The sequence below is a fragment of the Ostrinia nubilalis genome, chromosome 1, assembly GCF_963855985.1.
Source record: "Ostrinia nubilalis chromosome 1, ilOstNubi1.1, whole genome shotgun sequence".
Taxonomy (NCBI): Eukaryota; Metazoa; Arthropoda; class Insecta; order Lepidoptera; family Crambidae; genus Ostrinia; species Ostrinia nubilalis.
The window spans coordinates 7,515,568-7,659,746 of NC_087088.1; the positions used below are offsets into that span (position 1 = coordinate 7,515,568).

At 36.3% G+C, this 144,179-nt stretch overlaps 9 protein-coding genes across 20 annotated transcripts in view; 6 read left to right on the forward strand and 3 right to left on the reverse strand.

The window, feature by feature from the left end:
- Positions 1 to 4,861: 4,861 nt before the first annotated feature.
- Positions 4,862 to 7,692, reverse strand: LOC135088314 (THAP domain-containing protein 5-like). Its single transcript, XM_063983173.1, has 5 exons — positions 6,951 to 7,692; positions 6,472 to 6,716; positions 6,197 to 6,250; positions 5,632 to 5,785; positions 4,862 to 5,160 (listed from the first exon to the last, which is right to left on the reverse strand). The coding sequence occupies exons 1-4, from the start codon at positions 7,049 to 7,051 to the stop codon at positions 5,646 to 5,648; spliced, it is 540 nt and encodes a 179-aa protein (XP_063839243.1). The 5' UTR covers positions 7,052 to 7,692; the 3' UTR covers positions 4,862 to 5,160; positions 5,632 to 5,645.
- A 382-nt stretch (positions 7,693 to 8,074) lies between these two features.
- On the forward strand, positions 8,075 to 48,582 carry LOC135088326 (phosphatidate phosphatase LPIN2). Of its 5 annotated transcripts, XR_010261025.1 has the most exons (17): positions 15,338 to 15,543; positions 19,673 to 19,988; positions 27,716 to 27,948; positions 28,679 to 29,170; positions 29,339 to 29,434; positions 30,447 to 30,835; positions 30,995 to 31,136; positions 31,902 to 32,094; positions 33,633 to 33,760; positions 41,664 to 41,893; positions 42,017 to 42,129; positions 42,458 to 42,606; positions 42,981 to 43,119; positions 43,509 to 43,724; positions 45,627 to 45,730; positions 45,847 to 45,995; positions 47,059 to 47,148. XR_010261025.1 is itself a non-coding variant. In XM_063983184.1 (16 exons), exons 2-16 carry the CDS (start codon positions 19,800 to 19,802, stop codon positions 47,207 to 47,209), a joined length of 2,964 nt encoding a protein of 987 aa, XP_063839254.1. In that variant the 5' UTR covers positions 8,075 to 8,211; positions 19,673 to 19,799; the 3' UTR covers positions 47,210 to 48,582. The 5 variants fall into 5 exon arrangements, 4 of the variants coding, with proteins under 4 accessions (XP_063839254.1, XP_063839261.1, XP_063839250.1 ...); XM_063983184.1 differs by lacking the exons at positions 15,338 to 15,543; positions 45,847 to 45,995 and adding an exon at positions 8,075 to 8,211 and having other exon boundaries at positions 47,059 to 48,582; XM_063983191.1 differs by lacking the exon at positions 45,847 to 45,995 and having other exon boundaries at positions 42,020 to 42,129; positions 47,059 to 48,582.
- Positions 48,583 to 49,637: 1,055 nt separating this feature from the next.
- On the reverse strand, positions 49,638 to 51,140 carry LOC135075421 (mRNA turnover protein 4 homolog). Its single transcript, XM_063969866.1, has 4 exons — positions 50,981 to 51,140; positions 50,504 to 50,748; positions 50,083 to 50,331; positions 49,638 to 49,882 (listed from the first exon to the last, which is right to left on the reverse strand). The coding sequence occupies exons 1-4, from the start codon at positions 51,006 to 51,008 to the stop codon at positions 49,676 to 49,678; spliced, it is 729 nt and encodes a 242-aa protein (XP_063825936.1). The 5' UTR covers positions 51,009 to 51,140; the 3' UTR covers positions 49,638 to 49,675.
- A 1,116-nt stretch (positions 51,141 to 52,256) lies between these two features.
- On the forward strand, positions 52,257 to 60,596 carry LOC135088360 (14-3-3 protein zeta). Of its 6 annotated transcripts, none has more exons than XM_063983212.1 (6): positions 52,257 to 52,374; positions 57,689 to 58,024; positions 58,622 to 58,745; positions 58,859 to 59,022; positions 59,152 to 59,280; positions 59,632 to 60,596. In XM_063983212.1, exons 2-6 carry the CDS (start codon positions 57,725 to 57,727, stop codon positions 59,785 to 59,787), a joined length of 873 nt encoding a protein of 290 aa, XP_063839282.1. In that variant the 5' UTR covers positions 52,257 to 52,374; positions 57,689 to 57,724; the 3' UTR covers positions 59,788 to 60,596. The 6 variants fall into 6 exon arrangements, with proteins under 6 accessions (XP_063839282.1, XP_063839311.1, XP_063839308.1 ...); XM_063983230.1 differs by lacking the exon at positions 52,257 to 52,374 and adding an exon at positions 52,453 to 52,539; XM_063983216.1 differs by lacking the exon at positions 52,257 to 52,374 and adding an exon at positions 52,529 to 52,668.
- Positions 60,597 to 64,727: 4,131 nt separating this feature from the next.
- On the reverse strand, positions 64,728 to 66,174 carry LOC135088403 (uncharacterized). The gene is made up of 2 exons (XM_063983246.1): positions 66,000 to 66,174; positions 64,728 to 65,892 (listed from the first exon to the last, which is right to left on the reverse strand). The coding sequence occupies exons 1-2, from the start codon at positions 66,130 to 66,132 to the stop codon at positions 64,982 to 64,984; spliced, it is 1,044 nt and encodes a 347-aa protein (XP_063839316.1). The 5' UTR covers positions 66,133 to 66,174; the 3' UTR covers positions 64,728 to 64,981.
- A 2,298-nt stretch (positions 66,175 to 68,472) lies between these two features.
- On the forward strand, positions 68,473 to 80,123 carry LOC135077271 (A disintegrin and metalloproteinase with thrombospondin motifs 10-like). Its single transcript, XM_063971810.1, has 9 exons — positions 68,473 to 68,898; positions 74,654 to 74,820; positions 75,101 to 75,272; positions 77,127 to 77,450; positions 77,647 to 77,855; positions 78,250 to 78,441; positions 78,948 to 79,076; positions 79,330 to 79,444; positions 79,899 to 80,123. The coding sequence occupies exons 1-9, from the start codon at positions 68,824 to 68,826 to the stop codon at positions 80,121 to 80,123; spliced, it is 1,608 nt and encodes a 535-aa protein (XP_063827880.1). The 5' UTR covers positions 68,473 to 68,823.
- Positions 80,124 to 83,138: 3,015 nt separating this feature from the next.
- On the forward strand, positions 83,139 to 88,639 carry LOC135075430 (uncharacterized). Its single transcript, XM_063969873.1, has 2 exons — positions 83,139 to 83,303; positions 86,479 to 88,639. Exons 1-2 carry the CDS (start codon positions 83,139 to 83,141, stop codon positions 86,743 to 86,745), a joined length of 432 nt encoding a protein of 143 aa, XP_063825943.1. The 3' UTR covers positions 86,746 to 88,639.
- Positions 88,640 to 100,576: 11,937 nt separating this feature from the next.
- Positions 100,577 to 121,360, forward strand: LOC135088458 (carbonic anhydrase 1). Of its 2 annotated transcripts, XR_010261043.1 has the most exons (6): positions 100,577 to 100,743; positions 111,891 to 112,082; positions 112,958 to 113,175; positions 116,841 to 117,062; positions 118,217 to 121,019; positions 121,052 to 121,360. XR_010261043.1 is itself a non-coding variant. In XM_063983277.1 (5 exons), exons 1-5 carry the CDS (start codon positions 100,713 to 100,715, stop codon positions 118,343 to 118,345), a joined length of 792 nt encoding a protein of 263 aa, XP_063839347.1. In that variant the 5' UTR covers positions 100,577 to 100,712; the 3' UTR covers positions 118,346 to 121,360. The 2 variants fall into 2 exon arrangements, 1 of the variants encoding a protein (XP_063839347.1); XM_063983277.1 differs by having other exon boundaries at positions 118,217 to 121,360.
- A 5,508-nt stretch (positions 121,361 to 126,868) lies between these two features.
- Positions 126,869 to 144,179, forward strand: part of LOC135088419 (piggyBac transposable element-derived protein 4-like) — a 20,636-nt gene continuing 3,325 nt past the window's right edge. The window contains exons 1-7 of one of the 2 annotated variants that reach the window (XM_063983247.1): positions 126,869 to 127,381; positions 140,582 to 140,731; positions 140,829 to 140,927; positions 141,015 to 141,080; positions 143,644 to 143,799; positions 143,884 to 144,021; positions 144,100 to 144,179. The exon at positions 144,100 to 144,179 is cut by the window's right edge and continues 16 nt beyond it. In XM_063983247.1, the coding sequence (XP_063839317.1) occupies positions 127,374 to 127,381; positions 140,582 to 140,731; positions 140,829 to 140,927; positions 141,015 to 141,080; positions 143,644 to 143,799; positions 143,884 to 144,021; positions 144,100 to 144,179 (697 nt within the window). In that variant the 5' untranslated portion in view covers positions 126,869 to 127,373. The remainder of the gene's footprint in view (positions 127,382 to 140,581; positions 140,732 to 140,828; positions 140,928 to 141,014; positions 141,081 to 143,643; positions 143,800 to 143,883; positions 144,022 to 144,099) is intronic. The other variant, XM_063983249.1, reaches the window with a different exon arrangement.

Consider the following 144,179-nt stretch of genomic DNA (forward strand, 5'->3'; position numbering starts at 1 on the left):
TTAAAAAGAAACTGTGGACAAGGCATAGATAGCAACTTTTTCTCTGTAAATAATGACAAAATTTTTATAATCTATGACATCCCTCACTTGTTCAAATCATTACGAAACAATTTCTTTAAAAGTGGAAATATGTCTTTCGATGGAAAAATTGCACAATGGAGGCATTTGGTAGTTGCAGAAGAACACAACAGAAATTTTTTAAATTTAAAAAAACTGAATAGTACCATTGTAAATCCAACATTCAAAACTAAGATGAGGGTGAAGTATGCTGCGCATGCTCTGAGTAATACCGTGGCAGCTATTTTAAAAATGATGGCATGGAAAGAAGTTTTTGCAATCAGAAACTTCTTTCCATTGATACAGCATTTGTGATTGAACAGTTAGATAAACTATTTGATTGTACAAATGGTCCATCATCTTTAAATGACGTAAAGAAAGGGATCCGGGAAAATGTTTCCACATCAAGTAATCACATTGAGTCTTGGACCTTTTATACTGATAAGTTAAAAACCATAAAATTTATAACAGCAGAAAACACGATACTAAAAAATGTTAAATGCGTAAAGGGATATCAAATATCTATCAAATCCTTAAACGATATTTGGGAAAAGTTAAAGAATGAAGGGTTTAAATATATGAACCTTAGACAGTTTAACCAAGACTCTCTGGAAAACTTATTTGGAATCATTAGGCAACACAGTGTAACCAATAGAAATCCCACTATCACGCACTTTACTGCAGCGCTTAAAACAAGCATGGTTACTGGGCTGAAAGTGCCTCATAGCAGAAGTGCTAATTGTGAAGCAGACAACAATAAACATATGCTGGAATATAAAGACATTTTAAAAACTAATTTAAAAACAACAGAAATAAAAATTAATGTTCAAGATTCCACAGACACTGAATTTTATCCTGTGTTGTCTATCCCGGACCCTGAAAACTTAGAACAGCCCATTGAAAATTTGTGTAGCCTTGAAAACCAACCAGTAGTATATGTAAGCGGGTATTTAGCTGCCAAACTATTACAGAACAGTTCTTGTTTAATTTGTGAAGAGTGTTTGAGCGTGAAAACTCCTGTTGACAATGATTTGTATGCATATATATCTCTTCGCGAATGGTGGCATGATAAAAAAAGTCTCGTTTATCCAACAATTCAATTATGTACCACCGTAAATGAAGCTAAACAATTTTATCATGACCATATTGCCGACCAGATATATATGGAAAATGTTGGAAAATTCATTTTCTTAATGTTGAGTACAAATTGTAATTTTAGTTGGTTTAAATGTCAACAACATAATAAAGAAATTTATGATAAGATGTTTAAAATATTAAGTTACCTTTTTCTAAGAAAAAGTTGTAAAATCATTAATGACAGCTTCATAAAAAGTGAAAACAATTTTGCTGACAAAAGTAAAAAAGCACAGCAACAAAGCATTGAAAAGTAATCTTGAGGCTGAGGTTCGATCAGCTGATAAGAAAATTAAAGATGTTTATAAATAAAAATCCTATTTTTTCTTAGAAAAAGTTGTGAAAATAAAAGTTTACAAAATTATCATTTCTGTACTTTGTTATAATTTTCAATAATTCCTCATGCCTACAACTGCTATGTCATGTTCAATACTTATTGTAATATACCTATTTTATTTCGAAATAAATAATTTACGTTACAAAACTTCGTTTTACTTACACATAGTATAAAATAAAAATAGTAATCATTAAAATATTGAAGGTTCCTATACTAGATATCGATATGCAATTACAACCCTAGCAAAGTATCGATAATCGATAAGTTATTACGAACGTCACTAATACTGTCAGAAAATAAGGCATTATGTTGGTAGCTCCGCCTGTAGTTTGTGCGGTTGGTAAAGATTTGCGGGTCGTTCTCTAAAATGCATATGTGTGCGTGAGCTCAAAAAATATCTATGGAGTGCCGTCTCTTACTCTTTTATGCTCTTTGATGAAGCCGAGCGTGCCACTTTTTAAACGTCATTAGTGTCATTTTAGCGAATTTTAGTGATTGCCGCAATGTAAAAGTAATCGTATCATCGTACTGCATTTGCAAAGTCATCGAATGATATCGTGTGACTCAATTCGAAAATTAATTAATTCCGATAAAACTGATAATTTGTTAAATACAAAACCAAAAACATCTTTATTTACCTTTTTAAAATAAATTAATTCTTACAAATCGTTAAATCTCGTTATTTTTTTTACCCTACCAGCGTTTTAAGACATAAATTTGTCAAGTGCATGAATACATGGATCAGTGTGTGTCTCAAAGAGCATAAAAGAGTAAGAGACGGCACTCCATAGATATTTTTTGAGCTCACGCACACATATGCATTTTAGAGAACGACCCGCAAATCTTTACCAACCGCACAAACTGCAGGCGGAGCTACCAACATAATGCCTTATTTTCTGACAGTATTAGTGACGTTCGTAATAACTTATCGATTATCGATACTTTGCTAGGGTTGTAATTGCATATCGATATCTAGTATAGGAACCTTCAATATTTTAATTATTACTATTTTTATTTTATACTATGTGTAAGTAAAACGAAGTTTTGTAACGTAAATTATTTATTTCGAAATAAAATAGGTATATTACAATAAGTATTGAACATGACATAGCAGTTGTAGGCATGAGGAATTATTGAATATTATAACAAAGTACAGAAATGATAATTTTGTAAACTTTTATTTTCACAACTTTTTCTAAGAAAAAATAGGAATTTTATTTATAAACATCTTTAATTTTCTTATCAGCTGATCGAACCTCAGCCTCAAGATTACTTTTCAATGCTTTGTTGCTGTGCTTTTTTACTTTTGTCAGCAAAATTGTTTTCACTTTTTATGAAGCTGTCATTAATGATTTTACAACTTTTTCTTAGAAAAAGGTAACTTAATATTTTAAACATCTTATCATAAATTTCTTTATAATGTTGTTGACATTTAAACCAACTAAAATTACAATTTGTACTCAACATTAAGAAAATGAATTTTCCAACATTTTCCATATATATCTGGTCGGCAATATGGTCATGATAAAATTGTTTAGCTTCATTTACGGTGGTACATAATTGAATTGTTGGATAAACGAGACTTTTTTTATCATGCCACCATTCGCGAAGAGATATATATGCATACAAATCATTGTCAACAGGAGTTTTCACGCTCAAACACTCTTCACAAATTAAACAAGAACTGTTCTGTAATAGTTTGGCAGCTAAATACCCGCTTACATATACTACTGGTTGGTTTTCAAGGCTACACAAATTTTCAATGGGCTGTTCTAAGTTTTCAGGGTCCGGGATAGACAACACAGGATAAAATTCAGTGTCTGTGGAATCTTGAACATTAATTTTTAATTCTGTTGTTTTTAAATTAGTTTTTAAAATGTCTTTATATTCCAGCATATGTTTATTGTTGTCTGCTTCACAATTAGCACTTCTGCTATGAGGCACTTTCAGCCCAGTAACCATGCTTGTTTTAAGCGCTGCAGTAAAGTGCGTGATAGTGGGATTTCTATTGGTTACACTGTGTTGCCTAATGATTCCAAATAAGTTTTCCAGAGAGTCTTGGTTAAACTGTCTAAGGTTCATATATTTAAACCCTTCATTCTTTAACTTTTCCCAAATATCGTTTAAGGATTTGATAGATATTTGATATCCCTTTACGCATTTAACATTTTTTAGTATCGTGTTTTCTGCTGTTATAAATTTTATGGTTTTTAACTTATCAGTATAAAAGGTCCAAGACTCAATGTGATTACTTGATGTGGAAACATTTTCCCGGATCCCTTTCTTTACGTCATTTAAAGATGATGGACCATTTGTACAATCAAATAGTTTATCTAACTGTTCAATCACAAATGCTGTATCATTGCAATCAGAAACTTCTTTCCATGCCATCATTTTTAAAATAGCTGCCACGGTATTACTCAGAGCATGCGCAGCATACTTCACCCTCATCTTAGTTTTGAATGTTGGATTTACAATGGTACTATTCAGTTTTTTAAAATTTAAAAAATTTCTGTTGTGTTCTTCTGCAACTACCAAATGCCTCCATTGTGCAATTTTTCCATCGAAAGACATATTTCCACTTTTATAGAAATTGTTTCGTAATGATTTGAACAAGTGAGGGATGTCATAGATTATAAAAATTTTGTCATTATTTACAGAGAAAAAGTTGCTATCTATGCCTTGTCCACAGTTTCTTTTTAACATGTTAAGAGCTCCTATATTTGTAGATCCCTGATCACAAACTGTTGTTAGAACCACAAATCCGATTTCTTTTAATTTTTTGATGATGTCCGATATAATTTTTGCCAGTTTTGCTGTTGATATTGTGCCTTCCACAAAATAGTGCGCAATATATTGTTTGTATTTATGTTTAGCACCCTGTATCATAAACACTAACGCATGGTCTGCAATTTTCTTTTCTCGTCCCATGTTCTCGCCCTCTCCATAATCCACGTAGCCATCCACTTTATCAGCAATTTCGTTATAAATTATCCGTTTCTTTAACGCCATCTCGTCAAATATTAACGAGCAATATTTATTTTCCTTTGGCATACTTGATGCTTTTGCCTCTAACATATCAATTATATTTTTATTTATACCAGGCTCCATTGGTATATTTTTTAAAATCCTTTGGAGCGTTTTAGTGCTTGGTAGCGTAAACAGCTTTTGCATATAGCGGTATGCTTTAGGGGACCGTTTAAATATAGCCAAAGCATATATTTTGTTGGCTAAAGTCCACCTTTTTCCTTGTGACTTTTTTTTGTTATTCTGCACTACATCCTTTACTAACGATGTCAGCACTTCCGAATCTAACTTGTCTAAATTCACTCTTGACTTCGCTATATTCCTTATTGTTTTTTTTGCATTTTGTAACTGTCGCCAAAGCCTCTTCTCTTTAATTGTAAATGTTGATGAAGTGTCTGTAATAATAATAAAAACATTTCCATTAGTAAAAAAACAACATTAAAGCAAATTGAATTGAATATTGGTTAATTAATCAGCAATTTTACTTAGTTTTTTAAATTAGGTATGTTTTATCTTACCTTTCATTTCAATGTTTTTCTTAGGTCTTTTATAACTGTGGACTAATATTTCTGCCTGTGCATCTTGATGGCAAATGTTTTTATCATCTGAAATATTATAAATATGCAAATTAGTTTAAAATTTATTTTGTTGTTTTATGAAACATATTATTTCCAAATCAATCAATCATTATCAAGTTTTAAAAAAATGCAAAGACAGGATAATGATAGCTCTTCTCATAAAATATGAAGCGTGGGCCCACCTTCAATAACAATGACATAATATTAAATTAAAGGCATTTAGAGGTTTTAATGTTCTGCATTCTGGATGCGTTCTGCGGGTATGTCAAGACAATCTGTAAGTGGTCGTGATAAGGCAATCAGTCACGTGTGCTTTGCGTTCTTTGTTCGTATCCGCACGGTCAAATCGCATTAATATAAAATGTACAGAAACCTAGAATGTTGTACATATAAGTTCATTTTGACCTGACTGCAGACTGCAGAACGCATCCAGAGTGGCATTCTTTAGTTTGAGGGAAGGCATATTTTAGAAGGTAAATAATTAGTTTGTACACTTACCACGAGCAATGGGTTTATAGGTCATTATGTTCTGGTGCATTGGAAGTAGAAGGAAGAGGTTCAAAAGTTGTTTTCGCAGAAATACCAGAATCTGGTATATCCACAGCTCCCAAACATGTTGAATTTAGTTGTTTGGTTGTAGTTGTAAGGGGAACTGAAAGCAGATAATGAAATGTGAATTGGGTAATAAAATGTCATGTTCTTACCCAACTTTAGGGTACAATCAGTCTAGGTACATGTCTTGCTCACATTAAAAATTACTAGCTTATAAATATTATTAAACTAGCTGACCTGGCTAATTAATGGAGATTGCCTAAAATTTTTCAAATTGGTCCGGTACTTTTTTTGAAGAATTTGTATTACACAAATTACTAAAGTCCCTCTAACTCAACACCTCATTCTAAGCTAAATTGTGTTACGAGTGGGTTTACTACAATATTCAAGCTGTGGGGTTCTAACCCGCACTTTAGGCTATCTTGGCTTCGAGTTACGGAGCCGATCAAATACAAACAAACAATTAAATATTTCCTTTTTATATTATTAGTATAATTTTAGATAAACATACCTCGTTCAACTGGATTTGACTTCTTTGGAATGCAATATGAATGATCATAAAGAACTGTAACAAAGTATAGATATAATTAATAATTGAAATTATATATTATTTATTGATAAGCATACAACACATGTTTGTGGTTACAAAGAAAGAACCTTGTTAAATTGCATTCGGTTGGTTTGTTTTGGAAACCAAAGAAAATTAATTAAGACATCTAAATAATTCAGAAAAATTGATAGATAGTAAATTAAATTTAAAAAAAATAATTGAAGTCATCATCATACCTGTCTTGAGGTTTTCTTTATTGGAGTCTTTTACATGAAGAGGAAACTCTGTCAAAACTTCATCTGGCAAGATGGGATTGCTCAATTCCAGTGTTGGAATAGCTGAGTTCTTCAGCCGAGTTCCTTTGGCATTGAAGGATTCAGGAGTGAAGTGCCCACCACAAACAAACTTAAGTTGGTGTAACTTTTCAATAGGTACATATGCTAAGTCTTCTATGCCAGCATTTTTAACCCACATTCGACAACTGAAATAAGAAATACCTATTAGAAAAGAAAAAGAATAACAAACTGAAATTTATTCATTAACTAATTTCTTTTAGTATTGTTATGCAATTCATTTACAGAGTACGAAACAAAATACTGAAATTAAAAATTGGTTATGGTTATTTACTGTATGATTAAAAATATTAATCCCAGCCTTTAAGTTTACACAATCAGTAAAATTATCTTGTAATAAATGAGTGTTATTAGAAACTTACCGGTCAGAATCCAGAGGAAACCTACTCAAAAGTAAGGGTGATCCACCACGACTTCGCCTCTTATTACAAATAACGCACTTCTTGTTGTTTCTACTCTCCATTATCAGTAGAAGCCTAAAATGAAATAGGTATTAATTAAACAAAGCCTATAATTTCTCTCCAACCAGTGTCAATGCCCTGGTTCATGCATTTACCAGTTTTGAAAGTACATTTACATTTTCATCACATAGGGTTGTTTTTAATGAAAAATAGATTTGTAATAGATCTAATATTTCAAGTAAGTAGATAACATACCCATTAAACAGAAAAGTAAATAAGAGTTTAAACTTCTGTAGAAGTTGAAACACAGCTTATTTAAAAGAGTCTCTATCTCACAAAAAACATAACACTGAACAGCAAACTTTATCACGCCCGATACGGAGGAACTTAATCAACTCAACGTAAACGACAGAAAAGTTTATTTACAGTAATATTGCACCAAATCTGAGAAAATAACTTCACACGAATCAAATCGCCGGTTAAAAACTCAAACTCAATTGACAGACATTTTTTTTCATTTGTCAAACTAACAATACTACCAACATAAGGACACTAAACAATTATTTTTAGTATGGTGGTATTGATCCGCGGGTTCCCCTGCTATAGTGAAATCAATCCAAAATGCACTTTATTGCTTAAGGGATAAGGTTGTATATCAATTGCTACATATAGAGACTAGTCTTTGTATGAGAAGTGTCTACCCACTGGTGTGTCTTATTGTTATGAGTAAGTACGGTTCCTTGGGATCGGTATGAGTGCACCACATACAGGGACCATGGTTTTAACTCTTAAGAGTACATCGCAGGATATGTATTAAAAACAATGCTACTTTATACTTCTTCTACTGCTACTTTATTCTAATTAATTATTTGTTACTTGTGATGTTAATTACAATTCTCAATCCGTAAATAATTTCTTCTTTCTACCGTGTTCGTACTACTGTCCTCGTAAAATCATCGTAACCGATTGTTGTAATCGGATTACATGAACATCACTCGACCATGTATGTCCATTTGGACATATCGGAATGGCACGCTTTGACGATCAACTTGCTGTATCTACTCTAATCCATATCTGTGAAATAAATCAATGGAAAAATGAACCAACATCCTGCATCAGATAAAATCGAAAAATAAAGTAATTATTTGCAGCAGGTACACAGGAATTGAATTATTTTAATTTTATTCCGAAATCCTCGTCCACCAGGAAGAAATCGAAGTTGGTGAGTAAACAAAAATACATATTCATTTACTATAATTATATTGGAATGTTTTCTAATTTCTCGAATCTTGCCTTTGTTTCACTGTACTTTTAAGTTTTAGTTCTAAAAAACTTAGATTTGATTGACTTGTCTACTTTTTTGAATCAATATATTTTTCTAAATGTAGGTACAATTTTACTGAAGTGACTAAATTTGTTAACATCATCATTCCCTCAGCCTATAAGTCCTGTAATTTTGATGTAGAACCTGAATTAACTTAATATTACGTTAATCACCAACAATAAAAACCATTTACTAGCACCTACAAACAAAATTATAAAAATGTTAAATCCAAAGGCTACGAGAAATAATAATAATAATATAAATAGATTTTTTGGACTTAACCTTGATGCAGATTTCCCCTAATTCTAGCTAGAATCTTTCTATCTAAAACTGTTATTTCCTACAGTAGGAATATGGCATCCTATCACCCTATGCTTGATCATAGAGATATAAATTGTGAAATCGAATCTTATAAGATTTTTATGTAGGTATATCTAGTAATGAAATTATTGGTGTGTCACTTAGTTGATACATTTAGGTCCTTTTCTTTCATATTCATAGATCTTATTATTTAACCTGCTGTTGGTATATAAAATAAAATATGTATGTAAGGATTTTGTTTACATACTTACAAAAATTAAACTTTAAAGATTGATTGACTGACCTCTTAAAAAAAGAAATTAAATTAATTATGTCTGAATTATAGAAAGATTCACTGGGAGACTGGCAGAGAATGCCACCTGGCATTAAGTCCGCCACTGTATTATGTGCAAAAGTATAAACCACTATCATGTGTGTTCATTATTCTCCTATTCTTAATTTCTTTGAAAATAATTCTCATCTGGAGAGATAAAGTTTGAAAAGTGTACAGTATTAATAAAATCATCCAAACTTTAGAAAACAGTGTTTTTTATAGTTTTCTTGTCTTAGGAATGGTTTTTAGTTTAAATGCGCCGAAAATGGGTTCAATACGAATTGTTCCAAAATGTATCAAACAAAATAAAGTAGGTTCATTCAATACGAATTCAAAGTAAATAAGCATTTCGTCCATTTTTACTCAGTTAACTTGCGAAGCGGTGACATTATCTCGTCCCTCTATAACGCGCTCACGCGCCGAGCGACCCCTCGCTATCTATAATGACTCGCTTAGTTGTTGCGTCGCTTTTTCCTGTATTGCAATTTTCGCAATTGCACATTCATTTTTATGTAGTTAAATTGTATTATTAAACAAACCGCAGCAGCGTGCAGTTCAGGACCGTGCATTGTGGAAAACCTTGGAGGAGGCCTTTGTCCAGCAGTGGACGTCATTTGGCTGAAACGAACGAACGAACGAACGATTAAACAAACAGCCAACGTAAGGGACCATGGGGCGCCAAAGTCCGTTTAGCACGAGAGGGCGAGGATATAACGCAACTTTCCTAAAGCTGCCCAACTAAAATAAGTACACTTTTCTGGCTCAAAGCTTCTCTGTCTAACTACACTTATAAAGACATAGAACTCATTGTGATAGACATAGAACACATTGAACCGCCTCTGTGCTCTAGTGGTAAGACCACCTGCTTCAGACGCAGAGGTCCCGGGTTCGATTCCCAGTGGGGGCAGATTTTTCTGTTCGGTTTGGTTGGTGGTAGGGCTTGTTCTACGTCCGCCTGGCTAGCTACCACCATCTTACCTAAGTCTGTCGCCATAACAACAATGTTAACAGCATTGTTGTGTTCCGGCAGTTAGAGGTAAGATAGCCAGTTCCTCCGTGGTTGAGGATTCCGGGTGAAGCTCGCTTCCACCTTCGGCCTGATCGTCACTTACCATCAGGTGAGATACAGGCCAAGAGCTTCCTCGTTGTGGATAAAAAAAAATTGTCTTTGTCTTGAACGTGACCTTATCGTATCTTATATTGAATATTAATTCTTCTGCCTTATGACTTTCCATGTCTCTTCCCCTTATAAAGTGAATTATCTTTAAATACAAACATAATTAATATGTGTCAGTCACCTTACGATAACATATTGATATTAGCACCTGTAACTAGCAAGCAACACTTGCAACGCGTGTCGCAACGATAAATTCGTTAGTCTACTCAAGGTTTCAAAACAATATTTCTATTTCTCTTCAAATTACTGAAGTTTAACTTTATAGATACTTCAGGAGGGCAACTCTTAACGCTAATTTAATAACTAACATCAGGAGGGAGTTCTTAACTTCGTCTCGATAAGAAACCGATTTAAACAAGTCTCTCTCGACTCCATCATTCTTTCTTTGCATTCTGGCGTAAAGGGCAAGAAACTCTGCCACCTTTGTCGACCCTTTGTTTATACACGGGTTAATACATTTCACAAAATGCAATATGTATGTGCAAGCTAGGTCGTTAAAGTCCATGCACTCTTGTCATATAAATACAGTATTTAAATGAAATACCCATCCCATATTATACTTTTTTTGTTAAGGTTTTCCAGTTACGGCTAACAATCCTGCCTGATCCTTCTTATTTTCTTTTGCTACACTAGGTAGGTATTCACCTTTGTTTTTCGTACTAATCTGTATGTTCATGAGCTGACTGAAGTTATAAAATATGTGTATTAATCACCTACATTCCGATATTCTACAATATCCGGTTGATATGTTTATCGAGAATTAGTGATTTTATTTAATACCTATCATAAATATTATGAAGTTTAGATAAAGTCTTAATTAACCCGACAGTTAAGTTTAATTAAGTTACTGAAGCAGCTGGAAGTAACCTATCTATTATCGTGCAAGCAGGTTTTATTTGTGAATTGAAAAATACTGATACTCATGACATAATATTATCTATCATCTGCCTGCTAAATATCGATAACTACTGAAAAGTAGGGTAACTGCGCTAGTTTTCGTCCAATTATCGGAGTTGCCAACTTTGTGATGCGAAATGAATATCTTAAAATACCCTTACACATATGTATCATATGTCATTTTAGTCCTTATATAGTCTACTTTACGTTAATATTATATGACAATAAGTAAATACCACGGGTTTTTTTATAAAAAATATTTTATGCAAAAGAGGCGATTTCACTAGTTTTCGTCCAAAAAAATCAGTTTTCGTCCTAGTGTTAGCTAGTTTTCGACCACTGTGTAGAAAAAAGGGTGCAGTTGAATTATTAACTTAAAACCAATTCTACAATACAGTAACTATGGATTGTGGTATATCATTTGAAAGGTAATTTTGTTAGCTTTCAAATGATATCAAAAAGATTTAAATAAGTTTCTTACTTAAATTTAGGAAAATATTGCAATAGGTCGAAGGACAAATGGACGAAAACTAATTTACAGGAATAGCTAATTTTGGTATTCGTCCAACCCCAGTGCTTGCTCATGACGTCATGGACGAAAACACAACAACGTTTAAAGCTGTTTTTTGTTTTCGTCCACATCTTTTTAACGGTTTTTATGGGTTTATCACTGTTAAAAAGTGGACGTAAACTGAAATGTTTAATATAATAGCAATAAAGATCATATTGGAAGAAAAAACATTTTATTTTGTAGGTCCATTGAAGTAAAATGATTATTAAAAATATTAACTAGGTGTCAGGGTTTCCGTCCACGTGGACGAAAACCAAAATATTGCAAAATTGTTATGCTAGTATTAGTCCACTTAATTATCTAAGATTTCTATACAAAAACTTTAATAAACCCTTAAAATAGTGTTTATTATGCTAATAATTAGACATAACGTGCCAAAAACATTACGTTAAGTAGCTAAAACAGTAATTAAACATACCATGAAAGTTCCCTACCGGCACGTTTTTTTTCTAACTTGACGACGTTTTCCATTCACCTGTGTGCAGCAGCAACTTCCGTAGATTTTTTGGAGTTATTACTTGTCAAATTACATTTTCATGCAGGCAGAACTGTTACTTAGATATTATAGATTTTAACAAGTCCAAACTTGCACGGAAAGTTAGGTTTGTATTCTAATTTTCCGTATTTGTTTGTGGCAAGTCGGTCAAATGGACGAAAACAGGAGCTGGACGGAAAACCGGCGCAATTACCCTACGATCTCGTCTTCACAGTCGGCGCATTATTGACTTTTAGAAATGTGATTACAAACTTCAATTATCTTTTGTTAGATATTTTCAAACTCAAGAAACAGAATCATAAAATAAATTACGGTCTACACATTTTTTGTTTTATGAAAATTGCTATGTAATCTCGAGAAATATGAAAATAGCTAACTATTGTTAACTAAGTAGGTATATTATTAAAACTATAATAATTATTTAAAGCGTATTTTTTGAAAGTCAAAGGTGAAACTGAATGTGAAGAACTAAGAAGAGATCGAACTTATCAGTAAGTTATCAATATTAGCAAGCAGATGATGCATTATGTCACGCACGGACGAGTATAAGCTTAATATTAAAATTCAGAATTAAAACTTTACAATTGCTTCAGTTAAATAATCAAGCTAAACTGTTGGGTTAATTTTGTTAACGTTACAAAGTAATTAAAAAAGAAATTTTGTCAATTAAACATTTTTCCAATGGGCTGTACATTGTAGTTGTTAAAAGTTAAATAATCAACTTATTGCTCTATGTATAATCTAGGTATTATGGAATTTGTTTACATGCCCACTTGAAATTTTGAAAAACATGTTTTGCTCTGTTTTTCAATGCCTACAACAGCATAATAAGCTATGCGCAAAACTACAAGGCCATCTCACCGATAACGTTTGTTTATGCGCGCACGCAACTTTCAGTGAATGTATTGTTCAATTTTAGTGCTTAGCATTGTATGCATAAGTTTTAAATCGGGTCAGTAGAATATTTTTTACTGGATGCTAGGTAGGCGGCCTTGGTGGTCTTAAATAATACGTCGTATAACGTCGCCATCACATCTGTGAGGCGTAAACACTACGTCACGACACACCCATTCTTAGACAAATAAGGCTGCTGTATTTTGTTACCATATTATTTTATTACCCTTCATAGGATCAAACATTCAGAAATTCTCCAGTAAAGTTCCTGAAAATTTCAAATCTTTATACAGGGTGGCCAAAACAGTGAGGTCTAAAAGAAAAATTTAGATTCCTTACATCAAGGTGTACCTAAATCACCCCCATGTATACAGGGTGTAAGGTAAATGGGTATATGAGCCGACACTAGCCCATGTTAACATGGTCATATAAATGGTATGGTGAAGTCAGAAAATTGATATCTTCATTTTAATTATTTTAATTTTCATACAAATCGGATTTTATAAAAAATATTTTGTAAAATCAAACACCTGGTGGAAACTGATGATTAGGCTGAAGGTGGAAGGGAACTTCAACTACTAAGGAACTATGGCTTCCTACCTCCAAATTTCGGAACTTTTTTTTACTTAAACTTTTAAGTTGAAAATTTGATAGTGTTCTGATAAAAGCATAATTTTAATGTTTCTAGCAAAACTTTTGTATCTTGAATCAAAGATAGGAAGGTGATTATTTTTTTCAAACATCGGCAATTAATAACAAATCTGTCGAAAAAAAGAATTCTGAGAAAAGTTACCTCAAAAAAAAGATAAAAATGTTTAAAGCCTACTAGGTCACAAAATTTGAAAATATCACAAAATTAACTCTATCTCCTAAACTATGCACAATCGTATTACATACATGGGGGTGATTTAGGTACACCTTGATGTAAGGAATCTAATTTTTTCTTTTAGACCTCACTGTTTTGGCCACCCTGTATAGGTTTACATAGTTCTTTATACGGATATAGGTTTATTAACATTATCTCCTAAGTTGGGATAGGCAGTCCCAACAGTCGTTCGTTTACCACAGTAAGAACTTTGCCATGAACAAGTCGTACCTAAGTGTCAAGCCTAGTTTTACAAAAACAATTAGGTAATAGAGCCATGTAATTTAGTACTAATTCTCTGCATATTAAACCACTTCAACCGAAAACAAGATAAGAAAAAAAATCAGACTGAATAAAAAGGTGAATTTCCGGCTATCATGTTTAGAAAATTTTCAGTAGATGTAATTCTATAAAGTAGTTTAGTTTTATTGTAATTTCATATTTAAAAGGTGCGTTACACTGCTAATTAAATTAGTACCATAAATAAAAAATAGGTCCTCAAGAAAATTAACAATACCTTTTGTTGAATCCAATCGATCTTGTTAGTCGTCTTTGTGACGATAGATGTTGTTAAAACACTAACCGAGATAAGAGTGTTTAATGAGATTGAATTTTTGAGTCTTTTAATAAACACAGTAGTAGCAATACAACTTCAATTAGATAGAACAAAGCTTGAATTAAAGCAGGTGGTCCTATTATATCAGAATAAGAGACGATTATTGCACCTCGACTCTTATTTGCACATTTATTATCCATTTCAAATTATCAAACTAAAATAATTAATGCAAACAATAGTTTAGTTAGGATAGAACCAGAAATGTTTTTTCTAAAAAAATATTTTTATAAATACTCAACTCTTTACCGTGTCTTTACTTTACGACATAAATTGACTCTATATCTCCAGCAATGTCCTACTGTAACGGGTACTTTTTTCTTTAAAAATACAAATTATTACAGATATTCCAAGTAATATGAAATGACTAATTATCCGGTTCTCCTAAACAAAAGGATATTGGAATAAATGTTTACTCAGATCCGGTTCATATTCTTTTATTGTAATCAGTTAGAAAATGTGACGATAACACATAATATCAGACTGAAACATCGAAATTAACTTATCTTTTGTTTATTTTCATAGTAACATAGGTAGAGTCACCTTGTGTTGCGTTATGTAAGCACATAAAAGTCAAGCTCCCATTATAACTTAATTCGAAACGACGAGTTTTATATTTAAGGTAAAGTAAAAAGAAACTTTCGCAAGTGGTGTGACCAGACATCACGCCATGCCGCGCGATCGGAGTATCGGACCATCGTCGTACAGTCGGCCTCGCGGATGTGGGCTCGCGCCTCAGGCTCGAACTGAACACGTGGTTGTGTGTAACCTCTGTCACTGCTGTATGAGTATATGTATCCACATACACATACAGTCTGACGACACGACGTCACGCCACCAACGTCAGGCCGCGATATCGTCGTTTTGCACGCTCTCTACCACAGTTCACACAGTTTATTGGTAGAGTCGACGCGAATAACACGCGTTGAAGTCTCACCTAGTGCTTGGTTGGTTTCGTGATTGCAGCTGACAAAAGTATATTGTTGTCAAAGACTGCCATCATCACACAAGGCTAGTTCTGGTGCCGCAGGCTGTTGTTCTTGTCTGGCACAAGAAAAATTTAACGAGCTGCTCTTTGTAAAGGTAGGAAATTCTACGGAAATCAATTAACGTAAAGTTCTTTGAATTGTGCAGTTGGCCAGTGACTAGTTGCTAACGAGGGGTTGAGAATATATTGTTGCAATGAATAAAGCTGTTGCCACACCAAAATAACATTACAATCTAGGCTATAAAAATATTGAAGGTGCTTGCTTGATACTTGTAAAGTTGGTAATGTGAAGAACTTTTTCAACAATAGAAAAACAGGCACCAGTTTTGTTTTCACTTTTGTACGGTTGATTGCGTTAAGTACTTCGTTACCTTATTATCTAGTTGTTCCTACTTTTTATTTTTAACTAGGATGTTTACTAGGTGAAGTGTTTTTTGTTTGTTCGCTATCCCACTCGTAGTCTGTAATTTGTTGTGTGTTTTCTCAATGGATTTTGAGTCATTGAATAAATTGGATTGGACTATGAACAATATGACTCAACGACATAATTTCGTTTCCCTGAAAGAATTTCATAAACAAGCGATCCAAAACAATAATACATCTAGAAACTAGAAAGTTAAAATTACAAGATCAGCGTGAGATGCTCAAATTACTGGAACAAATAAAACACTACTGTATTTGTGTGAGACTATAATAAAATAACATTGTTGTTGTTTGCGCGTTATTGTAATATTGGGTCACTTTTTATCTTCGGAACCTGCAAATGTGGGACGCTCTACTATTTTTGTGGCTCTATCATTGCGTGCGGATCGGCCTAAAAAGGCAATAAGGTCCATAAATTGTCAATTAATTATTCATGATTCTACACTACATACCACATCAGATTCAAGTCAAGACTGTTTTTTTGGTCCAAATATTGAAACTCTACCAATAACTTAGTCGTGTTTTGAGCTTCATTTCATCTTCTTCTTTGCCTTGCCCATTCCCATTTTATTTGGGGTCGGCCCTCCGTAAGTATCATGCGTCTCCGTCTCCAGCTCGGTCCTGGGTCCTCTCGCTGTTGACTTGGGCGTCTTTAAGGCTTAATTTGAGCATCATTTCATAATGCATGCAAATATTTTATGAAAATGGAACAAAAGATAAATTTTGTGCAGATGTTCTGAACTACATTTATGTTCTTATTCCTTCCTTTATTGACGGCATTGACTACAAAATCGATCTTCACCTTGACGTGTATGTTCACCGCGGAAGGACCTGTTCTATCACACTTGAACATATTACTTACAACACTCTGGCAATACGCTGTTTGCATGATTAACCTTATGAGGACTTCTTCGACATTTCTATTTTTAAAAAGTAGGTACCTAAACGTATAAAAATATTACGTAATACGTAAGTGGTTTATTTGTTGCTGTTGTTATGTTACCTAACTCCAAATACCACTGCGAATTTTAAAACTTTTAAACTTAACAATAACAACAGTAATTTTTAACAAAAACTTAAATCAATCTTAACTAAATCCGTAGCTACTAATAACGTTGAACAAACATTGATTGACTGATTCAGATAGCTAGTTATTGGTGTCAGGCTAGATCTAGATTTTCTTTTATACGCTCATATTTGTGTTGGAATTTTTATTGGGTTTGGTTTTTGCAATAACAGTTCAAGATCAGTATGATGTCCACTTCAGTCTATTGTCATTGTTAATTAACTTAAGGTTACTATTAAATAACTGCAAATTATTCATCTATATCCCGTCGTGTTTACGACTTCGAAGGAATCGGTGTTGTTTTGTTTCTAATGTTTTGTTTGTTAGATTATGTTGTTGTTTCTTGACCAGACACGTGCATAATAACGTGTAGCTCGACGCACTTCAGTGGCTGGCTCAGTGTATAAGGTTTCTATGTATTTACACTGGCCAGTATCAATTTACTATCAAAGTATTGATTCGCAAGTTTTGTTAGCTTTAAAAAAGTATGTGGTGAATTTTATTATTATCGCGGTTGTTGGCATGAGCCCAATAAAATGTGGGTTACAGTTCAAGCAGTTCAAGCAATGGCGAATTACTGATGACAGAAGCGGAAGTCATTTATATATTATTGAAAAAAATGATATTATTTAGTTAGTTACAGCATAATTTGACAATTACAATTTTCATAATTAAATTTTACTAAAGTTTCCACATTTTTTACCTAATTACGATGTCACGTCAGTAAGACTGATGTTTTTAAGTATGTTACATGAAATGTGAGTCTTCATAATTAATTGCACACGTAATACCTACTAATTAACGTAGCTTAAACAAAATTAATATGACAGATACTTTATAAAAAGTAAAGCAAAAGTTGATACAAAAGGAGCAATGGCCGAAAGTTATTGAACCGGTTTTAAAAAATATTCTAAGATAGCATATCTGATAGAAAGTACATTACTTACATTACATGTAAGTACGAAGGAACCATATTACATATTCGGATTAGAGCTCCTTAGACGTAATGTGCCTTCTTCGAAAAATGAAATTTAATGCAGTGTAGAGCATCAGAATTCAGACTAGTTTGGCAAATAGTTATCAACCTTGAGGTTCAGTTTTCGGTTATATATTTCAGCGTTCAAATTGTATCGCAGCTCAGACATATAGTTTCAGAAACCTGCTTCCAATTACTATTGACCCGTCAGGTTATCTAATCTAGCTACGGGCTAGTTTGCAGACCGCGTGCTGTAAACATGTCTAATTATCTCGTGAAATAAGAATATTTAATTAGCATTTTAGGTTGAGGTGAATATCTAAATCAAATCTATCAATTATTGAGCAATATAAACTTGTTACATTGCTGAAACGTTTCAAATTTCAATTTAAAGTGATTTACAAACTCTCAGCGCTATGTTATAATAATGTTATTAAAGTATATCGAAGACAGAAGAGTTATATTCCCTTTTTCGAGCACTAACTAAGCGAAACAGAATTTATCTTCTGCAGTTTTTATTAACATAGCGATACAATTTATAGTGATTACAGGAAACTATGGATGGAATGTTGGGTTATTTTTATAAAACTTTTGTACCAAATGTCTTTGTTTAAGAAACTAGTTATATCTTTATAGATTCTTAGTCACACAGGACAGAGTCCTCACAGCAAGTCATTACGCACACCTTGCCCGCGTGCTCTTTTTTGTTCGTGGCTTTTTCCAATGTCATGGCTGTGAGATGATCTGGGGTGAATGAATTATGTTACCATTTCGGTTATAGAGCACTTGTCTTGCCTTAAAATAAAACTGGCAGAATGTCGTTGTTAGGCAAGTACATTTTGCACCGCTTAGGTCGGTGTGTGTTAATACAATTAATAATTACAAGCCGTATCTTTCAATTAAATCAATAGCAGACTATATTGCTCCGCTATGTGAAGTAACTGCTTTGCTACTGTTTCTTGCAATCGTTTAGTTAGTTAGACATTTATATCTTGCACGATTCAACCATACAATGTTATGCAACATCCTGCGCCTGGTGCCTGGTAGTGCATCGACCTAATATTTCAAGTGATATCTGTGCACATAACGTGGTCACGCTATCCTAAAATACATTTCATCATTGTTTTTAATTTATGTATGATATTGAAGTTAAATTCTTCAAAATATTATATCGGAGTATTGAGATTAACATTCTAAGCCTTTATATTATTGATAACACCGATAAAAATCGACCCATGAATTACTTCATCGTGATCATCGGATGTTTCTTATCTCTACCATGTAAATGTATTTGTAGTGCACGTGGCCACTTGTTTTTCTCCGATACCAAAATAATGCGCACATTTTAACCCACATATTTTGATTGCTGGAGATTTCCTTCTATCTTTGGTCTCTACATTCAGTAGTTGAAACTTGTTTTGATCAAATATTTATCTTATTGTTTTGCTGGTTGAAAGGTTCCTTATTTTGTACATTACTACTTGTACTTTGGTCATATTTTAAGGTATTTTGATGAACATATATGATTATAATTATCTGTACATTAATTTGTGTATCTCCTTCATTGTGTACCTATGTTTTTCCTGCTTGTATGTCTTTCTTTCAAATAAAAAACTATTCTATTCTATTCTATTATCAGGTGCAATTAATTGATCTTAATCGGATTTATAGCGTCAATAATTCATTTGAGCTACGTGATTAAACTAATCAAGAAATTATTTAAATGCGGAAAATTATCAGTGAAATTTCTTTGTTACAGGACTTAATGAACGTGTCATCGACCCGCTAACATGGGGTAGTATAGTGAATGAACTGATAGACAAATTAGCAACAATTGTAATTTAGTGGATTTTCTTAGTACAAAGGAGTGTGATTAAGTGTTAGCCATGTATTCTATGAACTATATTGGCAAGTTCATCGCGAACTTCCGCGATTTCTACAACGAGATCAATGGGGCTACGTTGACCGGCGCCATCGATGTGGTGGTGGTGGAGCAGCCTGATGGTAGCTTCACGTGCTCGCCTTTCCACGTGCGCTTCGGCAAGCTTGGCGTGCTCCGTTCCAGGTTCAAAGTGGTAAGTGTATTTTATTTTATTAAATGCAATCCATTTTCAATACTGCTGCTGGTATCGGCTTTATTCATTCAGCAATATATTGCATAAATTAATTAACTTGTGTTAACTAGAAATTTGGCACTGTCTATCTACACTAACGTCTCTATTTGAGTTATTTTATGCACGAATGAGGAGTTTTATACTTTTATTTACCAGCGAATAATGCATTATTTCTGGGTTAAGGAAGGCAAGAAAGAAAAAGCTTGTTAGGGATTGCGTTGCATTGAATTGCGTTTTCTGGGAAACAATGTCAGCTCTACCATGGTCTATACCTCGTCAATAGATCAAAATACATGATCATTTGACTGATTATATCATTGAATAGAATACGATCGCGGTAAATGATCAAAGAAAGTTAGACCCGAACTAGCAAAATATTCTTAGCTTAGTCCAGAGTCCAATTTTCGCACTACAGTATTCAGTCTCAAACAGGGGCAATTTGAGACGTAGTGGGTATTTAAAATTTTCATTTAGCGAGACATGTATTGGCCTACTGCCAGTTTAGTTTGCAAAGGACAATGTTCGTTCTCCATACATTGTTCGCCTAAAGAACCAACAATTTTGACATATTACTACCCGAAAGCGAAATAATACGATTCTGTGTGTAAGAACAATGATTCCTGATGGACACTTGCCATAAAATTAATGATTAAGAATATTAAATCACAGCGATTTTATAATATGTCGTTTATGACAACATGGCGTCTAATGTATTGTGTGAATGTATGAACACCGATTCGCGAAAAATGTTTTGTATTGTCGTCACGCCGAGTCGCAGCCAAATAGTATAAAATAATAGAACAAGTTTTAGAAATACAACTCGGCATTCCACTTTTACAATATGCCCACATATTGCACGTAAATAAACAACATGAATCGTAGGTTGTTTCCACCCTTGTCATCTGACACATGAAATAAACTCCTATTGTATTATAGATATCGAAGCCGAATCGTATATAATAATAGAATGGGTTTTGGAGATCACTCGGGGTTCCACTTTTATAAAATACCTACATATTACATAAAAATACCACGAATCATGAGTTTTCTTTTCACCATTTACATCTGACACGAGATAACAAACTCCTATCTCCATGACTACCATCGTAGTCTATGCCAAAGACTACAATATTTTAAGCAAGAAGTTTCAAACCTTAGCGGCTACGGTAACCCCTGGGCCACATACATCATGATAACATTCGGTCGACACCGGAACGAAGTCTTGCGATTATGCAAAAAAGCATCGTATTCTAGTGCGGCTATATCACGTTCAACCGGGGTTTTAATTCGACTAAAGTCCTGACTAAAGACTGGAAGAAAATACGCCGCATTGTATGAGCACTTCGTGTTCGTTAAAGCGGCTTCAGATCTAGAGCCCACATAGTTTTCTTTCCAATAATATCCGTAAGTAGCGCTGCATGATCTTTACAACAAAAACGGCAATAGTTATTAAGGTGCCAAAATTATATGATTACTTTGGCACGGTATTATACACGTGCGAAGATTTGTCATTTTCATTCATTTCTTCATCATCATCATCATTTCAGCCACAGGACGTCCACTACTGAACATAGGCCTCCCCCAATGACTTCCACATCGCACGGTTGGTAGCGGCCTGCATCCAGCGCCTTCCCGCTACCTTTATCAGGTCGTCGGTCCACCTTGTGGTGGGTTGACATTGCAGAATATGACTTTTGATAGGTTCATCATAGAATTCGGCGGGGATATCCTCACGGAGGAAGTTCGTAAAAGGGCGGAACAAGATCTTATAATAATGCAAGGCCGAAGCTGTTACGCGCGTGCTCCTACGTGTAATCCGGCGAGTATGCAATAAATAGTAATGTCTGGTAAATAGTGGTAATACGTATCGTTCGTTCGTTCGTTTCAGCCGAAAAGACGTCCACTGCTGGACAAAGGCCTCCCCCAAGGATTTCCACGAAGACCGATCCTGCACCGCTCGCATACAGGCACCTCCCGCGACCTTCACCAGATCGTCGGTCCACCTAGTGGGAGGCCTGCCCACGCTACGTCTTTCGGCTCGTGGTCGCCACTCAAGAACTTTCCTGCCCCAGCGGCCATCAGCTCTACGAGCTATGTGCCCCGCCCAGTCTATGTCTGTATGCGCTACGATTACAGGGTATCATTTTGCATAGTCGCAAGACTTCACTCCGCTGCTGTCAAATCAATGTCGCATAATGTTATCGCAATGTGTGTGGCCCTTGGCCAAATCACAGAAGCCTATGCGAAGAAAGAGCACTTGAATGACAATAAAAATCAGGGTTACCATTTTATAAGATTTCCTCACTATTGAGGGTAACAAAGTAACATTAATAATCTAGCCATTAATTACATTTATTACCTATACGAGAAAGTAAAGCAACATGCGGTTTTATTTTAATTTGTAAAATATTAAACCCCTCATATTTGTAACAGTTTGTTCCAAGTTTAGTTTTACTGTTTTGTTAACAGTATTGCTGTTTCAGCTGTCACTGTGAAGCTTTGGGAAAATAAATAAATAGAAAAAATATTAACATAAATATTTATTTAAGTTTTTATGTTCATTATCATAATATGCCAATTTAAGTTACACTGTGTGACAGTCTTTGACACTAAACAAACTCTTCAGCTTAATAATACCTACCTACAGGGCGTTTTTATAGTTACTCTTGCTGATGAAACAAGAAGGGTTGATTCTACTACTGAAATACAACTACTTTTCTTACAGGACCAATATCAAATTCTCAAAAAAATTCACATCCTCGTGATGGTGATAATTTCTATGGAGAGGTTTTTTTTATATTCGGTCTCTTGGGATAAGTTATTCCATTTGAGCAGTAGAATTAATCCTTTTTATTCGATCACATATAAAAACTACACAAGTGTTTAGGAAAACTTCTTCTTTGGTATGGTATCACTACGGAGTTATAATGTCGGCAACTCTGTATCACTGACTTGTAACTTTCAAACAGCATGAATAATAAGGGCACCACATTGGTTTTCTTTCTGAAAAAAGGCTTTCAGTTTTAGTACTAACCCTTTAGCACTATTTCATTGAAATAAAAATACAATAAACGCACAGAAGACTGAAATTGAGTCAACTGACGTGACATTTATAATTTGTTGACATTATGACAGTTTGACAAGACTAGGGATTGAAAAAGTTTTAATTGAAAAAGTAAAATGACAATTTATTAAAACGATTCACATGGATATAATCGATTAAAAATATTTATAAAATGTTCTGATACTTGCCTGTAGCGATTATCCAATCCTGGTTTCTACTGAAAAACTACCTCGTGGCAAGATTTTAATAAAATAATAAAATCTTTATCTTCTCTTTCACAATCTATAAAAGTTCATTTGGTCTATTATTATACATGTGCTATGAATGAGGGTTTTCGCGATTGAAAAATCCGCGAGATGGCAATACGTAGACGCGAGGTCCAAATTCTGCATGATTGGTGGATATCTGTCAATGTCATGTCAAAAATAACCAATCATGCAGCATTTGGACCTCACGTCTACGTATTGCCATCTGGCGGATTTTTCAATCGCGAAAACCCTCATTGGCATAGATTATGAGAGACTGGCAACTATACTAGGTTGATATCAGGTGATCCGTCTGCTCATTTGCCTCCTGTCACATAAAAAATATATATATATGTTTCTCACACTTCAACTGGCATTGGATTCAACATCGGATTCTGACACTTTTACAGTTATGATACCATGAATATCAGTTTATGGTCCTAATTATTTTTATTTTATTTACGACCTTCGACCAGTTGGACACTTTAGATATCTTCTTGTAATAGTGTCAAACTGTCAATATCTTTTTAGCTTTTAACGCAAATCTAGTCTTCAAAGCAGTTTAATCGATTTATTTTATTTTCAAAATCGATATTTTATTGTCTATGATGGCCGCAGGAACATCACTATACATGGACTCCCAGCAATAAAGTACGGTAATGCCTCGTACAGATTTTATCGGCAAAAATTATGGAACTTGATAGGTTTTAGACCATGCCACGCACCAAAACGTCCGGAAGTTGTAATAGTATTATAGAATAAACGTTAAAAGACTTATTTATTTAATTTTTCAATGCTTAAGTGTCCATTAGAATGAAAGGGTGCTTAATGTATTAAAAAAAATAGAAAATAATTATGATGGGTTAATGTTTTTGGGCGGTTTTTTAGGCGGTTTCTGACAATGTCCTTTTAAAGCTATGTCGATGACCTTGATTTTTGTCAAATTGTATTAAAGGGAAGCGTCAAGGTTTTCTTATAGAATGATGTTTTTATTGCGGCCATATTCTGATTCTAAAAACAGTCCATGATCAGGAGACAAACTCGTTATACAATATGGTAAATGGTAATAGGTGACAAAAATGTATTAAAATAACTATTTAAGTGTTTTTACAGTTGCATAACTTATACATATTCATCTACTTAAAACAAAACAACAATCCTTTGTTTAAATATAAAAAATGATTAAGTTAAAGTAGGTATGCGGTTACTTCTAATTAATTCCTTTTGTTTCTTTAACCTACTGCCACACAACAGCGAACAGTGACATATGGCGGTAAACTGGTAGGTATTTATCAATACTACCTATCAAAGTTTCTTTGTGTACCTACTCAAGTGATATTTATGCGACTTCCTACAGATGTGGTGTGGTCATTGGTTGGCCAATCACAAGTCGCGGGTCGTTTGACGTTACTTATTACGCCATTACATGACCCCTTTGCACCAAGACCTGTCAAATGTTATGCATTGATCTTGAAAACATAAATTAATAATTGTGTCTACATTCTCATATTATTGAAATAACAAACACATTATTATCTAATCATTAGAACTTCTGACGTCAAAAGAACTGCTCAAAATGACGTTTTGATTTACAAAAACGCTAACAAATTCTTGAAATAGATTAGATGTATTGAAGGTCGATCAAAATATGTTACATCTTATTTATATCAATATTTGGAGCAAGTTAATACATAAGGTAATTATTTTCGACCTCATTCAAGGTAGCCTAGAATTCAAATTTTTCGTGTAGCAAAATCCAATGGAACGACTTAACAGATTTATATTTGCGACATCCTCCGGCCTTCTAAAAGCCGCGCCTCTATGCATGCGAGTTGAAACGTTCATCATCGTTCTTTAACATTTGTATGATGTGAAATGTGAACTTGTGACCTTTATGGAAACATCCGACAGATTCTTATTTGTATGTTACGTTAACTACAACACTATTTGCGACAATAAATGATAATAAATTATCGTAGTAGGTTACTGTGGTCTGAAAGTTTCAAAACAATACTATCATTAACCAGAATAACTAAGTATCATTTGATAACACAGAATACTTTATAGTTTTTAGTTCAGTAACAACTACGTGATTGCAGCGATCGAATGGATACAAAATGTAATAAAGTAGGGCCAAAGTCCAAAGCAAGTTTTATTATTAGCATTTCCGAGAAATTTGATAAGAGAAAATTGGCATGATGCTCATGATGTTTGGTAGGACTACAATCATCGCTCGTAGGTGGGTATTAAGCAACGAATTCATATTAATATGTTAGTTTTACAAGATTATTAGTGAAATTATTCATAGAATCTTCTTCTTTTCGTGTCGACAACAAACCTACATAGTGTCAGCGCATTCATAGAATGTTCGTACGATTAAATGAATATCCAATTTAACAAAAAATACTTCATAACTATGTGCAAATCAGCGCAATCGATAGCTATAATGTCCATAAATAAACTTAGCTTAGCAACAGATGGTGATTGCACTCGTCGAACAAACAAAGTTGTTGCAAACAAAGCATTGTGAACAAAATGCGTTTGGACTGAACGTTAATTTACACACCTGCATCTTATCATTTTAAGATCTGAATTAAACGCTATCATATCGTTGTATGAAATCAAAACCAATAAATAGCTACTTTTACTATACATATGTATTAGGGTGGTCCTTGTTCCTACGAAAAAAATTTTTTTCTTATATTTTGCGGGGCACCACGTAATTTGAATACATACCATATGAAAGTCTTTCATTATTTTTTTTTTAATTTTTAAAAGACATTTAGGGGTCGCTACCAAGGTTTGAATTTTAAATAAAAACAAAATCTGTATTTGTTAGATTCATTTATTTTTAAAGCCAAAGCAAAATAAAAATATTACAAAATTATTGTTGTTGCTATGAACTAAGATATTATGTACAATGTACATATTTGAATCAATTATTTTTAAGATATAAGAGTTGACTTGTTAGTATCTCGACGCGTCGGTACCATGGTCGGTACAGAAGAGGGGTTGAGGGGAGAAGGGGACAAGAAGCGATTGTCTATTCTATCTATGCGATGTTCATTTGCACGTAAAATGTGATATAAACACTTAAATAAAACATTTATGAAACCATGATTTAAGATCTTCAAAGCTTTTGTAAATATTTTGACAGCTGGTAGCGACCTCTAAATCTTAACCAAAAAAAAAACAAAAAAAGCTTATTTCATATTTAGAGGTCTATAATCGAATGAGAAAGTGCCCCGGGGATAATTCAAAAGTCGAAAAATAAGGACCACCCTAATATGTATGTTATAATATACTAATGTTATAAAACAATCTTATGCAAATTCAAACGCAAATACCTGTCATGGGATTTGCATGTATTTGTAAACAATATCGACTAAACATTTTGATTAGTAACAATATGTGACATCTAGACAATGAACTGTTCAAACAATATGTGATAATCTAAAAGAAAAACGAGCTGAGCACGAATACGCATGACGTTGGGGACTTGGGACTGACGTCAGAAGATTCCACTTATATCATTCGTGATTTATTTTAAAATGTGTATAAATAAATGCATTATGTAGGTTGATTAAAATTGCACAAGTTAGAACCATGTCGGCGAATAGTGAAACTCGTACGTAACAACCGCGGAGAGAGGCGCCTAGCGCGTCGGCTGTCACCGTCTAGAATGATCTAAACCGGATAGCTGATATTTTGATCGAATTCATTCATTGCTTCGGGCCATAAAACCCTGAGGATTTACATTCTACTGTTATTACGAAAACATGGATGTTAATAGAGACATTTTAGAGGATCACACAGTGATCGTAGAATTCATTCAAATAGGTCCCAGTTATTTTTAATTCAAAGCAGCGAGTAAACTAACACCTTACACAGGGCATTCCTCAATGATTTCTAAGATTGTTCACACAATTTAGGGAAGGTGTCCAGTGTTTTGTTTTAGAATTAACATAGACACATTGCCAAAACAAGATATGGAATCTGCGTCTGATTCATTGTGAAAATTGGAATATCGCCAAATGTGGGATAAAGTTCGACCCAAGAATTGTGAGGAAAATTTGGCACAAATATTTACTCTATCCGGCCACCTGTTTTATTTTTACATGGTTTTAAATTCAAAGTATCTTCGGGAGTATGACTTATTAAAGATTATAATGAGTAGACTAGATAAATCTGGAAATTCCTAAAAACTTTCCATAAAATTTTCCTCTATGTACCTACTTTGATGAATCGTCAATGGTAATCGACGACAAAAAATAATCGGCTTTACAAAAAGCGCTGAGATAAAAATTCGGTTTTCCAAGACAATAATCCAAATCATCCTCCATTCACCTGTATTTTAACTCTTAAAATGACTTCTCCAGGTGGACCTAGAGTTGAACGGTGAGCCGCTCAGCATCCACATGAAGCTGGGCGAATCTGGAGAGGCGTTCTTCGTGGAGGAGGTCGGGGAAGACGAGGCCGAGTGCTCGGCGCACCTGGCTACCTCCCCCATCCCGGCAGCTCGCTTCGAAGATCTCTATGAGCCGCGTCGCCGCAACTCCCTGTCGGCCGTGGAACCGGATCACGGACAAGCCTCTGACTACACTAAGCGGAGGTGAGTAGTCATATTGTGTGGTACACCTAAAGTCTAAACTATTTCCCGAAACGCACCTTTTAGTTGCGTTTGTAGAGTACCTAAAAGATGTGCTTCACTGCCTAAAAGGTGCGCTGCGAGGAATAGTTTAGGTTCGCTTCATTAGCCGCGCTTGAAGATGGGTGTGCTTCGAGGAATACCTCGATGCTGGAGCATTAATTACACTCGTGTACTCATGCGCCTTGACTCCAACTCGATTGGCGGAAGCCGGTCGTTAAGGAGTTAAGATCATGCACGCAATCTTTTTAACGCATTAGACTAACGCGATTAAGGTTTCACAATTCTAGAGGATAACCATCAGAATAAATGTTTGTAGCCTTGACAGTGACACGCCTATATTCAAGCAAGTAAACAAAACTGTAACTGAGTATATTTTTGTGTCGGAAAATTCTACCTCATTCATTACTATTCATCGCAGTCCAGTTGCTATTTTGAAAGGGTTTTCGTAAACAGTACAAACACTATTGCTAACTAATGTAGAAAGCGAGATTCAATTTATATCGTAATGTATGGGTGTTTACGTTTACCAGTGCTTACCCTCGCGTGTAATCCGAAAGCGAAATTTCAGTGTGCAATTTACATTAATTATAATTCAAGTGCAGACATCATGTAAATGGTAATCATATTGTAACCGCTAACTTACACTAGTACATAAATTCATCAGTATTCAACGGTATTTTTACATTCGCAGGTACACCGCTGATGGACAATCAATGCAGAAGCCTAACATAAGTAAACTAACAAAGAAAGCCGCCAAAGAAGAGACAACAAATGATAACAATGAAAATGACGCTTTGTTTGAGATGGAAGGACTCGATGAAGCTTCAGATTGGAACGACGGTAGAACGCCGAAGACATTCGCGGCCACCCAAATCGGGGCAGCAGGGAGCGAAGCTAGTCAAACAGTACAGAAAATAAGTGCTAATAATGACTTTCGGCCTATAGAAACTGCTCCTTCCAACCAAGAAGATAATATGAAGCAAAACGGTAACGGGAAAAAGAAGAAGAAAACTAGGAAAATGAGTTCCAAAAAGAAGCATCAGCGAAAATCGTCAACTAGTTCAATATCCAGCCAGTCGGATAGAGCGGGGTCGGAGCAGCGCGCGTCCCAGCCAGCACCCATTCCTAATGCTACTGACATCAATTTCTTTAGCGACACTGAAGTTATTTCAGCAGCACTTAGGTGAGTTACGAAAACACCGTTGAGCTACCGATTTTGAAACGTTTGCATGGAACTTTTTTAACCGTATTGTAAGATGTGTTCGTTAGAATATTTTAGTGTATTAACGGCACCTCCCCAACTATATGCGGGAGTGTAGAGATGAATGCTGAGTGAGTTCCCTGGTTACAGCGAAGAGATGTCCAACCTGAAGTTGAATGGCGAGAACCGCATCCCGTTGGCGTTGTCCGACACAGCGTTTGAGGTGCACGCCGCCTCCAGACACGCGTAAACTATACGAATAATACTATTAATACCCGTTCACGCCATATTGAGCTTGCTGTGTTCACATCTTAGTAACATTTAATCATTCCAAATAATCACTAATGTTTCAATCCCCAGAGTATATAAACACATTAGTTTTGGTGCTCAGCTTTATTGTACAGTTATAGAATTATACACTGGGCGTCCGTACATGCATTTTATACTTTCAATTTAAAACGTAACACAACACTTATGTAAATGTACAGCAAGCTACCGCAACGTTTCATAATACGCACATTTGAGTCGTTTTCTATAACTATGGTTTAGAATATTAACCATCACACTATTATTATGTAACTACACCGGGATACAATGTTGAACTTTGAACAATTTCAAGTGCCATGTGTCTCCGCGCTATTTGTAATCTTATTGCATGATGCAAGAGTACACACTGCACAATAATTAGTCATTATTTGCAAATAGAAATGTGTCAACTTGGTACATAATCTATAACATAATATCATATCACTACTTAAGCGCATTAATCTTGCAGTAAATCACTAGTATCCGTTTATTGCTCATAATATTTTTATTCGTCGCATTGTAGATATTTGAAATTAATTACGGTTGCGTAGATAATGCTTTTATTTTGAAGCGTAGATTGATTAATGCTTCTGTGGACGTATATTGATATCTTCTACTACAGGTTTGGCTGCTGTCGCGTGTTATATGAAATCGTGGCAAATGTATAATAGTCGTCAAGAAAGAGATGAAGATATAAGTCAATTACCTTAAAATAGAAATTTGGCATGACTAAATTTTATTTTAAATGCTACGCTTGACAAAAAAAATGGTGCTAAATGTCGGCCAAATGTCGTAAAGAGCGTGCGCTCCTCGTGATTTTTGAAATATAGAGACGACTCTATAGAACTCAACCGATGTTCTTGTAAATATGAATATGTATTAATTCTTGACGATTATTATAACGCCCCAAGGCATATTCGAATACCAATATTGACTTCAGAAATGATTGCAGGGGTTCTCGCAACGGCACTCCAGTCCAGTCCGATACCGAGGTTGAGCTGTCTCGGACTGCAGGGGGGGATAAGTCCTCGCAATCTTGGCGCTGGGGTGAATTGCCCGAGCCACCGGTGCGGGATGCGGAGTCACCCCCGTCGCCTGAATCACCCGCTTCGCCCGCGTCTCCTGCATCGCCAGCAGAACCCGCATCACCCACCGAGCCGCTGAGCTCCGATGAAGAGCGGTCAGCGCGGCGTGGTGTTCTTTCTGGAATGTTCCGCTTCATGTCTGCGCGTGAAGCGACCGAGGTGGCTTCTGAAGGAGTCTATTTAGATGACCTGGACCGCGGGCAGGTCGACCCCGATCTCTATTTCCCCAAACATCACGCTGAGCGGTACCGATCAGGTGAGTTCTCGAATTTTTCTTTGTTTTTTTTCTGTAGTTAGTCATAGCTGTATGTTAATTTTCGATTGTGAATGTAAATTAACCGTTAAGTTGGTTCAAGAACTTATGACTCGAAATATGTAGGTATACAGTTTGTTTAACCTAGATTTTTGTCTCCAGGGCCGCCCAGCACGACGATACCGACGGCCGGCCCCACCGAGGAGGAGTACGAGTCTGGCAACGGGCCCTCGCTGCCGCAGTCGCCGGCTTCGCTCGAGCCACCTGCGCTTGACTCAGATGACGACGAGAAACTTCTTGCCAAGTAAGGGTTCTTTCAAATATTGGACGTTTTCAGCACCGCTCTGACAGTCCGTGTAACGGGTTCGAATTCCACTAGCGGCATACAAAGCACGAATTATGTTCCGAAAAGTTTCCCCCACCGATTTAAAACCTCTGACAGACAATATTATTTGCACATGCGCTTGTAATAACGGAGCGATGTAGTTAGGTAGAATGAACTAAATGCGTCATATTGGGAGCCAATTTGTTCCTAAGTGACTAGTGTATTCGAGATTTGAATTACGTTATGGAGATTTCACACTATATTCGGCGCAAAGACTCGTGCCAGGAGATGTAATAATAAAACAGTGCACATCACATTTTCTCTCGCACTCACACTGGTTATGGGTGGCGTCACACAGAGGCATAGCGTTGTTTTAATACGTAATAATTAATAAAATATTGGCAAGTGTGCATCTCTGTTTCAAAAATTACTTATGGCCCCGCCTGCCACGAGTCTGCGTCGAGTATAGTTGGATTTTAAAATCCCACTAAAGCCTGGTCTGTGAGCACGTAGAATTTTGTCCAATAACCCCAAGCTACCCATCCTTATCGCTCGCGCGTAATTGTATTGCTGTCGCGACTGTGCGACGGGCGCCCGCAGTGAGTGTGCGAGCGCGACAGCAACATAATTACGCGCGAGCGATAAGGATGGGTAGTTTGGGGTCATTGGACAAAATTCTACGTTCCCACAGACCGGGCTTTAGCACTTATAAGAAAAATTCTGATTGTACTATTGTTCGTACAGGGGCCAAGTGGGCGTGTACGTGCGCGAAGACGTCGTATCTCGCGCGTTACCATTCGAGGAGTTCTGCGCGCGCGGCGCCACATTGGCGGGTGAAGGTCGGCTGCTGGTGCGGCTGGGCGACCGCTGGCTGCCGTGGCGCAGCGCCGGCCCGCTGCTGCTGTCGCTGCTGGCCTACCGCCGTCCGCTGCCCAACGTATGTAGCAAAGAAAATCTTCCGTACTTAGCAGCGGTTTTGCTTAGGAGTAGTTAGTTAAAAGAGAGAAGGTGCTGTTGGCCTACCGCCGCCCGCTGCCCAACGTATGTAGCAAAGACAATCTTCCGTACTTAGTAGCGGTTTTGCTTAGGAGTAGTTAGTTAAAAGAGGAAGAGATAAGGTGCTGTTGGTCTACCGCCGCCCGCTGCCTAACGTATGTAGCAAAGAAAATCTTCCGTACTTAGCAGCGGTTTTGCTTAGGAGTAGTTAGTTAAAAGAGGAAGAGATAAGGTGCTGTTGGCCTACCGCCGCCCGCTGCCCAACGTATGTAGCAAAGAAAATCTTCCGTACTTAGCAGCGGTTTTGCTTAGCCTATTATAGGAGGAAGATACTCGTAGTTAAAAGAGCAAGAGATAGGGTGCTGTTGGCCCGCTGCTGCTGTCGCTGCTGGCGTACCGCCGCCCGCTGCCCAACGTATGTAGCAAAGAAAATCTTCCGTACTTAGCAGCGGTTTTGCTTCATCTATTACAGGAGGAAGATACACGTAGTTAACAGAGCAAGAGATAGGGTGCTGCTGGGCTACCGCCGCCCGCTGCCCAACGTAAGGATAAACTGCCGTGCTTAGCGGCGGTTTTGCTTAGCCTATTACAGGAGGAAAATACTCGTAGTTAACAGAGCAAGAGATAGGGTGCTGTTGGCCCGCTGCTGCTGTCGCTGCTGGCCTACCGCCGTCCGCTGCCCAACGTAAGGATAAACTGCCGTGCTTAGCAGCGGTTTTGCTTCATCTATTAGACCCGGTTTCCATCAAGACGGAGCGGAGAAGAGTAACGTAACGTAAACCAATCAGATTTCATTCAGATTGAATGAAATTAACAGAATAAAATCTGGTTATTCAACCGGGTCTTATGGGCAGAGTAAACCGAGCACGTGATAGGGTCTCGTTGATTGATATTACATTAACCTGTGCTGCCACACATCTCATTCTTAGAAAGTCATGAATACCATTTCAGTCACTTTTTTCATCCGTCTTGCAACGGAGTATAGTTAAACGTCAGACTTCGAACTTGATAGCTCTATCGCCTGATTTAGCGCGAGGTATGTGAGGATATTGACATGTTATGACGTGACAGAACATAGAAATCTGAAGTCTCGTTGACGTTTGACGTCTCAAAAACCCCCTCCCGTGCCGCTCCCATGTTCCCTCAGGCACTGACTGAGTTAAGCGCTAAACCTATAGTTGCAGATAGGGTTGCCAGGCTCGGTGCTTACTATTAACTTTCATCTTATCGTTAGCCCAACATCCCATGCCCATGTGTGCTCGATATTATTCTGTGGCTTGACTTTCGACTGGCGCCGCAGCCACATATAAAGCCGGACTGGCCGGACAAGACCGTAAAAAGCCAAACATGTCCGGCTAAAGCCGGACACCTGGCAACCCTAGTTGCAGATATTTAGTGATCCTTTAGGCTCCCTAGACTACTTCGATTTCAGTTACAACAAACTCTATGTATATCACAATAAGCTTTATTTCCTTGCAGCGCGTACTGGAGTCCCTTGAGAAGGGGTCTGAGAAGGAGGGCGGGGAGGCGGCGCGCGCGGCGGACGCGGCCAAGCCGCGCGGCTACTCGTGGTGGAGCTGGCGCCGGTCTACTTCCGAGGCTAAGCAGTGAGTGCATATTATTTCTATTGGCGGATTTACACTATGCGGAAATTAGCCGAGTCAAGTCAAAAAAACAGAGGAGTGGGGATGAAATACATTCATTTTCAACCGACTTCAAAAAAGGAGGAGGTTCTCAATTCGACCCGTATCACTATGGAGCGAAATTGCGATTTATGGACATAGCGATTTTTTTCACAATTTCTATTTGAAAAAAATACCTATCGATAGGTTACGTTATTTTGATGAATAAATGCTGCACAAGTTTTTCTCTAAAACCAATAGTTTGACTGGAAAAAAATATTTTCCATTTTCGTTCTATGGAATGAAACATAAAGTGGTCGATTTCGACTTAGCCTTGATAGATCTTGCTTTGAAACTACTTGAGCCTTGTTCTATGGCTTGTTGACTGTAATCCTACGCTATCAGCGCGCATCCAAAGTTGCCCGTTCACAAGTTATGAGGTTCTGAAAAATTAAAAAAAAGTAAGTAAACGTGACTTTTTTTTTGGAATATCTTTAAAGATTTAACAAAAATATAAAGATTTTATACGTTAATAATGTAAATTAACCTTAAATTACTGCTAAAACACATTTTAATAAACTTAAAAGGAATTAAATCAGCGATTTTTTTTCACAATTTCTGTTTAAAAAAAATACCTATTGATAGGGTATGTTATTTTGATGAATAAATATTCGGTTTCGGTTTCGGTTTAAAGAATCTTTATTCTCATAAGAACAGGGTAGTTCACTTACATGAGATTATAATAATTTACAACAATAAAATTGTCTTGTGACGAAGCATGCGCAAAGCCCACAAACAAAAAATAATGTAGGTACATAAATAATCATTAACATTATTTCGAATAAGTAAACATCAGATCTGCAACTCCGTTGACACAGAAATAATGGCCCTCAAACTAACTATCATTTACTCAGTCAGGACTAGGTAGGTGTGACTAGGTGTAGTGAGTAAGTATCCACCTACTAAATAAATAAGATTGTAAAAGAATACGAGATTTTATTTTTATTTTTACTGTTCGGGTACTCGTAGAAAACTGTGCGGGAGGGATAGTGTTTGGTTCGCCCAAGTTGGCAAGTTAACAGTGAGCATTGGAGTTGTGTAGTGTAGGAGACAGTGTACCAAAATTCATATTTACAAATAGTTGTTTAGTTATTATATTTTTGTAGTTTATATTTCAAAATAAGTTTATATATTTAATTTATTAATTAATTAATTTATTTATTTAATGTATTTTATGAGTCTTTCTACAGATGAAAGTTTCATAATTAGATTGCAAAAAATAATAGAGGATTATGTATTTTAATTTATTGTTTTACGTTTTATTCACTTTATAAGTAGGTGTAAGATTTAGTTTTTAAATTAATTTGTCATTCAAGTAATAGTTAGTATATGTTCTTTGAGTTTTCGTTTGTAGATTTGTATACTTTCACTATTTTTGATTGAATCCGGAAGTTTATTATATAGTTGAACACCTTCATATATTATATTCTTTTTTCCATACCTTGTTGTTCTCGGTTGACGAAGAAATAATTTGTTTGTGTTTCTTAAACTGTGTGTGAATGTTTTTTTAGTAAGAGTTATATTTGTTTGAATAGTGTTTTCCAGAATTTTTTTGATCAATAAACACAAGTTGTAAGTGTATAGTTGTGTTATATCGAAAAAGTTTGTTTTTGTATAAAGCTGTTTTGTAGGTGTTAAAAAGTCAAAGTTATAAAGTCTTTTTATTATTTTATTCTGTGATATCTGTAGATCCTTAATGTGCGTTTTTGATGCCGATCCCCAGATTTCCACAAGATACTCCAAATGAGGTTTCACTAACGCGTTGTAGACAGTATGCTTTATTGTTAATGGGAGACAGTTACCCATTCTACGCAAGGCGCCAGAAAGTGCTATAAGCTTCGACCGCACATGGTCAATGTGGGGTCTCCATGTAAGTTGATCATCTAATATTAATCCTAGGTATTTCTCACTACTAGACTGACTGATGATGTTGTTGTTAACTTTTAAGGGGGTAAATTGAGGTAACTGTTTATTTTTAGCAACAAATATCATAAATGATGTCTTGGATGTATTTATAGTAAGTAGGTTATATAGAAACCACTCGTTTACGATATTTAGATCATTTTGTGCGTCATTTATGATTTCATGTATACATTTTCCAAAATAGAATAAGCAAGTGTCATCAGCGTATAAAGTTAGATAACCCTTCAGACCGATTTGGTTTATGTTATTGATATAAATTAGAAATAAGAGGGGTCCCAGTATTGAGCCCTGCGGAACGCCGCATGTTATATTACAAATCGCACTTTCATAGTCACCCATCCTAACAATCTGACTTCTATTTGAAAGATAGGATGCGAGTAGGTTGTAGGCAGATCCAGTGACACCCAAATTACTCAATTTTTCCAGAAGTTTAGTATGGCACACGGTATCGAAGGCTTTTTTTAGATCTATGAAGATCCCTAAACAAATTTGTTTTTCGTCTATTTTGGTTTTTATATTTGTTATTAAGTCGGTTACTGCAGATAGCGTATTTGATTTCGGTCTAAAGCCGTATTGTTGGTCTATGAGAAACCTTTTTTCACACAAATACTCATTCAAACGAAAGTAAATTATTTTTTCAAAAACCTTGGATAGTACCGGTAGGACCGAAATTGGCCTGTAATTTCCGGGATCAGTTTTTGGACCAGATTTATAAATAGGGGACACTTTAGCCAGCTTCAGATTGTCAGGAAATAAACCAAGATCAAAACACTTATTTATGCAGTCTGCTAAGGGTGCGGTTATAATATGCTTAATACATTTTATTGACTTTGTGCTAATACCGTCTACGCCAGTACTGGTGTTGGTATCTAGGCTATCTACTACGTCTGCTACTTCCTTAGTGGTACAATGTTTAAGAGTTATAAGGGTAATGTCGTGTTGATGTCCATGTTTGTACATAAGTGTGTTACCTGAGTCCTGATGGTATTTCAGTGGAATTCTACTGGCCAACTCCGTACCAACGGTAGAGAAAAACTCATTGAATACATCACAAATTTTCTCACCGTCTGTAATAGTTTGTGAGTTTAAAACTAATTTGGGTGGGACATAGTTACTTTTCGTCTTGTTCATAGCCAGAGAGTTGATAACTTCCCACATCTTCTTTGGGTTCTCTTTACAGTCTTGAAATTTATTGTAGAAATAGTTCCTCTTGTCTCTGCGAATTTTCAGCTGGACCTGATTTCTTACTTTTGTAAATTCTTTTTTCAGGGTTTCGTCGCCACCACTGTTTTGTAGTCGTCTCCAAAGCATGTTTCTATTGTTCATCATGCCAATAACTTCTTTATTAATCCAATCATCCTTCGGTAGGTTCATTATCTTGATTTTTCTTATTTTATTTTGCTTAATATGTGTTTTTATGAAATTTTCTAAGTATGTATAATTATTCGTTTCGTTTATGTATTCAGATTTTTCAATACTCTTATATAGTCTATCGTAATCCATCGCTTCGTACTGAATCCTTGGTTTGGTCTTTGTCTTGCATTTAAGGACCTCCACGTAGATCTGTCTGTGGTCGGACATAGCAGAATCAATTAGCGAGACATTGAATGAATTTTTATTTAAGTCTGTCAGGATATGGTCGATTATAGTGTTTGTAGATTCAGTTCGCCGAGTATAATATTCTTTTTCTATTTTGTTTAGTACGTCATATCCTGTATCTTCAAGTGTGCACAAATATTGTGTGGTAGGAGTGTCGCTTTTAATCAAATCCAGGTTGAAGTCCCCAAAAACGATTGATCGCTTTCTTATTTCCAGCTGTTGGCTAAATATTTCAAGAAATTCTTTATGATTTGTATCGCCTGGCTTGTAAACACCTCCCAAGTGTAGAGAAAATCGTGGTAGAAATATCCACAAGTAGTGATTACTATCTTTGTGTTTGTTTTCGGTTATTTCAAAATCTATGCTCTTGTGCAAATATATGGAAACGCCTCCTCCTATTCTATCATGTCGGTAGTTGAATATATGGTTGTAGTTGGGTAGACTGTAGTATTTTCCATCTAGTTCCGATTGTATCCAAGTTTCAGTTAAGATGATCACATTGATTGTAGATTTAATAGCTCTCAGGATACATTGCAATTCTTCAAATTTCCCAGGTGTACGAATGCTCCTCACATTTGCGTAAAAGAACTTGAGAGACGATGAGTCCACGGGAAGGTCTTGGTATTTGTTCACTATATGGTATGTAATACTGTTTGAGCTGAAGTCATTGTTAGGGTGTTTACAAGTAGTATTTATTCGTTTTTTGAAGGTGTGATTTCAGTGATGGTGGGTATTCCTTTGACATATCGTATTTTAAGGTTAGATTCTCCATTTTTCTCACGTTGTTCCATTTCGATTTGGAGATTTTTCAGATAGTCAACAAGCCATAGAACAAGGCTCAAGTAGTTTCAAAGCAAGATCTGTCAAGGCTTAGTCGAAATCGACCACTTTATGTTTCATTCCATACAACGAAAATGGAAAATATTTTTTTCCAGCCAAACTATTGGTTTTAGAGAAAAACGTTCGTAATATTTATTCATCAGAATAACATACCCTATCGACAGGTATTTTTTTTAAACAGAAATTGTGAAAAAAAATCGCTGATTTAATTCCTTTTAAGTTTATTAAAATGTGTTTTTAGCAGTAATTTAAGGTTAATTTACATTAATAACGTATAAAATCTTTATATTTTTGTTAAATCTTTAAAGATATTCCAAAAAAAAGTCACTTTTACTTACTTTTTTTTAATTTTTCAGAACCTCATAACTTGTGAACGGGCAACTTTGGATGCGCGTTGATAGCGTAGGATTACAGTCAACAAGCCATAGAACAAGGCTCAAGTAGTTTCAAAGCAAGATCTGTCAAGGCTTAGTCGAAATCGATCACTTTATGTTTCATTCCATACAACGAAAATGGAAAATATTTTTTTCCAGTCAAACTATTGGTTTTAGAGAAAAACTTGTGCAGCATTTATTCATTAGAATAACGTAACCCATCGATAGGTATTTTTTTCAAATAGAAATTGTGAAAAAAATCGCTATGTCCATAAATCGCAATTTCGCTCCATAGTGCGGCGGAGCGTTTTTGCGGGGCGCAATCTGTATGCGGGCGGCGCGGCGCGGGCTTCCACGAACGCGATTACTGCGTCCGCGCGGCCATCTTGCCGTGACTTATGTGCGCGCGCACAATTATCGCCAATTAACATAAAGCAGCCCATTGAGGACAACGATTACTGCGTCGCACTATGGATCGAAATTGCGATTTATGGACATAGCGATTTTTTTCACAATTTCTATTTGAAAAAATTACCTATCGATAGGTTACGTTATTCTGATGAATAAATGCTGCACAAGTTTTTCTCTAAAACCAATAGTTTGGCTGGAAAAAAATATTTTCCATTTTCGTTGTATGGAATGAAACATAAAGTGGTCGATTTCGACTAAGCCTTGACAGATCTTGCTTTGAAACTACTTGAGCCTTGTTTTATGGCTTGTTGACTATAATCCTACGCAATCAGCGCGCGCCCAAAGTTGCCCATTCACAAGTTATGAGGTTCTGAATTTTTTTAAAAAAGTAAGTAAAAGTGACTTTTTTTTGGAATATATTTAAAGATTTAACGAAAATATAAAGATTCTATACGTTAATAATGTGAATTAACCTTAAATTACTGCTAAAAACGCATTTTAATAAAATTAAAAGGAATAAAATCAGCGATATTTTTTTCACAATTTCTGTTTGAAAAAAATACCTATCGATAGGGTATGTTATTCTGATGAATAAATATTATGAAACGTTTTTCTCTAAACCAACAGTTTGGCTGGAAAAAAATATTTTCCATTTTCTTTGTATGGAATGAAACATAAAGTGGTCGATTTAGACTAAGCCTTGACAGATTTTGCTTTGAAACTACTTGAGCCTTGATCTATGGCTTGTTGACTATAATCCTACACTAACAGCGCGCGCACAAAGTTGCCCGTTCAGAAGTTATGAGGTTCCGAAAAATGAAAATTAAAGTAAGTAAAATTGACTTTTCTTTAGATAAGACGACAAGAGAAAGGTTAATTACATTACTAAAGTATATAATTTTCATGTTTTAGTTGAATCTTTAAAGATAATGTCCCAAAAAAAGATACTTTTACTTATTTTAATTTTCATTTTTCGGAACCTCATAACTTCTGAACGGGCAACTTTGTGCGCGCGCTGTTAGTGTAGGATTATAGTCAACAAGCCATAGATCAAGGCTCAAGTAGTTTCAAAGCAAAATCTGTCAAGGCTTAGTCTAAATCGACCACTTTGTTTCATTCCATACAAAGAAAATGGAAAATATTTTTTTCCAGCCAAACTGTTGGTTTAGAGAAAAACGTTTCATAATATTTATTCATCAGAATAACATACCCTATCGATAGGTATTTTTTTCAAACAGAAATTGTGAAAAAAATATCGCTGATTTTATTCCTTTTAATTTCATTAAAATGCGTTTTTAGCAGTAATTTAAGGTTAATTCACATTATTAACGTATAGAATCTTTATATTTTCGTTAAATCTTTAAAGATATTCCAAAAAAAAGTCACTTTTACTTACTTTTTTAAAAAATTTCAGAACCTCATAACTTGTGAACGGGCAACTTTGGGCGCGCGCTGATTGCGTAAGATTATAGTCAACAAGCCATAAAACAAGGCTTAAGTAGTTTCAAAGCAAGATCTGTCAAGGCTTAGTCGAAATCGACCACTTTATGTTTCATTCCATACAACGAAAATGGAAAATATTTTTTTCCAGCCAAACTATTGGTTTTAGAGAAAAACTTGCGCAGCATTTATTCATCAGAATAACGTAACCTATCGATAGGTAATTTTTTCAAATAGAAATTGTGAAAAAAATCGCTATGTCCATAAATCGCAATTTCGATCCATAGTGCGTATGTTTTTTTTTTTTTTTTTTTTCTATGTTTGTTAAAAGATAACTCCGCCAATTATGAACCGATTTGAACAAATCTTTTTTCGGCGTATAGGTAATACCTCAAGGGTGGTCCCATTTAAATTTAATAATAGAAAAAACAACCCCCAAGGGTGGAAAATTGGGGATGAACTTTTTTATACGCAATATCTCCGCCGATTATAAATCAATTTGAACCATTATTTTTTTGTTGAATAGGTATTATCAAAAGGGTGGTTTCATGCGAATTTGAAGAAAATATTTCATCCCCAAGTGTGGAAAATTGGAGATGAACTTTTTTATACGCAATATTTTTAATTTTTAGTTTTTTTTTGTGTTCACGCAAATGAAGTCGGTTTTATTTTTTTTAAAAGTTAATTATTCATCCCCACCCCACTGTTTTTTTGACTTGACTTGGTTAATTTTCGCGCAGTGTAAAAGCAGCATAATAGGTATTGGCTTTGCAGTGTCTTGCCGAATATGTACGAATCGCGAGCTGCTCAGATGTCTGCACTCCACGCAGCTTTGTGAAGATACCATTACTCCGATGCAAACAAAAGTCGGAAGAGATATACGATATCGGACCTAAAAAGTTAAAAACTTTCCGCTGATCTATTTTTATTGAATCTTCTGAAATTAGGAAATATTGTGATTTGTGATACACAATCCACTTCATCCACATCTTTAATGAACAAAAAAATCATTAACCATGGGGTTTGCGAAAAAACAGACACATTTCAAATCGCCCTGACGATTTATCTTGGGTTATTGCTTCAATCACATTGACCAAATTAAAGTCAAATATTGAATTATATTAGCTTCCATTTTATAATATTTCTGATTGTGTATTAGACTGAACCTCCTTTGTGATCTATTGCTTCTTATAACATAAACTTTTCGCAGTTGAATATAAATGCTATCTATCTCTTTCCAGCACTGATCCGATTCTCGCCAAAGATGATGCTGAAAAGAAAACAGAACTACCACAGGTTGAAATAGTCACAGAGACGATGAAAGGCAGCACAGAGCCTCAGTCAGCTGAGGAGGTCTTGGAAGACAAGACTTTCCCGGGCGATGAAATGGAACCACAAGCATTGTTAGAGAACCCAGTTGAGATTGAAATGGAGAAGGCAGAACCTGAAAATACTCTACCTCAAGAGAAAGGTAGGCATTATTCTTACTACACCTTTTGTTTTAGTCTATTACTGTCTGTCTATCTACAACTACCTACATCTTTTGTTTTAATTAATAACGGAATTGTTGTAATATATTATTTTTTTCTTTTAGAAGACCGCCATGATCAGAGCTCCTCTGATTCAGACCAAGAAGGCAAACCTCAAAAGCCAGCACGCAGATATTCATCGTTCCGCAAAACCTTGCGGTTGTCATCGGAACAAATTGTGAGTAATTATTTGTATTATGTATTATCTGATTAAAAGTCTAGTTATTTAGTAGTACAGTAGACAGCGTCATCTACATTTATACAACTACATGAGATGCCTTTCAGTGTTTAGCTTGAAGTTCTGTCTTCATAAAGATTCTCATAGATTCTCACTTCGTTCTGAATGCAAAGTTACGTCATATCAGCCACAGGACGTCCACTGCTGAACATAAGCCTCCCCCAATGACTTCCACATCGCACGGTTGGTAGCGGCCTGCATCCAGCGCCTTGCGCCAGCGCGCAAAACTTGAAATTCCTCCAACTTATTTGTTTTGTATTATTTCTAGAAAAACCTGAATCTCCGCGAAGGCATGAACGAGATGGTGTTCAGTGTAACAACAGCGTACCAGGGCACAACCCGGTGTAAGTGCAACGTCTTCCGCTGGCGGTACGACGACAAGATTGTCATATCCGACATCGACGGAACCATTACCAAGTAAGCACGTCTAAACTAATATGTTAGCTAGCTGTCTTAGTTTATAGTTCTTCAGTCAATTAAGTCCGGTCGCCGAGCAGTCGCGACAGCAATATAATTACGCGCGAGCGATAAGGATGGGTAGCTTGGGGTCATTGGACGAAATTCTATCTGCTCTGCGACCGGACTTTAGTTCATGTACTATCGGCAACAGTGTTAACTGCCTATTGCCAGTCATGTCATCTCGTTCTATCGCAAAGAATCACCATTTGATTAGAGCGAGAGCAAAAACGGAAATGGATAGTTAACAGTGTGGCCGTGTGTACATTTAAATTTTTGTTGCAAATTCGCACTTATTACAACTACGTAAGACTTATCTTTGTTTTTGTTTCTAGATCGGACGTGCTTGGTCACATATTCCCGCTGGTCGGCAAAGATTGGGCCCAGTCCGGCGTAGCTCAATTGTTTACCAAGATCAAGAACAACGGATACCAACTGCTGTACTTGTCAGCAAGAGCGATCGGGCAAGCTAGGGTAAGTTAACAGGGTGACTTCATAGAATTGAAACAATCATTCCAGATTTTTTTAGTAATCTATCATTTGTAATAAATAAAAATATAAGTGAAATGTTTATTAACGTTAAAAACCTCGTTTATTCTCTTGGTAACTAGCAAAACAAAGCAATGAGTCTCGATAAGCAAGTTATATCAGCTTTTCAATCAACAAAACGCTTTATTATAAAAATAAAATTATATCGCTTACATGAGTCAGATGATATACCGTACGTACAATCATTCATCTAAGATTTACTTTTGCGACAAAACGTTGACGTTTCCTTTTCTTGTAATCCAATCAATCTCTATGCCAAAATTAATCAAAATAGTCACTAAGCCACATATAAATAAAGTTGTTTTATATCGCAGGTGACCCGCGAGTACCTACGCTCGATCCGCCAAGGCGAGGTGTGCTTACCAGACGGACCACTTCTCTTGAACCCTACGTCACTACTGCGCGCCTTCCACCGAGAGGTCATCGAGAAGAAGCCGGAGGAGTTCAAGATCCAGTGCCTGGCTGACATCAAGGCGCTCTTCCCACACGGGTCCAACCCCTTCTACGCTGGATACGGAAACAGGGTTAATGTGAGTATTTGTCCTACGGCTATATTAGATTGATTGATACCGTTGGTATACAGTGTGAGTCACGTTAAAGTGTACATATGAAAATAGATGAAACTAGACCTATTTTTATCGACAAAAAAGAGGTCAAAAAATTTTTGAGATTTTTTTTAAATCTTTTATATAATTTTTTTTCTTCCAATTACTTATTGTAAAGAAAACGTAATAACTTTTAAACTAAGCGGTATATCCTGATAAAATAAAAACAGTAAAAATGCTAAATAACAGGCGATACTAAAAAAATAAATAAAATACACAAAAAAGGCCAACAAATAATAAAAAATGATACTTTTTGAAAAAAATCTGCTTTTAAATTCGTGTTTTTTTGGTTATTTGATAAATTTCTCCAAAAAATGCCCCTATAACCGGTAGTTTTTATTACTTTGTATTATTCTCTATCGTATTACCTTCGTAAAACCAAAAATCGCATGTCTCTATCCCTATCACAACGTTTGCAATGATCGTTTGAACTAAGCCTCTCCGGGCGCGCCATTCAACGCTTCGTTAACAACGAAACTGAAAATGGCTCTAGATTTGTAATTTTGATAAATACAAGTTAGATTTTAAATAAAAACAAAAGATTTCGAAGTAAAATAAGCATTTTAGTTAAAATTAAAATTGTCTCTACCTGTAGCGGAGAATAATGTTGTGGTAGGCCTTTGTTCAAACGATCATAGCAAATGTTGTGATAGGGATAGAGACATGCGATTTTTGGTTTTACAAAGATAATACGATGGAGAATAACGAAAAGTAATAAAAACCACCTGTTATAGGGGCATTTTTTGGAGAAATTTATAAAATAACCAAAAAAACACGAATTTAAAAGCAGATTTTTTTCAAAAAGTATCATTTTTTATTATTTGTTGGCCTTTTTTGTGTATTTTATGTATTTTTTTAGTATCGCCTGTTATTTAGCATTATTACTGTTTTTATTTTATTAAGATATACCGCTTAGTTTAAAAGTTATTACGTTTTCTTTACAATAAGTAATTGGAAGAAAAAAAATTCTATAAAAAATTAAAAAAAAAACTCAAAAATTTTTTGACCTCTTTTTTGTCGATAAAATTGGTCTAGTTTCATCTATTTTCAACCGACTTCAAAAAAGGAGGAGGTTCTCAATTCGACCCGTATGTTTTTTTTTTTTTTCTATGTTTGTTACGCGATAACTCCGCCAATTATGAACCGATTTGAACAAAGCTTTTTTCGGCGTATAGGTAATACCTCAAGGGTGGTCCCATTTAAATTTAATAATAGAAAAAACAACCCCCAAGGGTGGAAAATTGGGGATGAAATTTTTTATACGCAATATCTCCGCCGATTATAAATCAATTTGAACGATTATTTTTTTGTTGAATAGGTATTATCAAAAGGGTGGTTTCATGCGAATTTGAAGAAAATATTTCACCCCCAAGGGTGGAAAATTGGGGATGAACTTTTTTATACGCAATATTTTTAATTTTTAGTTTTTTTTTGTGTTCACGCATTTGAAGTCGGTTTTATTTTTTTTTAAAGTTAATTATTCATATGTACACTTTAACGTGACTCACACTGTATAGTAGTCCGCGATACATACAAGGTTACGTGCTAACCCGGCTACGAAAAAAAAATTAGCCTGTTACCCTGGCCATAATAACGAATCAATTGACACCTATTCATCTAAATCGGATGAATAGTTTCTACGCTACTGAGGGAATATACGAAAATACAAAGTAATACAAACAGATGACTAACAGCTTTGATATCACTTTGCGATAAAAAAATGGGAAGACTATGTAGGCAGAACTTGGCCGCTGTCAATCGGATAGATTTAATCAGCATTAGATTTATTAAGTTTCACAGATTAATGGAGGAATTCACCTTTTACAGGACGTATGCGCATACCAAGCTGTCGGCATTCCGATCGTGAGAATATTCACAATCAACTACAAGGGAGAACTAAAACATGAATTGACGCAGACATTCCAATCGACGTGAGTATACAATAATGTAATATCACGTAAACCGTGCCACGCTCGTCACGTTACTAACGCCTATATGTTTCTTCGATGTATATCTAAATCATTTATATTATATATTTTTATTTCAGTTACCACGTGCAAAGTGACATGGTCGATGATTTCTTCCCGCCACTGAAACGTGATAAAGATAATATCGTTATAAGCTAGCTCAAAAATTTTGATATGAGGCTTTGTTAAATATTTTTAATGAGAAAAATGCGGGCATACGACATTGCCGGTAAGCCGTATGGCATGATTTGTAAGGCTTGGCCACGACCGTACCGCGCACTCATCAACATCAAAATTAATAAATACTTGCTATCTAATAACATTGGCTCTAAAACTTACAATAACATCTTCAATCATCGCCATGTCATCTGTCTCGTTCTATGTACTTGTTTTAAGTTTGTGTTGGGTTTATGTTAAGTTTTGTATTATTTTCTGTTGTTTCTGTCTTTCTTCGTTTGAATATTTTACTTCGGGACTAATCTATTGGTTACTAGGCAATCTCCATGTATTTTTCACTTGATCATAGATATACTAGAGACAGGAAGAATATAATACACCTGTTGAAATAAAGAGAAACTAATATTTATATTATAGCGCATAACAAATACTAACATTTCCAGATCTTCATTGTCTTCCATCCAATTAATACAAGATTCCTATAATTATTTAACATGACTTACTAATTCCTATAAATTTCTATATCAGGCTGGTATAGAATAGATGGGGTATGGAAAATGAGTATAACTGACATCTACAAAATTTTAAGAGACAAAAAGTTTTTGTCCCTTTTTAACGATGTTGTAGGATTGTTTCAGTGTTTTCCATTATGTTGGTTAGTGTCTTTCTATCCCAAGGAAGGTCTTTCAAATATTATAATAGCGGAGTAAACTCCCAAGTCCATCTCGAAGCATTTGTTATTGAAATATTTCACAATAACCTTAACATGCGACATGATGCTTTATTATTGTCTGGTCTACTTGTATTTCGACGTAATAAGCCCCATGTGAAGTAATGATTGACTAAAGATGGGCCTGTAGCCTACTATGTATTTTCCAATGTCCTCTTCCCCTATGTTTTGGCTTAAATTAATTGCTATATTAATAACAGAAACCACTAGAGACGTGGCTATCCTTGAAATGCGCTACTTGAACCTAGAACATGGTTTTTGGGTCTTAAAACATTATGAATGGCAAAACTGTAAATTGAAAATTTTAATTTCTTGAAGATTATAATAATTTAAATAGTATTCAACTTTATACTCTACACAGTTCTAATTAAGTTCGTTTTCACAGGTACTCCCACATGTCGGTGCTAGTTGACCAAGTGTTCCCGCCGGCGCTGTGCGAGCCTAGCGACGAGTTCTCTCAGACGGTCTACTGGCGGGAGCCGCTACCCACGATCGACTTGCCACCAGTTGTTGTGCCTCCAACGAAAAACCATTAATCACCTATGTGTATGACACTTCAACATTAAACCCTAAAAACGGTATTTAAGTTAAAAATGACAACCTAAAAGACAAAACTTAGGACAAATTTTGGCTACAATTTGAGAAGTTCATATTTGAAATTGCCAGTAATAAACTGGCCGTGCTGTCGTTTCAAGTGTTTATTAAGCGTGTAAGTCTGTAGTTGTGATGTGCATGCTTTCGATGGAATGTATGATTATCAAATTATTTGTAGTCGATGCAAGCAGTAGCTACAATTTTTAGATTTTCAATTTGTATCTCAATAATTATGTAACTTTAAGAATCGTTGCACCTGAGCATAACCGTTGCATCTACATTACACTTTGCACAAACATACTTATCGTCGTTCTGTTTCTCGTCCTGATTTGTGCGCCTAATTGATTTAGATTATCTAGCTAGCTATCCTAGGTACAAAGTAAATAGTTAATTTATTTTTTAATGGGACAGTCATTATGTAAATGGCGTATGAAAGTATGGTGTGATATAGGACCTCGATTTACAGTGCTGTTAAGCAATATTTAGGAATTTACAGTATTTAATTTCAGGTAAATAAAAATAATTTCGGGCTACAGTTACGTATGACATTTTATTGAATATCGCCACTTTAAATGCTATTATGTTGATACTTCCATGAACTGTAGCTTAGTGCTTAGGATTTATGTGGATTGACATCTCAATAAATACCTAATGTAACGTCCTTTTTCATTAGTGAACTTTATAGAAGGTGGTTGTTGGTCTAACATTAATTTGTGATACTTGCCCATTTATTTATGCTTGTCAACACAATAAACTTTGTTACGCGATCACTTGTGCCTGGGGATCATGTAATCTTCTTGGTTTGAAATTACGGCATGGCTGTGTAATGATATAAAGTATCACTAATAAAAATGGACAATAAAACATCTGCTAAAGCTAATTTAAAAATTGACATAAACACATAGATACTTACATTAGGGTTTCTGTGAAAGTGAGCAGTCGTAGTTTTTTGGTTCTGCCGTTGCTAAGCTGTGATGTCGTCGACTGATTAAACAATGCTTTATTTTTATACTGTGATTACTTATTATGTATGGTACGTCTGCTAGCTAAGTAATATTTATGTTAAAAGTATACATTCACACACATTCATGTTACTGAGGCGTAGCTTCAATTTGATAGCTTTGTCATTGTAAATTTTATAATATGAATTTTTTTTAGTGATAATTAGTAAAATGTTTATTTCTTTAAGTTATTATAATTGTTTAAAAACAATGTGGATTAGTTCTGCTGTCTAAATGCAATTTGATATTTTTTATAAAATAATTTATGATGTATCGTTTCTGTGATTGTTTTAATAAACATTTTGAGGACGAAATGTATTTTATTAATCTATTACTGGATTGCCCGATTTTCTTACAAACCTATTTAAGATTGCAGTCATTATTTTACCTCAATGTCAAGAAAGGTGATCTTGCTTGAGGCAAGTCGAGATAACCGGGCCCTATCCATGGGTCACTCGTTCATTACCTATACATAAAAATAAAGCTATTGCCTAGCAAATACAGGCCTGATACATGCCTATATTTTGCTATAAAATTCCTTAAAATTCTAGATATTTTCGCATCTATCTTAGCGAAATTATGTTGTGTATGTCGGCCGATCGTTGACTCTGTGGCTAATCTAAAAATCGGTCCACGATAAGGTAGACAAAAGTCATAGTAACCCCTGGTAGCTGTTATACCAAATTATAATAAATAAATAATAAATTGATAACCGCGTGCGTCATCCCATCCCATTACCACCAGTCAGGGATGTGCTAGAAGCGAATAGTGGGAAGGTATAATCTGTGACTCCGGCGCATAATTCGATTAAAACTCAGGATAGCATTCATCATCATCATCATCATTTCAGCCATAGGACGTCCACTGCTGAACATAGGCCTCCCCCAATGCTTTCCATGTTGATCGATTGGTAGCGGCCTGCGTCCAGCGCTTCCCTGCTACCTTTACGATGTCGTCGGTCCACCTTGTAGGTGGACGTCCCACGCTGCGTTTTCCGGTACGCGGCCTCCATTCCAGAACCTTTCTGCCCCATCGGCCGTCAGTTCTGCGTACTATGTGCCCTGCCCATTGCCATTGCCAGGATAGCATTTAACATACCTATTCTCTCTGCTTTTAAGAGATGGTAATGGCCATCTAGCCTTGCTGCTAGATGGCCTAGTGGTTTTAACTTGTACCGGCCTCATATTCGTCGCACAGCTACGCGGCTTTTGTTGTTACGAAAATGACCATGTTTGTCTTGTCTGGTATCTCAACGACAAGTCGACGAGACTTAACGACAAGTCTCTGGTATTAACAAGAAGTGTTTCCGGCTAAATGCCGCATTATACTTATGTAGGGTAAACTAAAGTAAAAAAACTGGACAAAGAAGAAATTGAAACAAATTGTTTAATACATAATATTATTTTATTAAGTTTCATCTTCTTCCATTTCCTCATCTTCATCTTTGTCATCCTCATCTTCTTCATCATCACTAGGTACTTCAAGGTTCTTTTGATAACCCTTGCCTTTAGTCCAGTGACATTTTATTACCAGCTTAAATTGCGCCATTTGAATACTCAAAAGTTTCAATATACTTGCTTGCTCAGGAGTCAAAGTGGCACCTTTTTTGCACACCTGAAAGAAAATGTTACATATTATGAGTAGGATAAACATTTAAGTTAGGTTTGCTGGGAAAGTTGGTTTAGTAGGTATTGATGAGCTGAAGATTTTTTGACTGTTATCAATTTGCAAAAAACCTCTGGGGAAGTGGAAGTGCTTGTATTACAAGTTCTATGTAACTAATTAAAATATTATATTAGTTTATTTTACATTACCTGGTACTCTTTAATAAGGTTTATAACTCCTCTTTCTAGCGAAGTCGGTAAACCCAGCCGTCTAAGATGGGGTTCAATAGTGTGGGAAAAGTCCTCAAGAGGTCCTGCCGGTAAGATAACATCTTTTGTAGCTACGAAGCCAGACCGAGCATATTCTGTAGCATGGTATTCCTTGAACCACTGTATAACATCCATGACATCTCTGTTTGTCATCAACAAACCACATTGGCCTTTTAACCGTTTGGAAAGCTGAAAAAGACACAATATTAAATAATATTAATTAAGTATTAACTTTAATAAAGGCAGTGTTTGAAGCTAACAGTTGTTGTTTAATACTTTAATTTGAGTAGCTTTGGAAAAATCAGTGTGATAAAAAGTAAATGCCATTAGAAAGTTGTAAAAAAGTATAGTAAGAACTCACCAAGTTAAGTTGATCCTCAACCTCATCACTTTTAGTTCTGCCAAGGGCTACAGCCATTACTTTATTTTTTCCAAAGAAAAACCTCGAATCCTTCCATTCGTTTCGTAAATCTTTCAACTTGGTATTCCTCATATTATCAACAGTAAATAAGAAGATATGTTCATACTTGGATAAGGAGTTTCTTATTTCTTCAATAGTTTTTTGCTTTAGTAAGAGTCCTTTCTTGTTCGTTTTTGTAAGTGAGACTGAAAAAGAAACATAATAATTATAGTATTACGTAGTGTAGTGGTAATATACCTATTGTATATTTAGTAGGTTATTAAATAAGAAATAGTAAACTGTATGTAAATAAATTAATAAATTTGTGTTAGCAAATTAACAAAGAAGTAAAGTTTTAAAAATTGTTTAGTAAATTACTTTAAATTAATTAGGAATATCGAGAAATTAAAAAAAAGTATAGGTTATGTTAAGACAGACCTTTTTTATCCCTTTTTGATTTAGGCATGGTGACAAATTTATGGATACAAAATCACACAGTTAGCTTGGCCTTTAAATATAGATTTACTCCAATTAGTTCTTCAAATTCAGCGTTTTTAAAAACCCACAAAACACCACATGGTAAGGTGTGCTTTGTTGATATGATAGATGGACACTGACAGGCGACAGCTGACAGCAGTGTTGCCAGTCGGGTCTAGTCAGAAATTACCAGAAATATAAAAAAAAGTAACCTTTTTGAATAAAAAGTAACCTTCATACGGGGGGGGGGGGGGGGGGTGCGGAGCGATGATTGTGTAAGGTTGTTCATGGATGGAAAATTAATACAATTGATCATCTAAATTCGCAGTCGTATAAAAACGTTTCATGGATTTGCGTTTTATTATCGAAAAACATTCGCTAAAACTCATTTTTTTAACAAATAATAAATCAAATTCAGGTTTAAATGCACTTTATGACATAATTTTTAAATTGTCACTATTAACATTTTTTACTGAATAACCTGTAAAAGTTAATTCTACAAATTCTGAAAAATCACCTAAAAGTAACCTTTTCATTAGTGTAACCTAAAAGTAACCACTGCAGTTCAAAAGTAACCTAAAAGGTTACAAAAGTAACCTTCTGGCAACACTGGCTGACAGATTGAGGGCGAATGAAATGAACGAATGAATGATGATTTTGACAGCGGTGTAGGATTAAGAAAAGATAGTATAATACTATGGATGCAACATGTCATTAATATTTAATGGAGTATTTATTTATTTATCTAGTGATTTTATTCTGATAAATAAAAAAAGTCATCATCACTCAAGAAAATGAATAAGTTTCGATCGCGATAAAAACTTCAATATAATTTTCGTAATCGAAACTCAAATTCAATTTATTCTTAATATTTCCAAATTAATACATTGGTTTTGTAAATATTTAAAAGACGTAATAAATTATGTTAAGTCAAATGTATAGCATAGAATTAAGCATCAATTGTAATTACGTTTAATTAATAATTTGTTGGACTAGATTTTTGTTTCGCCGGTTATAGATTTTGAAAATACGCGGGATTGCTGTTACTTCCGGTTAAGGTACCATCTCAAACACGAATGTCATTTTGGAGTGTGTGAAGAATGTTTTGTTTCTGTCATTTAATACATTTAAGACAAGGACAGCCATAGTTTGAAAGTGATATTCAAGTGAGTTTTCTAATCTATGGTTCATCTCTTATATTCCACAAAATGGCCGACCTTATTTGAGAACCCTGTTCCGGTTTTTGTTTCCCCTCTGGCCCCGCTGCCGTCAGTGTAGTGTATCGTTCACCGCAAGAGAAAAACTGATAATATTAGCAATTTGCTGGTTTTATTACTTTTTTTCCCTTCCAACAAGTAAGTGAATTGTAATTATATCAAGTGGTTTTAATTTTAAGTGTAATCTTGAAGTGTCCCTGTTGTAAGTTATACATTTTGTTCGAGTCTGTGACTGTGACGCATAGAAGGAGTGCCCCTTGTAGCAGCCATTTTGCCTGAGCCGGCGACACATTTCGCAGTGCGGTTAGATACTGTTCAAAATTTTTGTGATTGGCGTTAATGTCGAAAATCTTAGATGTTTTTATTTCATTCAACAGTTCTTTAGCTTCGATACAATTCCTTTAGATATACGTTTGCACCTGGAGTTCACCAGTAAGTTGATTTCCTAATCCTTGCCTACATACCTACTTGATATCATTCAGCCTACATGTCCGCATTTATATTTTTGGAATACGCTGAATGTTTCTTGCCTTTTTTGAATTTTTTGTACATTTTATGCTAAATATTCCATTCCTTCTTCCCAATAAACGCTTGTGTGGGGGCGTGTCGAAGCGATTTGAACATTTTGAAAGGTGCCCACCTACAGTGATCTCAAATGCGTCGTAATTTTGTCGTGCGTAGTCACGCCGTTATCTTGGTCGATAACGACTTGTCAATTATGTTACTATGTGTTCTGCCCGTTAGGGCACGCCATGCCTTTTAATTTCGTTAAATATTAATTTGATTTCTCGTGTTAATTACTCCGACGTGCAGGTTTTATTGAGTCATGTTAATATTAGCGTTGGTGTGCCATGGCCTTTGCTTGGCTCGTTACGCCTTTCAACGAGATGGGCACGTGTGTGACATTGAATTGGGGGCAAATAGTTCTAGTCGGATAGTATGATATAATTACTATTATCAGCTCAATATATTGTTTCTATCATCTATTAGAATTGATATATTTCAATGCAATGAATCCTCCTTTGTTGAAACCCTTACTGAAGGTCAAATGTTTGAAGTTTCACTTTATGTTCATAGAACATGGTTTAGTTTATTCATTCCTAAGTTATTCTAGTCTCAAACATCTTATTTCTGGGTATAAATAGTCATTGGAGTATTTTTGTAAGTTTTAGAAAAACAGCAAATTGTTGAAGATCATAGCTACACAATATTAATTGGCTTGTAATTATTTTTATAACTTCAGAATTTTGTATATTATTCACCAGTTACTTTCAAAACATTTCAGTGAAATAGCTAAATATTTTTTTGTTAGTGTTTCATACTTTTGCTCACTTTTTTCAAATATCACTCAAATTGCCATTTTTTATTAAATACCCACCAAATGATTTTAGATTGGGATTTTTTTGATCCTGTTACCTACTCTTTACAAAATAGAATATTGTTGCAATAAAAGTTATTGTAATTAATAAAAGATTGTTAGATATTGAGGAATCATTAATGCCGATTCATAAAAAGCAAGCATCACAGCACAGTTTCAGCTAGTAATTGTGAAGTAACTTTCTATATGTATAATGTAGAAGAAAATACAGTATACCTTTGAAGATTGAAATTTACTTATTATTATTAAATTTATTTTTACACAAAATGTTTCTTTGTGAAACTAGTATTTCATAGTATGAATAAATGTAATGTTTAGCTAGCTAGCTTGTTTGTGTTCTACTATAAATTGAATTGACAAACAGGAAGATACTATTATTTAATTCTAGCACTTTAAAAGCCTATTTTCAGAAAATAAATTACTTTTATTACTTTTTATAACAAAATTTTGAAACGGTTTCTGTCCTATTTTTTATGCAATTGTTTATCTGTGTGTCAAAATTATTTGTTTCCCAAATATTGATAAATAAAATAGATAAAACAAAAATAATTAACCTTTATAATATGAGCAAAATTTATAAATTCAATTAGAATTCTTATGCAGAACAGACGCTGTATGTACTGTGTTGAAATGATGATTAAAATACGACAAGGCTATGTATTATTTGTATGTGGGGAGATTTAGAATGTCATTACATAAGGAAAGAATGACAGTAATATAGATATCATTATTACTGATTGTGTTTGTAGGCCTGTAGCCTTTTAAGTACCAGCTAATCGAGACACAATAGAAATAAATTTTTACCACTGTCTCATCCGACCGCTTAAGATTCCACGGGTTGTTCTGTTAAGGAAAAAAAGTAATAATTTAGATTCAATTATTCTAATACTGTTGTTAATTACGTCATTTTCAGCTTTTGTTATTACACACTAACATCTGATTTGAGAAAAGTAAAGCATTTAAATTCAATTTGTGTGACCTAAGGCCAAATAAGTAAATAACATAAAATAAATATAAACCTGGGTGCACAACCATTAGGTTGCATGAGAAAGAGCTATTACTTCAAGTAACTTCCATCAAAATAATTTGTTAGTTAAACAAATGTTTCTTGACAGTTCAAAATGTATAATTAAAATTTTGCAAGTTCAAAGGTATAATGTTGGTATGGTACTAAGTACTAGGTATCTACATACCTACATTGAGTCTGAAGGGACATTGAACTAACTTATTAAACATTGAGCTAAAATCTATAGATGACAGCATCACAAGACTACTAATCATGGGTTTATTGAAAATAATATTTGGTCCTGTAGACTTACTTCAAGTAACTTCCATCAAAATAATTTGTTAGTTAAACAAATGTTTCTTGACAGTTCAAAATGTATAATTAAAATTTTGCAAGTTCAAAGGTAATGTTGGTATGGTACTAAGTACTAGGTATCTACATACCTACATTGAGTCTGAAGGGACATTGAACTAACTTATTAAACATTGAGCTAAAATCTGTAGATGACAGCATCACAAGACTACTAATCATGGGTTTATTGAAAATAATATTTGGTCCTGTAGACTAAGAGCTCGTTCTCACTTATTGGGTGTCGGGTCCGGATTTTAATCGGTTGTCGGCGCCTCTGTTCACACTTAAATCGGTTATCGGCCCGACCTAAGCTACCATTTTCACTCTATGGGAGGCGACTGTACACGATGGACGTCGACGAAGCTCTAGTTGTGATGTACATAATAATATTATTATTTGATAATAAGACGAAATACAGCCAAGGAAAGAAAATATTGGGTGCACCCAATCCTGAGGAAAAGATTTAGAAACGCACGGAACGATGGGTGGCGGGCAGAGGGTTATCGGCCCCGACATCCGATAAATGTGAACAGCGCCATTCTTAATCATAGGCGAGCGAGATCCGACACGATTTTTTTCCGGGCGTAGAGGGCTGGCAAAACACCCGACACTTCTTGTCGGAGCCGACACAAAATCTGTTTCCGATAATTGTGAATAGCTTCTGCCACTGGAACCTCCGGTTAATATACGGATCCGACAACCGACTAGTGGGAACGAGCTGTAAGTGACATAGTTTTGTGATGTCTTTTTCTTTGTTGTCTCTATGGGCGTTATTCTCTCGAATCTTACTTTGTGCAAAGGTGTCGTAGCTAGACAAAATTACATTTACGATCGTTTCAATTTCAGTTTCGATTCGCTACGTCATTATTTAACGTAATTTTTCACTACGTGAAGTGATTACAAAATTGTTTACTTTGACTAGGGGGGCTGTTCCAAGAACTTGGATAAAATCTCTTTGCATTTGGTAGGGTTAATGACTTTATGGGGGCAAGATACTTATCTAAATATGTAGATGTCACTGTCTTGCTTCGGGCTGTTTTTTTCTCCACTAAAGCTGAGATCGCAGTCTTATCCCATTAATAATGCAGATTCTTATTTCGTGAAAAGGGTTTGCCGAGTCAACTTTATACGCTAATGAAAAAAAATTGACGTTACCGCGGAGGTTTCATATTCGGGCGTGGTCTCGGGAAACTTCAAAGAACGATCGTAACTTGATGCGAGAAAACAGTCTAGATTCTGAAAACCGCAATATAAAAAAATAATTGCCACAATTAGCAATTTAGACTGAAGATTGATCAATGTCCAAAATTCAAATTCTTTATTTGCAACACTCAGCCCATCACAAAATTTGGAACCCTTATTGAAAATCTGGGTTGAATTGAAATAGGTAATAATGTAAAAACATTAATTTGACGAATATCTGAGAAATATCAACCAAATGCATTTTTGCACTACCTGCAGGAATTCTGTAATTTCTTTTCTTATTTCCATTTTGATCCGAAATAAAGTCGCCAGTTCTTAAATTGTTAGTTAATACTTATCGATGTTGAGCGTTATTGCATTTGGCGTAAAATGTTAAAATAATCTTTGACTGTAATTCTCAAAAAAAAAAATTTACTAACCACATCAGATCTGCATTGCGGCAAATACTTCTTTATTATTTCATATTATATCAGAAGGCGAATCCAGACTGTCCTTTTACTCGAAATATGGAAGTTTCGATATTTGCGGTACTAGTAATTTAATCAGTTTTATTGCAACTTCTACTAACTAAATGCATCTAATTTGTTTAAGATTCATCTCGTGGTTAGCGTACATATTTTATATGGGTAGTAATTGTTAAGTCTTCTGTATCTTGGTTTCTATTTTTTCGGTTTTCTCTACTTATCGAAATTGCAAAGAATGTCATATTTTTGTTGTAGAATTATTTCTCCAATGAGCACGAGGTTAAGAGATTCGTGTTTCTTCAAAATCTTCAATTTAATCGTCCATACACGCATTACACTTACGCCTACATGGAACAAAGAAAGATATCCTGTGGGGTAAGCTTTATCTTAACAATGTGTATGTAGGATTTAAACCGTAATACATGTTTCAATTTTTATTATTTGCCGGTGAACTTCTTGCCATGCTTTAAACAGGTTCCAAGTGTCCATAATCAATATCATATTCATTGGTGCATAATGGATCCTAGCAACAAGGCAGGCACTACTACAGATGAAGGTTGCTAGATGGGTATAAGGGTAGCATAGGTAGGCGCCGGGCCGACGGGCGCGGTGCACGCGGGCGGGCGGCGAGGGTGAGGGGTGTGTGCAGCGTCGCGCTAGTCGTATTTCGTCTGGAGTGTTTATCCCGCGTCGGCGGATCAATACCGGTGGCGCAGTGGCGGTGACCAAGCGGCGGCGCGGCGCACGGCGCGTGCCTCATTCGCTAGTAGCCCGAGTCTGTGAGATGCTGTCAATTCGATCGGACGCCGTGTCGATGTCGCGTTTGGTGTGAGGGTAGCTCTTTGAGCCGCGTTGAGTTTTTACTGCGCTTTAGTGCGCCCGTGAGCCTCCCAAGGTGCGCTTAGTACTTTATGATGAAAATTTACCCAACTGCGATTCACTATAGTGAACGTGACGCCTAAGATTAGTCTTTCTGATAAAGAAAAATAGTTTCTTGGATATTCGCAGTTAGTTAGCGGGCATTATACGTGGACTTTGTCATTATTGCAGGGGCATCAGTGAAATAATCCTCTCCCAACGTCCACGATGTCCGTCGACAAAGAGGAACTGGTGCAACGCGCCAAGTTGGCGGAGCAGGCGGAACGATATGACGACATGGCGGCCGCGATGAAAGAAGTCACGGAAACCGGTGTCGAACTCAGCAATGAAGAGAGGAACCTTCTTTCCGTCGCCTATAAGAACGTAGTGGGAGCCCGACGGTCGTCATGGCGAGTTATCTCCTCAATTGAACAGAAAACCGAGGGTTCGGAAAGAAAACAACAGATGGCAAAAGAATATAGGGTTAAAGTAGAAAAGGAGCTCAGAGAAATCTGCTACGATGTCTTGGTAAGTTTTCTTTTTGTTTTGCAGCCATTGTCTTCTATTTAAAGGTTTTGCGTCCTGCCCCCCTAGACAAAACGCACTTTTTGATCGAATCGAAAATCGAATCCGTCAAAAAGGGGCTTTTCGACCACTTTTCGACTGGTTTGCGATTATAATTTGCACTTTGTCTAGACCCACTGGGTTGCAGTTATAGCTCATTTTAATCATTACAATTTATAATTTAATTATTACAAAGGATTTTCTCAAATAGCAGAATTTTATAAGTGAAATCTTCCTCCGCGGATGACGTCATGTTTGTGCGCCGCCAATTCGAGGCGTGATGCAAGCTAGCAGTTGACGTGGTCATTTCCTCCGCGACCTGAGCGTTTTTTTTATTAATCATGGGCGTTATAACGCCAGGGTAACACGTGAGAGCATGCAGGGGCGCGGTGCGGCGGTGGGCGGGGGCGGGTGGTGTGACGTATTGCGCCGCGTCATTGCGCGCGCTCCTCCTATCCCATTTTCGTTCGTTGCCCTGTCTTCTGAATATTACAAATACTCAGGACGCAAAATTATATGAAAGTAATTGAAACAATTACTAAATGATTTTCACATTTTCAGGGTTTACTCGACAAGCACCTTATTCCTAAAGCTAGTAATCCAGAAAGTAAAGTATTTTACCTAAAAATGAAGGGAGATTACTACAGGTACCTCGCAGAAGTGGCCACAGGAGAAACCAGAAATTGTAAGTTATACATTAATGTGGACTTTAAAAGAACTTGACTGATTTTTTCAGTTTTCAATTTTATGACTTACTTTTTTCTTTGTGTCGTCCTATATCAACAATTTACATTACAGCCGTAGTAGAGGACTCACAGAAAGCATACCAAGATGCTTTCGAGATCAGCAAGGCGAAAATGCAGCCCACACATCCAATCAGGCTGGGCTTGGCGTTAAATTTCTCCGTCTTCTATTATGAGATATTAAATTCACCAGACAAGGCGTGTCAACTCGCCAAACAGGTCAATATTTGTGTCAGTTCTGCATAGGCTCTGTGCTGGCTGGCACGAGAACAAAGGTTCTGGCTCACGTATTAACCGGATCGCTTGTCCCCAGCCGTGGTGGAGGACTCACAGAAGGCATACCAGGAGGCGTTCGACATTGCTAAGGCCAAAATGCAACCGACCCATCCCATCAGACTTGGTTTAGCACTCAACTTTTCCGTATTTTATTACGAGATTATCAACTCCCCAGCGCGAGCGTGCCACTTAGCCAAACAGGTTTATTAGATTCAACAATTGGTCTGCAGTGTGCCTATGTCGAACATATTAAACACATAATCCTGTACTAACTAGCTACTGAAAGTCTCCCGAATCATGCATGACAATGATACATGATTTGTAAAATTCTAATTATTTACGACACTAATCTCATTATCACTACGCATGGCCATGTTATGAAAAATTAACCTAATAACTCGACCCAGCCAGTATCAGAGTGTATATTTTTTAAAATTTTACTTAAATAACATTTGGAAATAAATTTTTAGAGTAAAAGTAATATCTGAACATGAGTTTGATTATGTGTGGTTTTCTCAGGAGTTCGGGTGCTAAATTGTTTTCAATTTGCAGGCGTTCGACGACGCGATCGCTGAACTAGACACACTGAACGAAGACTCGTACAAAGACTCGACGCTGATCATGCAGCTGCTGCGAGACAACCTGACGCTGTGGACGTCGGACACGCAGGGCGACGGCGACGAGCCGGCCGAAGGCGGCGACAACTAGGCCGCCGCCGCGCCACCCCAGCACACGCATTTGTTCTCATCGGTGTTTTATAAGAAAACGAGTAACATTCGAGAACGCCGCGCGGCGCGGACGCTCCGCCGCTGTTGCGAGCCGTCGCTTGTAAAAAAAAATGTTAAAAATGTCGTTCGCAGCGGACCTTCACGTTCCGTCTAAAATTAAATGTTATGTGTCATCTTTGACGGTTTTGTATTTCTGTATTTACACTGGATTACAGATATCGAGCTGACCTGATGAATATAAATATTTATAACTTAAGTTATTAAAATTACGGTTTCTTAAGTTAAAAGTGTTTTCCTTTCATAATCGGTTAACATCAGCCTGGTCGGCCCCAAATCACATTCCTTTCGCCGCATGTCCGCAGTGAAATGGAGATCATGATGGTGAATATTGTTTTGAACGTTATGCAATTAGGTATACTAAAAATTTTGTTAAAGTGCGCCCAATGATCCAATGAAGTTTAGAGTTTTCATAAAATAAATCCACAATTTGTAATGGCTGTATCAACTTTGGGCACAAAAAACTTGTTAGTGTCTTTTGTGGTTATAGTGATGTCCTCTGAAGATATAATGTGTATTACCAAAGCAAATCTTTTTAATTGTTGACATTGACATTAACCATTTTGTTGTGCCCAGTACTAATTTATAATAGCTCTGAATTTCAGGCATTTATTAGCAAAATAGTTTTTGTGATGGACAAATTAATATTGTAACATTTCTGCTGCATTTTATCAGCCATTAATCTATTATATTTTTCATGTTTTCACCAATAAACTTTTGTATTAAATACAATTTTTAGTTTTAGAATCAATATTAAATAAACCGCCACCTATTAACCCCAAAAAGATGTTTGTCTAAATATGATTAATATACTCAAATTTCATGAGCCCCTGTCCGAGGTATGAGTTTAGGGTTAGGTTATTGGCTCCTACCTATCAAGTATACATAAGGGTGGATAATTGAGACGGGGCATAAAGGTACCTTCGTTGAAGTTGCAGGAAAAATGTTCGGAGTAGTAAGCGAACATTGTTTTTTCTAGAAAAAATTTCAACCTAGTTTTGTAAAGACAAAGCATCTGCATTTTGTTGCAAACTAAATTTTTAAAAATATTAAATGCATATTATGCATACGATCTTTCTTCCAATGTTTGAACGTTTTCCTGTACGAACTGTTACCGAGCTGCCCTTACGGCCCCACCCTCGTACAATCTACCTGTATGTAGAGCCATAGAATAGGGGCTGCAAATTGATTGCGCGCGCATCTGCTCCTCCACTCAATAATTTGCACAACAGACACACCTACATAATTTAATATTATAACACCCCTTTCGAACTCATCCTCGATATCGGGGAGGTCCTTAAGCTCACTATCTGTATTGCTGCATAAAACGTTACTACTACTACCACAGCTACTACTAACATTCCATTGACCTACATTAAAATGGAATTTATAAATCTACCTACACTGATTCGTTACCAGCAACTGAAACATTTTGCGTAAGAAAGGTATGTACATAGGAGGCTTGTTGGAGTCGAGCCGCTATACAACCTAACCCTGAACTCAGTCTCGTCCCATTATGATTCGGAGGACATCTTCAGGTTTGAGTGGGTAGGCCCTACTGGTGGGAGAATCCTACATTAACCCACCACCGCCCTCTGGCCGGTTATTCCATTATTTATGCAATCCCCGACGAAAAAAGCGTGCCTATTTATTTATTTGCACCTGTTGCATGTGTCAACTGTACACCAGGCTATACATTTTTTTTGCCAAAATCTACATAAGACTGCATCGGCCATCGACTGATGTGCCGGCGTATGTAATAATTTTGCAAAAAAATCATTGTTTTACCAGCGAGATTCCAGAATTTTCGTTATTGGACGCAAAGTTTTTGTAGGCTTGCTATTAGGAAAAAATCTGCATCACAAGTATCACAACGCTCGAGAGCGCTATTGATTTTTATCAATTTTTCATATGGCAAGATGGCAACACTAGATCTCAGTGGTTCCGTCTTTAAGGTTCGCGCTGACTGCGTCGTGTGTCGTGTTACTACTATGGAACTGTGGCAACTGGGTCTGGTGGTGAAAGGTGACAATCTTAGCCCTGAAAATGATAAAACACTACAAATAGCCATGATATCCACACTAGTTTCAGAGAAAGTAGATTCTTTTCACACAAAGGGGCGACCTTAAAAAGGGAATTTATAACAAAATCATGACATTCATTTTAACAGAATTGTATTTGGTTGCAAAATCACAAAAAGGTTATGTTTGCCAAATGGTTTAGAATTAAAATTTTAACCAAGTCTACCTACATTAGGTATACGATACGGCTAGCACGAAATACTTACTTTCCAGTTGAAATCATTTGCGTACTTATTCGAATCGCTATCAAAAGAAGCCTAGGCGCAGACCATCGATTTTTAGAAAGAAAGAAAGATACATTTATTACAATGGACATCACACAAATACAGGCAATTACATAGACATGACAGTGGCATATAATAATGGAAAAAGAAAAAAATAAATAAAAACGAGTAAACTGAGCAGTGCCACCCATTCACCAACAAGATGCCCACTGCAACGGGACCCCACTCAGCATATGCCGTGGCCTACGGTGACGAAGGCCACGGCGCTGGTTTTCAGTGTGCCCCATTTTTAGTTGGCCTATAGTTGGGCCCGATTTTAATTTGTATGAAGAATCGGCCAAATCAAATCGGTGTACGAGGGCGGCACTGAAAATTTCGGGAATCAAGGAAGTGAAACAACATTACTATTTAAAAATGTATTTATTGCTTTTTAAAGTATTCTCCGCGAAATTTGACACATTTTTCCATACACGAAACCAATCATTGAAGCAACCATTGCATTCGGAAGTTTGGGTCTCCAAAATGGCCGTTTTGTAGGCTTCCACAGCTTCTTCAGGGGATGAAAATCTCTGACCACGCAATTTATTCTTTATTTTAGGGAAAGTATAGAAATCATTAGGGCTTAGGTCGGGGCTGTACGGCGGATGGACTAATAAGTCTATGTTTTCTTGCTCTAAAAACTTTTGTTCTGTGCGCGGTGTGAGAACTCGCATTGTCGTGATGGAGGATGATGCGGCGGTTGCAGTTCTCTTTACGGAGTTCAGAAACGACCTGTGGCAAACAAATGCTAGCATACTAATCTGCATTAACCGTTCTTTGTCCCCCAAGAGGAATAGTCGCAACATGGCCGGTTTTGGAGACAAACGTGGCCACCATTTTTTTTTGCAACACTCCGTGAACGAACAATTTTTGTTGGCTTTAATTCATTTTCGAACACCCAAACTCGTGACTGGTTTTTTGTTTCGGGTTCGTACGCGTATATCCATGATTCGTCACCTGATGCGATGTTGTATACAGCATTTGAGGATCCTGCATGTAATCTCCCGAGAGTACTGACGCACCAAGTAACGCGAGCCGCTTTTTGCTCTTCACAGAGCGAATGCGGTATCCATCGGGAAAACAACTTTTTTACACCTAATTGTTCATGCAAGATTATTTGTATTTGACTCATGCCAATGTCTAAAGTTGCCTGAATTTCGCGGTATATCACATGTCGATCTTCTTCAATCAGCTTACGCACAGCATCAACGTTTTCTTAGGTGACTGCAGTTTTTGGACGACCTTGACGGGGATCATCACTGAGCTTGACACGTCCACGTTGAAATTCAGGAAACCAGCGATAAATTGTGGTTTTGGATGGGGCTTCATTACCAAATGCAGAAATCATCCGGTCAACACACTGTTTTTGTGTTAAACCACTTCAAAAGTCTTAATAAATCATCGCTCTTGAATTTTCTCGAGTCAATTCCATTTTCTCAACGACTAAACAAGTTTGACAAGACCTTGTGATACGAACGAGAATCTTTTTTTAAATAAATAAATGGTATACGATTTTTAAGACCCTGGAGTTTGCAATTAAATAGATTTTAATATGACTGGAACAGTGGAAATATTCCATTCCCGATACTTTTAGTGCAGCCCTCGTACCTAATGTGCGCACTTCCATACATGCCCGACTAAGTAAACTATCGGCCGACGAAAAATCACTGGTCTGCGCATAGGCTTAGTGCGAAAACTACAACAGCGCCATTGTGAACATGTCGTAAAGTGAACTTACATTAGTATGAGAAATGGTTGCACGAAACTTATTTTGAAAATCAAAATTGTCACGTAATCGTTTAATTCGAAGGTTGAGTATCGAATTTTGTCGAATACGCAAACGATTCCACGACGAAAGTTGTTCATGCTAGAGGTACTGGACTGCGACTTGGTAGGTAGGTACCGCAAACCTAGGTATAGCGGTATCCGGTATAGCTAGGCTGGTAAGGCATCATAATTCTCTAGTTCTCTTAATTAAGACCCATACACGAAAAGGGAAACGCCCTAACCCTTCACTAGGTTAGGTTTCTCTATCTAAATAATTAAAGCTTATTTGCACATTGCAACAGGGTACAAAAGGCGAACTGACGACTAAGCTACTGAGGTAGATATTTTTTCTATTTTATGGATTGTTTATTGTTTTTCTTAACACATCTTAGAGGAGTTAGTGAAATGCTTCATTGAACTTCACACAACACAAGAAAATAAAAAATTCACAATTTAGGCGGTCTTAGGGATGCGAGGCAATTGTTACATTTGTTACCCACTCCTTCACTGAAAAGCTTTAACACAATCTATAGAGATGAAAAAGTTGTTTAATATATTTTATCTAATATTTAATTCGATTCCCGCACAGTACAAACATTTGTGTGCATGAACATATTTGTTTGTATTGGACTGGGTGTTTTCTATGTATAATAAGTATGTATTTACAAAAAAAAAGTATTTAAGTATGTTTATATCCGTTGTCTAGTACCCATAGTACAAGCTTTGCTTAGTTTGGGACTAGAAGCGCAGTGTAAAATGTCCAAAGATATTTATTTATTAATTATTTATTTATTTAATTATAAATCACAATAGAAAATCAAATTATTTGGCAGGCATACTGTTTTTATACTCGTACCAAATACATAAAAATATCGTCTACAAAGAACAATGTTTTTCAGTTGGTGGCTTTATACTTATACCTACTATGAATATTGTATTTATCACATTGTAAAAACATCCTTTAAATCCAACTAGGTGGTAGAGTGTATATTATACGTTATTAAAGTTATACTTTTTCCCTATTTCGAGAACCAAATGAAAACACGTTTCTTATTTTCGGTAACAATATTACATACAATAAAGGCCGAATTAGAGTAGCGGCTACATAAGCACCGCTTAGGGCTAACCTTATCGTCGCTGTTGTGTGATCCAATAGCTCAATATCAAATGAAGGTGTTTGACTTTCGTCGTAAGATCTTGAATAAACATGGTAAACCGTAGAAACTGAACGCGGAGCACATAATACACCATACACTATTAATAAACACAATGATAACTTCAGAGCTGAGTTCGCGTCACAGATATCTAGTTCTGGGAGATGTTTAGATTTTAGTTTAACGACTATCAGTATTGCTGCAAACATCATCAACAGTGACGGCAAAAACAGATTGAATGCAGCAAGTAACGAATGCATATTAAGTCTGTGATGTGAGTCAATGGCTGTGCACAGAATGGTACCTTGGTTCAGGTGCACTGTGCTAGCCAAAGCAAATTCAGGTATGCTGAGGGACGCAGATAATATCCACACGAAGGCAGTGGGCGGTGTCACCCGTACTCTTTTGTCCATAAGGCGATAATCGACATTCATTGTCCGAGGTGGAGTAGAGGTGTCACTGCTGGCCATCAGACTATGGTGCGATGATCCCATTTCTTCGCTTTCATCTTCGTTATGTCGTTTAAGCCTCTTTGCCGCGAATTTTTCTTCTAAATTTAGCGATGCAATTGTATGTAGCGCTACTGTGGCAGTTAAGTATGACGATGCTGTCGATGCAAACACATTTAACCCTCGGTATGCAATACAGCTGCTTTTCCCGAAGTCCCATGTTCCAGAGTTATAAAACCAAATTTCGGGTAGAGCTGACGTCGCTATGATCAAAAAATCCGCTGCGGCGAGTTGTATGATGATAGAGCACAAACCTGAAAAGAATAGGATTATCTACTTAGTACATACTTTGTTTATTTGCTACTGAAAATAATAACTGTTTCATTCCTTTTAGGTTTCAAAAATGTACTTATTTACGTACCATTTCGAGATGATTTAAGAAGTGCTGCTAAGACTGAGCAATTAGCTAGGGCGCCGGCGCCGGCGACGCAGGCGACGTATATCGCGACAGCGAGCGGCGGGACGAGAGGCAAATACGCGAGCTCCTTCGACATGGCGTCGGCAGTCCGGGACCGTGTCGGGATCAATGACTCGCGGACTACGCGTCACCCGCGTTCTCACTCAGTCCCTCCGTCCGTACTTTTTTTTCTTTAGCATGAATCACCATCGCACGAAACATGTGCAGGCAGGGCTAAGGCACCTAAAGAGTGCGTACAAAGCAAGTTTCAAAAGGCGCGTAGGCAGTCAAATCCTACGAAACACAACTTTACCTAATTAAAAAGTTTCCGTTTTCGGTAGATCTGCTTTTTTCAGTCCCAAAATTAAGCGCATTCATTAAATGCAAATAACGAGTTTAATTAACTAAAAAACTTGATCGTTACGTTTAAACTTTCAACAACTTTTCAGATAATAGGTCATTGTGTGACTGAAAACTCCCAAAAACCCTTCAGTAGATATTTTTTTCATTGTACTTAATTAAGAACATTATTCATATTTGTAATAATACCTACTTACATAAATAATTAAGTATGAAATAAATTTTATACGAATTTAAGAAGTTGATTGGTTATTGGTTGGTTGGTGGTAGGTATGGTAAATGGTTAATAAAGCATTTACACGCAAAATAATGGCTTCCTAACTTTTCTTGCTTTGTACTTATCGCAGCTTTTTCTGCTGTTATGGAACTATTCTAAAATTGTCGTATCCCGTGGCATTGGAGTTCCAGAACTTAACTCGTCCAACCACTTTCTTCTTATTCGTCTAGAATTCTAAAACCTAGATATGCCGGAGATTGCAAAGAAAATGATAAAAACGAAGGGCTATAACTGTGAACAGTGTTCACTGAACACTCATTAATATTCAATGTCCGTTAACCACTACCGGCGTGTCGCCAATGAATATGTGCAAATTCTTTAGGAGTTTCGATTCCAATGTGTGTGCGCTATTTATAGACTTTCCTGTGATTGGATTGGCTATTATTTTAATTAAAAACACAAGGAAACTTATTATAAATCCTTTATTAGATAAATCATTGTAGTCAAAGGTATCTTCTTAAATTCCTAGAATTAGCTGAACACTTAACTAATGACCATGCTTGCATGCATGCTATCACCTACTTAATGACTATGAGCTTTCTATCGACAACGAGAAAGGTCGAAGTTAACTGTGTACCCAAGATTTGTTTGTGTAAATAATCAATTAATTTTAAGTAAAGAATACCCAATTGACTCTACACGTGCTCTACACATGATCTCGGATGAGGACCCTACTAGAGATCATAGTTGCCATATTTTGATTTACAATCTTTTATTTTCTGAAAGTGTAATTTTAACATGTTATTTGGTTTGGGCTATAATTTTCTGACAAAACAATAATTTTCTAGCCAGAAAAACTAGAACATTGCGTGTAAAAACGCTGAACTCCCCTTACTTTTTCGGAAATACCTATTAATTTATATATTGGTTATTTTTATGAAGTTCTTACCGCCTTGGCTATTTCTGTAGCTTACTAAAGTTCACTTGGTTGGTAATGAAATGAATAAGCAGGTAGATACTCAAGTTTGTTTGTCATTGAAGTACCTAAATCTGACAGTCATACAATTCAGATTTAATTTGATAATAAGTATGTATTTTAGGTACCAATAGCTCTTATGAAGTAAGTAACTAATTACATAAATATTTGCATTTACATGCGTCGGGGTGTCATATGCCCTGCAGGCGGCAAGACACAAAATGCGGGCATTGCATATTTCTTGACAACACACTGATAAAAGTTTTGTCATTGACCGTGACTGTAACCAAGTAATTAAAAGTTATCTCACAATTGACATCACCTTTAAGAACATTGGGTTGGCAATAAACTATTCAGTCAATATCTAAATACCTATTAATATAATAAGTAGGTACTCAGAGCCGATATTAGGTATATAAATCTATTAGGAGGTCCTTACTAAATACAAAGTTTATGTTTTGACGAATACTTAAGTACTCGCAGCCGTTGCAAATGGCTCTACATTGAATACATTACAGGAATTTAATGTCCCTGACTGCAAGCTTTTTCATCAAAACTCATGCAATGCAGACATTATGTGCCTAATCATATTGCTTCATTTACTTTTATTGTAGACACCATGAGGCCCAGCACAAAATAAATGAGTGCGACGAGAACGCATTATGTTTTATTTCCGGTAAAATACTTACAGTGACTCTAGACGAAAGTCTAGTTAATAAATGATAAGATGATATCGTCGAATACATTGTAAATAAATGCAGCTTGCTCCCTGATGAGCAAATATGAGCCGTGCGTACGTGAAACTCGCGAGGTAGCACGCGGTCGTGCCGCAGCCGCGTCGATATTGTTCATTTGTTTTGATTAGCGCTCGCCGCCGGCCGCAGCGCGCGTTGGGCTTCGGTGATGGATGACTCGCGACAATGCTCCTCCGGGGACGCGTGTGGGCGGTGTCTTGACAGCCAAAATCTGCACTTTCCTTCGACTTTCTCTTCAAGGTGCGAAAGGTGTACATTTGGGGGCTCACAATGCTTTATTCGGTAGCTGGCGCCGCATAAGTGTACGCGTTCTAATCGCATCGCCGATATCGCAATTGAATTCGTTTCGTGTCTTGAAGTGCATCGCGCTTTTCTGATATTCAAAACACCTGCATGCGACTTCCGAGGGCGTGCTTATAAATTAGTGCAGCGTGTGTTAGGCGGGATTCGTGAAGCAGCTTTGAGTGTGCGATGTGAGAAATGGCGCTAAGAGCTGAGATAGTGACTGTAGCTCTACTCTTCGTGCTACGAGCCGGTGCGCCTGCGCGTTTTCCCGTAAGTATTTATATTGTGTGCAATCGTCCGCCCAACTAGGCGTAAAGTTGGGCGGGCGGCGCTTCAGGATATCGTTTTACTTAGATTTTTCCTCGATATTTGAAATATTTACAAAAGAAAATATTTGTACTAAGCTTAAATTTTTTAATGGCAATTTTTTGTACTATATTAAAATGAAAATACATATAAACGGTATTGAATCTTTATAAATTGGATAAAGTACAAATCTCCTGCATACAAAGATATTTTTTCTTTCTACAGAACAATACAACAAACATTTGACTACATGAACGTGTCTGTTTTAGTTACTGTATTCAATATACTTACCTACTTACGATATGTGTGTAGGTACTTTTTGCGAATAAAATTTATTAACTTTGTATCCTAGTCAGGTCAAGTTTAAAGCCTTAGCTTAGTTTGGGACTAGGTACATGACTGGTGGATTCAATAGCGAGATGAAAGAAACAATGGTTGTTGTGTACCTAAGTGGGTGTCAAAAGATATTTATTTGACTTACGCTTCAAAAGCAAAAACAAATGATTTTACGAGAAGAAAGCAAAAGGCTGTCCAACAAAATTATGCAAAGTAACACCTAACCTTCGCACAATTCCGTTAGAACCGTTTCCTGTTCGCGGAAAACCTGAAAAAAAAACGCATACTTAAGTAAGTAGGTACTTCTTTGTTTTTATTTGGCAACCATAAAAAGTTAATTCAAGTTTCCTTAATGCACACTTAAAATATTGTTTTTATAATTTATCTTTTAAATATGTTGTGTAGTAGTTACTTTTTTTTATTTAGCTAGCTATAGGTGGATAATTCAAAAGTTTATAGTTATGGTTTTGTTGGTTTCATTGGAAGGCTCTGCTAGTTAAGCATATTATTACTGAAATAAGCAACATAAGGCTGTCTAGGAGGAGTAACTTACTCGTAAGATTTAATTTACAAAGAACAGGTCCTATGCATAACTATAAAGATTGAAAACATTGTGAGAAACCCTTTAGATAAATACGCAACCGATGTAACCTCATGTAGAGCGGATACTTGGGTAAGTTAGTGTAATATGAAATCAAAGGCGATGTGTCTTACTTACTAGCATACTAAATGCATATCTGCCTACTTTAGTATTTAAATTACACGTAATTTTTATTAGTCGGGGTGTATCTATCAAAGCTCATTTGTACAGAGCACATGCGGAGTGCCTAAGTAAATAAGAAAATAAGAGTATCGCTTTAAATTGATCAAACCGGGAAATCAACTTCTTGTACCTGGAAATTCATCTAAACTTTGCAGGAAACCTATAGGTAATAATACATTCTTAGAATACATTACATCAGACATCATAATAGTAAATTGAGGCACGTGCTATACAACAACTTTCACCGAATTCTGATGCGTCCGTATCTAGGTGATGTTCAATTTTATTTTGGCAATTATATTACATAATAAATTGGAGTTTGGGACTTTACCGTGCTGGATCACGTAGCAAGTTACACAACCGTAAATGTCACGTAGTTTTTCAATCGGTTCCTATGAGTCACCACGATTCGGTTTCATTTACGGGCAGTCGTTTCAGAGACGCGCGCTTCAATGAGACTGTTCGATAAAGTATAGACAACATGCGTAACTGAAAAAAATCTTGCGTCAGAAAGTAATTCTGGCATCGCTCCTTGAGGTACAGCAAAAAAATTGCACAGAAATAAACACTTCATTCTTAAAATATGCTTTAATTTTTAAGAGCTGTCAATTCAGCCTTCTATTAAAATAGCATGTAAATCGCAGTCCGTAAACAATGTAAGATTCGGGTAAAACCACTAATTTTCAACATCTTAACACCTTTCAAATTCTCCTGAGGTCCAACACACTTTGACGAAATGAGTCACACACAATACTTACCCGGCGTCGTAAACCGAGTTGGCGTAATTGCAGCGTTACCCAGGTCTAAACGACGTAATGGATATTGATCGGCTCAGAATACTTTCATCATCCGACGTATGCAGACGTAATACATAATTGTATCCGAAAAAGCGTAATTCGGACAGCATTGTCTTCCAAGAAAAGGAAAAACAAATAAGTTTTACTTTCCCCTTAGTTCGCTCACATCCGCTAATGTAGAGCCAACACTTAGCTGACTCACGTGGTGTTTTCGTGGTTCATTTCAGTTTCTCTCATCACCATCAGTTTTACTTACCTACCTACAAACACAGTATACTTATTATAATTTATGTACTGTGCTACAAGTCACATGGATAACATGTGATACTACATGTTACGATCTATTCATAATTTTCATGGTCAAATAACATTGTCACATATCAATAACTTAATTTACGTACATCTATGCTCATCTATGTACCATACCACTTTTTGTGAAATATTTATTGAAAGCACACTATCCTGGAAACCAATACAAAAACTTAGAATTATTTATTTCTATTAAAGATAAGTCACTATACTGCCTACTGTATTTAGACAAGTAATTTAGCTTCTAATAATCGCTACTCTTGCTAACTGGAAGATCGTGGTGTTTATATTTCCAATTGTCAACATTTTAAGTGACAGTAATTCTCACCATTGCTTCTCACCTTCATTTTCACTGCTTCGTAACTCCAAACAGGACCTATGTACCTAGCTGACCGCCAAGCTTTTAGTGAGATGTTTACAAATTTTGAGTCTGCGATGTTTTGAAATAGCAGTAACCATTTATTTATATTTAGATGTTTAGAAAATCGGTTATACAGTTTATGTCACATTACTCACAATTATCTTCTCATTAGTTGCAATGCTCATTACATAATAGAGCTGGAGTGAATAGAAAAACGTTTCCACTGTAATGAATATGACAGCGTAAACAAAAACTCACCTTTCACTCGCAGTCAAGGTATACTTAAGTGTAGGTATTCTATTACATGATGCATATTTTCTCATACCAAATTCGTCAACAAAATGCAATGATTAGTGTACGAGTATCATTGAGAATTGAGATGAATATTATCTTTATCTCGGAATCTTTTATTTGGGGAATCCTTCCTATCCAGCGGCATATTCCTTCCTATAACGGGAACGTACTAGAGCTGATCATAGAGTTCTCGATTTAATGTAAGTACCTCTTACATAAAAGCTGCCAGATTTTAATATTATTGATTTCAACTCGGCAGCACGTCCTCGATTCAGTTTGAGATCACTTGACACCGCTCATCCTTGGGTGGATTCGCATAGCCCCATTTAAATTATGTACACACTTGGTAAGTGATAGATAAGTGTCGTGCTCGTGAACGTTCCCACGTCTTTTATTAGTTTTAATAATCAAAGTGGCGCGTTAGTGGCGATGGTGTGAGGCGGCGAGAGAGGCGCGTGCGTGTTGTCACCGCCCCGGCCGACCTCGTTATCACTCACATTCATCATCTGCTCATTGAGTGGCATGCGCACGCTTTGACGCGTTCCTGATACCTACATCGATTGCATTGTCAAACAATGACGCCAAATAGTAGTTTTGCTGAGTAATCCGCAACGAGACTTAATTTTATCGGTCAAGCTTTAACGTGGGCAGACGCAGTTAACTAGTACTTATTAGAAATCGAATGTGTCACGTCTTTTTATAAGCTCTCTGATATACTTAGCAATATTTTTATTGTCTACTTTGTGGATTTCATACAATACCGTTAATTTACATTGTGTGCCCAGTGACTCATTAACACAGTCACGCTGGGTGATGACAAGAAAGAAAGTACACCTACCTTCTATAAATTATTATCCTGTTATTTTTTGTGCCAATCCTCACGCGACCAACTTTCAAAAGATGTTCAACCTAGTTTCAACGCCGTAGCGCGGCGACAACTAATTAAATTAATTAACAAAAAATATGAATCACCTTTAAAAATTAGGTCTCCAAACATCATTAATTGACTATGCGATTTGCGAGACTATGGCGAGGTTTATTGTGTAAGTATTTTTGCAACTTCCTAAACAACGAATGATGCAAAGTTCCCCGAACTTCTTAAACTACACACACCGGCAGATTTAGCGGAACGCAAAAAAAAGTATGAAAATAAGGAAAATTACTACTGATCTATGAAATATTTATTATACAAAATAAAGAGATAATTAAAATAAAATAAAATAACATAGATTTTTTAAATATTTAGTCGTTTTTATTTAATAAAAAATCATCGAAACGAAATTTCAATTTTTCAGTTTTGAACAAAAATTAGAAATTGTGGCCAGATTAAAAATTAGGGTAGCTTATCACTAACCAAATGAATTAATTAATGATGGGTATTTCCCCCTCTTGCTCTGATGATGGTTTCCATTCATCTGAGCATGCTGCAGTTAATGTTATGAAGGGTATTTTGGGGCAATGTCTGCCATTCCTCTAGTAACGCGTTTCTCAACACCACCGGTGGTATTCTGAATTTAACAAATCTTTTAAGAAAGTCCAAGACATGCTCTATAGGATTCTTGTCTAGGGATCTTGCCAGCCACTGCATCATGGGTATATCCAAATGGTTTAGATGTGCCTGTACTGAGCGAGCACTGTGAAAACGAACATTATCGTGAATTAAACTAAAGGAGTCCACAATAAATGGAGTAAATGGCACATCATGTTCTTCTAAAATGTTCCTAGTGTACCATTCAGAAGTCGTATTTCCTCCATCACCCACCACTAACTCCGTGCGAGCTCCCAAACAAATCCTTCCCCACACCAGAATTAAGCTACCTCCATAAATCACGATATTTTCAAAATGAAGACTAAATGTTACGTTCTCTTTGTGTCTCCATATTCGCTATCTTCCATCGATCTGGTTTAAGAGAACTCTGCACTCATAAGTGAAGAGATCATGCCTCCAGTCGTTCAAGACCCAATCACGATATTCACGTGAAAAGTTCAATATGTTTTTTCGGTGCTGTGTCACAAGTTGGAGCTTTCTCGGGTATGCACGACCCTATACCAACTTCAGTAAATCTCCTGTGAACTGTGGGCTCAGTCACTCTTACTCCTCGAGTGTCTTTAAGGTTATTTCTGGCTTGAACAGCAGGTAACCGCGACTTTCTGAAAACTCGAAGTTGTAAAAAACGGTCATCCCGTCGCGAAGTACGCCTTTTTCTGACTTGAACCCTCCTCCTAACGACAGAAATGATCAATCTGTACCGTTGGTTACTGCCATGGGTGGTCGATACTGATCAACGACGTCTTACGGCAGCCGATTTGTATGCATGGCCGTTACTTCTCATTTCATCTGCCTTAATGATTTCTGACGGTGCTAAGCTGGGCATAATAAACCCTTATAAGTAACTGAATGCTTACACAACAAAATTCTCAGAAAAAAAACATCTTTCACGTAAAAGAAATTCAAATTAGCAAAAGCTTCATTCAATTCAAAACACTCAACGAAACTGTTGATGGGGTAATTTAAACAAAATAATTAAAAAAATATACTGTTGGCAATTATTTTTTTCATATTTAGAATTAAATTAAAAAATAATGTCATAATTAGGCATTTTTTTCCTAAAATAATGATGATATTGATGCTTTTTTTTCCGTTCCTCTAAATCTGCCGGTGTGTGTAGTACTGATTAGTAAATTAAAATTCATATCTCCGTGGGAAGTGTGCGAAATCCTTGACAGCGAGTAGCGACGCGGACAAAGGCTAAATAACACAAAATAGTTTCAGCAACGATCATTTGACTGTCCTTTACAACAATTAAAGATACTTTTTTCGAGAGACCAATTAAGGAACATGTTTTATGTTTTTTCCAGGATTACTTCCATGGCTGGTGGACCGACGAGCGCGGCAAGCACGGGCCAGACAGTGACGTGCAGGTGGTGTACCTGCCAGCACTCCTGCCCCGAGAGGCACAGCTGTCAGCAGACAGACCGTATGATAATGACATCCCTTTGCCCTACAGCTTCGATGCTTTCGGAAGGTAATAATATAAGTTCATCATCATTATCATCATTTCAGCTAGATAGTTACAGGACACCGAAGTCATGTCCCAAAGTTTGTTATATGTCTCTACCAGCCAACCTTTACTTTAAGGAAGGCTCACTTTTCGGGAAACTCGCTTCTTTAATGTTTAATCCTTCTGTCACATAATACTTATTCCATCAGATAAGATCTTTGTCGTATTGGTTAAAGACAAAAAAAGAAAAAAGCAGCATTGCATAACTTTCGAGGATTTTAAGCCAATATTTCACACATTTCAGGAGTTTCGAGCTACAACTGGTGCCGAACCGGCGGCTAGTGTCGCCGCAGTTCCAGGTGTGGTCGGACCGAGGACAGGAGGAGCCACTGTCGGCCGTGGACGCCTCCTGCCACTTCCAGCACTCGGGCGCCGGCGCAGTGGCAGCCCTATCTGCGTGCAGGGACCATGCATTGGTATATTGTTGTTTACTGCAATTTCACTAAGAAAGCCTCATGCAATCAAGGCATTCAACGCAAACTTAACTTTATCCTATCTGCTGAAAAATATTCAAAGTAGAATCAAATACTTAGCGATGTCTATAGTCCAGTAGAATTAGCTTTTAAATCGGAAATAATTCCTACAAAAGATTTTATTGTTTTAATGGCTTCATTGGTTGCCCATTAAGACTCTCCTAAGTTTTCGACTTCGACGGAGTTGTGCTTAAGTGGTGGGGGCCCCCGAAAGAGGCAAATTTTCGGTTTTCCGGTTATACCGCGTAAAGGACTTACCCTATCAAAAAGTGGTCTTCATGACGGTTGAAGGGCACTTAATCCTGCATTGAATAAGACCAAATTCATATGTTTTGGACAAACCGTTCTCGCGCTAAAGTTCGGCAAAGTAGAAAATATACGTATAATTAATGACCCTCTCCACGTCCAATGGTTTGTTACCTACAGGCTTCCAATTCTTGAAAAGGGCCACCTCAACCAGTGTAACCCTATCAAGGCTTACGAGCTTGATGCGCCTATCCTTGTTCGTCCCAGCCGTTCCTTAACTGCGGTTGCTGCACCTCTTCCTGGCACTCACCTGAACGACTCTGTGTTACCTACTGTGGCTGCCCCTCTTCCTTGTATCCTCCTGCATGACTACGTTGCCTAGCCGTATGCCTGGTCTAAGGTTCGACGCCAAAAATCAATGACAACAAGTTCATATTAAAACGCTGAAGAGTTTTTTGTTTGTTTGTTTGAACGCGCTAATCTTAAGAATTACTAGTTTGATTGAAATCATTATTTTTGTGTTGAATAGCTCATACATTGAGGAAGGCTATAGGATATATACAATCACTCTACGACTAATAGAGGCGAAGCAGTAAAGAAAAATGTTGCAAGCACGGGAAATAGTATTTAAACTATTTTCACTCGTACGAAGTTGATTTTGTGGCGTCGAACCTTGGACCAGGCATATGGCTAAGCAATGAAATCGTACAGGAGGGTACAAGGAAGAGGGGCAGCCACATTAGGTAACACAGAGTCGTTCAGGAGAGTGCCAGGAAGAGGTGCAGCAACCGCAGTTAAGGAACGGCTGGGACGAACAAGGATAAGCGAATCAAACTCGTGAGCCTTGTTGGGGTTACACTGGTTAAGGCGACCCTTTACAAGGCTTGGAAGCATGTGGGTAACAAGCCATTGGACGTGGAGAGGGTCATTAATTATACGTATATTTTCTACTTTGCCGAACTTTAGCGCGAGAACGGTTTGTCCAAAATATATGAATTTGGTCTTATTCAATGCAGGATTAAGTGCCCTTTAACCGTCATGAAGACCACTTTTCGATAGGGTAAGTCCTTTACGCGGTAATAACCGGAAAATCGAAAAAACGCCCCTTTCGGGGGCACCCACCACTTAAGCACAACTCCGTCGAAGTCGAAAACTTAGGAGAGTCTTAATGGGCAACCAATGAAGCCATTAAAGCAAAAAAATCTTTTGTAGGAATTATTTCCGATTTAATCAATTTTTGTGTTTAATTCTACTGGCCTACTATGAATTTTTGATAAGTAATCAAGTAGTAATGAGTTTCGTTTCGAGATAGCGCTAAAGTTTGTAAAGTGATTAATATTTAGTGTAGTAGATGTCTTTGGTAGATTAGATATTTAGTTGGTTTGTGCTAATTACGGTTTCAGAATCCAATGAACTCTAGATAGTGTTACTTACAGAAACTGCAAATGCTGATGTGCTGCAAACAAAACCGGGTACACAAATACCGAAAGTAACAAAGACACTTAGATTTGTCTGAGTATGGAATCAAATGGCAATTATGTTTACTTTCAGCATGGCTTGATCGTAGTAGACAACTCTACATACGAAGTGCGCCCTCTGCCGGCGGGCGCTGGCCGCGCGGAAAACGGCGATGGTCGAACGGCGCACGTGATCCGACGAGCACCGCCGCCTGCGCCGCCTTTCGACGACGCGAGACCTCTACGACCACGCGTTCGGCGGCCTCGAGCTCACTACCCACACTTCAAACCACCACCTTCGAGCTACACCATCGAGATTGCACTTTTCTTGGACGAAGCTGGATACAAACTCTTCCATCCATTTCTGAATTACAATGAAGGTGACTTGCGCGATATGCTGCTGGCGTACATAAACGGGGTAAGCTTTTTTAAAGCTTTAATAAAAACTTTGACTAGAGCTTTTAAAAAAATGCAGTCATTGAATCCTGTCGGAGATCACCTAACATAGGAATCCAAAATCTTGATTGCTTTTGAGATTTTCGTCACCTTTCTTGTTGCATTGCGATTTTAGCGGAAGGATTCCTTAGTGGTTTGTAATTTCTTTTTGATTACAGGTTCAGGCTCTATATCAGCACTCGTCTCTCGGTACCAGAATTCAGCTGTCCCTGGTACGCCTGACCCTGCTACGTGCACAACCGCCATCGCTGCCGGCGCACGCCGAGCGGGGGCGTCTTCTGGACGCGTTCTGTGCTTACCAAAGGTCTTTGAACGTTGAAGATGATGATGATCCTGAGCATTGGGATATGGCCCTGTTATTGTCTGGGTAAGTTTATGGAATATGGCACTTTTTAAATACTACAGAGGCATAGCTAGGTGGCCAATGGCGTGCACAAGAACTGGTGCCTTTACCTAAACTGTTTATGAACTCCAAATACTTCCAATACTTATTGGAATTCTCCTACTATGTATATTTGATATGAGCAGCTAAGTTTAAAGATCGTGTTACAAACTATTTTATTTATATTCTGAAGGAAGAATCCTTAGATCTTCAATATGAGATTTGCTAGTTAGTCTGTTTAACTTAAAAGGTGAGGTTTATAAGCACAAACAGTGAGAGGTGGAGGAATTATGATTAAATTTATACGAGTACCTACTTGTGTGACAAAGATAACAAACCCAGCAGCAAGAGTCGCTACGTCCCTAATCGTGTGTTCCAGGCTGGACTTCTTCTCCGAGGAGGGCGGGCGGCGCAACGGCGTGACGATGGGCCTGGCTCCGGTGGGCGGCGTGTGCCTGCCGGCTCATGCATGCGTGGTCTCCGAGTTCGGCACCACGGACGCGCTGGGCAGGCCCTACCCCTCCGCCGGCTTCACCTCCGTCTACATCCTCGCGCACGAGATCGGGCATAAGTCTGTGGAGATTTTGTTTTTACTAAAAATTACTGGTGTATTTTGGAATGCTCTCGGGTTCCATGCTTTTGGATTCGGGTGATATTCAAAGCACGCATTCTTGTTGCTGCAATTTTACTGCAAAAACTTACCTTATACGAGTCCTAACTTCAAGAAAAGCTGTGATTTACTATTTTTACCGAAATGTAACTAGGTACCTATTAACTCCTGTTTATTGCGTCTTCAAGGTTACGATTTTTGTGTTTCTGAATTTTATTGTCAGGTACGAGTATCAAGTAGTGATAAACTCTTACGTGTATCCCTACTACGTGTTGCTTTTGTGCTATTTAATATTTAATTACCATACAGCCAAGAAATGACTTAAATGTAGAGACAGTATCGCTTTGAATCTTTTCTTTCAGAATTAAATTGTCTCTACATTTCTAACATTTTTGTCAGTAGGGAGCTATTAGGTACTGTACCTATTTCTAAAACTATTAACACGAGATTTCCAAACTACTGTTTAGCTTGGGCATGCACCACGACGGCAGCGGCAATTCCTGCGCCCGCGACGGCTACATCATGTCTCCCTCGCGCGGCACCAACGGCGAGGCCACCTGGTCCGTCTGCAGCGCACAGGTCGTCTCGGACTTGCAGTACGTACATTTTCGTCATAGCTTACTATCTCAGTTCCAAAAGTTTAATAAATTATTTAAAAGATGCACTTTAATATCAAGCTTAAGAGCTTCTATAAAATAATCGTTAAAATTCCACTTGCGCATCGTATTTGTCTGACCCAAATATTTCACTCACTCTGTATCAAGTATCAACTTGCCTTGAACATACCAGCTTTAAGAAAGATGCGCAAGTAGAACTTTGTTACATGTATTTATCTATTCTATGATTAAGATGGGCAACATGTCTTTTTGACGGAGCTGATGACTTGGACACCCCCAACGAGCTCAAGCACGAGAAGTTCGGAGAAGCACCGGGAGCTATTTGGAATGCTAAAAAACAGTGCGAGGTGAGTAGTTGCTTTTATAAGTAAGATTATAATCTTCGGGCTAAATTCGTAGCACAGGAAAAGGCCTAAAATACTATGCGTTACTTCAGGCGTTTAGGGTGAAGAACCTTGACATATTAACAGCAGATGTTCGTCTTTTCAAATAAGTTGGCAAACAAACGGTAGATGCTGGTTTAGGATTTAATTAAAGAGATGTATGCCCGTTTTCACCATCAATCCCTAATTTTTAAGTGAACCCTATGGTAACAATTAACAGGAATTTTGTTTACATAGGGGTCACTTAAAAATTAGGGCGTGATGGTGAAAACAGGCCGTACTCTCTTTAATTAAACCCTAAACAAATAATATTCTTATAAACAATAAATATTTCAATGTTGCTTTGAATTTATATCACTTGTAGCATCATCATTAGCTTGAAACTCATAAATGAAAGATATTCGGGCGTTGATTCCAGATACTCCTTCGCGACTCGGACGCAGCGCCGTCACCGCCGGGCCCCGCCGGCGAGCAGTGTGCTCAGCTGGCTTGCCGCACGCCTCACCGCGCCGGGTTCTACTACGCCGGGCCCGCGCTGCCCGGGACGCCTTGCGGGAATCAGATGGTTAGATCTTTATGTAAAAAAAAAAAGATTTCAGACATGTGGGCTAGACAAGAAAATATATTCTTCAAGTGCTCATGAAACGACGAGTTGGTACAATAAACTAATGCAAATTCACCTTTCATCACAATTGCTAACATAAAATTTTGTACGTGTGTTGCGCTATCTTCAAAATATTTAATCACTCTAAGATCAGATCTTGTACCAGATTCGTAGAGAAAAGTAGGTAGTTCTGGTGGTTTTTTTTACACTGTCACAAGTTTGAGTTCATCTTCCATCCAAGATGCAACAATCAGGTGTAACCTGAGGTCTAAGTTATTTCCATCACATCATCTGCACCTGCTTCCAGTGGTGTCAAGGTGGAGAGTGCGTCCCAGCCGGAGCCGGTCCTACGACCAGCCCAGCCCCTAGACCGGAGGAGGGAGCAGGTGAAGCGGGGGAGGGCGGCTGGGGCGCCTGGCGAGAGGCGGCCTGCCGGTCGGGCTGCACGGCGCGCGCGCGCGGCTTTCGCGAGAGGCGCCGAGTGTGTTCGTTAGCTGAGGGCTGCAGCGGGACGGGGTATGATGTCGTGCTCTGCGATGATTCCAAGGTGGGTTTATAGCTAGGTTCGTTTGATAAGTAGGTTTCAAATTCAAATTCAAATATTTTATTAGATCTGAGGTGGAATTGTGTAAAGCAATCGTAATCATTTGACAGACATTACGATGAGGGTTTTCGCGAATGAAAAATCCGCCAGGTGGCAATACGTAGACGCGAGGTCCAAATGCTGCATGATTGGTTATTTTTGACATGACATTGACAGATATGTCAAAATCCACCAATCACGCAGCAGTCAGACCCCACATCCACGTCCCGCTATCTAGCGGATCTTTCATTCGCGAAAACCCTCTATCATAAGTTGGGTAGTTTCATTATTATTGTCTCGGTATAAAGATGATAGAGCTAATAAAATTTATCTAGATGATGAATGCCATCATAAAATCTTGGTACATTTAGGCAATAATGCGCTTCACAGGTAATAAAGCTGCGGCACGTATCCCCTTAGAAGACAAACCACATTCCATGCCAAGTCAGCTGGTGGTAATTAAGCCTATACCTGATTACCTGGTGGTGGCAGATTTGTTGCCACTAAAATTTGAACTTTAGTGAGTAATAACATTTAATACGGCTTCTTGGCGGGAATCTGAAGCGTCATGTTAGCGGTTTTGTTTTATTTCCTCAAATTCGTGTTTGGGCGACTATTAATGTGTGATAATGGTGGATTAGTAACCATTTAGTGTTCGTGAACGTGCATGAGTGTGGGCAAGTGAAGCAAAACAGTGCATCGTGATATTTTGGTTCTTTCAAGTTGTCCATAGGAGGTCTCAGTAAAAGCACCACCACTTTACTGAGACTTAAAGGGTGGGAAGGGGTATCATCTATCATCCTTCATTATATCATTACTTGATTTTTGTAACTCGTATCACTTATATACTTGAAAATGGCACAAATCAAGTCGACCTCGACGTGTATTGCCAACATCATCAAAAAAGTTTTTTTTCATAATGTCGTACACGTCATAAACATGTTCCCAGGTGTGCGGCAAGAAGACGCGCGTGACCGCGGGCGAACTGGCAAGCCGCAAGTGCGCGGAGTTCGCGGCGCGCGTGCCGGCGCTCGACGCGCGCGCAGGCGGCCTGCAGGCGCCGCACGACCCTAGTGAGCTCACCATAACCAGCCTTTTATAACGTTAACGTTATTGTTATCCAACATTCGGTGCATGTCGTGGCAACCTTTAATTAAGGCAACACCTTAGCTTAATTTATTTATAAGGAAACTTTGAATGTATGGTGTATGTTTTGTTGGTTGTCCTTAAATAAATAAATAAATAAATAAATAACCACTACAGGGAGGCCAAGTAGCTAGGGTTGCCTTCTCTAAAAGGCAACAGAACGCGAAACATAAACTCTTCGTACTCCATTTTTTGTCAGCTGCTACGACATTAATATCGTAGTAGTAGTGTCGTGTCGTAGTAGTGAGCATTGAAAACATGAACCAACTTGCTCCATTTTTTTCGCCAACAGCTACGATATTTCTATCGTAGCAGTTAGTAGTGTAGCAGTAGCTACGAAAACAAACTCCTTGCTCCATTTAATCGCCAGCAGCTACGATACTGTCGTAGTAGTAGTAGTAGTGTCGTAGCAGCTACGTTTCGTAGCTCACGTAGCTACGTCACGTAGCTACGTGAGCTACGAAAACAAACTTGCTCCATTTATTCTTCAGTGGCTACGACATTTTTATCGTAGCAGTGGGAGTGTCGTAGCAGTAGCTACGTGAGCTACGAAATAAAACTTGCTCGAATTTTTCGCCAGCAGCTACTACATTTCTATCGTAGCAGTAGCAGTAGTGGGTCGTAGAAGTAGCTACGTGAGCTACGAAAACAAACTCCTTGCTCCATTTCTATCGTAGCAGTAGCTACGTGAGCTACAAAAACAAACTTCCTTGCTTCATTTTTTTCGTCAGCAGCTATGATTTTTCTACCGTAGTAGCAGTAGTGTCGTAGTAGTAGTTACGTTACGAAAATATGAACTTTATTTGTGCTTTTCGTAGCAGACTACGAAATATAACTACGACATTGGAATGCACGATTTAACTGGATTTAATTTGTCGTTAATCAATTCAATATTATTATCTTCTTCTAATAAGTTCTACTGAAAAGAGCGAATAAGGAATTCAAGTCATTATTCGTAGATGGATGCAAACATATCCATGGTCCTCGCTAGTAGACTGCGAATGTTACAAAACAATAAGGCAGACTAATATTATTATTAACACCTAACTACAAGGTATGGTAGGTATAAATAATTTGAATTTGAATTTGAATTATGGCTGTAGTAATTTTTATTTTATTGCAACGTGAATGGTAAGATCACCGTGATAGTTCAGTCTATTTTTGTCATATTTTTTGTACCAAAATTGTCAGTCACTATTTTACGCAGACAGTTCAAAAACTACATTTCCATTCCACATTTGTTCCCCATAGCTTTCTTCCGTTCTGCGACTCTTGATCACACTTTAGGAGGCAGCCACACTTGTGTTGTTTCAGCGCGCATGTGGATGGGTTGCGCGGTGTTCTGCCGGCGCGCGGCGGGCGGAGGCTTCTACGCGCCACGAGTGGAGCTCAACGACGCTGGTCTCGACCCCTACTTCCCCGATGGAACCTGGTGCCACCATGATGGCACGCAGGACTACTACTGTCTACAGCACCACTGCTTGCCTGAGGTACGGTTAGGAGCCGATGTGTGGCCACCTTAAAGCTTTTATTTCGTTGCAGCAACCAGTTGTGTTGCAAGAAAAGCCAACAAATGTCAAGTACGGACGACAGCAAATACTGCAGTATCTTAAATAATAAGTAGGTAATTGTCAACTGTTATTGTAGTTTATTTTCTACAGACTGAGTTATCAGTTGTACCATTTTTGCACATGCTGAAAGTTGTATACAAACACATTTCTCGACTATTATAGGTAGTTCCTGGTGATAATATGATCACACCCCAGGATTGCTTCAGCTTCTTTAACACTGCATAAACTAAACCAAGCTTTTCTTATTCACGCATTCCAGAAGTAGGCATAATGGTCTTCTAAACCTCGAATATTTTAAGAAACTACGAGTACTTTATCTTCAACTGCTGGCAAACATCACCCAGTTTATAGCGTACAGAAATAATATATGTGTATTAACACAAGCGCCTATGAGAATAACGACGACAAAATATTCAAGTCCGACCGCATGTCATGCCGCATGTACGCGTTAACTGTTTAAATCCTGTTTAATGCCTATTTGCTTAACACTAGTGCAGTACTATGAGAATAGTCATTTATAATTTTGATTACCTACTTACGTACATGGTAATAAAATACCTGGTAGTAATTTAATGAATGACAATAAATATCAGTAGCGTATACATAACAGTGTGATTTAATATGAGGATGTTTTGTGGCATGGTTGAATCGTGCGTTCGCTTTATCAACGTTGTAGGGAATGTCTCAGATTTGACTCACGTCGGTTATTCCCAAAGATCCACGACTCTATTATTATTATTTTCCCACTGGGTACATTATATTTTAAAATATATTTTAAAATTTTCATGTATGAATTCCCAATACAATAGTGCAGCGGCGGCGGGATTGGAACCCGCGTTCCTTGGATCACGAGTCGGCCAATCCGACACCTTCACCGTTGGGTTATTGTCGCCTTCACCAAATGCATGTAGGTAGTCACAGAAAAAACTTTTGAAAGCTTAGCTAATCTGATTTTTTTTAATGATAAAGTATAATTTAAGTTAAATAATAAGATCCTAATTGATTTTGCCACAATATTACACAGTTTGAGAACCAATTGATGCTAGAGTTGGATAGGCACAATTTATCATCCTGAGGTAGGTGTTGTAAAATGATAAGCCGGTGCGAACGTCAAATCCTATTGTTTGTCAACACTAGCGTCATCTCACGTGTTCTCTCCATTCTATCAAAATAAATTACATAAACTTCTTTACTGCGGATAAATTATACATATAATGAACTAGGTAGGGATAACACTACTCTACGAGTATATCACCACATACCACACAAAACGGACGATTATAAAAATTAGAATGGCTCACTTTATGCGGTCTTATCTCAAGGAAGCGATCTCTTCCGGACAACCCGGGAGGAGATAATCTTGTTAATTGTAAAGCAATAAACCCTTTTTGGTTTGGTATCATTAAAAGTATTCTTTTGTTTTATGCTAGCTAACAAGCGACCTTTTCAATGATTAAACCATAAATTTTCATCGTATCGTATTTAGATAGGTATCATAATTTCAGTTTCAGTATGTCATCGTCTAACTACATATTTTATGATGAGAGTCTTCTTCTTCTTCTCCTCTATGGCTATTGTGTTTCCACGTTTGCCAATGTCACGTGAGCATAATGACACAAAATGATGAGAGTCGTAACGTAACTTAACCACGTCATGCGTCACCCAGCGCATCGGATCAACTATAAATCGCTCGCTAATTTGTCACAATTTATCTAGACATTTTAAAATGTTGCTACATGTCAAATATTTTTCTTTGTGAAAACATGACGTGTAAAGTGTTGGTTTACTTTGATAGTGCGATTAATAAACAAACTGTACGCAAAGCATAAGCACACTGATTTATCATGCTTGTGTCTTAATTTCCAGCTTGATTAAGTTTTGCTCTTTATTTTTAGCCAGCTTGTAAACAAATAACATCTCTTTATGGTGGTTATTAACTTCATGTATTTTTAAAATTTTGTTTTTTGCCAGTATATTACATTTTATGGCTTTAAAGATAAAACCACCTACAACCTTACTTTAATCAAGGTTTCTTGTGGTTGCTGTTTGATACGTATCCGACGGAAGTCGTCGTTGGATTGTGTAGTATCATATTAATTGCGGTTAATAACTATTGCTATTGTTGATACAACAAGCTTGTGGTCATAGATAGATGAATCTTCTTCATAGAAAGAAATCACTAAACTGCATTGATACTAATTATTATTTATGTTAAGTAAGTATTTCGAATATATTCTTAAACATCATTAGTAATTTCTGTTTAATCACTTCAATATTATGTGCTCAACATATTATTATTTGTACAGATAGATAACATAGATAGATAGTTAATGTTTGTTAGAAAAAAGTAAGTAGGGTTCAACCTTTGACACTAATTTGTCTAATTGTCTGATTGTCACCAAGTGGATATTATACAAATAATGAGTGCATTTTTCTTAACTTTGTTTCTAACTTTTATTTGGTGGATAACCCCTAAATTACTACACCTACTGAGATAATAAAATGTAACATTAACAATTTCTATATGTTTAAAACAATATGTACGATTAAGACAAAGTTTAGAATACTACAAAACATAAATACTAATCAGTATGTAAAATTACCAATGCTGCTCAATTAAGCCAGTTTCAATCAGAAATGGAATAGGTAATTTCAGTTTATCGAAAAACATTTTATTACAATTTCATTAGATATCTATGCGGTGTTGCTTAATAAGGTGTTTTCATTAGCTAATTGCTAGGTGCGCCACTTGTAAATTTAACTAAACGTACGAAAAGATTTACCTACTTACTAGTTCGTTTCATTATTGATGTCGAAATACGGACGCTTCTACCTGATACATTTCAGTATAGAATTTGAAACTAAGTTATTTTATTAGATAAGTTTTTCAAGAGGTCTTTGCATTGATTTATAAGGTGCCGATAATTTTTTTCTATACATACTAATACCGAAAGTATTTTTATACTTAATTCACAAATCAATCGAGATTGTCGATCTGTTGCAGGAAATATTCGAGAGTTTTGTCACAATTTTGCATTATCATTCGTACTATCACTACTCTACCTATCAGTAATTTAGTCACTGTTGTTCACAGAATTTCAAAATGACTGCTCAGTGGCATATCTGGGAGCTGCCGAGCGAAGATATCGGTGGAGCTTTTAACGCGCGGGCCTTCCAGACGCCTGATGAGGAGACAGCGGCTAAGATCAAAGCATACCTTTCGCTAGACGATGGGGGGGTGCCCCTCGTCCGGTCAGCCTTCCCCCCGCACCTCCCTGAAGAGCCCGAAGATAACTGGGAGGTCAAAGACTACGTGGACATACCACCAGCCCCCGAGAGTGACTCACAACCTCACATGTAGATATCAAGGGTTCGTCTTCCACTCGAGTAAGCTCGGCCGATAAGACATGTTATTGTCTTTTGTGTATTTTGCTATTAAAGTCTTGCCATTAAGTAAATAAGTACTTAGTTGTAATACATTGTATAATTCAGTATTATTTTGTTTATACAAACGAACACTGCAGGTGTATTTTTTGCAAACTACTTTACGCATTTTTTCGTTCAAACATTTACATGATTGTACTGAAATATTGATATAGTTCAGCCTACTGCATTTATTAGTTAAGAAGTATAGAGGGGTATGATTTGTATTAAAAAGGCGTTTTTGTACTTAATTATTGTTTTAGCCAGTATTAAATAGATTATGAAATAAAACCAGAATACCTACATAATAGCTGTAAATTAAAGGCGAAGACAATTAAATATTAATTTACTACTTGGTGATTTCGTATGTTCTCAAGTTCTGTGAATATTGTATGATTTAATAGAGATAATATTTTCATGATATTAGTCATTATATGCTTCACTAATGCAATCATTGTACTTTTATCTCGTATTTTGTATCGTGTTGATACTCGTATCACTTCTTATTTTACATGAAGTGGTTAGTTGTTACAATGCACTAAGTTACAATCATAGAAGATAACATAAAAGGCTAGTCGTAATGATAGGTGATTATTACGTTTTATAGAACAATTTATTAGTTTTTTTATTAGTTAAGTAAGTGCCTAATTTGCATAAGTAGGGGAGAGGGGGGCAGCTTTGAACAATTTTCATACTTTATTAAATATCTTCCAAATTTGAACGATTTCATTAATTTTTTCTTCCTAGATAGAGGTCATGGTTATCACACAACAAAATAATGATGTTTTTCTTAATTATTCATGAACGCTTATTAAGATATTTAGATTTTTGCACAGACCTGTAAACGTTCAAAACTGCCCCGTAGTCGGGGCAGCCTTGAACACGCCTGGGGCAGTTTTGAATTAGTATTTTTTTCAATGAAATAAAACTGAATATTTATGAATGTGTATTTTTAAAATAATTAATAAACAAAATTTTAAATGATCAGTGTCATTTGGGATCAATTTAACATGTTTATTTTATTTTACATCACTCTGTACAAAGTAACACAAAACTTAAAGATATTATTAAAAAAAAAGTTAATATAAGATATATCAATTAACTAAATACTAATAAACTTTCTGTTTAATGACACATCAAAGACAAAACTGCATAATTGAAAAAATATCAATCAACTACTAAAACTAGCTTTTGCCCGGACTTCACCCAGCTTGAAATTTTATCTGTCACAGTAAAGCAATCTGCTTATTTTTTATGTAAAAACCTTCTACGAAGTATTAGAAAACTTAAGGTTTCATAATACCACTTAAAGAAGAAAATTTATAAAGTTCAAAGGTGCCCCAACCATTTCGTTCAAAGCTGCCCCATGGGTATATTTCCAGAAAAAAACATAAATTTAATAACGGAACATACTTTTATATCGCAATTTCTTATCAAATCTTCATTGAAACTATTTAAACTTCCATATAGTAAACAAACCACTCACTATTTTATAAAACTACGTCCACAAAATCCTTAAAACCAAAATAAAAAAGTGCGAAATTGGCAGTCAAAAACAAAAAAACACTTTTGCCGGTTAACCTACAGTTAGATATTAAAAATGAGATGGGACGGCTATGCGCATCAGTGCTGGCAATATAAATTATGATTTATACCATTGTAGCCTAAACCATCATTTGTTCTAAGCTGCCCCTGTCCAAAGCTGCCCCCCTCTCCCCTACAATATGAATATTTTATAGGTACCTACAACTACATACAGTATTATATTATCTAGACTTAAAAACATGGTGCATTTAATTATAAATAAATATATTTATTTATGTATTTTAAAATGTGTTTGATTACAATTGTTAGTCCCTATTGTTAATTGATATTGACATTCGAGATAATACGAGTACTAAATACAAACGAAACGAAAATTATCTACATTACATACCTACATTACTTTAATTAATTAGTTCATTAATTAATTAATTTATTTATTTATTTATTGCACATAATGAATACACTGTATATTTGAAAATTATAAATAACTTGAAAAAATCGAACTGCCTAAGGCGGGAATTGAACCCACAATGAGGATCATTTCGATTTTTAGCTGTGAATGCAGATTTATACGTCTAAGAAATCCTTAATATACAGTCCAAAATTTTTTGTTCTACGACAAAAATTGACGAAGTTATGGCCAAATTACTAAAAAAGTTCACTGACCGCCCGGCGCGGGACCGATGACGTCACTATATCCGATCCGAACGCTGCCGGCGTACTGCGTGGATAGAAAATATTTTTTTCTAGCTAAACTATCAGTTTTAGAGAAAAACTTGTTATGACATTTATTCATCAGAATAAAGTAAGCTATCGATAGGTAATTTAAAAAAATATAAATTGTGAAAAATGTCGCAAAAAATCCATACGCTCATACGATTCAATGGAACGCGGAGACGCGATTAGGGTCTCCGCGGTGGTATTATCCGCGGCGATTTATTCAAATAAAGTGTTCATAAGTGTTGTTAGAGTCATATCTTCGTCCAAGTAAAATATAAAAATGTATAAATATTAAAATATTTACTTCTAACAATAAGTATAGCTGAGGCAGATACACTCTGCCTAGGCTACAAGACATTGCTATGAAGATCATTTCGATGTACACGCAATACCTACCTGTTATTTAGTTTTTCTGAGTTAAACCTACGTACCTACCTATCTATTCGCCGTTCCCATGGGCGGGCCAGCTGCTCCCTCCTGGAAATCTATTTAATCTTAGCCTAGAAGCTGGGTATGACTCCCCTGTCCCTCTCCTCTCCCCAGGTCATAAGCTGGGCATGACTTCCCCCTCGGCCAGAAGTCGGGTATGATTCCCCCCCCCCCCCCCCCCCAGGCCAGAAGCTGGGTAAGGCTTGCCCCTCCCCCCAGGCCATAAGCATAAGCTGGGTATGACTCCCCCTAGGCCAGAAGCTGGGTATGACTTCCCCCCCCCCCCCCCTCCCCCTCCAGGCCAGAAGCTGGGTAAGGCTAGCCCCTCCCCCCAGTCCATAAGCATAAGCTAGGTATGACTCCCCCTCGGCCAGAAGCTGGGTATGACTAACCCCCCCCCCCCCCCCCCAGGCCAGAAACTGGGTATGACTTGCCTCTCCCCCCCTCTTACCAAGGCCAGAAGCTGGGGTAAGGCTTGCCCCTCCCCCCAGGCTATAAATAAGCTGGGTATGACTTATCCCCTTCCCCCCCCTAGGCCAGAAACTGGTTATAAGCACTCATATTATGTATTATTATGTTCAATACAAGCAATCATAAAGCTACACTCACCCCAACCGCGTCTCCGCATTTCATCGAATCCTATAAAAATGTGGTTTTTGGACATAGCGATACATATTTTTCACAATTTTTATTTTTAAAAATTACTGGTCGATAGGTTACTTTATTTTGATGAATAAATGTTATTAAAAGTTTTTTTCTAAAACTGATAGTTTAGCTGGAAAAAAATATTTTCCATCCCAATAGTACGCCGGCTGAGCTCGATTCGGATATAGTGACGTCACGCGGCCCTGCGTACGTTGTCTTTTAGCGGCAAAAACGGCCTATGTTTATTACTTAATATCTTCGTAAGTAATGGTCCGATTTGGATAATTCAAAAAGATATATCTTTCTTATGTCTTAAAGATTAACGTAGATACTAGTTTTATTGAATTTTCTACAACAGTACTGATCCTCATTGAGATGCGACTCTTAACGCTAAAAATTAAATAACTATACACTGTATATTGTTAGGTACTAGGTACTAACATACAAATGCACACCCGGTTGGGCACAGCAATACAAAATAACATTTATTAAATATTATTAACAATAATTAAATTTATAAATCTTAAAGTCTACCTACTTATAACTTTTATAATATATAATACAATTGCAATTAACTTAAAATATTATAATGTTAGACATTACAGTTAAAACAATATTTATTTATCAACTTAACATGAAATAATTTTTGAAAAATTATCCTTCATTATTTTATTCCATACACAACCGTTAAATGGGTAAATAGATAGGTACCTATTTTTAAGGAGTTCCATTCGAATCAAATAACAATCAGCGAGGTTCAACTTTTGCTTATAAACAAAGCAAATTATGAATGCTATGGGATCTTGATGGAGGACTAATGCTCTATATCAAGCTATATATGAAAAAGCAGGCACATTGTTTTCTGTATGAGTTTTATTGTTTTCCGTGGCACGATTGTAAATGATTGTGATTTGCTTAAAATGGCTAAAGTACATAAGCATAGGTACTTAATCACGCGTTATAGAAGTAAGTAGAGAATACAATAGCACTTCCTTTGTATCGTAATGTATGTTAAGTGATAGACTGGCACCGTGCTTCGCATACATGATGTGTGAGTTATCACACTTACGATAAATAATGACATCCACGGTACGCCAGATTTTTCCATGTATATACCCAGCTATCTAAATAACCCACGATTGACAGACCAAGAGCCGCTCGGAATAAGAAATGTACATGTAACGTATTATGGAGGGAATAAATTACTGATAAATAGATGGCAACTTCAATCTTTAAATTAGCACTTACGATGAAACAAAGTAGCGAAAATAAATAAATAATTATGTATTTTTTAAACTACAAAGATAAATACAGAAGAAATGTCTTCTTCTTCTTATTCAATATACTTTGTATTTATTCGGAAAGTAGCTTTTACCATTAAAAACTATATAATTAGTAAATAACGATAAGAGATAAAAGTATAGGCATTTCCGCCGATGTCGTTTCATAGAGTAAATACCTAGGCAACATAGCTGGGCATTAACTCGTTAATCCGTTAATCGTTAATTAACGAAGTTAACATTTCTATTAACGGATTAACTTTTAAGTTAACTTTAAAAAATGTTAACGGACTCGTTAACTTCCGTTAAATTTTCCTAAGTCCGTTAATCCGTTAATCCAGTACCTACTATTTACCAAAAGCACGCTGAAAAACGCTAGAAAAACGCGTTCTAACCAGATCACTAACGACACTTGTAAGTAGGTATGTGTGGGACAACTCTTGCAACTGAATTTAAGACCAGTTTTCCTCAACCGATTGAGCTGAAATTTGGTATACTTATGTAAGTACGATGACAATGCAATGTTATGGTACCATTGAGCTGGTCTGATGATGGAGTCATGAGGTGGCCATAGGAACTCCTAAATGAAACGGCGGCATCGCATCGAATTTGGGTTCGTTGGATTTGTCTTTTCGAGCACTTTAGTACTAGATGATGTTCAGGGTCCTGATGATGGAGTCAGGAGGTGGCCATAGGAATTCCTAAACGAAACGGTGGAAACTTATCGAGTTTGGGTTTGCTGGATTTGTCTTTTCGAGCACTTTGGTGCTAAATTGTATTGTAATTGAACCAAGGCTCTGAGATTGAGATACTACTAAAAAGTGTAAAATAAAATTATAATAATTAAAAAACTTTTTTAAAAACAAGCTTTTATTCTGAAATGCAGTTGTACTACAACGAAAAAAAAAATAATTGTACTTATGCAAGGTTCAAATAATTTCGAAAGCTTGTAGCGCAAACAAAAAAACCGGCCAAGTGCGTGTCGGATTTTTTATTTAATTTAAGTTATTAATGTATGAATAATTACGCGGTAATACGCGGTTTACGATTTACAAGGTATTAAAAAAAAAAAACTTACTAGATCTCGTTCAAAACAATTTTCGTTGGTAGTTTTTATAGTAATGTACATCATGTTTTTTTTTAGATTTTTCATTTTCTTATTTTAGAAGTTAGAGAGGGGGGAAAACCAACTTTTTTCCACTTTAGAAGCGTCTGTCACTCAAACTATTCGATTAGAAAAAAAGTATTTTAGAAACCTCAATATCATTTTTGAAGACCTATCCATAGATACCCCACACGTATGTTTGATGAAAAAAAAAATTTTGAGTTTCAGTTCTAAGTATGGGGAGCCCCCAATATTTATTATTATTTTTTTATTTTTGCATCAGAATCTTAATGCGGTTCACAGAATACATCTACCTACCAAGTTTCAACAGTATAGCTCTTATAGTTTCGGAAAAAAATGGCTGTGACATACGGACGGACAGACAGACATGACGAATCTATAAGGATTCCGTTTTTTGTCATTTGGCTACGGAACCCTAAAAAAGAGGAATAAATTCCATGCGCGATACAAGCTTTCGAAATTATTCGAACCTTGCATACAATGATTTTTTTCGTTTTATTATCATGTGTTAACGGATTAACGATTAACGTTAACTTGCGTTAAATCTTGTGAAATGTAACGTTTTAACGTTTAACGAAGTTAATTTTTTTATTAACGGTTTAACGATTAACGAAGTTAACTATTTGATTAACGGTGCCCAGCTATGCTAGGCAATAAGCTCGACTACGAGACTGAAAATTCGTAGTCGTAATCGACTCGTAGATATAATATGATGAGGATCTTACCTACCATATTTGAAGTATTTTACATCTTCGTAGATAGTAGTAATAAAACCTACTCTATTTATAAACATGTAGTTACATTTTATTTCTCTACTAAACATATTTTGGTGGCTCTACATTAAGAGATTGAGGTTCGATTTAAATTCTTGATCAATTTAGTATGAAATAAATGTTTATGTCTGAATATTATTTGAAACTGGAATAGTTGAGTTCGGTTATTTTAAGTGAACCAGTGACCAGATTTAAAAAAAAATCTCACGTCTCATCGTAGGGGAGCGGAACCGAATATTGGATACGTGCGCAATACTGGATATATATGACATTACTTATCTGCCTATCTATGAATATTATAATTTTGAGGTCTAGTAATTAAGATATAATTAATGACAATGACCAATGTCTATTTACAATTAAATGTGTATAGTCCCGTACGGCTAGCACGAAAAACTTTCGAGTTCGAATCGTTTGCGTATTCGACAAAATTCGATACTCAATCTTCGAATTTAACGATAACGTGACAATTTTGATTCTCAAAATAAGTTTCGTGCAACCATTTCTCATACTAAGTTCACTTTACGACACGTTCACAAGGGCTCTGTTGTAGTTTTCGTACTAAATCTTTTGATGGCGATTCGAACTCGAAAGTTTTTCGTGCTAGCCGTACCGTTCGCTTCAGTTTACATATTACCTATTTAGTAATTTTGTCAAATATACATATTATCTACTGTTATGTGTGTATACAATTCAGTGTCAATTTTATACAGATTGATTTGTTAGCAAGATTGCTTAAAACTATTTCATTTATTTGCGCGGACTGGAACTAGGTACCTAGGTTACCCATACAAACTTCTATCATTCAATGAGCCCGCGTTTGTCAAATGATTTGAATCAAAGCATATCATACATATTTTTCCCATCTCATGAACAGACGTGCAAAAAAAGAATTGCTTTTCAATTTAAAGTACTTAACAGTTCGGTTCGCTCTATTATTTGGGGTACATTGGGCAGATGCCTATCAATTTAAACTACTTATCAGCTGTATTATTTGCTGAACATTAGGCAGATTTACGTCTCACATTGCATCCTCACATGTTCCTATGCTATTTTTATTTTAGCTTCATTCCTTACTAATTTTGTTTTATGCCTACTGACCTATATAATATATAAAAAATATATAAAAGCAGACCACTCTTAAAAATGCAAATGGTGTTTTCATGTCGTAAAACAAAAGTTTAAGAGTATCATCGGGTATGTTCAGCGTGGAACTGCGATAAAACAAAGAGCTAATTCTGTTGGCAACGAGGCCCGTGCGCAGGAGTCCTCTTACATTTACACACAATACTAAAAGCAAGACCCTATTGTTTCCCATAAAAATGATCGCATTACCAAAATTTTAACATCGAAGGTACGATAGCTGGCTGACGCATTTGCGCGGACGTTGCTTCTACACATACCGATACCATCGTAATCCATAATCCATGAAACATTATGTTATATGAAGGGATTAAAGTTTACCAATTAATTTAATGAAATACCTAGGTACGTAACGATAAAAGAGTGTCTTCGTAGCCAAACCATAAGAAGTGAAGTGTGATTTAGGGTTAGGCTCGATTCACTTGAAACAAAAACAAGATGATCGTTATATTTTGGTTTACTTTTCACGAAATACAGTTTTAGGATAAGACCATGGCCGTGATTGTACAATTATGCATTTCACCAAGAGAAAAAATATGCATTCAGTGACGTTACAAAAACATGACCATTTATTTAGCAGGATATTCTAAATTAAATTAATTTTAAATGCGTCTCAACGATTCCGTGTTTTGTTAATACACTTAATACTAATATTAAATGCTGGAATAGGTGAGTATACCAATTTAATTTCCATCAAATAGGTTGAAATTGTTCAAATAGTTTACTTTTGTCTAAATGTTTATTGTTGTTAAAAAGTAGTCGGCCTCTAAGTACTGCATACGTAGGAACCACGCGTACCTACGTACTGACTGGCCTGAATCCAAGGGCATGAATAATCTTAGGAGCTATTTAAAATACTTTTTTATTTTATGGAGAAGAGCCTCTATGAAGTTTTTAACTAGTACCTACTCCGTCTTTTTGTCCGTGATCTGTGACTTGCGCTCGCGCATAATCAATGTCTTTCTGAGCTACTTTATATTCCGCCAGCATTTACTTTTTTAATGAACATCATTTGCTAGAATAGGTAAGCAGGCCATAATTCGCTCCTGACAAACGTCACTCTCGGTTTGAATTGGTAAAACTGTTAGCGCATGTTTAGCATAACCATACTCGTGAAATAAAACATGCATGATGTTTGCAACGTGAATATTTTATTAATTTTATTACTTATACTATTAATCAAATGGTACCTACCTATCTAAAGTTTTAGTAGTTCTAATTTATTACAATCATAAAGTTCTAGATGGACTGGCAATGTAACTACGAGTAGATCTTACCAAAATTAAACTCAAAATCAAAATCAAAATTATCTTTATTTGTTTAGACTAATTAAATTAGTTCTTGCAAATCGTCAAATGCTCTTAAGGAGCCTATACATGTCTCATTCTTTTTTTGCCCTACCAGCGCTTCGAGACAAACATTTGGCAAGTGCTGAGAAGAAGCGCCGCAACAAACTCAGTCACCACTGTCTGCCGGTTTAAAAATATAAAAAAATATAAAAAAGTAGGAAGTTACATACATTCAGAAGCAAGTTACTTACCACGCGCTCCCGTTGATAGAAGGCCATCTTGCCAATTGATCTGACGTGTCTATTATTTTAGTTAAAGGCGGCCATGAAATTAATTTTTTTACTTACTCAAAAAGCTACTTGCCTACTTACTTTTTTCCAGCAGTTGTGTCACACGTAAATGTATTTTACTCTACATTGATCGAATTAACAACTACTAGTCATACAAAACATTGGTCAAATGGTCATATTTTATTCAAAGAAACATGTCTAAACCTCGGTGGACTGGATATGGGTTGAAAGCTGTGCTAGTTAAAAGTTTAGTGCCTAGGCCTACACACTTCACAGTAGGTCGAAGTAATCCAATCTTGGTGTTTCGCGTAACCAGCGTAATTGTGGAAACTTTAGTCTGATCGGAGCGTCGTCAGCTCGAGTACAGGCATTTAACTCGATCGTCACGCTATCTTGCCAACCTATTCAAGTTGTGCATCCACAAAACATTTAGGTACTTCTAAAGAGCGCATACTTGTATTGAATTCTAATTCATACAACTAATGTGTCTGGCGGTATTCACTCATAATTACCGCTCATTACATATATTCCTACATAACATGAATTAACTTACTGCATAAATAGTCATTATTAATCGCTAAGTCAAAATGTCAAAAATTAATAGTTACTGGTAGTAGAATAACATGTAAGGAAAAGATCATTACAAAAGGTAAATTACAAGTAAAAATATGAAAGCATGAAGTACTTTCAATACAATCAATCGTCAAATTATAATGATTGATCCAGATGTAATATCGATATAAATTCGTGTGGAATTTAAAATCATACGAAATAGTCCACTGAAACTGCTTAGAGCAGCATTTACCGTCTTAAACTTCATAGGATTCCCCATGACTAAACCAAACCTGTTTTCAAGTGGCTAACGTTCTATTTGCGAAGGAAAACTTGAACACACGCATGAGTGTTCAAGTTTTCCCAACCTAACACAAGTTAGGTATAAATTGCGGTACCTGTAAGTACGTCAATAGAGTTTTACTAAATGCAAGGATATGAAAGTAGGTCTATAAAAAATTATAGTATTTGCTTTTGTAGTCTGCTACGTGTTGGCTCTGATTTCATTGGCACTTTGCTGATGTTTGCTGATTTACACTTTTAATTTATGGTGCAAGAATATTCCTTTAAACAGTTAAAAAAATCCGTATCAGAAGTTACCTAGCAATTAAACATCTTGTTATGTTGTAAATTATATGCATCAGATGACTTCCGCTTAAAAAACTACTCTTAAAGACACATCCTTGTGGTAAGAAGTCAATGTATTTTGCCGACGGCGTTTCGCAGTAGACCCAAAAATCCGCCGAGAGAATTACTTAAAATATTTCAAAATTAATGTGATCGGGATTCGAACTTGAAGTTTTGCGCTCAACGGCTCAAGTGCATCAGTATTTTTTATTTTTTTCTTTATTCAGAAAACCACAATTCTTTATGTTATAAAATTTGCTTAGGTACAGGTAATAATCAATCTACATAGGTATATTTAAATTATTATATTTTTTCCGCTAAGTTCCTCCAAGTAGAATAGTTGATCAAGTATTACCATTGAATGAATATTATTATGGAAAAAGAGGATAATTAGTGATGTAAATTGAGAAACTTGTCGGGCTAACGCGGACGATGACATTAGTAGGTATGTATCTTTTCCTTGTAATTCCTTGACTTGTTTTCTTAAGTTGAGTTGCACCATCTTACTTTAACTTTGAAAAACGTCAAAAATCTGTCAAACTCCATACAAAAGGCACCGTTTATTGTTATTGTTACGATTAAAATAAGGTGGCGCAACTTAGCCTTATTGTGAGAATTCAATGAGTAAAAGTAAAGTGCACAAACAACTGCCAAACGTGTGTTTAAATGTTCCAATTTTTCTTTTTTTGTAACGCAAAACACTTCTCAAATTAAACTTTTATTTTTGTATTCGGTGCAATCCCAGCTACAATATAAAATTCAACACGCACTCGACAGAAAATGCACCGCAAAATGCAACTTTTTTCGTGCTCCACTCCAGCGCATCCAGCGAATGGACAATTTGACCTGGAATGTGAAATTATTTATAACATTTGCAATTCAAAACTCAGATGAATGTAGGTAGGTAGGATCCTGAAGTAAGAGAACTAATGCATGTACCACAATATAACAAACATCTTTACTCTGTATTTGAGATAACAAAGAATAAATTACATTAATTTATTCGAAGTAACTTATTTTAAAGTACTTAGGCAGTTAATTAGGTAGGTAGGTACTTCTATATCACAAAGCCCTACTATGTACATAGTTAGTAATGAGCACATATAATTTGATTAATAGCTAATACATTCTTTTGTTTATCGGGCCTGTCCATTGAACGTCTGTCGACTCACTGTTGTTGTCCCCTTACAATACCTAGACCTACTGTACATTCGTATGCGCATAGTGAAATACTGTTTTAGTACACGGGTTATCGAAGAGGTCACTTGCTAGCAAGTAAATAAAACATCATTATAGAATCTATACCTAAATGTGTACGTAATGTGTGTACCTATGTGTGTGTATGTAATTGACCATAGCTAAATAAAGTCTGAAAGTTACCCTACAAGCACTGAAACTCCTGTAAATCCAGGAGAGCCCGCCCAGAGAAAGTAGAGAAGTGCCGGGGGGTTTTAAACGCGTCATATAACAGTTTGAATATGTCCACGAGTGCGATACTAAATTTCAATATAGGAGACAGTTCAATAACAGAGATGAAGAATGAGTTTTTGACAACGGCCATCTGCCTGTAGCAAAATTGCCGGAAAAGTTTGTCCTTGTCAAGACCAAATTGGTTCAATACTTATAACGGATATGGTTATTTGCTGAATTGAATTGAGCATTTTGAGATTTCCGATCTCAGAGACTATTCCCACAGTATGTGATAGACGATTGAAAGTGTTGAAACTGCTGTGGTCATTCCAGTAGAACGAATGTGAATCACATCGGTGCTGAAAAAAGTTTAAGGTGTCAGTTTTCAGAAGGAATATTTTGTGATCCACCTACAAGCATCGTTTTAACATCGCTTGCGCATTACTGGGAAGAATTTTAATAGGTAAATGATGCCCTTTTATCAATGACTCCCATCGGTTTCGCCATTCCACGATTAGATTGTGATCTCAATGACGTGTTACAAACGTAAAAGTAGTTTTCAGACAAATTTTACTTGGAACAAGTCATTTTAGACCTAAATGCATCATAAACTCATTGGTTTTAGGTGACACAAATTGTAATACTGAAAGATAGAGGTTACTAAATTACTCTAATTTTAAATTTCCATGTTACATCTAACATAATCTTCTAGCAGCTGTAAGTAGCGCTTCTAGTTAATAAATATTTATAATTTAAAATATATTTAACATTCGTCAAATAATTAATCACATGGCATGCAAAAATGTGAAACAGTATTTTGAAATCGAATGTATTGCGCGAAAATGTATCTGAAATAACGGTTAGTTAGCATGACATTCGGAAATAAATAGGTAAGTATCAATTTACTCTTAATTTGTAACTAGCTCTACTATTTTTTTTTCTCCGCAGAAAAATATTTTCGATTTAATTTCACATACTCACGAACAAAAATGTAATCGTAAGAATTTTATTTTCAGTGACATTGAAAAATTATTTCTATTTTTAGCTCCTATATTATTTTAAAATAACGTATGGCACACTACTTAAAGAGATCATTCGGCCTATACCGCCAGTTAAAAAAATTTAACGCGTTGGTGTGTCTATTAGTCTCGAATCATATAAAAGAATTCAACGCAAATCAGGCTCGTCCGCGATTATGACGAAAAATTTTATTAAATAATATTTTAACAAACGTTGTCTTTTCAGGGTTTAAACTTTTCAGGATTTCCAATGAAACTGGATTTTGTAATTTTTATCTGAGGATTTAATTAAACTTACATAGTATTTAAAATTTAGACAAAAGATACCTTCTACGTTATGACAAATGACCGATTAGCTTAAACTTAAACGCATAAACTTAGTCTTCTCGTACCTACGTACGAGTAGTTGGTAGGCAAGTAGTGGTGCCATACAAAAAATTTAATACAAAAAAATAAAATGAAAATTCGGGTATTGTTCATGGAACTCGCATGAGCGATTCCGATTCGATATTAAATTAAATAATAATTTTAGCTATTAAAAAATTTAGATATTATTTAAAAGAATTTTTAAAATGCAATTCGACTAGGTTAATTAAGTTAGAGTGCACGAAGAATGCAGTGGATCTACCTACCAGTTTCATTTAGGCTACAATACTTATCTTATTCGCCCGTTATAAAGCAATACTTTCGTTAGCAATTAATCTACGATTAATGACGTCGGCATACCTGGTGAGTAAATAATGCAATTTACTGGTAGAAAGCCATGCAGTAGAGGGGCTTAACGTGTGATCCGCGAACCGCGCGGGTCTGCGCGCGCGCAGTGGGCCGGCGGAGAGCGCGCGAGCGGCAGTCCTCATCCCGCGCCACCGCCCGCGCCCGCGCCCGCGCCCGCTCCGCGCGCCGCGCCGCTGCTGACCCCGGTATATAGCGCCGCCGCCGCCGGCACTCGCACGCAGTCACGAACCCGCGATCTTCCGTGCACTCGCGAGACACGCGCTCACCGACCACTACAGATACTACACTCACATTTAACAGTGAAAGCGGTTTATCAGTGACAATGGAAGACTGGGGATACACCTGTGAAAACGGTGAGTTCAGTGTTCATTGCGCGGCTGACGCCAGAGCGGCACTTATCCTCATGGACCGGTTTGTTTACTTATATGTTTACATCGGCGCACGTGACCCCGAGACCGAGTCAATAAAATTCAAGTTTTTTGCGAACGATTATTTTATCATCAAGGAACAGCTACGAAAATCACCATCACAGTCAAGTAATTTTCGAAGTTTTTTTTATGTCAAAACTACAACATTTACATTTACGTAGGTAGTAATTAACAATGAAAATATTCTAATGACGTACCCATGTAAGTACATTCATAAATTTTCAGTTACGTATACATAACACTTCAGCGTTTTGTTTCATGAATTAGTCACTCTTATCAGTAGTAACAAAACTGTCAACTATACACCTGTTGTACTTTACATAGTTTAATGTATGAATGAATTACTATTTTATTGTAAATATAAATAACACATTTTCAAAACACAGAAAATTTCTGAAAAAACTAAATCAAAATTGTTGTACAAATGTCCAAAAACGATCAAGAAATGTATTTGAATAGTTACAATTACAAATAAATCGTTCGATTATGAAGAAGCAAAATAGCTATCATTATCTACGGTTAATTAAGTAAGTAGGTACTAAGAACACTTAATTGCGATTATTAAGAATTCTACGATGAGATATTGATGCAAGGAAAGGCAAGACTTCTGAATGGAGCCGTATCTATGGCAATGAGTTATTTTAAAATGTACTTAGGTACAATACTTCAAAATGCATTTGAGATAATAAAGAGAAGTCTTTTAATTACCGCTTATCCCATCCACTACTATGCAAAATATAAATAACACGCTTTTATGATCCTGATAAGGTAATAATGAGCCATAAACTACACTGTATTTCCACGACGAAACAAAGATGCTTACTTAAATTAATAAAATTAAACCCCTTCTAGATAAACATTTTTATCACTGAGAAATGACTAAGAAATGTAAATATTAAAAGTGTCAATTAGCTAAATACTTAGCGGTTTTAACAGACAAACTCGAAACGTAACTAAGTAATGTGTCAAGTTTAAATGGTGCCAACGAGTGTAGAGTCACAGAATAAGTAATATAGAGTGTAGGTTAGGCTGAAAGAATTTTGGGTAAGACAACCTAGCTAGGGATGCTTAATTTTAAATAGTTAATATCGTGAAAATGTGTCTATCTGTTCAGGTAGGACATAAAAAATAGTTGACAAAGAAATTAAAACCGACTCCAAAAAACCTGCACTAAAAAAATACATACAGCCGAACATATAACCTCCTCCTTTTTTGAAGTCGGTTAAAAATGGATAATAATAATGTAATTGACATTCTATGCATTGAATATCACTTATTCGAAAAAAAAAAAAACTACCTACCTACTAACATAAATACACTCAACATCAAATAAACCGCACCTTCCGCGACGCGAACTTTAAAGATTTTCTTCTGACACAATTATGGTACCCCAACAATATTGGTGTTATTTGAAAGCCCAATAAATATCCTTAAAGAAAAATACATTTCATGTCTAAATAAATGATTAACATATACCATAAATGTGACTTAAAAATAGACCTCACTTTGGGCTCACCTCTGGGATCAATTAGACCAATTTTTATGGTTATAAAACCAAATAAAGATCTCACGTGTCCTCTTTAACAGATGGATAGTGATTAATCCTAACTTAACAGTTTTATAGTCATAAAAAATGGCTATAGCGTAACTACCTATTTTTTGAAGAAGTGACTCTGGATCCTTGTAAAGACACATTTTTGGGGTAAAAACCTTTCCTTTAATGAAATGAAGTTTAGAACTAGGCTTTCAAATGGTACCAACTTTGGTGGGAAGTGGGGATGCATACGTTTGATAAGTGCTTGTCGCGGGAGGTGCGATTTATTTGATGCCGAGTGTAGTTAAACATATTATATCCTACTTATTTTGAACATAGCTATAGCTTATAGACTTATTTTAATAGAATTACTGAACAAGTAGGTACCTACCTATTCAAGCAAATTCTGTAACGACTTAAATGATCTAGTAATTAAAAAAATGTCAACCAAAGCTTTTGAAAAATGAAGGTATTTGTGATTTAAAAATACGAGATGACTAATGTTAATGTATAATACAATACGTACAAAGAAAATTTGAATAATTGCAGTCAGGCTGGTCACATTAACGTCCGAACAAGACAATCAGTGTCTAATGACGGCCGTAAACGTATGCATTAGTTTCAGCTTAGAGTCATCCTTATTATTCGAGTGACCATATTCGTAATGTTAAAAATACATTTCTGAATAAAAATAATGTTTCAAACAACTGACGCACCAATGCAAATGGTATTTCTAAATGCTAAGTTAAATACATATTATAAATTTTGTACTCGTAATATAAATAACTTAAGACAACTGGGCCTAACGGGTAAACAAAGTTTTAAAAACAATAATAAATAAAAAACCCGCGATCACTACATGTCCTCTACGAAAAATACGAAAATGTTCAGGATACCACTTATATTCCATTTGTCTCAAAGTAATTTTAATTCGGTTTTGTACCTACTCCAGATAGCGACCACTTGCATGGCCAAGCTATGAGAAGGAAATGGACATTAAGGGGCAATGAAATGGTTTTTATCAGTCGACACTATTCACACCAAAAACAAATCACTGTCCCCTGATGCCTGCATGTTTGATAAATCAAAAAGTCTAAGACTAAAAGTCTCCATGGTCGTTAGATTGTTTAAATATTGCTTAATGTGGAATATTTATTACATTAGTTAATGTAATAGGATGTTAAATACTTCTGTTTTGTGTTGATACGAGTATGTTGAACTCGTACTCGTCAATAAAATGTCATGAATTAAGACATAATTATTAAATGAGACGAATCGATGATACCTAAAGTACAGCTTCTTTGCAAGGAGTTCAACTGACCCAATGCAATGCCCTCTGATAAATACAGTTACCGGTACTAAAAATAAATGGCGATAAACTGGAATCACTGTACACATCCTAAAGGGCCAGTGGCCTCCACTCAATAAGGACTTTGTCAAAAAATTACAATGTTGTTCGCATTTAACTGAAAGGACAAAGTTAAACTGGATGACGAATGTTCTACAAATTTGAAAGTCTTGAAACCGACTGAAGCGACAGGTTATGCCGAAAATTTATTCTAATTCTTCTGAGTCAATCTATTTTTAAGCAGTATTTTCCCTGAAAATGTTATCATCATCACAACACTCAACTGGCTCGTAAACTTTAAATTAGCATAAAATATGTGCAAGCGACCATCAGTTCTTTTTCCTTAAAACGTGCATTTATGTCGTTACACGTTACGACTGCAAGTAATATTCGTAACAAATGTCTACATGTCAGTCCACAAACCATAAAATCTGTAGTTTCATTATATGCAGGCACTGAAAACTTATTTACACTTAATACTAAAGTAAGTTATAAAATGTTTTTTACACAAAGAATATTGACTTGAACCTTGATATACTGTAGGTATTTAGGAAAGTCTGTTGAAAAGACAAATGTAACCAAATTCCTAGGGTTAAATACGAGTATAGAGAGTTTGGGGATCACACTGAAAATGTCTGTAAAAAAGTACAATTTTATAGACTCTAATTAATATTTAATGAAGGCGCTGTACTAACAGCCTACCACAGCTGTTGCCTCAATACTTAGATATGGATACATTTTTTGGGGCATTTCGTCTAATATCCCTATTAGTAGTAGAGCGCAAAAACGCTTCATTAGATTTATTTTGATTAATCATAATAATTTGCATGCTTCGTCTGTTACAATAAATTACTGCAAAATACAAAAACAAATATGTAAGAAGAAGTATGTCCTTTAGTAAGATAGGTTGGGGCATTTCGTCTAATATCCCTATTAGTAGTAGAGCGCAAAAACGCTTCATTAGATTTATTTTGATTAATCATAATAATTTGCATGCTTCGTCTGTTACAATAAATTACTGCAAAATACAAAAACAAATATGTAATAAGAAGTATGTCCTTTAGTAAGATAGGATATCAATTTACGAAATATATAGGTACGTATTATGTTATTATAGAATGAAAATGAATACATGTTTAATACATTTTTCCTCCCAAAAACACTCAGCGCAATCCATCTCCTCATGTAGGTATGTTATGAAGAGCCTCCATTTAAGAAATGATATTGTCTACACGTGCCCCACAGCTTTGTTTTCCATAAAAAGAAAACACAGTTACTAAGTCTACCAATTAAATTATTTTCCATTATCGTCGAAACAAGGAGACCGTTACTATAAATTTAAGATTAAAATACATTTTCAAAGGAGATTCAGGATCAGTGAAATGTGATTCCTGAAAACTAAAATGAAACCTATTGAGTTTACAAAAAGATGTTGAACTCTTTTACTTACTACCAATAGGTACAAGTGCAGCGGTTGTGAATGATCTACAGAATCTATACTTAAATCCCTTTTGAATATACTATTCGTTCAGTTTGATTGACCACTCTAATGACTCAAGATTGTTTAGAACTGAATATTTGTTTGTAAACCTAGCCTGAAACTAAAGAAGCCTAACGTTAAACAATACTGCTAAGTACACCTACTGCACGCAGGAATGCACTATCTGTGCGAAAATGATGGCGACAATTGCCCTTAATAAGATTCCGGTCTCGTGATGAGAAACATGTAGTATCACTTGATTCCAGTTACTATGAAAGAATCTGAAGAACAATAAAAGTTTTGAATGACGATATAGATAGGGTATGGTTTCCTTGTGCAATTGGTGAGGATATTGCTGAGAGGGAAATCCCATCTCTTACAAACAAGGTACATTAATTATCGAAAGTTCTTTTTCCTACAATTAAAACTGAGTTGCTCTAAGTGAAGTAGGGTCTAAAAACAGTCCCAGAGGTTTTGTTGGAGGCAAAACTTTTCAAAACTATTTTTTTAAACCCAAGTGAATCTGCACGCAAACGCAGTCTGTGTTTAACTCATTGAAGCTGCAAATTATTAACAAGTAGATATTAGTCAAACGGAAATTGAGAATTTAAACTGTAAGCTGCTCTCATGAAAATAACTCACATTTGCAGCCCAAATATTTACGCCAAACGCCACTCAACACGTAAAGCTTATAGATTTGTTTTGAAAATATATAGTAGTTACAACTAACTTTTGTTTACTATTCTTCTAAATAAAATGCAGCAATCGATTGTAACTGTAACTATTACTTACCCACTGTATTTAGACGAACCATATCGGTCCCTTCAATTAGACGTGATCTGCCGCTGTCATGTCGCCTGTCTTATCTAAGTACATGAGTAAATTCTTCAATGAGCGTTCCTCGATTAATGTCTCTGTAAATCTATATAGGAATGACCAGGGTGTTAAGTACAAATAAATAAATTGATCAATACATCGGTAAAGTACCGGATCCAAAAGCAAAAAACAGTAAGATCGAAGATATTTATATACTAATAGCTTCATTAGACGCATACAATACAAAATGCGTTATTCTTGATGTTGCACAGTTCGCGTGTAGATAATAGTAGGTTGTTATTGTTATGGGTCAGTACTATAGGCCAGTAATGAATGAGCCATACACGCGGAGGCGGACCCGTTACCTCTAAAAACACAAATTACTTTTAGGATGACGACTTCCGTTCCGGTAAGTTAAGATTCAAAGTCAAGTACAGTCAGGTGACCGTGCGCTTGAAAGGGTGGAACGATACTGTCAATGACAAGGTCACTGTGGTCACACACCAGCGGCCAGATAGACTTTTACCGTGTTATCGAGTAATTACAAGTTAATAGACTTTATTTAAAAGTTACGCTGAGTATTGTATTGTAACACAGGACGTATCTCCGTAGCCTTAGCCTTGTAGTATGTAAAATGTCCCGTAATACTACTTATTCTGAAATGCAGCCTAACGTCTCGTGTCATGTCACCACAACCGCAAGTCAGGTTCACCGCACCACTTAATTGGCGTCAGCACCTTCTCAACCAATATTTACTTAGTAGTTGTTTCCCGGTTCATAAGTCGAATACCAATCGTTAAAATGACGGGATGTATCCACAAATATTCAGGCAAATCTTAGATTACCTACCAAATAAACTTTTATAAAAAACGTAGATACCTAAGTAATATTGATTTTGGTAGCGCGTAAACAAATCCAGTAAGTCAGTAAGGACAACGGATTTATAACGACTTTCCCTGCTCGCTCTACCTACACTCGACTCTCACCAGCTTGTCGTAGTAGCGTGGTAGTGAGGAAAGATCAGCTCATACGGAGTAAATAATGGCACTACATAATAATATGAAAGTTACAAAAACATTCTACTAATAAGGTATCGGCCCTTTAACTTCAGCTCTCGAAAATACATCGTTTAAAAATATATCCTGTTTTAAGAGATTAAGTGTAAACAATGAACAATTAACTGTTAAACCGCGTGGGTGCGCCTGCGTCGGGAGCCGGCCTCGACCGTGCTCGCTTCGCTTCAGAAAGGAGGAAGGTTAAATCGCTGCAAACAATCCGATAATGTTTTCTCTGAACGCTGTCACTGCAGTCGCAAAATAAGGAAATAATAAATGGCCATTATTCTTGTCCGTACAACAAGCCTGAATAAATCGTTCGATGTCGGAAGTGGAAACGGTCAAGGGTGGGCTTTACTTTACATATTAACGACGATGCAAGTTCCAACTCCGAAATCAAATCAGTGAAAGATTGAGCAGGATATTAAGTAATACATAATGTGATAGTTAATCGTCGATTCCGATAATCGTTTACAGTTATGTAAATGAGACAGGATTCTTGGAAAGAACTGATCTCTCCGTTTACCGTCATCTAAAATTATAAATTTTTCCTTGTACCATCAGTCACCATCTCACCTCAAAGACAACCAGTCTAGATTCCTGCAGTGCACGTTTGCCTTAAATGTAAGGAGCTTTTGAGTATTCACTCAAAAGCTTTTAAGTGTCTGCATTTGCTAATAGATTTGTCATTGTTTACCTTCAGCTTTATTTCCCAGTTAGAACGCAGTTTCACAGTTACTTTAAAGGTCACTTGTTAGATGCTGTAATTAAGTATTTGCATTGTCACGGCTTTGATATGTGTTATTATGTTTTGATATGCATTTATGAAGGCACTGTAATGCACGGAGCAGATTCTCGACAAGTCTTTGTCTCTAGAGAACTTACGATCTTCCTTATGATTTACCTATGTTAATAAAACACAGTAGGTATGTTAATAAAACACATTATTTTTCTGTACTACGAGTAATATAAAGAGAAAAGTTTTGATTGTTTGTTTGTGTGTATTGAATAGGCTCCAAAACTTCTGTACTGATTTGAAAAAAAAAATCTCCATTAGAATCCTACAACATTTCTGATGAACATAGTAGGTACTAAAGCCCCATCAGCTAGTTTTCTGCAAATCAAAGATATGATTTTAAAATAGCTCATTAAAAACCACACTCTGAACTAGGGCACTGTAATATCATTATTTAAATACAAGTGGATAAAACAAATCTGTCCGCGATAAACAAGACCGCGGCTCGAGGTCACCGGCTCAATTCAGGCGATTCGCAACGCGGCAGCTTCAATCCTACACAGGGTTCACTTTTTATCAATCAAACACCGAGCGAGACTAATTAAATGGTTATTTATTATGATAAAGGTAACCTTAGGTATCTTCGAAAATTTAAAATACTTGCGTAGCTCTCAGCGTACTTATATTTTGTGGTACTTTGCATTGACAAAGGAAAATAAAGGAGAAAACGTATTATTTACTTTTAATATTGTGGATACCGCTTAAAAATGTCGAAATCGGATTCCATATTTACAAAAGTTCACAACTCTACAACCAATAAACCGCCTTAATTAACGTCGACAAATGAAATAAAAATATATTTTAATTTTACCTCTTATCTTCGATTTTCTGTGAAACTAAATAACACAGAAACTGACCGCTAGTTGGTAGATAAAAATAAACTATCATCTGCCTCAATCAAATACTTTTAACTTGGCACATTTATAGAGCATGAAACAAGGATGGTATAAACTTTACACCAAGGATGGTATTGGTTTATACAGTTTATCGCTTTACCATGGACATCTTTGGTAGGACATGATGTGATTTTAAAATTGAACACAGCGATCATTGCAATTTAAGCAATTTTCCACTTAAGGAAACAACTTAGGAACCAGAGAGTTGAGGTACCTATCTACCGACCCCTATGCTCACGAAGTAGCCGCATGACCGTCCGCTGAACCTTTCAATTGATTGAATTGCTGATGCGGACTTAATGCGCCATTCACACGACGGACTCATATGAAACCGATATTGTTTTTGGCGACAGCTCCGCCGAATAATAAATAATACCAATCATACACGTCCGGGCGTCTGAACGGCCTCAATTGATGACATATTTACCGTTTCCTATTTGTATTTTATAGACACCCGACCGCATAATCATCAACGTATTATTTGCAGATCGTTTGAAAGTCAATCATTTAGGTACTTTTACTTAATTACTTTTTGATCAGATGTAACTAAATCGTTTTATTTTTATCTTTAGTTTAGCATCGGGTTACTTTCACTTACAATTTATTAATTAATAATTAAAAATGTTAAATGAAGATATTATCTTCGCTTGCTTGTCTCAAAACGATAGTATGAAACTTTAAACAAAAAATAAAATTGGAAACGCACATGTTCCACTTTCAAAAATAAAACGAATGGCAATCTGAGCGATATATGAACACAATGACGTCACTGATCAATTTGTTTTTTAGTACACGTAAAATCCATGAAGAGTAATCTTTAGCGGATTGCTTACACAAGCTTACACAGTAATGAACGCTAAACAAGCGCCGCAGGTTAAAAGCGCCGACATCAAAAGAGCTCTAAAGTTTTATGTCCAACTTCGCTATTTTGACCTGAAATAGTCTGAAATACATTTTTTTTTTGTTAAAGCTTAAATAAAACAATTTAGCTAAACAACAGCACTCAAGAAAACCATTTAGGACTTAGAAAGTTCGATAGGAATTGAATTTATGAAAATATTTTTGATTGCTGCTGAAATAAGAACATAGACGGCTATCCAGACATTACAGTTAAGTTTACTCGTATGTTATGTTTCTACACAACTTCTGAAAATGATTGATGCTGAAAAGCATAATTTTCCTGAAAAAGAGTATTTTTGAGTGATGCTAATAAATCCAAATCCACCCGGGCGGAGCCGCAGGCAAGGCAAGTGTTTGTAATATTTTTGTAGCGACTTTGTAACAACCGTACTGTGGATTTATCGTAATTACTTTAAGCGGTCCGTTTCAGAGCTACATCCACAGCAAGTCGTTCCATTGTTCTACTGCTGTATAAATAATCATGAGTATGACAAAATCGCGGCCACTTTATGCAAATGAGCCCATCCGACTGACGAGGTGTCGAATCTACTTTTCAACTCTGTGTAACTTACAACTCCTTAACTAAAATCTATATTATCCAAGAGGATACATCTATCTTACAGGTATTTCTGAAGGATCCTTGATCATTGTTATACCTTACATTTGAAGATGATCAAGGTTGGACTAAGACCGGTTTTTCGCACTAGCACGCAAATCTCAGTTACATACAGTTTCATACATATTGTGCATTAATTAATGTACTGATGGCAGCCAATGAAGCATCTCTTATGGATTATGATTACTATGACTGTAAAAATGTCAACTGTTTAGTCGTAGGTATTGCTCGTGCCGCTTTTTTATACTGAGTGGTTTCACTTTCCACAGCCTTCTGTACCAAAAGTACCTACGCGTCGTCCCGTTATTTGTTGGGCCACTTTTAATTGAAAACAACATAGTGTTTAATTTATGTAAATGCTTTAGGTATACGGTTTATGTAATGATTTGTACAGCTACTTCGATTTTTCTAAAAATCCCTGTTGAATAGAGAAAATTTTAAGAACATGATTAATTAACAATTTTCCGGAAACTTCAAAAATATCCACAGATTTGTCGTCTTAAAAATATTGTCCATCAAGCGGTAGATCCAGCTGATAAGATTATAATGAATGACATTAACAAACATTTGGAAATTGTTCTGAAAAAATATTGTTATACGCATGAATAACATTTTCTAATGAATCATCGACTGAGAAAATTACCTTACATTGTACGAATTTAAAAGAACCTCTACGATTAGGTGTCTTATTAATATTATAATCGCGTATTTCCATAGAATCACCCTATACATTGTAGGCTACTTATCTCAAATAGTAACAATAGGCACAGAACCTATTCATATTTATCTAAATAAAAACACGTGGTGAAAAAAAGGCCCACATTCTAACCTTGAGATAGTACTTTTTATCACTCAAGTAATTTGTTCACGTGGTAAAATTTTACTGACATTGTTTACATCGTTCTACTGGATATCTTACGGTTTGTTGTGGGTATATTTATTTTTTGAGCCCACTCAAAGTCTATCAGTTTAAGTACTAGTATTTATTCGTAGAAATAACTCTACATATAATTCTAGTTTAAAATAAAATTGCCCGCATTGTTGCGTAAAAACAAACTAATGCATGTGTTTGAATGAATGTAGAGCCAGTACCTATTATGTTGATTGTTGTCTGTCCACGGTATGTCATTGTAAAATTGTATAGGATTGTCTAATCTAAGGAAATGGCCTCTCTGATTTTAGTGATAACTAGTCCGAATCGATACTATGCCTTTTGTCGTATGCTAGTGAGTGACCAATTTACCTAAGAAGAAACGTTTTTTATATGGACTTACTTCTCTCTGTAAAAGGATTCGATTTTCGGAGCGATCAAAAATGCCACTTGTTTAGAGCCCCAGTTGTTGTTTGTTCAGTAGATGTCTAATATAACTCTAATAAAACCAGAAGAAACAATATACAATTACAACAATGCTTCATCGAATGCTTGATTGTAAAAGTTTACGGACAATAGTTGAAATCTTCTTCTTTTCGTGTCGACAACAAACCTACACAGTGTCAGCCCAAAACTCCGCTACAAGAGTGGCGTTGTCAGTAGCACTCATCAAATCCTCCTGAGTGCAGTTGCTTGGGCACTCAGGGCATGACATCAGGTGCCTCATCAATAGTTGAAATTGAAAATATTTTCTTTGCAGGTCCAGCGACATGGATAGAGAAGTTCCCAGAGGCGCGCGGTGCCCGCCAGAGCCCCGTGGACATCGTGACGTCACGATGCAGCAGCAGCGGCTGCGCAGGGCCTCTCTGCTGGCGCTACTCCGTCAACCACACGCGCTCCGTCGTCAACCCCGGCTACTGCTGGCGTGTCGATGAAAATGGATACGATTCTGGTAAGTTAATATAATGTTAAATCAACAAAACAAGAGTCACTATGCTAAATAACGGTAACACTTCAATTTGTAAAGAGCAAGGCAGACTGAAAATAAAACTGAAATACGATATTAACAAAACATTCTAAAAACTGTAATATAATAAACCAGTACCTATATTATACCTACTACTACTAACAACCTATTCATAGATAAAAGGTACTCTAATTAAGTCAATAGCTATAAAATCTACGAAGGTATCGAAGACTGACACCTTGTAACTTAATTGGTTTATTCAAGTCCCTTTGTATCTAACAGCATTAAACACAGTAGCTACAGTACATAATACATAATGCGACTGCAAGCGGAAGTTGTAGGTCCTCGCTGTTAGTAATACGAGCCAATTTGCATTTCCATCGATCCAGACGGTCCCCTCGCGGTGACTCACAGCTCTCCCGATGTAACATGCGACGCGCGAACCCATTGCTATTGCTTTAGATTCCCAAACAAACCGAAAAGTTTTTAAGCATTTTCAGGAATCAAACATCCATCGAAGAATCTAACATCGAATCTAATCCTCATATAAAACGCTCTCAAAAGGGAAGATGATGAAGACGGAGATTTTTTTTATAATCATATCATATTTTTATAACTAAAAGCAGGCTTTACTAACCTATGGATCAACTGTAGTCTGATTAATAAAATATTTGAATTTGAATTTACGAGTAGGTAACTAGGTATGATGACTGATTTTTTTTTCACTCAAGCACTCTGGAAAATCTTGAAAAAGCAAGAAATGGTCTTTTTCGGATAGCTTTTATTACACAGCCCTCAATCTTCTGCAGCTTTACTAAATTACTGAATTTGAAGATAACGAATTTGCTCTGTCATTGCAGAACTGCGCGGAGGTCCCCTGGGTTCGGACGTGTACAAACTGCAGCAGTGGCACTGCCACTGGGGCGCGGTGAACGGCGAGGGCTCCGAGCACACGGTGGACGGACGCTCCTTCTCCGGCGAACTGCATCTGGTGCACTGGAACACCAGCAAGTACAACAGCTTCGCCGAAGCCGCGGGGCAGACTGACGGCCTGGCTGTATTGGGAGTTTTGCTGATGGTAAGCTAGCGTTTTTCGTGGCATATTGTATGCACGGCAGCAACGACAGCAAGTTAGACTATACATTATGTGTTTGATGGAAAATAGCACTCATTACATTTAAGCCTATGACTATGCACACACACACACACAGTAAAGTTGAGGTCCTTCTTCTAAGAAGGATTTTCTTTTCATTGAATTTGCTGAACATAGAGAACTTCATAGATACCAACCAACGGTTACGATAGGTAGTATGGAAAGAACTGACTTTACTTATTAAGGAAAGTCACTTCTTATTTCAGCTAGTGCAGTCACCCCAAATGAAAGTTAACAAATAAAACCGTCTAAACAAGGAATGGTTGAAAACGGACTCAAATAGTTACCTACTGTTATTTTTTATACATATCAGGCACCCACTTATTTTCTTTTCTTGCGATTTCGGTTAACAATTTTATAGAAAGGCGCCTAGAAAAATTACTTCCTTTTAACCAATTCTGTGTTCCAACGACGAAACCAAGGACGAAAATGTACGCTACGTTACGTTAACAATTATACAGTATAGACATTATGCTAAATTACAGACATGATAATGCCATACGCGATTCTATTCTAATACTCTAATGGGTAGTTGGATAAACACTACCTACTCATCTATAAAATTACGTAATCAAACAGTCTTAGCTATTATGACGATGACTTGAATTTGCTTCTGAAGAGGTTTATGGTTTGAAACGTTTTTTACCTCAGCGAGTTTTTAACGCCGCTGTGCGACCTATAGTGACCGCATGACGCAAACCGAACGAGCGATGGGATGATTGAGAGTTTCCGTCATATGTACAATAAATTGCACGCTCTGTTCCAAAGCGAACACAAACATTATTTCGTTCAGGCACAGCACAGGTCGACAAGTTGGGATAATTACAGCGTGCTAAACTAAATCGCTCTCTCGACTTCCGAGCGCTACTTTCTCTCGCGACTCGATTGGACATCGTCAGCGGTAGACTAGAATATTTGTTGTGCGCGAGTATATTAAAATAAATAAGTACTTATTACTTATGAAAGTAATATAAATGTAAAATAAAAGGAAAATAACTAGTATTATATTTAATTAGAAATCTATGCCAATAGACACTACCGCAGCTAGATTAATCACCTAAGTTACCAATGTAAGCGGATAAACCCGAACTTATAAAATGTTTTTCCTTTAAGCAAAATCAACTATACGCAGCTATAAGTGGTATATAAAGTATTAGGCTAAAAGTATAACATATCTTTCTTTCATAAAACTGTAAACTGTAAAACTGTTAACTCGGATCTAAAGGGCATTCTCGGACACCACAGATGTCTAAAGGGCTTATTATAATGCTGAGACAATATTCACCGACTGAATCTTATTATTCGTTATAGCAATATCTAGATAAGTTTACAGTTGTTTAGCAAATACCAAAACTGTTTTGGGGGATTAAAGTGAACTATACGTGCATGATGTTGAGAAAGACGTTGATACGAGTGTTGTACAGATCCCAGTAACTTTGTTAAGCGATCACGTCACCGAAGCCGTGCAACTTGCATGTCAATCCCTTTAGGTACTCTTACCTTTACGTGCATACCTAGTACTTAATACCTAAGTATTTTACGCATGAATAAACACTAGCTAGTTGCTTCATTCGCTTCCGTCTGTGCCTAGATTGCCTAGGTAATGTTCAGCAATGATTCCGTAAAATATACAATATGAATTTGTATGGCAGAGTTTAGCCATTTTATCTATGGGTATTTCTCCGGATCTGGATTATTTAGTTGATTACCCCGACCTTTTTTATTTTTGAATTTAGAGTAAGTTTAGGTAAAACATTTCAAAATAGACATTGTTACGTGCATATTTTTTATATTGGCCCATCTGTAGCAAGCAGGAATAAAAAGTTATGTGACATCAAAATTTTCATGGTCGGGGTAATCAAAGTTGGGAGTCAGAGTAATCAAAAATAAAACAAAATATTTTATTTTCTAAGGTTTTTTTAAGTTATGGTGAAATAAATGTTATTAAAACTAGCCATTTGTTATTCTGATATATAAACGACAATATTGTAAAGTTTCAACAATATCTATTAAGTAGTTGTTGCGTAAAAGAGTAAAAAACTTTCGCTTATACATATAATATTAGTGACTCAATGTCCTATGTCTCCTATATGGGACAGAAGGCGTCCACAACTCAACAGTCCTCCATCGCATTCGGTCTTGAGCTTCGCGTTTGATCTCGCTCCAAGTCTTGCCGATCTTCTTCGCCTCGTCTGCTACAGTGCACCGCTATGTTTTTTTGGCGCGACCACGTTTGCATTTTCCCTGGGGGTTCCAATCTAGAGCCTGCTTGGGGATATTATCGGGGTCCCTTCGGAGAGTGTGGCCGATCCAGTTCCACTTGCAGCGTTTGATCTGCTGGCCGATCGGTATTTCGTAGCAGCGTTCCAAGAGTTTGCCGTTTGGAGATTTTGGAGAATTCGGCGAATACATCGGCTGAAGAAGATCTGCAGCTGGTGCGAGATAACCTTAGTGGCCTTCCACGTTTCACACCCATAGAGCAGAACTGATTTGACGTTGGACCCGAATATTTTGATCTTGCGTGGGTCAATTTCCGTAATTGCCATACGGCTCGAAGTTGTGCGAACTGCGAAGGTAGCTCTGGCCTTGGCAATGCGCGTTATGATGTCCTTTTCGGTACCTCCAGGCTCTGACATGATGCTCCCGAGGTAAGTAAAATTGTGGACTCGTTCCACAGCCTCTGCACCAACGGTGTGCAATTCCTCACACCAGATCGCATCTCTTGGGTCTTCCGATACTGATACCCTTGCTTTACCCTTTTTTCGGCACAATAATTAGAAGCCCCTTATGCCAGTCATCTGGGAGTTCCTCTTCCATCCAGATGTTTTCGGCGACAGGTGTCAGGACGTCGACGGCGGAGTTTACATCGGCTTTCAGCATTTCTGCGGTGATAAAGTCGAGTCCAGGACGAGTAGTGAGTCGCATTACCGGACACCTCGGCATGGAGGCCACCACTAAAGGTTCACGGGGGAGGATAGAGCTCGTTTCTAAATTGCGTAGCTAGCGACGTAGGCGCACATTAGCGACGTGTCGGGGTAATCACGGTTAACGCCCGGACACAACTTCAAATAGTTATTTTACAAAACCTTTTAGTGATATAGTTATATCGTATTTAATTTATCAATGTTTATTTAATCAGTAATCGATTACATAAGCATTGAAAGCGGTAATAATAACGGATTAATTTATACGAGCAAATTTGTTCTGAAATCGGGAGCGCGGACACGCCGTGGTAATCAATTTTTGACGACTTACGATTTTTTTTTAATTACTTAATTAACTATTATTAACTCTCTCTGTGGTTTAACAACAAGAACCAAAGTTATACTATTAGATAAAAATATTTGTTACTAAAATATTATGATATTCGGGTACTTTTTGGCCCCGGACACGTGATTTTCTTGGCCGGTGGAATGACCCCTATATATCTATGTCTATCTATATCAGCCTTTAGGGGGTTCGCCTTCGAACATAGGCCTCCTCCACTCCAGGGTCTTTCTGGCGATCTTGGTTCATTTGATCATTTCATAACCTCTCTAATTCTCCCTCTTATCAATAATTAATATTAATTATCAATTTTGTAATTCCAGGTTGGCTCAAAACACGAGGAACTAGACAAAGTAGTCCGGCTATTGCCGTACATCCAGCACAAGGGCGACAAAGTGACGATGTCGGAGCCGCTCGACCCGGCCAGGCTGCTGCCCGCGCGCACGGCCTACTGGACCTACCCCGGCTCGCTCACCACGCCGCCCTGCACCGAGTCCGTCACCTGGATACTCTTCAAGGACCCCGTGCAGGTGTCCGCTGAGCAGGTCAGTTTGCCGTACATCCAGCACAAGGGCGACAGTGACGATGTCGGAGCCGCTCGACCCGGCCAGGCTGCTGCCCGCGCGCACGGCCTACTGGACCTGCCCCGGCTCGCTCACCACGCCGCCCTGCACCGAGTCCGTCACCTGGATACTCTTCAAGGACCCCGTGCAGGTGTCTGCTGAGCAGGTCAGTTTGAAACCGCTTAAAAGCTTCACTCAGGATATAGAGACACAAATAATTCCTTATGCTAACTTTTCATATATTTAAACAACAGAATGAATAACATATTATAATCGATTCACAGAAAGCCTAGTAGATAAGCGCACAAAAAGTGAGGCAACTTTTAGTGGACCATTCTTGTCCACTTGAAACTTGAAGCTTTATTGTTTTAATTAAAAGTCTTATTTTAAATAGTACTTAATAACATTTTATTACGATACATGTGGATAAAAATCTCAGATTTTCGAAAAAATCGCCTTTTTAGACATTTTTAACAATATTTTGACAGTAATGACATAAGATTTTTGCCTCACTTTTGACGAAACGACAGTATGAAATGAAGTCTATCCATCTAGGCTTTATCTTAGATCCTTAGACAAACGAATCTACAATAGGTTTTTTTAAGGAAGGAAAAACACCGCCGTTTTTCGATTTCGTGTACGATTTGGTTTCCTTTTCGTCCGTGACTCTACATTATTTTAAACTTTATTAAAAAGGATAATCTATGGCTTAGGCGAAACAACAAGTCTGCGTGAAGACCGGTTTCCGATGCGCAAACAAAACAACGGATACGCACCGCATGTTCCACTTAAAATGCTTTCCAAAACACGCCATTTGAATGAGCCTATTTGTTTAATGTTGCATAGAGCTATAGAAATCACATTGTGATTTCATTTTTGTGCTCAGCTATGAGGATAAAAAGTATGAGAGTCTCATCTCTCAACAATAATCTATTAATCTATCATAGACATAATTTAATTCCGGTGTAGGCTATAGAGATTAATTGGAAGAACAGGGAATCCATAATTTCTTACATAGATATGAAGTGTTTTTGATCACACATGAGACTTTACATGGATGATGTCCCGAGCAGTAGGCCTCAGCTACCATCCCTCGTGCAATTATCAGATGAAAAGAACATAATGTCATATTTCAGTTGGCCCTGATGCGCAAGCTGCGTTGCGGCGAGGCGTCGTGCGGCGAGGAGGCCATGGAGCTGCTGCACAACTACCGGCCCACGCTGCCGCTCGGCAACCGCGAGCTGCGCGACTACGGCGGCAACTAACGGCCACCACCAGGCCCTGCGCATACCATGCATATGCGACCCACGTGTCAACAAGGCCCGCGCCCCTAGGTACAACCAAATGGTCAGCAACATTAGTAGCGCTATACACACTTTACATTCGTCTGGTTTTGTTGCTGATTAAATCTCAGGCTGCAGCCGTTTTAGGTTGTGTGTGTACCTATTCCAAAAGTTTGAAAATAATTATAGTTCTGCACAGAACGACCAATGTGCCTGCATTTTTACTTATTACGTGAGTGCACAGTTCAATGGAATCCTAGGTATTTTGATAAGGTAATTCAATTGTGCCTCTAATCAGTACATACGATAAATGTAGAAAATATAAAATAATGAATTTTTAATAAGTAGTTGTATAGTTTTACTTATTACCAAATGTAAGTAATATTACTTTTATGATAAAACTAATGTTACATTGACCTAATACGTATGTGAATAATAATGTTATTTTATTAATGAAATCGAATATAATATTCATTTATCAGTTTTTCAGACCAAAAATACATTTAATTTTAAATTAAATTAACCCGTTATCGTGTCTATGCGTACCTACTAATGCTGATTATGATTATTAACTTACTGTTATGATTTTATTTTACTGTTAAAACGGACAAACTCATTCAGTACGAGTATGATAGTTTCGAGAATGACGCCATAAAGGTCCTTCTAAAGTGGCCTAGCTTGATTTTATTTAGATCTCGGTCTAGTAGTTACGTATTATCTATAATAGGGTGGTTTATATTCACAGCCCATAGTATTTTATAATAAACCTACACATCTTCCATTAGTTCATTTAGTACATTCAAAGCATAATAATTTATCTAACCTTCATACCCTACTAATAATGGTCCTAGCTAAATTTTTCTAAAGAATCGATTAATCAGACTAAGTAAGTGCTAGAAAAATGGCCACAATATTTCGGCAACTAAGTACCTACTTAGGTAGTGACAACGTAAAAGGTTAATTAAATTCCTCCTTTCTTACTTTTCTTTCGAAGCTTTCTGATTTTTCTGTTCTTCATTCATATTTTTGATCTGTATTTGGGTATTTCTCATCGCCACGGTTCTCATCGTCACCTTCGTGGCGAATTTTATTTCTAACTTATTTCAACTTTTTGTAAACAAAAATTGTAGCGCTTGATGTGAAGATTGTATTCTCAGTAAATCAGTCAAATAGTGAGTCTCGTTTGGAAGCTTTAACGTTTTGAATTTTTTGATGCCACGAAAGTGATTCTTATACTTCACATCAATAATTTCTTTAAACTGTACTACTGTAAATGACTCTTAAGTGTTTATAAAACATATATTTATTTGTCTTATTTTCATAGATAAATAGCAATAACATAATATAAATAGGTACCTACTTAAATACAAGATAACATTTTACCGTTTACGTCACCTACTAAGTTACAAGATTCTACGCAATTAGTTTTAAGGGTGACACTGGTGGCATTCTGAAATGCTAAAGAAGCAAAAAACGGATTATCAGTACCTCAATAAAAAATAACTCTAACTGATTATCAGTCCCTCAACAAAAATATATTTTTTATTTAGGCCAGAGGGCCTCGTATTTTTGTTGTACAACTTTTAACTCAAATTTCAGATTAAATTTATCTTACAAACAGATACACAGTCACATACAGACATACATACAGTCATACAGACAGACAACAAAAATACGAGGCCCTTATTTATTTATTGATGTACTGATCTCTACTTACCACGTATAATTTATTAGTTATTAAAATATTGCAAAAACATAAACACCAGTCACTTATATTTTAAAATAAACCAAAGCAAGAAATCACTTTCGTGGCCTAAAATCACCTTCGTGTATAAAACACCACGAAGGTGATGCCACGAAGGTGACGAAAATTTTAGTTTTTTATGAATTATCCTTAAATTTGAATTTAACGGTTCAAGTTGAATACTACACAAATAAGTCTAACATGTTAAGTTTTCAATGGCAAAGTTTCAATTAAATTGTTTAAATTTTAGAGGTAGAAAATATTGTTCAAGCAAGCGACGGTATGTCTATGGATAATCACAAAAAGTTACGTATTTTTTTCGCGGAGCGACGATCGACCTATCTCACCTCCCCAATCGTCGAAGCGCGACTGACATTAACCGAATAGATTGCTGTGATTGGTTGCTGGTGTTCAGTTTAACGGCAATCTTGTATTATTACTCAAAATTTTAGGTACCTAAAATCGTGTGACCAACGTATTTCGCTTTCTCAATTCAAAATAATTATAAGAAGATATTTTTTGACTATTGTGTGGAAAGTATATTTAATTACGATGATTTTAGTATATGCTACACACAAATTGAATGAAAATTGTGAATGCAGTAACCAAATGTTTCATTGCAACCGAAGGTGTGACACGATGAGAACGCGAAAAATGACCCCGTTTTTTATCGTTTCATGTGATTTTTTCGTATTATTTTTGCTTCTATTACGATAAAATTTATTTTGTATGTAGCTAAATAGATATTTTATCATCTGATTTCAAAGTTATTGTTCTAACTTATACCGTTTATGAACTATTATTGTGTGACCATCAAATTTGAGTCTAAATGAGAAGTACCCATTTACACTTAGATCTGTGTACGTATACCTACATATTATAAGCATTTAATTTACAAACGCCTATTGATAGGTAGCTGTTAATTTACAAACGCCTATTGATAGGTAGCTGTTATACAGATGTATACTAAAAATAAACCAACATCGGCTTTCCGTTTCTAATAGCTAAAATATTTATTAGAATTTACATGCATTATTAAATGCAAGTACCTTGTGCCTCGAATGTAAATGCCTCAGTTACATTAACTGTGTCGTTATAATATATTATAAGATAATATTTAATCATAAATATGATATTTTTAATTAAGTATACCATTATCAATTATTATAATCATGTACCTACCATTAAATATCATGAACAATGTTATGCTGTATTACAGTGTTCACTAATAAATGTGTATTTTAAATACCAAAGCTTTTTAATTTCCTATTGTATTTTTCATTAAGCTCACATAATGTGTTTGTACTTGCAGGAAAATTATAGAAAACAACTCTGATAAAGCTCAATTTGCGGAAACTGCTTCTGTAAGCAATATAATACAGGGTGGAAACGTTAAGTGATCTCACTCGATTATTTCTAAACTATACAGGGTGTTAGGTAAATGGGTATATGAGCCGACACTAGCCCATGTTAACATGGTCATATAAATGGTATGGTGAAGTCAGAAAATTGATATCTTCATTTTAACTACCTATTTTAATTTTCATACAAATCGGATTTTGTAAAATTTATTTTGTATGAAAATCAAAATAATTAAAATGAAGATATCAAATTTCTGACTTCACCATACCATTTATATGCCTATGTTAACATGGGCTAGTGTCGGCTCATATACCCATTTACCTAACACCCTGTATATACAAGATATTAAAAAACTGGAGACAAATCCTGAAAGTGCTTCATGGGCTCTTTCAAACGGTACCAATAATAGGTTACAGAATAAACTGGATCTATCTGAAAATTCAATGTTTCCAGCTTCCATACTAAATGTTTGCCAGACACACATTATCAGAAGTGTATTTTTTTTATTTAATAATAAACTCTTAAAATAAACACGTAAATTGTATTCTTATTTAAAATTATTCCTTGATAACATTGGTTTTAGGCTTTACCTTCTATAATATTGTCAAACTAAATGTATGGAAGAAGGAAACATTGAATTTTTGGATAGATCCAGTTTATTCTGTAACTATTATATATTATTGATACCATTGGATAGAACTTGTGAAGCACTATTAGAATCAGTAATCAGTTTTACGACATCATGTGTAGTTTTTTAAATAATGTGACTTTACCAAATGTATGGAAGCTGGAAACATTGAATTTTCGGATAGATCCAGTTTATTCTGTAACCTATTATTAATACCGTTTGATAGAGCTCATGAAGCACTTTCAGGATCAGTAACTAGTTTATTGATATCTTGTATAGTTTAGAAATAATCGAGTGAGATCACTTATCGTTTCCACCCTGTATACTTCTCAGTATTATAATCAGTATTTAATAATAGTAGGTACGTTAATATCATGGTGTCCCAAAATTAGCACGTTACACTGACACTACACGAGGTGAGCTTGTGACGCATCAAACAAGCACTTTGGAACAAATCACTAAGTCAATGTTTAGGATTCCGTAGCGTAGTCCTAACAAGAACTTGAAATGCAGGTTTTTCTCAAAATGTTGCATTTTTTATTATGTATTTGGGTGGATCCGCCGATTTGATTCCGCGAGATTTATTTTACGTTTTTTGAAAAACTTTACAGGAATGCGTGCAAACTAGCTTAAACTGAAAGGTTAAGCAATGAGCTTTTTAGATCAGTGTGAGGCCCTTAGATTCAATCGTTATTTTAGATGTAACAAGCGTCCAAATATTTTTTCACAAAATGGTAATGACGTTTTCCCAATGGTAATGATTTTATTAAAATGGTAATGATCTTATGTTAATGGTGATGACGAAATATAATTTTATAGTAATACATTAAATTAAAATAACTTGAAAACTAAAGGAGATGTCCCAATTTCGGCCCAGAGGTTGTACGCCATATCAAAAATCAAGAAAAATCTACTGATTAAGGGAAAAATATAAATAACTATATCTAGCATATAATTTAGCCGCTCAAAATCAAAAACTATTCATGAATTATCATTCTCAAATGCATACACAAGATGGCGTATGGCGTCAGATAAAAAAAAAAGATGAACCATAGACTAACTAAACGTCAGTCGCTGTCAGATTTCATCTGTCACTCTCCACCAAGATACGACTTAATGTCAAAAGTGACAGATGTCATCAAAATGACATTCGTCCACCATGATGGTTTTTGTGGTTGGGTATTGCTATTTTCTTAACAATCTTTTGTTTTAAGCGAATAAACTAAACCATTTAAAAGAAATTGAATAATAAGAAACTGTTGTACATTTAAAAGCCCTTCTTTTTGGTAGGTGTACAGGTTGTGGGCCTAGGCTCCATACATTTTGGGACAACTCCTTTAGATATAATTGTTCAGCTAAACACCAATTTTATCTATGTTATTTTCCTAGCTAAGCACGTACCTATTAAAGAATGGGTTGGAAATAAAAGTAAATGTATTCAATAATTTAATGAATTTATTGAATTTGGAACAATACGGACATTAGTTAAATTTTTTTTACGTTCCTAATATTATTCAGAATCAGAAAAAATATATATTTACACCAATGAGGATTTTGATTGAAAAATATGCCAAGCTACTCTTACTTAGACTTACACAATAGTCAACATACAAGAAATGAATAAAAAAACGTCTTTTCGTAAACTAATAAAAAACCTTCTCATTTAAAAACAAAGCTTAAAGAACAATGGGACAAAACGTCCCCAGAACTGTAGCACTTTAATACCTACCTTATATGATAGACCATGCTAATACCCGACCGATCTCTCTAGCTACAATCACGGCAAAGGTCCTTGACAGTGTGCTTGACTCTCTACTAGATAAATATTTAAAATCACATGATGCTCAATTCGGGTTTAAGCCTGGACTGTCGACCGAGAGCGCCATCCTTAGTCTTAAGCACACTGTCAGGTACTACACGGATCAGGGGACTCTCATTTACGCATGCTTCCTCGACCTCTCCAAGGCGTTCGATCTTGTGTCTTATGACATCCTTTGGGAAAAGATGAGGAGGCAGGGCATCCCGTCAGAAGTATCACAAATATTCCATTATTGGTATGCTAACCAGATTAACAGCGTAAGATGGGCTAACGTTTTTTCTGAGGAGTATGGGTTGCAGTGCGGGGTGAGACAGGGTGGGCTGACGTCTCCCAGGCTTTTCAACCTATACGTAAATGACCTCATTGTTGCCCTTAGCAGTATGCGTATCGGATGCTGGGTAGATGGTGTTTGTATCAACAACATAAGCTACGCTGATGATATGGTACTGCTGGCGCCAACAATGTGGGCTCTCAGAAAGATGGTGGGTGTGTGTGAAGTGTATGCTAAATGCCATGGCTTATTGTATATTGTGAAGAAGAGCGAATACATGGTATTTAAGGCCGCCAGTAAATGTCCAAACGTGGTACCCGACCTCTTGCTTAATGGGGTAAAGTTAAACAGAGCCACTAAATTTAAATATCTCGGAGGACCATTTTGGGGTGTCTTACCTCCCCGCTATATGTATACCCAACTTACTTACATTAAGGACTTATGACGGGGGGTGCTGTGCTGTGCTATGCCCCGGGTGCCAACCCATGCTACGCCGCCACTGTCCAGCAGTCGTGAAACCATTTGAAGTAAGTCAAAAGTGTTGAGTGTTGAAAAAAATCAAGTTGTCGCAGGGTTTGAGTTGTCGCAGGGGTCGAGTTGTCACAGGAGTCGAATTGTCCCGGGGTTAAGCTGTCGTGATACCCATTGAAGTTGGTCAAAAGTGATTTTGTATGTATTTTTTCAGGGTTGCTTATGGATTTTTATTTTAGATATAACTTTTTTCTGAGACACGCATGTCACACTTGAGCTGTCATATAATAAAATTATAGTATTATAAGGTAGGTATTAAAGTGCTACAGTTCTGGGGACGTTTTGTTACATTGTTCTTTTAGGAAACCATTCATAGTCATCATTACCATATACAAAGTGTCATCACCATAAGCCTAAAATATGATATGGTAATGATGTTAATGGTAATGACGAAAACGATTTTAAAATTATATAAAAATAATTGTCACCACTATTGGGACACCTCAATATCGCCATTTTTTTATTGTAATCACATGCTACAAAGTGCTAATTATTAGAAAAATATCGATATATTAAACTTACTAAATCGCACAAAATGGGAATGACGCGAGCCGATGACAAACTGCGAGTGTCTCTCGTTTTCGGAGTTTAAAAAGTCTCGGAGCTGCGTAAATTTTACGTGCATTCTGTTCTGTTACGAGCAACGAATTGAAGAGTGGGACGCGCGGACACAAGCGGGGATAAGTCGCGTCGCAGCCGCATTAAAGAACCTTTGATGCTGCCGCGATGGCTATGACGATTTCTCGTGACAATATTTCAATTCATGATTCCATTTTATTGCCTAATACGATTTCAATATAATTTTGTTATTTTGTCACGGTAAATATGTACATTTTAAATTTATAATCAAAATCTGGTCTGTGTATAGGTAAAGTAAAAAAAATTAAAAGACAACGGCAAAGGTCAGTACTTTTACTGTGATGGTAATGACGTTTAGTGCGTGTTTTCTTGATTATCGAAATAACTTGAAGTATTTAATCAATTTCGACTTAAGACACCGCAGTGTCTTAAGTCGAAAGTATTTGACCAATGCGTGTTGCCAGTGATGGTATACGGATCTGAGACGTGGTCGCTTACTATGGGCCTCATAAGAAGGCTCAAGGTCACCCAAAGGGCGATGGAGCGGGCTATGCTCGGAGTTTCCCTGCGTGATCGAATCAGAAATGAGGAGATCCGCAGGAGAACCAAAGTAACCGACATAGCTCGCAGAATTGCTAAAATCAAGTGGCAGTGGGCGGGGCACATAGCTCGTAGAGACGATGGCCGTTGGGGCAGGAAAGTTCTCGAGTGGCGACCACGGGCTGGAAGACGTAGCGTGGGCAGGCCTCCTACTAGGTGGACCGACGATCTGGTAAAGGTCGCGGGAAGAGCCTGGATGCGGGCAGCGCAGGACCGTTCATTGTGGAAAACCTTGGGGGAGGCCTTTGTCCAGCAGTGGACGTCATTTGGCTGAAAAGAAAGAAAAGAAGATTTAATCAATATGGATCATGGCGCCTTATGTGGAAACTTGTATGAATCGTTATTCAGAAGTTTAATTTACCAGAACTACAACAGTTTTTTTTTTATCGATCGGAACATAAGTTTTTTACTGTTTCGCGGATTTACCCATTTGTTGCCATTTTCTGGATAATTTAGTATTTTTTTAGTATCGCCTATTATTTAGCATTATCTGTTTTTATTTTATCACGATATACCTCTTGGTTTAAGTTAGTAATTTTTTAGGATTCCGTAGTCCTAACAAGAAATTGAAATGCAGATTTTCCTCAAAATGTTACATTTTTTTATTATTTGTTGCCATTTTCTGGATAATAGTAGGTAGTCATTGATGCTTCTGGCTGCATCAGAGGCATCAATGACTAATTCTTTTGTTGGTGATGTATTTCATGCCTCCGACTGCATTTGTGAACACTAAGTTGTCTTGTTTTTATCTTTTTTTTTAGTTAATTTTTACGCAGTGGGGTTTTTTGTTTATTCAATAACAATTTTATTTTAATCTTTTTAATTACTAAAATAACGTACATTTTTGTAAACTACTAAAATAGCCCTTTATTTTGATACCCTCGATATGTATTGGGAAAAAAATATATTTTAAGACTTTATGGCGCCTAAAATCCGCCATTTTGATTTTTTCCAATTTTAATATAGCCAGTGTCACTCTCACGATTAGGACGAATCTTACGACCCCTCACATACATACATACATACACTCGAAAAACATAACCCTCCTTCTGGCGCAGTCGGGTAAAAACAACTTCTCATTTCGGCAGTACACTCTCGCCGAGAGACCACGAGATAGGCCGAGTTTACAGGGAGCTCTCGCTACCTCTCGGTGTGTCTCGCTATCGCTCGCTCGCTCTTGGTCCCGTTTGCGCACGTATACCTGTCTCATGCGTGAGTGAGACATTCGGGTTGGTTCGGGCGAGAGCTAGAGAGAGAACAAAATAGAAATATATATATCTGTCACAGTCATTCTCATTCATTCGTTGTTGATTTTAATTTTGAACGCGCATTTCTAGCTTAGGCCTTGGTGTCACAGGGTGTCACCTGGCGTTGGTTTGTGTTCGTTACTCAGCGTGTCCAGAGAGTTGGCGGCGGTCGTAAACAGAAAATTAGCGTTTAGAAAACGACAAAAACCTGATTTTGAGAAGAATCATCATGAAACGGTAAGTAATCTTCAATTATTTTACATTCATTACGAGTTTCTTAATAATTTTCAATAAAAAAATACCATGGGAATTAACGTAGTAGGTAATGTTGTGATTTTTAATTTTTTTTGTTACCTACTCTAAATCACTTAAATAATTTGAACTAAAAAGGAAAGCATGTGATGAAAATGTACCTCTCGTCTGTGAGCTGGAGAAAAGGCCGCGTCTGTGGGTTGGAACATATGCTCCATAAAACATGGGTTCATATTACGCTGCACGGCTCGGTTTAGTTTGTTTTTGTAGGCATACCTAATGCTTACAAATGTGTCTGTTTGTTCACAACGAACTGGGCTGTTTATCAACTTCTTTGGCGTAAAAAATAAGAATCTGACATTGAAGTTGGTCGATTTCTTAAAGTTATTGATAATTATACAGCCCAGTTCCTAGTATACACATACATGTAACTATTATGCCTAGAAACACAAAATAGAAAATTTCCATACATTGTAATAATTATGACCCTCTGTTGTTGGGAGCATAAATGCTCCAAGCCACAGACGCGGCCATTTTAAGTTTGGAGCATGTTAATCAGTGTTGCCAGTCGGGTCTAGTCAGAAATTACCAGAAATATAAAAAAATGTAACCTTTTTGAATAAAAAGTAACCCTCATACGGGGGGGGGGGGGGTGCGGAGCGATTGTGTAAGGTTGTTCATGGATGGAAAATGAATACAATTGATCATCAATCGTTTACCTAAATTCGAAATTTTGACCATTCCAATCATGAAGACCGAAAAGTAACCGGTCGTATAAAACCGTTTCATAGATTTGCGTTTCATTATCGAATAACATTCGCTAAAACTCATTGTCTTTAACAAATAATAAATCAAATTCATGTTTAAATGCAGTTTATGACATAATTTTTAAATTGTCACTATTAATATTTTTTACTGAATAACCTGTAAAAGTTAATTCTACAATTTCTGAAAAATCACCTAAAAGTAACCTTTTCATTAGTGTAACCTAAAAGTAACCAATGCAGTTCAAAAGTAACCTAAAAGGTTACAAAAGTAACCTTCTGGCAACACTGATGTTAATATGCTCCACGCTTAGATTAATAAAACCTAGATGGATAGTCTTCATACAAACGCTTCGTCAAGAGTGAGGCAAAAATCTTATGTCATTAGTGTCAATTTTGTTGGGGAGTGTAGACAGTGAAGGCGATTTTCCCGAAAGTAGGGAAATTTTTAATACGTTTTTAATTATTTTACAACTAACAAAAACAAAACGCATCATGTACTTACTTATTTATTGAATTCAAAGTACCTACCTAATTACAATAAGATAAATCGACTGAAAAGTCTCGATTTCATAAAAAAGGAAGTGTATTTGTACGGCGAACAATTGGGAAATAAATTTTCTTGTTACTGGTATCATTCCCGTATTTAATTTTTGAAAGCCAAATTCAAGCAAAATACGCGTCGAATCGTAGTACTTACTTATGAAATGTAACACTGGTCACTTTCTTTAGTTTTTCTGATGTATTTAGACACCCTTTCACAGCACAAACCGTCTTAATTAATTAAAAGTCGTCGGACGTGTTTACCAATTTTTCACTTTGACAGTTCATGTGACGTTTACGAGTAAGCCATTCTGGCTTACTAAAATCTGCCTCACCTTTCGTGCACTGACTATCTATCTAGGTTTTATTAATCTAAGGCTCCACGCCACAAGCCACAGACTAGAGGCGTTTCAACCAAAGATTCTGATGTTTCAACACTCGCAAAGCTTTAGTTCCAATGAATAAGTAGGTACCGTAGAATGGGGTTACTTTGAATCACGGGATGACTTTGATCGAAACTTCCATTTTGTATAAAATCACGAATTGCGTAAAACGAAACGCAATTTGGTAGTTTTTTTTTTTAGATTAGTAACACTGAAGAACTGTCAATTCCTTTTTTGAGAACACGCGGGAAATTCGCCTATAATTTTAATGAAAAAAGGTTAATATAATGTTATTCTCTATTTATAGCTAAATAATTGTGTTGTAAAACTTCATGTGTACTTATTTATGTGATAGTAAAATGAAATTTCTAGATATACTCCATCATGTGGCCTATGATCGATTTTATCCCATACAGTGCTTAATGTTTTTCTAACTTCAAAGATAATGGAATCACTTACGTTTGTTTGATGCGGGGTGTCATTGATAGGGTATATGGTGCGAGATTGATCAAAAATGATCAAATTATCCCCAGAGACTATACTCCTCTTTAAATGGTAATATCCACTGGTAGTCGAAGGTTTCAAATTTTTGGAATATAAAAAAGAATTCAAATGGGTTCGCGATGATATTATCTGAAATTAGGACAAGTGAAATAATTAATCTACCTGCCAAAACCAAAGCCTTTTGCTATTCTGGATAGTAACATTGAATGTGTCCAATTTTTTTTATATTGATATTGCAGAACTTGTATGACTTAAGTGAATTTATATGACTTTTCTTATTGTTTTGATGCATAAATTTAATATTATTGATTTTTTTTAAGAGAAATTATTTTTATAATTATTTTTTAAATTTTATTTTGTAAAGTTTAACTATTTCTAAGTTCTTTTCGTTCGTAAAATCAATAAATAATACTGATTGAATGCTAAAATTTTAATACCAACATTTTAGTAACGAAATAAGTACAGTTAATTATTTGATGACTTTTACTAGATCAAAGTTACCCCATATGACAAAAATGTCAATAACTATTTATCCCGTTGGCAGATTTTGATTTTTTTAAGGCCGGGTAGCAGAGAAAATGGCGAAAATGAGGTTTTCATTTTTCATTTTTGAGGTACTAAACAGTAAAATTAAAGGCTAAGATTTTTATTGGGCATAGTTGAGGATATTTTCTAGGGCTATTAACGGATGGAAACACGATTTGATGAAGTTGACTCGATAGAATATATTCCCAAAGTTACCTCTATTCGTTTTCTATTTATGGTTTTATTTTTAAAATAAGCGATTTGAGATTCTAAATCTTTTACTAAACTAAAGTTCAGAAATAACTTGAGGGCTTTTAACGGATGAAATTTTTATATTGCGTCTTATTTAGTTACTATGTTAAAAAATGTGGAAAAAATCGTCCATGACGGCTTGGACAATCTCAATCAGTCGCGCGGTGGCGCTTACGGAGGACGGACGCGTGTCAGTTTTTTGGCCGTGACAGTTCGCGATTTGTCAATATTTTTGACAATGATGACTTTGATGAGTCACAGTATAATAATATCAGTGTTACTGGAGAAAGCTTAAAATTTTGATGATTAAGAATTATCAATTTTGTCTACCTATTGAAATTTAAATCGTTCGCATCCTTTTAAACGAAGACTCTACTCATGATACATAATACATTCCTCAAATATGAGACAAAACCAATGAGTTAAAATTACATTTTAATAGTACCTACATACAATCGTCTTACACTCTTTAGAAGAGCACACTGACACAAATAAATAATAAAAAATACTGTCTAAGGTCTGTAGCTAAAGGTCTAAGCTGTAAGATAGAAGAATCTTCTAGCCAAAAAGATGGCAGATGCAGCAGATGTCAACGGATTTAAAACTGGAGTTCATATGACTCCTTGTAGACTTGAGTGTCTGGAGCGTCCCTTCCGCCACCATGCGTAAGAATTTTCAAAAAAATACTGTCTAAGGTCTGTAGCTAAAGGTCTACGCTGCAAGATGGAAGAATCTTCTACCCAAAAAGATGGCAGATGCAGCAGATGTCAACGGATTTAAAACTGGAGTTGATGTGACTCCTTGTAGACTTGAGTGTCTAGAGCGTCCCTTCCTCCACCATGCGTAAGAATTTTCACAAAAATACTGTCTAAGGTCTGTAGCTAAAGGTCTAAGCCGTAAGATAGAAGAATCTTATAGCCAAAAACATGGCAGATGCAGCAGATATCAACGGATTTAAAACTGGAGTTCATGTGTATCCTTGTAGTTTTGAGTCTCTAGAGCAGTGGTTCTTAACCTTTAAGTCATGAGGGACCATTTTATTTCCAACCAAATATCCATATACCAAATTTCTGTCTTGTCAGGGATCACCTCATAATCGGTCAAAACCAGTTTGACTGCAAAAATCAGTTAAAAGTGGTTTTGACCAAGGTGTGCAAGTGCACATCGTGGACCACTTGGAATGCCTCCAGGGACCACCAGTGGTCCGCGGACCAACGGTTAAGAACCACTGCTCTAGAGCGTCCCTTCCTCCACCATGCGTAAGAATGTTTCAAAAATACTGTCTAAGGTCTGTAGCTAAAGGTCTAAGCTGCAAGATAAAAGAATCTTCTAGCCAATAACTTTAAAACAATAATTTGAACGAATTTTGCTATTAGTGGACAAATTTCTGCTCACGATGAACTAATTATCTGCTATATTCTCGACACTCTAAAGCACAACATTTATAAAAATTTTGCTGCGGTAATGCACTCCAGGTAACAGTGTGTGATGCTCATTGCTCATAGTGATTTTCGATACAGAGCCCCGTACATACGTTATACATAAATTATGGAAAGAAAACACCCAGACCAATACAAACAAATATGTATGCAATTTTAGTATGATATTTTTATTTATTAATAAACAAAAAGACTGAACAAAATTGATGCGTGTACTGATTAATGTAATTAACCACATGCAAAGCTTTGTGAATTGCAACAACTATAATTTATTATCCAAGCTCTAAATAATCGCTACTACGAGTAACATAACTGATCATAAAATGTTTTTCCAATCGCTCAAGCTCCCGAGGATCTACCGATAGGTCGGGTGACGTAATCTTGAAATTCTTTTAGCCGGCGCGGAACTTCCGGAAGGTCGGGTGACGCCACGCCTCTTTGAACTGTGTTTACTTTGGCAGTTATATTCTATATTTATTCGATTCTAAACTAAAATACAGGGTGTCCCAAAAACAATGGATAACCCTGTAACCATCGATAGGCCTCGCCATGGTCTCCCTAACGTCCAATTTTGACCCCAGTAAAAATATCACCGTTTTCAAGATTTTTAAGTTTTTGTGCATTTTTAGAAAATTGACACCTGCGATTACTTTTTCTCATGCCATTTCTACAAATGAGGATACTTTTCAATCTAGTTTTTTTCCTTATCACAAGGGATAGTTGGGCTATCAAAAGAAAAGATTAAAATTCAACAGGCTAGTTTAAAAGTATGAAAATTTTAATAAATTGCTGAGAAGAAGGAAAAATTAATTCATTGTCTTGCACTTTTGATCAGCCATCGTGTAAAAAAAATGTAGGAAGACCATCGTGCCCATTACCTTAAAAACTTTCTTAGTTAATTGAGATTCTGAAAAGGTATCACAAGCTTATGTATTCTGTATTATTTTTATCTTATGGCTACTTGAATACTAACTAGTATGAAAACTGCAAAAATGAGTTTTTCTCGTAATAGTTAAACTAGGACTGCATAGTGGCATTAAATACAAATGGATAACTTTTAGCGTAGGAATTTTAATAAAACAACATTTTATCATCATCATCATCATCATTTCAGCCATAGGACGTCCACTACTGAACATAGGCCTGTACCCCAATGATTTTCATAATGACCGCTTGGTAGCGGCCTGCATCCAGCACCTTCCTGCTTACCTTTATGAGGTCATCGGTCCACTTTGGACGGTGGACGTCCTACGATGCGCTTTCCGGTACGTAGCCTCCACTTGAACCCTGTTGCCCCATTGGCCGTCCGTTCTGCGTTTTTGTGATTACTTAATTTTTGTTTTACACCTTATAAATGTGCCTATAGACAGATGCCCGTGATGATACACGGCTCAGAAACGTGGATTTTTTGCACAGCGTGCTATGGAAGGGGCTATGCTCGGGTTTCTTTACGAAACCGTATCAGAAATTAGGAGACCTGTAAACGAACTAAAGTCGCTGACATAGCCCGACGGATCAGCAAGCTGAAGTGGCAAAGGGCAAGGCACAGTAGTTCGCAGAACTGAGGCAGCAGGGTTCAAGTGGAGGCTACGTACCGGAGAGCGCATCGTAGGACGTCCACCTACAAAGTGGACCGACGACCTCATAAAGATAAGCAGGAAGGTGCTGTATGCAGGCCGCTACCAAGCGGTCATTATGAAAATCATTAGGGTACAGGCCTATGTTCAGCAGTGGACGTCCTACGGCTGAAATGATGATGATGATGATGATAAAATGTTGCTTTATTTAAATTCCTACGCTAAAAATTATCCATTTGTATTTAATGCGACTATGCAGTCCTAGTTTAACTATTACGAGAAAAACTCATTTTTGCAGTTTTCATACTAGTTGCTATTCAAGTAGCCATAAGAGAAAAATAATACAGAATACATAGGCTTGTGATACCTTTTTAGAATCTCAATTAACCAAGGAAGTTTTTAAGGTAATGGGCACGATGGTCTTCCTACATTTTTTTTACACGATGGCTAATCAAAAGTGCAAGACAATGAATTAATTTTTCCTTCTCTTCTGCAATTTCTTAAAATTTTCATACTTTCAAACCAGTTTGTTAAACTTTGATCTTTTCTTTTGATAGCCCAACTATCCCTTGTGATAAGGAAAAAAACTAGATTGAAAAGTATCCTCATTTGTAGAAATGGCATGAGAAAAAATAATCGCAGGTGGCATTTTCTAAAAATGCACAAAAACTTAAAAATCTTGAAAACGGTGATATTTTTACTGGGGTCAAAAATGGACGTTAGGGAGATCATGGCGAGGCCTATCGATGGTTACAGGGTTATCCATTGTTTTTGGGACACCCTGTATATTCCCAAAAATTTTGAAAGTTGTTTTAATTTGTATCACTTGGATATGATTTGTATTAGAAAGTGCTGTGAGTGTGACGCTTGAACGGAAGGAAGTCAACCTAACCTAACCAACTGCGTATTTCTAAACTGCGTATTTCTATACTGTGTAGCCGCGAGAGCTCTTTGGCGCGCTGTCTTCGGCGAAGTATTGCGCGCGCAGATTTTGACAGCGCGAAATACCTACTTTAGCAGAAATACCAAGCCTTAATCTATTGGTATTATAATTGTGGTTACTTTCTATTTACGCAATAAAATCTGGGGATATCAAAGTAACCCCATTCTTCTTTTAGCTTTGATCACATACTTTTTATTTTTTTTTCTCAAAATTGAGCTATATTTTTTCATTTTTTATTACACGAATCGAGAGTACTATAAAAACTGATTATTAGACTTTTTTGTATTTTTTTACACCCACAAATTTAAAAGATATGGACCTTCAAAGTTCAAAATTGGCCAAAGTAACCCCATTCTACGGTAGGTACTTTTTTGTAAAGCTCAGTTTTATGGCGCTCTCGAATGGCCGTTTTATAAAAGTTTGAAACATGTTTTGTTTAAGAAATTTATACAGAATGATTTTGTAAACAGTTCGTTCGTTTCAGCCGAAAGACGTCCACTGCTGGACAAAGGCCTTGTAAACAGTATCCAATTTTTTTTAATAAGCTCTTCTTACTACCACTGCGCTTCACTCCCACCCCCACCTCACTTCGAACCTATCTATATTCGGCGAAGTCGTTTTATGCAAAAATTACTTGTGTTGAATTTTCATTTTGTAGCAACAAAATGATAGGTTACCGTTTCTTTTTACGCGTAGATATCAACTGACTTAAGTGCTTAAGTTCCGAAAACAAAATAATATAATGTGTTACAGTCTCGGGTTGTTACTGTCAAAACTCATAATCAGTCAAAACCACTTTTGACTGAAAGAAAACAGTCAAAATCTGCTAAAAGTGGTTTCGCCTGATTGAAAATTTTACCAATCAGTCAAAATTCATATAAAAAGTGTTCTGATTGGTGAAAATTACTTGAAAATCATCAAAAATGTGTTAAAAGCCATTTTAAAGTGTTATATTTTTGTGATTTGTGCATATAAAATGATCACATCTAACTTAGGTACAACAGTAATGTTGCTAGGTCAAAGGTAAAAGATAAGTCGATTATTAATTTCTTCGGTCGGAATCCAACCCTTACTTTGTCTTAGTTATTTAAATTTTTGTGAAAGCAGGATATCAAGCTATACAGTGTGAGTCACGTTAAAGTGTACATATGAAAATAGATGAAAGTAGACCTATTTTTATCGACAAAAAAGAGTTCAAAAAATTTTTGAGATTTTTTTTTAATTTTTTATTGAATTTTTTTTTCTTCCAATTACTTATTGTAAAAAAAACGTAATAACTTTTAAACTAAGCGGTATATCCTGATAAAATAAAAACAGTAATAATGCTAAATAACAGGCAATACTAAAAAAATACATAAAATACACAAAAAATGCCAACAAATAATAAAAAATTATACTTTTTGAAAAAAATCTGCTTTTAAATTCGTGTTTTTTTGGTTATTTTATAAATTTCTCCAAAAAATGCCCCTATAACAGGTGGTTTTTATTACTTTGTATTATTTTCTATCGTATTATCTTTGTAAAACCAAAAATCTCATGTCTCTATCCCTATCACAACATTTGCTATGATCGTTTGAACAAAGGCCTGCCACAACATTATTCTCCGCTACAGGTAGAGACAATTTTAATTTTAACTAAAAAGTTTATTTTACTTCGAAATCTTTTGTTTTTATTTGAAATGTAACTTGTCTTTATCAAAATTACAAATCTAGAGCCATTTTCAGTTTCGTTGTTAACGAATCTTTGAATGGCGCGCCTGGAGAGGCTTAGTTCAAACGATCATTGCAAACGTTGTGATAGGGATAGAGACATGCGATTTTTGATTTTACGAAGGTAATACAATAGAGAATAATACAAAGTAATAAAAACCACCGGTTATAGGGGCATTTTTTGGAGAAATTTATCAAATAACCAAAAAAACACGAATTTAAAAGCAGATTTTTTTCAAAAAGTTTAATTTTTTTATTATTTGTTGGCTTTTTTTGTGTATTTTATGTATTTTTTAGTATCGCCTGTTATTTAGCATTATTACTGTTTTTATTTTATCAGGATATACCGCTTAGTTTAAAAGTTATTACGTTTTCTTTACAATAAGTAATTGTAAGAAAAAAAATTCTATAAAAATTTAAAAAAAATCTCAAAAATTTTTTTACCTCTTTTGTCGATAAAAATAGGTCTAGTTTCATCTATTTTCATATGTACACTTTAACGTGACTCACACTGTATACTGTATAACATTTCTGTTGGAAAATTTTGAAGATTTAGGTCAAGAAACTAATACAAAGTATTCAGTAAAAATGTCATGGTCCTAATAGAACTGAAGATATTTGAGTTTTTATAAATTATGGCAAAAAAAAATTGTCTTGACATGTCACACAAAGGGTATGGCGTCAGGAGGTGCCTCACAGTCGAGAGGATGGATGGTCTTTTTTCGTAGCAATATTTCTCACAGACTGGCTTTGACTTGGTTTGACGTTTGTTAAAATGACAGTGGATTAACATGGTTAATGTCGCGTAGCCATACTTAGCTATTACTTATTCTGTGCCATAGCGCCGGTCACCTTTATTAATTTTATATCGACATTTTATTTGGATTTATTTGTCGACTTTTTAATATTAATAAAAAATGCTTTAAACTGTCATTGGTGTGTTTGAACACATATTATGTACTTAGGTAAAAATGTACCAAGACATAAAGCACACGAATTTCGAAAAAAAATAGTAGTTTTTTGCATCACTGAAGTTACTCACTTTTCATGATAGCGTTTCAATTGTTTCACTTAGGTAGGTAGGTACTTACCTACATTTCGTAGAAAGATAGAAACAAGACAAGACGCGCGACATGTGACTTTTGTCGACGTGACAGTATTAACGGTGATAGTTTAAGGCCGGGTAGCAGAGAAAATGGCGAAAATGAGGTTTTCATTTTTCATTTTTGAGGTACTAAACAGTAAAATTAAAGGCTAAGATTTTTATTGGGCATAGTTGAGGATATTTTCTAGGGCTATTAACGGATGGAAACACGATTTGATGAAGTTGACTCGATAGAATAAATTCCCAAAGTTACCTCTATTCGTTTTCTATTTATGGTTTTATTTTTAAAATAAGCGATTTGAGATTCTAAATCTTTTACTAAACTAAAGTTCAGAAATAACTTGAGGGCTTTTAACGGATGAAATTTTTATATTGCGTCTTATTTAGTTACTATGTTAAAAAATGTGGAAAAATCGTCTATGACGGCTTGGACAATCTCAATCAGTCGCGCGGTGGCGCTTACGGAGGACGGACGCGTGTCAGTTTTTTGGCCGTGACAGTTCGCGATTTGTCAATATTTTTGACAATGATGACTTTGATGAGTCACAGTATAATAATATCAGTGTTACTGGAGAAAGCTAAAATTTTTGATAATTAAGAATTATCAATTTTGTCTACCTATTGAAATTTTAATCGTTCGCATCCTTTTAAACGAAGACTCTACTCATGATACATAGTACATTCCTCAAATATGAGACAAAACTAATGAGCTAAAATTACATTTTAATAGTACCTACATACAATCGTCTTACACTCTTTAGAAGAGCACACTGATACAAATAAATAATAAAAAATTAGGTCAGTGGGTCAAATATAGGTGCAGCTGCACGTCACTGAAAGACGATTCTGTTTACTCGGCATCTGGGCTGGAGAACATGAACCCTTGTTTACAGATGCAGATGTAAATGGAGTTATAACTGGACAAATTTTACATGAAATGTTTAACAGAAATCAGTAAAAAGACACATACATGGAATACCAATAAGGTTGCGGAGGGAAAGCTACCTATTATAAACTAGCGGCCGCCCGCGACTTCGTTCGCGTGGACCTTGTTTTACCCCCGTTAGATAAAATTTCACGGCTTCCCCCGAATGAATATTTACGAAAGTCATACAGTAGTTTGTCCAGCGCTGTAGATTTTAACCAATGACGATAGGTAGATGGCGCTTTTTAGACACGTCTTATTTATTTATTGAAATTTATTTGTCACATATCGTCATAAGTTAGCCAATATGTTAATTTGGGTTATAAACAATAATACTGTAAAGTTTCAACAAAATCCGTACAGTAGTTTTTGCGTGAAAGAGTAACAAACATCCAGACATCATGACATCCAGACATCCGAACTTTTGCCTTTATAATATTATAGTAGGATAGGATATTCACAATCCAAACTAATATTTACTATTTAGCATTTACTTACAGTAAATATTAGTTTGGATTTTCACAATCGAACGGGTGCGAATCGACCCCTTTGAGAACTAGTAATCGCATACTACTAGTTCAAAAAAGAGTCGATTCGCACGCGATTTTAATACTTCTAATACATCCGGGCGAAACGCCTACTAAAAAAAAATTATTATTGAAAGGGGACGTTTCGCATATTCGTGCGAAGGAAAATCGTGCGAAACTACTACTAACCCAATAGGGGGTAATAGGATGTGTTGGTAAAATATGATCAGTTAAAAAAATAACACCTTATATAAAAACCGAAAAATTCTTATTCTTATATTATTCTAATTATGTAAGAGCATAATTATTAAAGTCGAAGTCAAACATTCTTTATTTGTGTGGACCTATATTAACGAGAGATTACAAGGCGTCAAATATTCCAAGAAAAAAATTAAAAACTATTATAAAGCTAAATTTTGCTCTCATGGAGCCTTTACCTACTCTGACAAATCAAGACTTAAAGAAGAAACTAATAATAAAACTATTTAACTGTCCTGCAATGAAAAGCTTGATCGGGTACAAGACCTCAAGTTATTTTAGAACTTGATTTCATTAAGGGACTCTGAATATCAAATCGCTTAGGTATCTAAAGTCAAACGATTCTGAAATGTCAAGTGGCATAAAGTTGGGACTAATAAATAACCCATTAAGATAGTAGTGCCCTCCTGTCAATGACATACCTGGAATGATAGAGTATTGGACAACGAATAAAAATGCTTTGTCCTAAATGACTGACGGATATCGTAGAGACCTGAAAGTTGGAAGGTGTGTTCTTTGTATGACGTAGGCATCCGATTTTCCGAAATGGGATCAAGAAATGAAGGGGGTGAAATAAGGGGGCAAAGTTTGTATGGGACAAAGTGATTCTTTGGTTCAATCAGCTTTTGATTTAATTACTTTTTATTTTTACAAGTGTTTGAAAACTCCATGTCAGATTGCAATCAATGTCAAGTGAAATCTCAAATTGAAATGTCTCAATTTCAATGAGGAGGCTCTGCATTTATTCCTAGAATTCCCCTAACACCATCAAATTACCCTTTCGAATTCAAGACAGTGCAGTTTCCCATCAAAATCTGCTTCGTAATGACTATAAACAAAGCTCAAAGTCAAACTCTAGCGACCTCTGCATAAACTCCCATGAGTGCTCAGAGCGGGTGCCTGCGGCAGGTAACCGCGTGTGATGCTCATAGTGATTTTCGATACAGAGCCCCGTACATACATTATACATAAATTATGGAAAGAAAACACCCAGACCAATACAAAAAATATGTATGCAATTTTAGTATGATATTTTTATTTATTAATAAACAAAAAGACTGAACAAAATTGATGCGTGTACTGATTAATGTAATTAACCACATGCAAAGTTTCGTGAATTGCAACAACTATAATTTATTATCCAAGCTCTAAATAATCGCTAAACTAAGAGTAACTGATCATAAAATGTTTTTCCAATCGCTCAAGCTCCCGAGGACCTACAGATAGGTCGGTTGACGTAATCTTGAAAATTCCGGAAGGTCGGGTGACGCCACGCCTCTTTGAACCGTGTTTACTTTGGCAGTTATATTTTATATTTATTCGATTCTAAAATATATTCCCAAAAATTCTGAAAGTTGTTTTAATTTGTATCACTTGGATATGATTTGTATTAGAAAGTGCTGTGAGTGTGACGCTTGAACGGAAGGAAGTCAACCTAACCTAACCAACTGGTATTTCTATACTGTGTAGCCGCGAGAGCTCTTTGGCGCGCTGTCTTCGGCGATGTATTGCGCGCGCAGATTTTGACAGCGCGAAATACCTACTTTAGCAGAAATACCAAGCCTTAATACATTTGTTTCTTTTACAGAAAAAGGGAGACATACTTTCACGGTGTTAAAAAAGTCACACGTGCGCACGCGCGCCGTTAGTGTTCACAAAATCATAATGCAGTCGGAGGCATTTGTTTTTGAGTTTGCTTTGATTTTTTTTTTGTTTTGCATGTTATTATAGTTCAAAGAGTGTGAGTCCGGGTGGTGCACGACGCGGCGGCGTGCGCAGACGAGGTGGCAGTAGTGGTGATGGCAGGTCTGGCCAAGGCGAGCGGGGCGCTTCTGCTGCTGGACCTGGAAGAGGCACGGCGAGACCTTCCCTTTCAGAACCGTAATTATCACCTTTTTCTTACTTTTTAAAATTACGCCTTTAATAGAGATAACAAATAGATAGCCCTTAATAGACGTGAATATTATTTTGATTTTAGTCTTCAGACAATGATGATAGAAGATGCGCCTAAGGGTAGAGCGTTGGAGCGTCCTCTACATCCCAGGAAAAGAAGGTCAAGATGTCCCTCAGTACTGATGTATGTATTTAAGCGAAAACATATTTTAATGATTGTGCACATATTCATGTTAGTATTAATTGACTAAACGTATTTTATCAATTTTAGCGCTGACGCAAAATCGATGAAGAAGTCTATTGGTGTGGATGATGCTGGGTCATCATCACCAAACATGTAAGTTCTTAAATTTTTTTTTTAAGATTTTCGATATTTTCTTAAGTTCATTTGTCAGTTTTGTGTCAGGTTCGGGTTTATACCAGGTTTGATGTTTTATAGACTAAGAGCTAGTGAACGCCAGACCTACGTCATTTTATAAAAGCTGAAAGTTTGTCAGCGTATGCTCCCAATATAGGATATAATGTTGGTGAATTATGAAGTTTGGGTCATGGTGGCTTTGGGAGCTACCCTAAAAAAATTGGGTTAGTCCCAACGGCCCCGGTGGATCTGCCCCGTCAACGGGGTGGATGGGATTTTTTTTTGTTATTAATGATTTATTTAATTAATTAGTACTTTAAGTACTATTGTTAGAGTAGGCGCACACACCCTTGATTTTTCATCGGCCGATAGTTTAGTCGGGCAGTTGATCAGTATGGGCGTGTATGGGAGTGCGCACACTACGCCGATTCCATTTGGCAGATTCTTCATACAATTTAAAATCGGGCACAACTATCGGCCAACTAAAAATCAACGGTGTGCGCCTACTCTTAATCAACACCTGATTAATGTAACTACGTATCTGTGATTCTTAAATAATAATTATATTTTGTAAAAATTTTAGATTTCCATGTTATTATTTGTTAGTGAGGAGTTTTAGAGTTACTTTTTATCACATTAGACTATTAGAGAGTTATTAATATTGAATGATTAATGCAATTGCGCATCTGTGATTCTAAAAGTAATCTATAGGTTTATGACCATAATATTTTGTGACAATTAAACTTACTTTTATGCTGAAGATTTTTTAAACAGTGACTGTTAAATAAAACTGATTATTATTTAGATATTATTATTTTTTATTTTATTAACAGGTTTTATTTTCGGTATGCAATACCGAGGTGGAACCTTTTAGATCTGTGTCATCCGTCACGTTTAGTGAAATACCGGGGTGGTTGAATCTTGATTTGATCCATCCGCCCCGTTAAATGATATACCGGGGTGGTTGACACTTGATGTGTTCCATCCACCCCGTTGAACGCTAAGACTATGACTACCGGGGTCGTTAAAACACTTTTTCCCATCCACCCCGTTGACGGGGCAGATCCACCGGGGCCGTTGGGACTAACCCAAAAAAAATAGGGGTGTCTGGCAAGGAGTTGGAACTGTCAAAACTGTCTGGCTGTTGGGGAAAATACTTCTAATTATTGTCCAAATATTATACACTAGCGGCCGCCCGCGACTTCGTACGCGTGGATCTCGTTTTACCCCCCCTTCACCTATCTTACGCGGTTCAGATTTTTTCATACAAATGTTTTTTCCCGCTAACTCCCGTTCCCGTGGGAATTTTGCAATATCCTGTTGTAACTAAGCTTTAAGTTTACTAAGGTACCTGCATGCCAAATTTCAAGCGTCTATCTTACGCGGTTTAGATTTTTCATACAAATGTTTTTTCCCGCTAACTCCCGTTCCCGTGGGAATTTTGCAATATCCTGTTGTAACTAAGCTTTAAGTTTACTAAGGTACCTGCATGCCAAAATTCAAGCGTCTAACTTAAGCGGTTTAGATTTTTCATACAAATGTTTTTTCCCGCTAACTCCCGTTCCCGTGGGAATTTTGCAATATCCTGTTGTAACTAAGCTTTAAGTTTACTAAGGTACCTGCATGCCAAATTTCAAGCGTCTAACTTAAGCGGTTTAAATTTTTCATACAAAAGGATTTTCCCGTTGATTCCCGTTCCCGTGGGAATTCCTAAGTATCCTATAACCTGTCCAGGAGTTTGAAGAATAATTGTACCAAGTTTCGTTAAAATCCGTCGAGTAGTTTTTGTTTCTATAAGGAACATACAGACAGACAGACAGACAGACAGACAGACAGACAAAAATATTACTGATTGCATTTTTGGCATCAGTATCGATCACTAATCACTCCCTGATAGTTATTTTGAAAATATATTTCATGTACAGAATTGACCTCTCTACAGATTTATTATAAGTATAGATAAAAATCAGATTTTATACAGGGTGGAAACGATAAGTGATCTCATTCGATTATTTCTAAACTATACAAGATATAAAAAAACTGGTTACTGATCCTGAAAGTGCTTCATCAGCTCCAACGGTACCAATATTAGGTCACAGACTAAAGTGGATCTATCCGAAAATTTAATATTTTCAGCCTTCAGAACAAAGTTCTAATGTAGTTGCATAGTAATTTTCATGTTTGGAAAGGCGTAGTCACACGTTACATATACCTACCTACCGTAGCACTTTGAAAACGTGCGAGTGCGGTTTTCCAAACAGAAAATTACTATGCAACTACATTAGCAACTTTGTTCAGTTCAGTATTCTGAAAATCTTGTTTTATACTTTTTCAGCGTCGTTTTTTGTCGTAGTTGGGTTTTAGTTTTTTTACTTTTTATTTATTATGTATAATATTTGGACAATAATCTGAAGTATTTTCCCCAACAGACTAAAAATCGCGCCATGAGTTCTTAGCCTTACTGTACCTTGTCTAGTAGGTACGGCAAAAGTTAACATTTATTTGTTTTTAATTCATCATCTTACCCAATTTTTCACTTCAGAAATAGTGAGCCTATCGTTGCGACGACGCCGTCTCCGAAGCCATCTGAAGTGGTGCTGGTAGTGCCCTCGGCAACACCAAGCGAACTGATGGTTCCCACATCCGAATTTTTGATGTTTCTTACGTCCTTAGATTTAGAAACCTCGTCATCGGCAATGTAAGTATAGTTTTTAACCAACCAAAATTTTAATGATTTTTTTATTATTTTTATTTCGTCGTCTTACCCAATATTTTACTTCAGAAATAGTGAGCCTATCGTTGCAACGAAGCCGTCTCCGGAGTCATGTGAAGTGGTGCTAGAGCTGGTAGTGACTCCGCAAACACCAAGCGAGCTGTTGGTTGCCACGTCCGAGTCTTCAGTGACTTCATCGTCGGTATTGTAAGTATAGTTTTGTAACCAACAATTTTTTTTTTTAATTTTATATGGTAGGTACCTAATTAAATTTCTTTATTATAGAGACGTAGAAAGTGGTGGGAGTGGAACATCCACCCCTCGGAAAACGGGAGGTGGATCATCCACGCCAAGGGCGACAAGAG

Excerpts from the sequence above, each read along its gene's own strand:
- LOC135088360 (XM_063983212.1), top strand. The coding sequence starts at position 57,725 with ATGTCCGTCGACAAAGAGGAACTGGTGCAACGCGCCAAGTTGGCGGAG. Across the intron at positions 58,746-58,858 it reads CACAGGAGAAACCAGAAATT|CCGTAGTAGAGGACTCACAG; the intron begins GTAAGTTATACA and ends TTTACATTACAG. Across the intron at positions 59,281-59,631 it reads CGTGCCACTTAGCCAAACAG|GCGTTCGACGACGCGATCGC; the intron begins GTTTATTAGATT and ends TTCAATTTGCAG.
- LOC135075430 (XM_063969873.1), top strand. The coding sequence starts at position 83,139 with ATGGGTTGCGCGGTGTTCTGCCGGCGCGCGGCGGGCGGAGGCTTCTAC. Across the intron at positions 83,304-86,478 it reads AGCACCACTGCTTGCCTGAG|AATTTCAAAATGACTGCTCA; the intron begins GTACGGTTAGGA and ends TGTTGTTCACAG.
- LOC135075421 (XM_063969866.1), bottom strand. The coding sequence starts at position 51,008 with ATGCCTAAATCAAAAAGGGATAAAAAAG. Across the intron at positions 50,749-50,980 it reads ATCAAAAAGGGATAAAAAAG|TCTCACTTACAAAAACGAAC; the intron begins GTCTGTCTTAAC and ends TTTCTTTTTCAG. Across the intron at positions 50,332-50,503 it reads TTGAGGATCAACTTAACTTG|CTTTCCAAACGGTTAAAAGG; the intron begins GTGAGTTCTTAC and ends TGTCTTTTTCAG.
- LOC135088458 (XM_063983277.1), top strand. The coding sequence starts at position 100,713 with ATGGAAGACTGGGGATACACCTGTGAAAACG. Across the intron at positions 100,744-111,890 it reads GGGATACACCTGTGAAAACG|GTCCAGCGACATGGATAGAG; the intron begins GTGAGTTCAGTG and ends TTTTCTTTGCAG. Across the intron at positions 117,063-118,216 it reads TGCAGGTGTCCGCTGAGCAG|TTGGCCCTGATGCGCAAGCT; the intron begins GTCAGTTTGCCG and ends GTCATATTTCAG.
- LOC135088314 (XM_063983173.1), bottom strand. The coding sequence starts at position 7,051 with ATGGAGAGTAGAAACAACAAGAAGTGCGTTATTTGTAATAAGAGGCGA. Across the intron at positions 6,251-6,471 it reads TAAAGAAAACCTCAAGACAG|TTCTTTATGATCATTCATAT; the intron begins GTATGATGATGA and ends ACTTTGTTACAG. Across the intron at positions 5,786-6,196 it reads GTCAAATCCAGTTGAACGAG|TTCCCCTTACAACTACAACC; the intron begins GTATGTTTATCT and ends ATCTGCTTTCAG.
- LOC135088326 (XM_063983184.1), top strand. The coding sequence starts at position 19,800 with ATGTATTCTATGAACTATATTGGCAAGTTCATCGCGAACTTCCGCGAT. Across the intron at positions 29,435-30,446 it reads CACGCCGCCTCCAGACACGC|GGGTTCTCGCAACGGCACTC; the intron begins GTAAACTATACG and ends AAATGATTGCAG. Across the intron at positions 42,130-42,457 it reads GGTTGTCATCGGAACAAATT|AAAAACCTGAATCTCCGCGA; the intron begins GTGAGTAATTAT and ends TATTATTTCTAG.
- LOC135088403 (XM_063983246.1), bottom strand. The coding sequence starts at position 66,132 with ATGTCGAAGGAGCTCGCGTATTTGCCTCTCGTCCCGCCGCTCGCTGTC. Across the intron at positions 65,893-65,999 it reads TCTTAAATCATCTCGAAATG|GTTTGTGCTCTATCATCATA; the intron begins GTACGTAAATAA and ends TATTCTTTTCAG.
- LOC135077271 (XM_063971810.1), top strand. The coding sequence starts at position 68,824 with ATGGCGCTAAGAGCTGAGATAGTGACTGTAGCTCTACTCTTCGTGCTA. Across the intron at positions 68,899-74,653 it reads GTGCGCCTGCGCGTTTTCCC|GATTACTTCCATGGCTGGTG; the intron begins GTAAGTATTTAT and ends TGTTTTTTCCAG. Across the intron at positions 79,077-79,329 it reads CAGGTCGTCTCGGACTTGCA|ATGGGCAACATGTCTTTTTG; the intron begins GTACGTACATTT and ends TCTATGATTAAG.